The following is a 144,179-nucleotide window of genomic DNA, read 5'->3' as shown; positions in this document are numbered from 1 at the left end:
GAATTCTGACATATTTTTTCGAGAGAATATTGTCCTGTGGGTTCTCTTTTGAGGCTAAACGCTTAGACATACACGCAACACCAAATCTTTTTGAGTTACAACGTGTTGTTTAGAAAAAACAAGATAATTTTGCACGATGCGTTATTTCTTCTCGTAAAGTTTAAGTATTTCTAATACGTACGTACTTGTCTTTACTCTGCAAAACTGTATTTCCTTATAACGTGGTATTCTTACATATTCTTTCGAGAGAAAACTCTCCTGTGCCTTCTCTTTTGAGGATACACGCTTAGACATACACCCAACACCAAAGCTTTTCGAGTTACAACGTGTTGTTTAAGAAACACAAGATAATTTCGCACGATGCAGGATTTCCTTAAAAAGTGGTATTCTGACATATTTTTTGAGAGAAAACTCTCCTGTGCATTCTCTTTTGAGGCTACAAGCTTAGACATACACCTAACACAAAATCTTTTCGAGTTACAATCTGTTGTTTAGGAAAAACAAGATAATTTTGCACGATGCATTATTTCTTCTCGGAAAGTTTAAGTATTTCCAATATGTACGTATTTGTCTTTACTCTGCAACACTGTATTTCCTTATAACGTTATATTCTTAGATATTCTTTCGAGAGAAAACTCTCCTGTGCGTTCTCTTTTGAGGCTGCACGCTTAGACAAAAACACAACACCAAAGCTTTTCGAGTTAGAACAAGTTGTTTAGGAAAAAAAAAGATAATTTCGCAGGATGCAAGATTTCCTTAAAACGTTGTATTCTGACATATTTTTTCGAGAGAAAACTCTCCTGTGCATTCTCCTTTGTGGTTACAAGCTTAGACATACACGCCACACCAAATCCTTTCGAGTTAAAATGTGTTGTTTAGGAAATACAAGATAAATTTGTAGGATGCGTTATTTCTTCTCGTAAAGTTTAAGTATTTCTAATATGCACGTATTTGTCTTACTCTGCAAAAGTTTATTTCCTTGTAACGTGGTATTCTTACATATTGTTGCGAGAGAAAACTCTCCTGTGCATTCTCTTTTGAGGCTACACACTTAGACATACACGCAACACCAAAGTTTTTCGAGTTACAACGTGTTGTTTAAGAACAACAATATAATTTCGCATGATGTAGGATTTCCTTAAAACGTGGTATTCTGACATATTTTTTTCGAGAGAAAAATCTTCTGTGCGTTCTCCTTTGAGGCTACACACTTAGACATACACGCAACACCAAAGCTTTTTGAGTTAAAACATGTTTTTTAGGAATAACAAGATACTTTCGCACGATGCGGGATTTCCTTAAAACGTGGTATTCTGACATATATTTTCGAGAGAAAACTCTCCTGTGCGTTCTCTTTTGAGGCTAAAGGCTTAGACATACACGCAACACCAAATCCTTTCGAGTTACAACCTGTTGTTTAGGAAAAACAAGATAATTTTCCACGATGCGTTATTTCTTCTCGTAAAGTTTAAGTATTTCTAATACGTTCGTATTTGTCTTTAGTCTTCAAAACTGTATTTCCTTATAACGTGGTATTCTTACATATTCTTTCAAGAGAAAACTCTCCTGTGCGTTCTCTTTTGAGGCTACATGCTTAGACATACACGCAACACCAAAGCTTTTGGAGTTACAAAGTGTTGTTTAAGAAACACAAGATAATTTCGCACGATGCAGGATTTCCGTAAAACGTGGTATTCAGACATATTTTTTCGAGAGAAAACTCTCCTGTGCGTTCTCCTTTGAGGCTACAAGCTTAGATATACACATAACACAAAATCCTTTCGAGTTACAACGTGTTGTTTAGGAAAAACAAGACAATTTTGCACGATGCATTATTTCTTCTCGATAAGTTTAAGTATTTATAATATGTACGTATTTGTCATTACTCTGCAACACTGTATTTCCTTAAAATGTTGTATTCTTACATATTCTTTCGAGAGAAAACTCTCCTGTGCGTTCTCTTTTGAGGCTACACCCTTAGGCAAAAACACAACACCAAAGTTTTTCGAGTTACAACGTGTTCTTTAAGAAAAACAAGATAATTTCGCACGATGCGGGATTTCCTTAAAACGTGGTATTCTGACATATTTTATCGAGAGAAAACTCTCCTGTGCATTCTCTTTTAAGGCTACAAGCTTAGACATACACGTAACACAAAATCTTTTCGAGTTATAACGTGTTGTTTAGGACAAACAAGATAATTTTGCACGATGCGTTATTTCTTCTCGTAAAGTTTAAATATTTACAATATGTAAGTATTTGTCTTTACTCTGCAACACTGTATTTTCTTATAACGTGGTATTCTTACATATTCTTTCAAGAGAAAACTCTCTTGTGCGTTCTCTTTTGAGGCTGCATGCTTAGACAAAAACGCAACACAAAAGCTTTTCGAGTTAGAACAAGTTGTTTAGGAAAAAAAAGATAATTTCGCACGATGCAGGATTTCCTTAAAATGTTGTATTCTGACATATTTTTTCAAGAGAAAACTCTCCTGTGAATTCTCTTTTGAGGCTCCATGCTTAGACATACACGCAACACCAAATTTTTTTCAAGTTACAACGTGTTGTTTAGAAAAAACTAGATAATTTTGTACGATGCGTTATTTCTTCTCTTAAAGTTTTAAGATTTCTAATACGTACATATTTGTCTTTACTCTGCAAAACTGTATTTCCTTATAACGGGGTATTATTACATATTCTTTGGAGAGAAAACTCTCTTGTGCATTCTCTTTTGAGGCTACAGGCTTAGACATACACGCAACACCAAAGCTTTCGAGTTACAACGTGTTGTTTAAGAAAAACAATATAATTTCGCATGATGCAGGATTTCCTTAAAACGTGGTATTCTTACATATTTTTTCGAGAGAAAATTCTCCTGTGGGTTCTCTTTTGAGGCTGCACATTTAGACATACACACAACACCAAATCTTTTCGAGTTACAACGTGTTGTTTAGGAAATACAAGACAATTTTTTATGATGCATTATTTCTTCTCGTAAAGTTCAAGTATTTCTAATACGTATGTATTTTTCTTTACTCTGCAACAATGTATTTCCTTATCACGTGGTATTCTTACATATTCTTTCGAGAAAAAATCTCCTGTGCGTTCTCTTTTGAGACTACACGCTTAGACATACACGCAACACCAAATATTTTCGAATTACATCATGTTTAGGAAAAACAAGATAATTTCGCACTATGCGGGATTTCCATAAAACGTGGAATTCTGACATATTTTTTCGAGAGAAAACTCTCCCGTGCGTTCTCTTTTGAGGCTACACGCTTAGGCATACATGCCACACCAAATCTTTTCGAGTTACAACCTTTTGTTTAGGAAATACAAGATAATTTTTTACGATGCGTTATTTCTTCTCATAAATTTTAAGTATTGCTAATATGTACCTATTTGTCTTTACTCTGCAAAACTGTATTTCCTTGTAACGTGGTATTCTTACATATTCTTGCAAGAGAAAACTCTCCTGTGCATTCTCTTTTGAGGCTACACGCTTAGACATACACGCCACACCAAATCTTTTCGAGTTACAACGTGTTGTTTAGGAAATACTAGATAATTTTGTACGATGCGTTATTTCTTCTCGTAAAGTTTATGTATTTCTAATATGTACTTATTTGTCTTTACTCTGAAAAACTGTATTTCCTTATAACGTGGTATTCTTACATATTCTTGTGAGAGAAAACTGTCCTGTGCATTCTCTTTTGAGTCTACACACTTAGACATACACGCAACACCAAAGATTTTTGAGTTAAAACATGTTGTTTAGGAAAAACAAGATAATTTTGCACGATGCAGGATTTCCTTAAAACGTGGTTTTCTGACATATTTTTTCGAGAGAAAACTCTCCTGTCCATTCTCTTTTGAGGCTACACGCTGAGAAATACAAGCAACACCAACGCTTTTCGAATTACAACATGTTGTTTAGGAAAAACAAGATAATTTTGCACGATGCAGGATTTCCTTAAAACGTGGTATTCTGACATATTTTTTCCAGAGAAAATTTTCCTGTGGGTTCTCTTTTGAGGCTACACGTTTTGAGATACACGAAACACCTAATCTTTTCGAGTTACAACGTGGTGTTTAGGAAATACAAGTTAATTTTGCACGATGAGTTATTTCTTCTCATAAGTTTAAGTATTTCCAATATGTACGTATTTGTCTTTAATATGCAACACTGTATTTCCTTATAACGTGGTATTCTTACATATTCTTCTGAGAGAAAACTGTCCTGTGCGTTCTCTTTTGAGGTTGTACGCTTAGACAAAAACGCAGCACCAAAGCTTTTCGAGTTACAACAAGTTGATTAGGAAAAAAAGATAATTACGCATGGTGCAGGATTTCCTTTAAACGTGGTATTCTGACATATTTTTTGAGAGAAAACTCTCCTGTGTGTTCTCTTTTGAAGCTACACGCTGAGAAATGCAAGCTACACCAAAGCTTTTCGAGTTAAAATGTGTTGTTTAGTAAAAACAAAATAATTTCGCACAATGCAGGATTTCCTTAAAACGTGGTATTCTGACATATTTTTTTAGAGAAAACTCTCCTGTGCGTTCTCTTTTGAGGCTACAGGCTTAGACATACACGCAACACCAAATCTTCTCGAGTTACAACGTTTTGTTTAGGAAAAACAAGATAATTTTGCACGATGTGTTATTTCTTCTCGTAAAGTTTACATATTTCCAATACGTACGTATTTGTCTTTACTCTGCAACACTATATTTCCTTATAACTTGGTATTCTTACATATTCTTTCGAGAGAAAACTCTCCTGTGCATTCTCTTTTGATGCTGCACACTTAGACAAAAACACAACACCTAAGCTTTTCGAGTTACAACAAGTTGTTTAAGAAAAACAAGATAATTTCTCACGATACGGGATTTTCTTAAAACGTGGTATTCTGACTTATTTTTTCGAGAGAAAACTCTCCTGTGCATTCTCTTTTTGACGCTACAAGCGTAGACATACACGTAACACAAAATCTTTTTGAGTTACAACGTGTTGTTTAGGAAAAACATGATAAGTTTGCATGACGCGTTATTTCTTCTCATAGAGTTTAAGTATTTCTAGTACGTATGTATTTGTCTTTACTCTGCAACACTGTATTTCCTTATAACGTGGTATTCTTATATATTCTTTCAAAAGAAAACTCTCCTGTGCATTTTCTTTTGAGGCTACACATGTAGCCATACACGCAACACCAAAACTTTTCAACTTACAAGATGTTGTTTAAGAAAAACAAGATAATTTCACACGATGCGGGATTTCCGTAAAACGTGGTATTCTGACATATTTTTTGGAGAGAAAACTCTCCTGGGCGTTCTCTTTTGAGGGTACAAGCATGGACATACATGCAACACCAAGTCGTTTCAAGTTACAACGTGTTGTTTAGGAAAAACAAGATAATATTGCACGATGCGTTATTTCTTCTCGTGAAGTTTAAGTATTTCCAATACGTACATATTTTTCTTTACTCTACAACACTGTATTTCCTTATAACATGGTATTCTTACATATTCTTTCAAGAGAAAACTCTCCTGTGCATTCTCTTTTGAGGCTAAACACTTAGACATACACGCAACACCAAAGATTTTTGAGTTACAACATGTTGTTTAAGAAAAACAAGATAATTTCGCACGATGCTCGATTTCCTTAAAACGTGGTATTCTGACTTTTTTTCGAGAGAAAACTCTCCTGTGCGTTCTCTTTTGAGGCTACATGCTTAGACATACACGCAACACCAAATCTTTTCGAGTTACAACGTGTTGTTTAGGAAATACAAGATAATTTTGTACGATGCTTTATTTCTTCTCGTAATGTTTAAGTATTTCTAATACGTACGTATTTGCCTGTACTCTGCAACACTGTATTTCGTTGTAACGTGGTATTCTTACATATTCTTTCGAGAGAAAACTCTCCTGTGCATTCTCTTTGGAGGCTACACGCTTAGACATACACGCATCACCAAAGCTTTTCGAGTTGCAACGTGTTGTTTAAGAAAAAAAAGATAATTTCGCACAATGCAGGATTTACTTAAAATGTGGTTTTCTGACATATTTTGTCGAGAAAAAATAATCCTGTGGGTTCTCTTTTCAGGCTACACATTTAGACAAACATGCAACACCAAATCTTTTCAGGTTACACCGTGTTGTTTAGGATATACGAGATAAATTTGTACAATGCTTTATTGCTTCACATAAATTTTAAGTATTTCTAATACGTACGTATTTGACTTTAATCTGGAACACTGTATTTGCTTATAACGTGGTATTCTTACATATTCTTTCGAGAGTAATCTCTCCTGTGCGTTCTCTTTTGAGTCTATACGCTTAGGCAAAATCGCAATACGAAAGCTTTTCGAGTTAAAACGTGTTGTTTAGGAAAAACAAGATAATTTCACATGATGCGCTATTTCCTTAAAACATAGTATTCTGACATATTTTTTCGAGAGAAAATTCTCCTGTGGGTTCTCTTTTGAGGCTACACATTTAGACATATACGCAACACCAAATCTTTTCGAGTTACAACGTGTTGTTTAGGAAAAACAAGATAATTTTGTACGATGCTTTATTTCTTCTCGTAATGTTTAAGTATTTCTAATACGTACGTAGTTGTCTTTACTCTGCAACACTGTATTTCCTTATAACATGGTATTCTTACATATTCTTTCGAGAGAAAACTCTCCTGTGCATTCTCTTTTGAGTCTACACGCTTAGACATACACGCATCACCAAAGCTTTTCGAGTTGCAACGTGTTGTTTAGGAAAAACAAGATAATTTTGGACGATGCGATATTTCTTCTCATAAATTTTAAGTATTTCTAATACGTACGTATTTGTCTTTACTCTGCAACACTGTATTTCTTTATAACGTGGTATTCTTACATATTCTTTCGAGAGAAAACTCCCCTGTGCATTCTCTTTTGAGTATACACGCTTAGACATACACGCATCACCAAAGCTTTTCGAGTTGCAATGTGTTGTTTAGGAAAAACAAGATAATTTCGCACGATGCCGGATTTCCTTAAAATGTAGTATTCTGACGTATTCATTCGAGCGAAAACTCTCCTGTGCGTTCTAATTTGAGGCTACACGCGTAGTCATACATGCAACACCAAATCTTTACGAGTTACAAAGTGTTGTTTGGATATACAAGATAATTTTGCACGATGCGTTATTTCTTCTCGTAAAGTTTAAGTATTTCTAATACATACGTATTTGTCTTTACTCTGCAACACTGTATTTCCTTATAACGTGGTATTCTTATATATTCTTTCGTGAGAAAACTCTCCTGTGCGTTCTCTTTTGAGGCTAAACACTTAGACATACATGCAACACCAAATCCTTTCTAGTTACAACGTGTTGTTTAGGAAATACAAGATAATTTTGTACGATGCTTTATTTCTTCTCGTAATGTTTAAGTATTTCTAATACATACGTATTTGCCTATACTCTGCAACACTGTATTTCCTTGTAACATGGTATTCTTACATATTCTTTCGAGAGAAAACTCTCCTGTGCATTCTCTTTTGAGGCTACACGCTTAGACATACACGCATCACCAAAGCTTTTCGAGTTGCAACGTGTTGTTTAAGAAAAAAAAGATAATTTCGCACAATGCGGGATTTCCTTAAAATGTGGTTTTCTGACATATTTTGTCGAGAGAAAATTCTCCTGTGGGTTCTCTTTTCAGGCTACACATTTAGACAAACATGCAACACCAAATCTTTTCAGGTTACACCGTGTTGTTTAGGATATACAAGGTAAATTTGTACAATGCTTTATTGCTTCTCATAAATTTTAAGTATTTCTAATACGTACGTATTTGACTTTACTCTGGAACACTGTATTTGCTTATAACGTGGTATTCTTACATATTCTTTCGAGAGTAATCTCTCCTGTGCGTTCTCTTTTGAGTCTACACGCTTAGGCAAAATCGCAACACGAAAGCTTTTCGAGTTAAAACGTGTTGTTTAGGAAAAACAAGATAATTTCGCATGATGCGCTATTTCCTTAAAACATGGTATTCTGACATATTTTTTCGAGAGAAAATTCTCCTGTGGGTTCTCTTTTGAGGCTACACATTTAGACATATACGCAACACCAAATCTTTTCGAGTTACAACGTGTTGTTTAGGAAAAACAAGATAATTTTGTACGATGCTTTATTTCTTCTCGTAATGTTTAAGTATATCTAATACGTACGTATTTGTCTGTACTCTGCAACACTGTATTTCCTTGTAACGTGGTATTCTTACATATTCTTTCGAGAGAAAACTCTCCTGTGCATTCTCTTTTGAGGCTACACGCTTAGACATACACGCATCACCAAAGCTTTTCGAGTTGCAACGTGTTGTTTAGGAAAAACAAGATAATTTTGGACGATGCGATATTTCTTCTCATAAATTTTAAGTATTTCTAATACGTACGTATTTGTCTTTACTCTGCAACACTGTATTTCTTTATAACGTGGTATTCTTACATATTCTTTCGAGAGAAAACTCCCCTGTGCATTCTCTTTTGAGTCTACACGCTTAGACATACACGCATCACCAAAGCTTTTCGAGTTGCAATGTGTTGTTTAGGAAAAACAAGATAATTTCGCACGATGCCGGATTTCCTTAAAATGTGGTATTCTGACGTATTCATTCGAGCGAAAACTCTCCTGTGTGTTCTAATTTGAGCCTACATGCGTAGTCATACATGCAACACCAAATCTTTACGAGTTACAACGTGTTGTTTGGATATACAAGATAATTTTGCACGATGCTTTCTTTCTTCTCGTAAAGTTTAAGTATTTCTAATACATACGTATTTGTCTTTACTCTGCAACACTGTATTTCCTTATAACGTGGTATTCTTACATATTCTTTCGTGAGAAAACTCTCCTGTGCGTTCTCTTTTGAGGCTACACACTTACACATACATGCAACACCAAATCCTTTCTAGTTACAACGTGTTGTTTAGGAAAAACAATAAAATTTTGCACGATGCGTTATTTCTTCTCATAAAGTTTAAGTATTTCTAATATGTAAGTATTTGTCTTTACCCCACAACACTGTATTTCCTTATAACGTGGTATTCTTACATAATCTTTCGAGAGAAAACTCTCCTGTGCATGCTCTTCTGAGGCTGCACGCTTAGACATACACGCAACACCAAAACTTTTCGAGTTACAATGTGTTGTTAAGGAAAAACAAGATAATTTCGCAAGATGCGGGATTTCCTTAAAACGTGGTATTCTGACATATTTTTCGAGAGAAAAATCTCCTGTGCATTCTCTTTTGAGTCTACATGCTTAGACATACACACAACACAAAATCTTTTTGAGTTACAACATGTTGTTTAGGAAATACTAGATAATTTTGTATGATGCGTTATTTCTTCTCGTAAAGTTTTAGTATTTCTGATACGTATGTATTTGTCTTTACTCTGCAACACAGTATTTCCTTGTAACGAGGTATTCTTACATATTCTTTTGAGAGAAAATTCTGCTGTGCGTTCTCATCTGAGGCTAAACACTTAGACATACACGCAACACCAAAGCTTTTTGAGTTAAAACTGGTTGTTTAGGTATAAAACTAGATAATTTCGCACGATGCGGGATTTCCTTAAAACTTGGTATTCTGACATATTCATTCGAGAGAAAACTCTCCTGAGCGTTCTCTTTTAGGCTACACTCTTAGTCATACACGCAACACCAAATCTTTTCGAGTTACAACGTGTTGTTTAGGAAATACAAGATAATTTTGCACGATGCGTTATTTCTTCTCGTAAAGTTTAAGTATTTCTAATACGTACGTATTTGTCTTTACTCTGTAACACTCTATTTCCTTGGAATGTGGTATTCTTACATATTCTTTCCAGAGAAAACTGTCCTGTGCCTTCTCTTTTGAGGCTACACACTTAGACATACATGCAACACCAAATCTTTTCGAGTTACAACATGTTCTTTAGGAAATACAAGATAATTTTGTACGATGCATTATTTCTTTGAGTAAAGTTTAAGTATTTCTAATACGTATGTATTTGTTTTTACTCTGCAACACTGTATTTCCTTATAACGTGGTATTCTTACATATTCTTTCAAGAAAAAACTCTCCTGTGCATTCTCTTTTGAGTCTACACGCTTAGACATACATGCAACACCAAAGCTTTTCGAGTTACAACGTGTTGTTAAGGAAAAACAAGATAATTTCGCACGATGCGGGATTTCCTTAAAACATGGTATTCTGACATATTTTTTTGATATAAAATTCTCCTGTGCATTATCTTTTGAGTCTATACCTTTAGCCATACACGCAACACCAAATCTTTTCGAGTTAAAACATGTGTTTAGAATATACAAGATAATTTTGCACGAAACATTATTTCTTCTCATAAAGTTTAAGTAATTCTAATACGTACTTATTTGTCTTTACTCTGCAACACTGTATTTCCTTGTAACTTTGTATTCTTATATATTCTTTCGAGAGAAAACTCTCCTGTGCGTTCTCCTTTTAGGCTACACGCTTAGACATACAAGCAACACCAAAGCTTTTCGAGTTAAAACGAGTTGTTTAGGAAATGCAAGATAATTTTTTACAATGCATTATTTCTTCTCATAAAGTTTAAGTATTTCTAATACGTACGTATTTGTCTTTACTCTGCAACACTGTATTTGCTTATCACATGGTATTCCTTCATATTCTTTCAAGAGTAAACTCTCCTGTGCGTTCTCTTTTGAGGCTACATGCTTAGACATACATGGAACACCAAAGCTTTTCAAGTTACAACGTGTTGTTTAGGAAAAACAATATAATTTCGCATGATGCGGGATTTCCTTAAAACGTGGTATATTGACATATTTTTTCGAGAGAAAACACTCCTGTGCGTTCTCTTTTGAAGCTACCAGCTAAGACATACACGTAACACCAAATCTTTTCGAGTTACAATGTGTTGTTTGGGAAATACAAGATAATTTTTTACGATGAGTTATTTCTTCTCATAAAGTTTAAGTATTTCTAATACGTACATATTTGTCTTTACTCTGAAGCACTGTATTTCCTTATAACGTGGTATTCTTACACATTCTTTTGAGAGAAAACTCTCCTGTGCATTCTCTTTTGAGGCTGCATCCTTAGACATACACGCAACACCAAAGCTTTTCGAGTTACAATGTGTTGTTTAGGAAAAACAAGATAATTTTGCACGATGCGGGATTTCCTTAAAACGTGGTATTCTGACATATTTTTTTCGAGAGAAAATTCTCCTGTGCTTTCTCTTTTGTGGCTACAAGCTTAGACATACACACCACACCAAATCTTTTCGAGTTACAACATGTTGTTTAGGAAATACAAGATAATACTCTACGATGCTTTATTTCTTCTCGTAATGTTTAAGTATTTCTAATACGTACATATCTGTCTTTACTCTGAAACACTGTATTTCCCTGTAACATGGTATTCTCACATATTCTTTCGAGAGAAAACTCTCCTATGCGTTCTGTTTGGAGGCTGCACGCATAGACATACACGCAACACCAAAGCTTTTCGAGTTACACCGTGTTGTTTAGGAAAAACAAGATAATTTCGCACAATGCTGGATTTTCTTAAAACATATTATTCTGACATATTTTTTCGAAAGAAAATTCTCCTGTGGGTTCTCTTTTGAGGCTACACATTTAGACTTACAAGCAATACCAAATCATTTCTAGTTACAACGTGCTGTTTAGGAAAAACAAGATAATTTCACACGATGCGGGGTTTCTTTAAAACGTGGTATTCTTACATATTCTTTCGAGAGAAAACTCTCCTGTGCATTCTCTTTTGAGGCTGCACCCTTATACATACACGCAACACCAAAGCTTTTCGAGTTACAACGTGTTGTTTAGGAAAAACAAGATAAATTCGCACGATGCGGGATTTCCTTAAAACGTGGTATTCTGACATATTTTTTCCGTAGAAAACTCTCCTGTGCATTCTCTTTTGTGGCTACAAGCTTAGACATACACGCAACACCAAATCTTTTTGAATTTCAACTTGTTGTTTAGGAAATACAAGATAATTTTGTATGGAGCGTTATTTCTTCTCTTAAAGTTTAAGTATTTCTAATACTTACATGTTTGTCTTTACTCTGCAACACTGTATTTCCTTGTAACGCGGTATTCTGACATATTCCTTCGAGAGAAAACTCTACTGTGCATTGTCTAATAAGGCTACACACTTAGACATACACGCAACACCAAAGCTTTTCGAGTTAAAACGTGTTGTTTAGGAAAACAAGATAATTTCGCACAATGCTGGATTTCCTTAAAACGTGGTATTCTGACATATTTTTTCGAGAGAAAACTCTCCTGTGCGTTCTCTTTTGAGTCTACACGCTTAGACATACACGCAACACCAAAGCTTTTCTAGTTAAAACGTGTTGTTTAGGAAAAACAAGACAATTTCGCATGATGCGCTATTTCCTTAAAACATGGTATTCTGACATATTTTTTCGAGAGAAAATTCTCCTGTGGGTTCTCTTTTGAGACTACACATTCAGACATGCACGCAACACCAAATCTTTTCGAGTTACAACGTGTTGTTTAGGAAAAACAAGATAATTTTGGACGATGCGTTATTTCTTCTCATATATTTTAAGTATTTCTAATACGTATTTGTCTTTACTCTGCAACACTGTATTTCTTTATAACGTGGTATTCTTACATATTCTTTCGAGAGAAAACTCTCCTGTGCATTCTCTTTTGAGTCTACACGCTTAGACATACATGCAACACCAAAGCTTTTTGAGTTACAACGTGTTGTTTAGGAAAAACAAGATAATTTCGCATGATGCGGGATTTTGTTAAAACATGGTATTCTGACATATTTTTTTGAGAGAAAACTCTCCTGTGCTTTCTCTTTTGCGGCGACAAGCTTAGACATACACGCAATATCAAATCTTTTCGAGTTACAACATGTTGTTTAGGAAATACAAGATAATACTCTATGATGCATTATTTCTTCTCGTAAAGTTTAAGTATTTCTAATACATACGTATTTGTCTTTACTCTGCAACTCTGTATTTCCCTGTAACATGGTATTCTCACATATTCTTTCAAGAGAAAACTCTCCTATGCGTTCTGTTTTGAGGCTGCACGCTTAGACATACAGGCAACGCCAAAGCTTTTCGAGTTACAACGTGTTGTTTAGGAAAAACAAGATAATTTCACACGATGCGGGATTTCCTTAAAACGTGCTATTCTGACATATTTTTTCGAGAGAAAATTCTCCTGTGGGTTCTCTTTTGAGGCTACACATTTAGACTTACAAGCAACACCAAATCATTTCTAGTTACAACGTGCTGTTTAGGAAAAACAAGATATTTTCACACGATGCGGGGTTTCTTTAAAACGTGGTATTCTTACATATTCTTTCGAGAGAAAACTCTCCAGTGTGTTCTTTTTTGAGGCTAGAAGCTTAGACATACACGCAACTCCAAATCGTTTCGAGTTACAACGTGTTGTTTAGGAAATACAAGATAATTTGTTAAGATGCGTTATTTCTTCTCGTAAAGTTTAAGTATTTCTAATACATATTTGTCTTTACTCTGCAACACTGTATTTCCTTGTAACATGGTATTCTTACATATTCTTTCGAGAGAAAACTCTCCTGTGCATTCTCATTTGAGGCTACACACTTAGACATACACGCAACACCAAAGCTTTTCGAGTTAAAACGTGTTGTTTAGGAAAAAACAAGATAATTTCCCATGATGCGGAATTTATTTATTTATCCCATATTTATTGGTGAGAAAACTCTCCTGTGCGTTCCTTTTGAGGCTACACGTTTAGATATACATGCAACACCAAATCTTTTCGAATTTCAACTTGTTGTTTAGGAAATACAAGATAATTTTGCATGATGCAATATTTCTTCTCGTAAAGTTTAAGTATTTCTAATACGTACGTATTTGTCTTTACTCTGCAAAACTGTATTCCGTTATAACGTGGAATTCTTACATATTCTTTCAAGAGAAATCTCTCCTCTGCGTTCTCTTTTGAGGCTGCATGCTTAGACATACACGCAACATCAAAGCTTTTCGAGTTACAACGTGTTGTTTAGGAAAAACAAGATAATTTCGCATGAAGCGTTATTTCCTTAAAACGTGGTATTCTGACATATATTTTCGAGAGGAAATTCTCCTGTGGGTTCTCCTTTGAGGCTACACATTTAGACATACACGCAACACCAAATCTTTTCGAGTTACAACGTGTTGTTTAGGAAAAACAAGATAATTTAGCACGATGTGTTATTTCTTCTTGTAATTTTAAGTATTTCTAATACATATGTATTTGTCTTTACTCTGCAACACTGTATTTCCTCATAAGGTGGTATTCTTACATATTATTTCGAGAGAAAACTCTCCTCTTCATTCTCTTTTGAGGCTACACGCTTAGACATACACGCAACACCAAAGCATTTCGAGTTACATTGTGTTGTTTAGGAAAAACAAGATAATTTCTCACGATGCGGGATTTCCTTAAAAAGTGCTATTCTGACATATTTTTTCGAGAGAAAATTCTCCTGTGGGTTCTCTTTTGAGGCTACACATTTAGACTTACAAGCAACACCAAATCATTTCGAGTTACAACGTGTTGTTTAGGATATACAAGATAATTTTGTATGATGCGTTATTTCTTCTCGTAAATTTTAAGTATTTCTAATACGTACGTATTTGTCTTTACTCTGCAACACTGTATTTGCTTATCACGTGGTATTCCTTCATATTCTTTCGAGAGTAAACTCTCCTGTGCGTTCTCTTTTGAGGCTACATGCTTAGACATACACGGAACAAAAAAGCTTTTCAAGTTACAACGTGTTGTTTAGGAAAAACAAGATAATTTCGCATGATGCGGGATTTCCTTAAAACGTGGTATATTGACATATTTTTTCGAGAGAAAACACTCCTGTGCATTCTCTTTTGAAGCTACCAGCTAAGACATACACGTAACACCAAATCTTTTCGAGTTACAATGTGTTGTTTAGGAAATACAAGATAATTTTTTACGATGAGTTATTTCTTCTCATAAAGTTTAAGTATTTCTAATACGTACATATTTGTCTTTACTCTGCAGCACTGTATTTCCTTATAACGTGGTATTCTTACACATTCTTTCGAGAGAAAACTCTCCTGTGCGTTCTCTTTTGAGGCTGCATCCTTAGACATACACGCAACACCAAAGCTTTTCGAGTTACAATGTGTTGTTTAGGAAAAACAAGATAATTTCGCACGATGCGGGATTTCCTTAAAAGGTGGTATTCTGACATATTTTTTTTGAGAGAAAATTCTCCTGTGCTTTCTGTTTTGCGGCTACAAGCTTAGACATACATGCCACACCAAATCTTTTCGAGTTACAACGTGTTGTTTAGGAAATACAAGATAATACTCTACGATGCTTTATTTCTTCTCGTAATGTTTAAGTATTTCTAATACGTACATATCTGTCTTTACTCTGAAACACTGTATTTCCCTGTAACATGGTATTCTCACATATTCTTTCAAGAGAAAACTCTCCTATGCGTTCTGTTTTGAGGCTGCACGCTTAGATATACACGCAACACCAAAGCTTTTCGAGTTACACCGTGTTGTTTAGGAAAAACAAGATAATTTCGCACGATGCGGGATTTCCTTAAAACGTGCTATTCTGACATATTTTTTCGAGAGAAAATTCTCCTTTGGGTTCTCTTTTGAGGCTACACATTTAGACTTACAAGCAATACCAAATCATTTCTAGTTACAACGTGCTGTTTAGGAAAAACAAGATAATTTCACACGATGCGGGGTTTCTTTAAAACGTGGTATTCTTATATATTCTTTCGAGGGAAAACTCTCCTGTGCGTTCTCTTTTGAAGCTGCACCCTTATACATACATGCAACACCAAAGCTTTTCGACTTACAACATGTTGTTTAGGAAAAACAAGATAATTTCGCACGATGCGGGATTTCCTTAAAACGTGGTATTCTGACATATTTTTTCGATAGAAAACTCTCCTGTGAATTCTCTTTTGTGGCTACAAGCTTAGACATACACGCAACACCAAATCTTTTTGAATTTCAACTTGTTGTTTAGGAAATACAAGATAATTTTGTACGGAACATTATTTCTTCTCGTAAAGTTTAAGTATTTCTAATCCTTACGTATTTGTCTTTACTCTGCAACACTGTATTTCCTTGTAACGTGGTATTCTGACATATTCCTTCGAGAGAAAACTCTACTGTGCATTGTCTTCTGAGGCTACATACTTAGACATACACGCGACACCAAAGCTTTTCGAGTTAAAACGTGTTGTTTAGGAAAACAAGATAATTTCGCACAATGCTGGATTTCCTTAAAACGTGGTATTCTGACATATTTTTTCCATAGAAAACTCTCCTGTGAATTCTCTTTTGTGGCTACAAGCTTAGACATACACGCAACACCAAAGCTTTTCGAATTAAAACGTGTTGTTTAGGAAAACAAGATAATTTCGCACAATGCTGGATTGCCTTAAAACGTGGTATTCTGACATATTTTTTTGAGAGAAAACTCTCCTGTGCGTTCTCTTTTGAGTCTACACACTTAGACATACACGCAACACCAAAGCTTTTCTAGTTAAAACATGTTGTTTAGGAAAAACAAGACAATTTCGCATGATGCGCTATTTCCTTTAAACATTGTATTCTGACATATTTTTTCGAGAGAAATTTCTCCTGTGGGTTCTCTTTTGAGACTACACATTTAGACATACACGCAACACCAAATCTTTTCAAGTTACAACGTGTTGTTTAGGAAAAACAAGATAATTTTGGACGATGCGTTATTTCATCTCATAAATTTTAAGTATTTCTAATACGTACATATTTGTCTTTACTCTGCAACACTGTATTTCTTTATAACGTGTTATTCTTACATATTCTTTCGAGAGAAAACTCTCCTGTGCATTCTCTTTTGAGTCTACACTCTTAGACATACATTCAACACCAAAGCTTTTTGAGTTACAACATGTTGTTTAGGAAAAACAAGACAATTTCGCATGATGCGGGATTTCCTTAAAACATGGTATTCGGACATATTTTTTTGAGAGAAAACTCTCCTGTGCTTTCTCTTTTGCGGCGACAAGCTTAGACATACACGCAATACCAAATCTTTTCGAGGTACAACGTGTTGTTTAGGAAACACAAGATAATACTCTACGATGCATTATTTCTTCTCGTAAAGTTTATCTAATACATACGTATTTGTCTTTACTCTGCAACACTGTATTTCCCTGTAACATGGTATTCTCACATATTCGTTCGAGAGTAAAGTCTCCTATGCATTCTGTTTGGAGGATGCACCCTTAGACATACACGCAACACCAAAGCTTTTCGAGTTACAACGTGTTGTTTAGGAAAAACAAGATAATATCGCACGATGCGGGATATCCTTAAAACGTGCTATTTTGGCATATTTTTTCGAGAGAAAATTCTCCTGTGGGTTCTCTTTTGAGGCTACACATTTAGACTTACAAGCAACACCAAATCATTTCTAGTTACCACGTGTTGTTTAGGCAAAACAAGATAATTTCACACGATGCGGGATTTCTTTAAAACGTGGTATTCTTACATATTCTTTCAAGAGAAAACTCTCCTGTGCATTCTCTTTTGAGGCTGCACACTTAGACATACACGCAACACCAAAGCTTTTCAAGTTAAAACGTGTTGTTTAGGAAAAAACAAGATAATTTCCCATGATGCGGGATTTCCTTAAAACGTGGTATTCAGACATATTTATTGGAGAGAAAACTCTCCTGTGCATTCCTTTTGAGGCTACACGTTTAGACATACACGCAACACCAAATCTTTTCGAATTTCAACTTGCTGTTTAGGAAATACAAGATAATTTTGCATGATGCAATATTTCTTCTCGTAAAGTTTAAGTATTTATAATACGTACGTATTTGTCTTTACTCTGCAACACTGTATTTCCTTGTAACGTGGTATTCTGACATATTCTTTCGAGACAAAACTCTCCTGTGCATTCTCGTCTGAGGCTACACACTTAGACATACACTCAACACCAAAGCTTTTCGAGTTAAAACGTGTTGTTTAGGAAAACAAGATAATTTCGCACAATGCTGGATTTCCTTAAAACGTGGTATTCTGACATATTTTTTCGAGAGAAAACTTTCCTGTGGGTTCACTTTTGAGTCTACACGCTTAGACATACACGCAACACCAAAGCTTTTCGCGTTAAAACGTGTTGTTTAGGAAAAACAAGATAATTTTGCATGATGCGCTATTTCTTTAAACATGGTATTCTGACATATTTTTTCGAGAGAAAATTCTCCTGTGGGTTCTCTTTTGAGACTACACATTTAGACATACACGCAACACCAAATCTTTTCGAGTTACAATGTGTTGTTTAGGAAAAACAAGATAATTTCGCACAATGCGGGATTTCCTTAAAACGTGGTATTCTGACATATTTTTTCCATAGAAAACTCTCGTGTGCGTTCTCTTTTGTGGCTACAAGCTTAGACATACAAGCAATACCAAATCTTTTGGAATTTCAACTTGTTGTTTAGGAACTACAAGATAATGTTGTATAGAGAGTTATTTCTTCTCGTAAAGTTTAAGTATTTCTAATACTTTCGTATTTCTCTTTACTCTGCAACACTGTATTTCCTTGTAACGTGGTATTCTGACCTATTCCTTCGAGAGAAAACTCTGCTGTGCATTGTCGTCTGAGGCTACACACTTAGACATACAGGCAACACCAAAGCTTTTCGAGTTAAAACGTGTTGCTTAGGAAAAGAAGATAATTTCACACAATGCTGAATTTCCTTAAAAGGTGGTATTCTGACATATTTTTTCGAGAGAAAACTCTCCTGTGTGTTCTCTTTTGAGTCTACACGCTTAGACATACACGCAACACCAAAGCTTTTCGAGTTAAAACGTGTTGTTTAGGAAAAACAAGATAATTTCGCATAATGCGCTATTTCCTTAAAACATGGTATTCTGACATATTTTTTCGAGAGAAAATTCTCCTGTGGGTTCTCTTTTGAGACTACACATTTAGACATACACACAACAACAAATCATTTCGAGTTATAACGTGTTGTTTAGGAAAAACAAGATAATTTTGGACGATGCGTTATTTCTTCTCATAAATTTTAAGTATTTCTAATACGTTCGTATTTGTCTTTACTCTGCAACACTGTATTTCCTTATAACGTCGTATTCTTACATATTCTTTCAAGAGAAAACTCTCCTGTGCGTTCTCTTTTGAGGCTAAATGCTTAGACATACACGCAACACCAAATGTTTTCGAGTTACAACGTGTTGTTTAGGAAATACAAGGTAATTTTGTACGATGCATTATTTCTTCTCGTAAAGTTTAAGTATTTCTAATACGTACGTATTTTTCTTTACTCTGCAACACTATTTCCTTGTAACGTGGTATTCTGAAATATTCTTTCGGAGAAAACTCTCCTGTGCATTCTCTTTTGAGGCTACACGCTTAGACATACACGCATCACCAGAGATTTTCGAGTTACAATGTTTTGTTTAGGAAAAAAAAGATAATTTCGCATGAATCGGGATTTCCTTAAAAGGTGGTATTCTGACATATTTTGTCGAGAGAAAACTCTCCTGTGCATTCTCTTTTGAGGCTACATGCTTAGACATACATGCCACACCAAATCTTTTCGAGTTACAACGTGTTGTTTAGGAAATAATTGATAATTTTGTACAATGCGCTATTTCTTCTCGTAAGTTTAAGTATTTCTAATAGGTACGTATTTGTCTTTAATCTGCAAAACTGTATTTCCTTGTAACGTGGTATTCTTACATATTCTTGGGAGAGAGAACTCTCCTGTGCATTCTCTTTTGAAGCTACACACGTAGACGTACACACATTACCAAAGCTTTTCGAGTTAAAACATGTGGTTTAGGAAAAAAAAGATAATTTCGCACGATGCAGGATTTCCTTAAAACATGGTATTCTAACATACTTTTTTGACAGAAATCTCTCCTGTGCGTTTACTTTTGAGGCTACATACTGAAACATACAAGCAACACCAAAGCATTTCGAGTTACAACATGTTGTTTAGGAAAAACAAGATAATTTTGCACGATGCAGGATTTCCTGAAAACGTGGTATTCTGACATATTTTTTCGAGAGAAAATTCTCCTGTGGGTTCTCTTTTGAGGTTTCCCATATAGACATACACGCAACACCAAATCCTTTCGAGTTACAACGTGTTGTTTAGGAAATACAATTAATTTTGAACGATGCGTTATTTCTTCTCGTAAAGTTTAAGTATTTCTAATACGTACGTATTTGTCTTTACTCTGCAACACTGTATTTCCTTATAACATGGTATTCTAACATATTCTTTCGAGAGAAAATGCTCCTGTGTGTTCTCTTTTGAGTCTACACGCTTAGACATACACGCAACACCAAAGCTTTTCGAGTTACTTCTTGTTGTTTAGGAAAAACAAGATAATTTCGCACGATGCGGGATTTCCTTAAAACGTGGTATTCTGACAAATTTTTTCGAGAGAAACCTCTCCTGTGCGTTCTCTTTTGAGCCTACAAGCTTAGACATACACGTAACACAAAATCTTTTCGAGTTACAACGTGTTGTTTAGGAAAAACAAGATAATTTTCCACGATGTGTTATTTCTTCTCGTAAAGTTTAAGTATTTCCATTATGTACGTATTTGTCTTTAACTTGCAACACTGTATTTCCTTATAACATGGTATTCTTACATATTCTTTTGAGAGAAAACTGTCCTGTTCGTTCTCTTTTGAGGCTGCACGCTTAGACAATAAAGCAACACCAAAGCTTTTCGAGTTAAAACAAGTTGTTTAGAAAAAACGATAATTTCACACGATGAAAGACTTCCTTAAAACGTGGTATTCTGATATATTTTTTCAAGAGAAAACTCTCCTGTGTGTTCTCTTTTGAGGCTACATGCTGAGACATACAAGCTACACCAAAGCTTTTCGAGTTACAACGTGTTTAGGAAAAAAAAGATAATTTCGCACGATGCAGGATTTCCTTAAAACATGGTATTCTGACATATTTTTTCGAGCGAAAACTCTCCTGTGCATTCTCTTTTGAGGCTACAAGCTTAGACATATACGCAACACAAAATCCTTTCGAGTTACAATCTGTTGTTTAGGAAAAACAAGATAATTTTGCACGATGCGTTATTTCTTCTCGGAAAGTTTAAGTATTTCCAATAAGTACGTATTTGTCTTTACTCTGCAACACTATATTTCCTTTTAACGTGGTATTCTTACATATTCTTTCGAGAGAAAACTCTCCTGTACGTTCTATTTTGAGGCTGCACGCTTAGACAAAAAAGCAACACCAAAGATTTTCGATTTAGAACAAGTTGTTTAGGAAAAACAAGATAATTTCGCACTATGCGGGATTTTCTTAAAACGTGGTATTCTGATATATTTTTTGAGAGAAAACTCTCCTGTGCGTTCTCTTTTGAGGCTACACGCTTAGACATACATGAAACACCAAAGCGTTTCGAGTTACAACGTGTTGTTTAGGAAAAACAAGATAATTTTGCACGATGCGGGATTTCCTTAAAACGTGGTATTCTGACATATTTTTCCGAGAGAAAACACTCCTGTGCCTTCTCTTTTGAGGCTACACACTTAGACATACACGCCACACAAACTCTTTTCGAGTTAAAACGTGTTGTTTAGGAAATACTAGATAATTTTGTACAATGCGTTATTTCTTCTCGAAAAGTTTAAGTATTTCTAATAGGTACGTATTTGTCTTTACTCTGCAAAACTGTATTTCTTTGTAACGTGGTATTCTTACATATTCTTGCAAGAGAAAACTCTCCTGTGCATTTTCTTTTGAGGCTACACATTTAGACATACACTCAACACCCAAGCTTTTCGAGTTAAAACATGTTGTTTAGGAAAAACAAGATAATTTCACACGATGCAGGATTTCCTTAAAACGTGGTATTCTGACATATTTTTTCGACAGAAAACTCTCCTGTGAGGTCTCTTTTGAGGCTACACTCTGAGACATACAAGCAACACCAAAGCTTTTCGAGTTACAACATGTTGTTTAGGAAAAACAAGATAATTTTGCACGATGCAGGATTTCCTTAAAACGTGGTATTCTGACATATTTTTTCGAGAGTAAATAATCCTGTGGGTTCTCTTTTGAGGCTAAACGTTTAGACATACACGCAACACCAAATCTTTTCAAGTTACAACGTGTTGTTTAGGAAAAACAAGATAATTTTGCACGATGCGTTATTTCTTCTCGTAAAGTTTATGTATTTCCAATCTGTACGTACTTGTCTTTACTCAGCAATACTATATTTCCTTACAACGTGGTATTCTTACGTATTCTTTCGAGAGAAAACTCTCCTGTGCGTTCTGTTTTGAGGGTAAACGCTTAGACATACACGTAACACCGAAGTTTTCGAGTTGTAACGTGTTGTTTAGGAAAAACAAGATAATTTCGCACGATGCAGGATTTCCTTAAAACGTGGTATTCTGACATATTTTTTCGACAGAAAACTCTCCTGTGCATTCTCTTTTGAGGCTACACGCAGAGACATACAAGCAACACCAAATCTTTTCGAGTTACAACATGTTGTTTAGGAAAAACAAGATAATTTTGCACGATGCAGGATTTCCTTAAAACGTGGTATTCTGACATATATTTTCGAGAGTAAATAATCCTGTGGGTTCTCCTTTGAGGCTAAACGTTTAGACATACACGCAACACCAAATCTTTTCGAGTTACAACGTGTTGTTTAGGTAATACAAGATAATTTTTTACGATCCGTTATTTCTTCTTGTAAAGTTTAAGTATTTCTAATACGTACGTATTTGTCTTTACTCTGCAACACTGTATTTCCTGATAACGTGGTATTCTTACATATTCTTTTGAGAGAAAACTCTCCTGTGCATTTTCTTTTGAGGCTACACGCTTAGACATACACGCAACACCAAAGCTTTTTGAGTTACACTGTGTGGTTTAAGAAAAACAAGATAATTCCGCACGATGCGGGATTTCCTTAAAACATGGTATTCTGACATATTTTTTGGAGAGAAAACTCTCCTGGGTACTCTTTTTTGAGGCTACAACCTTATACATACATGCAACACAAAATCTTTTCGAGTTACAACGTGTTATTTAGGAAAAACAAGATAATTTTGCACGATGCTTTATATCTTCTCGTAAAGTTTAAGTATTTCCAATAAGTACGTATTTGTCTTTACTCTGCAACAATGTACTTCCTTATAACATGGTATTCTTATATATTCTTTCGAGAGAAAACTCTCCTGTGTATTCTCTTTTGAGGCTACACGATTAGACATACACGCAACACCAAAGCTTTTCGAGTTACAATGTCTTGTTTAAGAAAAACAAGATAATTTCGCACGATGCAGGATTTCCTAAAATCGTGGTATTCTGACATATTTTTCGAGAGAAAACTCTTCTGTGTGTTCTCTTTTGAGGCTTCATGCTTAGACATACACGCAACACCGAATCTTTTCGTGTTACAATGTGTTGTTTAGGAAATACAAGATAATTTTGTACGATGCTTTATTTCTTCTCTTAATGTCTAAGTGTTTCTAATACGTACTTATTTGTCTTTACTCTACAACAATGTATTTCCTTGTAACGTGGTATTCTTATATATTCTTTCGAGAGAAAACTCTCCTGTGCGTTCTCTTTTGAGGCTACACGCTTAGACATACAAGCCACACCAAATCTTTTTGAGTTAAAATGTGTTGTTTAGGAAATACTAGATAATTTTGTACGATGCGTTATTTCTTCTCGTAAAGTTTAAGTATTTCTAATATGTACGTATTTGTTTTTAACCTTCAAAACTGTATTTCCTTGTAACGTGGTATTCTTACATATTCTTGTGAGAGAAAACTCTCCTGTGCATTCTCTTTTGAGGCTACACACTTAGACATACACGCAACACCAAAGCTTTTCGAGTTACAACGTGTTGTTTAAGAAAAGCAAGATAATTTTGCACGATGCGGGATTTCCTTAAAACGTGGTATTCTGACATATTTTTCAGAGAGAAAACTCTCCTGGGTACTCTCTTTTGAGGCTACAACCTTAGACATACACGCAACACAAAATCTTTTCGAGTTACAACGTGTTATTTAGGAAAAACAAGATAATTTTGCACGATGCTTTATTTCTTCTCGTAAAGTTTAAGTATTTCCAATAAGTACGTATTTGTCTTTACTCTACAACACTGTATTTCCTTATAACATGGTATTCTTATATATTCTTTCGAGAGAAAACTCTCCTGTGCGTTCTCCTTTGAGGCTACATGATTAAACATACACGCAACACCAAAGATTTTCGAGTTACAACGTCTTGTTTAAGAAAAACAAGATAATTTCGCATGATGCAGGATTTCCTAAAATCGTGGTATTCTGACATATTTTTTGAGAGAAAACTCTTCTGTGCGTTCTCTTTTGAGGCTCCATGCTTAGACATACACGCTACACCAAATCTTTTCGTGTTACAACGTGTTGTTTAGGAAATACTAGATAATTTTGTATGATGCTTTATTTCTTCTCTTAATGTCTAAGTGTTTCTAATACGTACTTCTTTGTCTTTACTCTACAACACTGTATTTCCTTGTTACGTGGTATTCTTACATATTCTTTCGAGAGAAAACTCTCCTGTGTGTTCTTTTTGAGGCTACACGCTTAGACATACACGCCACACCAAATCTTTTTGAGTTAAAATGTGTTGTTTAGGAAATAATAGATAATTTTGTACGATGCGTTATTTCTTCTCGTAAAGTTTAAGTATTTCTAATATGTACGTATTTGTTTTTAATCTTCAAAACTGTATTTCCTTGTAACGTGGCATTCTTACATATTCTTGCGAGAGAAAACTCTCCTGTGCATTCTCTTTTGAGGCTACACACTTAGACATACACGCAACACCAAAGCTTTTTGAGTTAAAACATATTGTTTAAGAAAAAAGAGATAATTTCGCACGATGCGGGATTTCCTTAAAACGTGGTATTCTGACATATTTTTTCAAGAGAAAACTCTCCTGTGCGTTCTCTTTTGAGGCTACATACTTAGACATACATGCAACACCAAATCATTTCGAGTTACAGCATGTTGTTTAGGAAATACAAGATAATTTTGTATGATGCGTTATTTCTTCTCGTAAAGTTTAAGTATTTCCTTTACGTACGTATTTGTCTTTATTCTGCAACATTGTATTTCCTTATAACATAGTATTCTTATATATTCTTCGAGAGAAAACTCTCCTGCGCATTCTCTTTTGAGGCTACACGCTTAGACATACATGCAACACCAAAGCTTTTCGTGTTACAACTTGTTTAAGAAAAACAAGATAATTTCACACGATGCGGGATTTCCTTAAATCGTGGTATTCTGACATATTTTTTCAAGAGAAAACTCTCCTGTGCGTTCTCTTTTGAGGCTACATACTTAGACATACACGCAACACCAAATCTTTTCGAGTTACAACTTGTTGTTTAGGAAATATAAGATAATTTTTTACGATGCTTTATTTCTTCTCTTAATGTTTAAGTGTTTCTAATACGTACTTATTTGTCTTTACTCTACAACACTGTATTTCCTTGTAACGTGGTACTCTTACATATTCTTTCGAGAGAAAACTCTCCTGTGCGTTCTCTTTTGAGGCTACATGCTTAGACATACAAGCCACACCAAATCTTTTCGAGTTAAAATGTGTTGTTTAGGAAATACTAGATAATTTTGTACGATGCGTTATTTCTTCTCGTAAAGTTTAAGTATTTCTAATATGTACATATTTGTTTTTAATCTTCAAAACTGTATTTCCTTGTAACGTGGTATTCTTACATATTCTTGTGAGAGAAAACTCTCCTGTGCATTCTCTTTTGAGGCTACACACTTAGACATACACGCAACACCAAAGCTTTTCGAGTTATAACGTGTTGTTTAAGAAAAACAAGATAATTTCGCACGATGCAGGATTTCCTTAAAACGTGGTATTCTGACATATTTTTTGGAGAGAAAACTCTCCTGGGTACTCTCTTTTGAGGCTACAACCTTAGACATACACGCAACACAAAATCTTTTCGAGTTACAACGTGTTATTTAGGAAAAACAAGATAATTTTGCACGATGCTTTATTTCTTCTCGTAAAGTTTAAGAATTTCCAATAAGTACGTATTTGTCTTTACTCTGCAACACTGTATTTCCTTATAACATGGTATTCTTATATATTCTTTCGAGAGAAAACTCTCCTGTGCATTCTCTTTTGAGACTACACGATTAGACATACACGCAAAACCAAAGCTTTTTGAGTTACACCGTCTTGTTTAAGAAAAACAAGATAATTTTGCACGATGCAGGATTTCCTAAAATCGTGGTATTCTGACATATTTTTCGAGAGAAAACTCTTCTGTGCGTTCTCTTTTGAGACTCCATGTTTAGACATACACACAACACCAAATCTTTTCGTGTTATAACGTGTTGTTTAGGAAATACAAGATAATGTTGTACAATGCTTTATTTCTTCTCTTAATGTCTAAGTGTTTCTAATACGTACTTATTTGTCTTTACTCTACAACACTGTATTTCCTTGTAATGTGGTATTCTTACATATTCTTTCGAGAGAAAACTCTCCTGTGCGTTCTCTTTTGAGGCTACGCACTTAGACATACAAGCCACACCAAATCTTTTTGAGTTAAAATGTGTTGTTTAGGAAATAATAGATAATTTTGTACGATGCGTTATTTCTTCTCGTAAAGTTTAAGTATTTCTAATATGTACGTATTTGTTTTTAATCTTCAAAACTATATTTCCTTGTAACGTGGTATTCTTACATATTCTTGCGAGAGAAAACTCTCCTGTGCATTCTCTTTTGAGGCTACACACTTAGACATACACGCAACACCAAAGCTTTTCGAGTTAAAACATGTTGTTTTTTAGGAAAAACAAGATAATTTCCCACGATGCAGGATTTCCTTAAAACGTGGTATTCTGACATATTTTTTGGAGAGAAAACTCTCCTGTGCGTTCTCTTTTGAGGATACACGCTGAGATAAACAAGCAACACCGAAGCTTTTCGAGTTACAACATGTTGTTTAGGAAAAACAAGATAATTTCGAAAGATACTGGATTTTCTTAAAACGTGGTATTCTGACATATTTTTTCGAGAGAAAACTCTCCTGTGCATTCTCCTTTGAGGCTACACGCTTAGACATACACGCAACACCAAAGCTTTTCAAATTACAACGTGTTGTTTAGGAAAAACAAGATAATTTCGCACGATGCAGGATTTCCTTAAAACATGGTATTCTGACTTATTTTTTCGAGAGAAAATTCTCATGTGGGTTCTCTTTTGAGGCTACATGCTTAGACATACACACCACACCAAATCTTTTCAAGTTACAACGTGTTGTTTAGGAAATACTAGATAATTTTGTACGATGCGTTATTTCTTCCTGTAAAGTTTAAGTATTTCTAATATGTACGTATTTGTTTTTACTCTGCAAAACTGTATTTCCTTGTAACGTGGTATTCTTACATATTCTTGTGAGAGAAAACTCTCCTGTGCATTCTCTTTTGAGGCTACACACTTAGACATACACGCAACACCAAAGCTTTTTGAGTTAAAACATGTTGTTTAGGAAAAAAAGATGATTTCGCACGATGCAGGATTTCCTTAAAACGTGGTAATCTGACATATTTTTTCGAGGGAAAACTCTCCTGTGTGTTCTCTTTTGAGGCTACACGCTGAGACATACAAGCTACACCAAAGCTTTTCGAGTTACAACGTGTTGTTTAGAAAAAACAAGATAATTTCGCACGATGCAGGATTTCCTGAAAACGTGGTATTCTGACATATGTTTCCAAGGGAAAACTCTCCTGTGCGTTCTCTTGTGAGGCTACAAGCTTAGAGATACATGCAACACCAAATCGTTTCGAATTAAAACGTGTTGTTTAGGAATAACAAGATAATTTTTTAGGATGCTTTATTTCTTCTCTTAATGTTTAAGTATTTCTAATATGTACGTATTTGTCTTTACTCTGCAACACTGTATTTCCTTGTAACGTGGTATTCTTACATATTCTTTCGAGAGAAAACTCTCCTGTGCGTTCTCTTTTGAGGCTACATGCTTAGACATACACGCAACACCACATCTTTTCGAGTTACCATGTGTTGTTTAGGAAAAACAAGATAATTTTGCATGATGTGTTATTTCTTCTTGTAAAGTTTAAGTATTTCCAATACGTACCTATTTGTCTTTACTCGGCAATACTGTATTTCCTTATAACGTGGTATTCTTACATATTCTTTCTTCAGAAAACTCTTCTGTGCATTCTCTTTTGAGGATACACACTTAGACATACACGGAACACCAAAGCTTTTCGAGTTACATCATTTTGTTTAGGAAAAAGAAGATAATTTCTCACGATGCGGGATTTCCTTAAAACGTGGTATTCTGACATATTTTTTGGAGAGAAAACTCTCCTGGCCGTTCTCTTTTGAGGCTACAAGCTTAAACATACACGCAACCCGAAATCATTTCGAGTTACAACGTGTTGTTTAGGAAAAACAAGGTAATTTTGCACGATGCGTTATTTCTTCTCGTAAAGTTTAAGTATTTCCTTTACGTACGTATCTGTCTTTACTCTGCAACACTGTATTTCCTTATAACATGGTATTCTTATATATTCGTTCGAGAGAAAACTCTCCTGTGTGTTCTCTTTTGAGGCTACACGCTTAGACATACACGCAACACCAAAGCTTTTTGAGTTACAACGTCTTGTTTAAGAAAAACAAGATAATTTCGCACGATGCGGGATTTCCTTAAATCGTGGTATTCGGACATATTTTTTCGAGAGAAAACTCTTCTGTGTGTTCTCTTTTGAGGTTACATGCTTAGACATACACGCATCACCAAATCTTTTCAAGTTACAACGTGTTGTTTAGGAAATACAAGATAATTTTGTACGATGCTTTATTTCTTCTCTTAATGTCTAAGTGTTTCTAATGCGTACTTATTAGTCTTTACTCTACAACACTGTATTTCCTTGTAATGTGGTATTCATACATATTCTTTCGAGAGAAAACTCTCCTGTGCATTCTCCTTTGAGGCTACACGCTTAGACATACACGCCACACCAAATCTTTTCGAGTTACAATGTGTTGTTTAGGAAATACTAGATAATTTTGTACAATGCGTTATTTCTTCTCGTAAAGATTAAGTATTTCTAATATGTACGTATTTGTCTTTAAACTTCAAAACTGTATTTCCTTGTAACGTGGTATTCTTACATATTCTTGCGAGAGAAAACTCTCCTATGCATTCTCTTTTGAGGCTACACACTTAGACAGACACGCAACATCAAAGCTTTTCGAGTTAAAACTTGTTGTTTAAGAAAAACAAGATAATTTCCCACGATGCAGGATTTCCTTAAAATGTGGTATTCTGACATATTTTTTTCGAGAGAAAACTCTCCTGTGCGTTCTCTTTTGAGGCTACACACTGAGATATACAAGCAACACCGAAGCTTTTCGAGTTACAACATGTTGTTTAGGAAAAACAAGATAATTTAGCAATATACTAGATTTTCTTAAAACGTGGTATTCTGACATATTTTTTCGAGAGAAATCTTTCCAGTGCGTTCTCTTTTGAGGCTACACACTTAGACATACAAGCAACACCAAAGCTTTTCGAATTACAACGTGTTGTTTAGGAAAAACAAGATAATTTCGCACGATGCAGGATTTCCTTAAAACGTGGTATTCTGACATATTTTATTGAGACAAAATTCTCATGTGGGTTCTAGTTTGAGGCTACATGCTTAGACATACATGCCACACCAAACCATTTCGAGTTACAATGTGTTGTTTAGGAAATACTAGATAATTGTGTACGATGCGTTATTTCTTCCTGTAAAGTTTAAGTATTTCTAATATGTACGTATTTGTTCTTACTCTGCAAAACTGTATTTCCTTGTACCGTGGTATTCTTACATATTCTTGCGAGAGAAAACTCTCCTGTGCATTCTCTTTTGAGGCTACACACTTAGACATACACGCAACACCAAAGCTTTTTGAGTTAAAACATGTTGTTTAGGAAAAAAAGATGATTTCGCACGATGCACGATTTCATTAAAAAGTGGTATTCTGACACATTTTTTCGAGAGAAAACTCTCCTGTGTGTTCTCTTTTGAGGCTACATGCTGAGACATATAAGCAACGCCAAAGCTTTTCGAGTTACAACCTTTTGTTTAGAAAAAACAAAATAATTTCGCACAATGCAGGATTTCCTTAAAACGTGGTATTCTGACATGTGTTTTCAAGGGAAAACTCTCCTGTGCATTCTCTTTTGAGGCTACAAGCTTAGACATACACGCAACACCAAATCGTTTCGAATTACAAAGTGTTGTTTAGGAAAAACAAGATAATTTTTTATGATGCTTTATTTCTTCTCTTAATGTTTAAGTATTTCTAATATGTACGTATTTGTCTTTACTCTGCAACACTGTATTTCCTTGTAACGTGGTATTCTTACATATTCTTTTGAGAGAAAACTCTCCTGTGTGTTCTCATTTGAGGCTACATGCTTAGACATACACGCAACACCACATCTTTTCGAGTTACCACGTGTTGTTTAGGAAAAACAAGATAATTTTGCATGATGTGTTATTTCTTCTTGTAAAGTTTAAGTATTTCCAATACGTACCTATTTGTCTTTACTCTGCAATACTGTATTTCCTTATAACGTGGTATTCTTACATATTCTTTCTAGAGAAAACTCTTCTGTGCGTTCTCTTTTGAGGCTACACACTTAGACATACACGCAACACCAAAGCTTTTCGAGTTACATCATGTTGTTTAGGAAAAACAAGATAATTTCGCACAATGCGGGATTTCCTTAAAACGTAGTATTCTGACATATTTTTTGGAGAGAAAACTCTCCTGTGCGTTCTCTTTTGAGGCTACATGCTGAGATATACAAGCAACACGAAGCTTTTCGAGTTACAACATGTTGTTTAGGAAAAACAAGATAATTTCGCAAGATACTGGATTTTCTTAAAACGTGGTATTCTGACATATTTTTTCGAGAGAAAACTCTCCTGTGCATTCCCTTTTGAGGCTACACGCTTAGACACACACGCAACACCAAAGCTTTTCGAATTACAACGTGTTGTTTAGGAAAAACAAGATAATTTCGCACGATGCAGGATTTCCTTAAAACATGGTATTCTGACATATTTTTTCGAGAGAAAATTCTCATGTGGGTTCTCTTTTGAGGCTACACAGTTAGACATACATGCCACACCAAATCTTTTCGAGTTACAAGGTGTTGTTTAGGAAATACTAGATAATTTTGTACGATGCGTTATTTCTTCCTGTAAAGTTTAAGTATTTCTAATATGTACGTATTTGTTTTTACTCTGCAAAACTGTATTTCCTTGTAACGTGGTATTCTTACATATTCTTGCGAGAGAAAACTCTCCTGTGCATTCTCTTTTGAGGCTACACACTTAGACATACACGCAACACCAAAGCTTTTTGAGTTAAAACATGTTGTTTAGGGAAAAAAAGATGATTTCGCACGATGCAGGATTTCCTTAAAACGTGGTATTCTGACATATTGTTTCTAGAGAAAACTCTCCTGTGTGTTCTCTTTTGAGGCTACACGCTGAGACATACAAGCTACACCAAAGCTTTTCGAGTTACAACGTGTTGTTTAGAAAAAACAAGATAATATCGCATGATGCAGGATTTCCTTAAAACGTGGTATTCTGACATGTTTTCGAGGGAAATCTCTCCTGTGCGTTCTCTTTTGAGGCTACAAGCTTAGACATTCACGCAACACCAAATCTTTTCGAATTACAAGGTGTTGTTTAGGAAAAACAAGATAATTTTTTAGGATGCTTTATTTCTTCTCTTAATGTTTAAGTATTTCTAATATGTACGTATTTGTCTTTACTCTGCAACACTGTATTTCCTTGTAACGTGGCATTCTTACATATTCTTTCGAGAGAAAACTCTCCTGTGCGTTCTCTTTTGAGGCTACATGCTTAGACATGCATGCAACACCACATCCTTTCGAGTTACCACGTGTTGTTTAGGAAAAACAAGATAATTTTGCACGATTCGTTATTTCTTCTTGTAAAGTTTAAGTATTTCCAATACGTACCTATTTGTCTTTACTCGGCAATACTGTATTTCCTTATAACGTGGTATTCTTACATATTCTTTCTTCAGAAAACTCTTCTGTGCGTTCTCTTTTGAGGCTACACACTTAGACATACACGCAACACCAAAGCTTTTCGAGTTACATCATGTTGTTTAGGAAAAACAAGATAATTTCGCACGACGCGGGATTTCCTTAAAACGTGGTATTCTGACATATTTTTTGGAGAGAAAACTCTCCTGGGCATTCTCTTTTGAGGCTACAAGCTTAGACATACACGCAACCCGAAATCATTTCGAGTTACAACGTGTTGTTTAGGAAAAACAAGGTAATTTTGCACGATGCGTTAATACTTCTCCTAAATTTTAAGTATTTCCTTTACGTACGTATTTGTCTTTACTCTGCAACACTGTATTTTCTTATAACATGGTATTCTTATATCTTTCGAGAGATAACTCTCCTGTGCGTTCCCTTTAGAGGCTACACGCTTAGACATACACGCAACACCAAAGCTTTTCGAGTTACAACGTCTTGTTTAAGAAAAACAAGATAATTTCGCACGATGCGGGATTTCCTTAAATCGTCGTATTGTGACATATTTTTTTGAGATAAAACTCTCCTGTGCGTTCCCTTTTGAGGCTACATGCATAGACATACACGCAACACCAAATCTTTTCGAGTTACACCGTGTTGTTTAGGAAATAGAAAATAATATTGTACGTTGCCTTATTTCTTCTCTTAATGTTTAAGTATTTCCAATACGTACTTATTTGTCTTTACTCTACAACACTGTATTTCCTTGTAACATGGTATTCTTACATATACTTTTGAGAGAAAACACTCCTGTGCGTTCTCTTTTGAGGCTTCACGCTTAGACATACACGCCACACCAAATCTTTTCGAGTTACCACGTGTTGTTTAGGAAATACTAGATAATTTTGCAGGATGCGTTTTTTCATCTCGTAAGTTTAAGTATTTCTAATATGTATGTATTTGTCTTTACTCTGCAAAACAGTTTTTCCTTGTAACGTGGTATTCTTACATATTCTTTCAAGAGAAAACTCTCCTGTGCATTCTCTTTTGAGGCAACACACTTAGACATACACGCAACACCAAAGCTTTTTGAGTTAAAACATGTTGTTTAGGAAAAACAAGATAATTTCCCACGATGCAGGATTTCCTTAAAACGTGGTATTCTGACATATTTTTTCAAGAGAAAACTCTCCTGTGCGTTCTCTTTTGAGGCTACACGCTGAGACATACAAGCAACACCAAAGCTTTTCGAATTACAACATGTTGTTTAGAAAAAACAAGATAATTTTGCACTATGCAGGATTTCTTTAAAACGTGGTATTCTGACATATATTTTCGAGAGAAAATTCTCCTGTGGGCTCTCTTTCGAGGCTACACGTTTAGACATTCACGCAACACCAAATCTTTTCAAGTTACAACATGTTGTTTAGGAAATACAAGTTAATTTTGTAGGATGCGTTATTTCTTCTCGTAAAGTTTAAGTATTTCTAATACGTGCGTATTTGTCTTTACTCTGCAATACTGTATTTCCTTTAACGTGGTATTCTTACATATTCTTTCCTGAGAAAACACCCCTGTGCGTTATCTTTTGAGGCTACACACTTAGACATAGACGGAACACCGAAGCTTTTCGAGTTACATCGTGTTGTTTAGGAAAAACAAGATAATTTCGCACGATGCTGGATTTCCTTAAAACGTGGTATTCTCACATATTTTTTGGAGAGAAAACTCTCCTGGGCATTCTCTTTTGAGGCTACAAGCTTAGACATACACACAACACAAAATCCTTTCGAGTTACAACATGTTATTTAGGAAAAACAAGATAATTTTGCACGATGCGTTATTTCTTCTTGTAAAGTTTAAGTATTTCCAATATGTACGTATTTGTCTTTAATCTGCAACACTGTACTTCTTTATAACGTGGTATTCTTACATATTCTTTTGAGAGAAAACAGTCCCGTGCGTTCTCTTTTGAGGCTGCACGCTTAGACAATAACGCAACACCAAAGCTTTTCGAGTTACAACAAGTTATTTCGGAAAAGCAAGATACTTTCGCACGATACTGGATTTTCTTAAAACGGGGTATTCTGACATATTTTTCCGAGAGAAAACTCTCCTGTGCGTTCTCTTTTGAGGCTACACGCTTAGACATACATGCAACACCAAAGCTTTTCGAGTAACATCGTGTTGTTTAGGAAAAACTAGATAAATTCGCACGATGCGGGATTTCCTTAAAACGTGGTATTCTGAAATATTTTTTCGAGAGAAAACTCTCCTGTGCGTTCTCTTTTGAGGCTACAAGCTTAGACACACATGTAACACAAAATCTTTTCGAGTTACAACGTGTTGTTTAGGAAAAACAAGATAATTTTGCACAATGTGTTATTTCTTCTCGTAAAGTTTAAGTATTTCCGATTTGTACGTATTTGTCTGTAATCTGCAACAGTGTATTTCCTTATAACGTGGTATTCTTACATATTCGTTTGAGAGAAAATTCTCCTGTGTGTTCTCTTTTGAGGCTACACGCTGAGACATACAAGCTACACCAAAGCTTTTCGAGTTACAACATGATGTTTAGGAAAAACAAGATAATTTCGCACGTTGCAGGATTTCCTTAAAACGAGGTATTCTGACATATTTTTTTCAAGAGAAAATTCTCCCGTGGGTTCTCTTTTGAGGCTACACATTTAGACATAAACACAACACCAAATCTTTTCGAGGTACAATGTGTTGTTTAGGAAAAACAAGATAATTTCGCACGATGCGGGATTTCCTTAAAATGTGGTATTCTGATATATTTTTTTGAGAGAACATTCTCCTGTGGGTTCTCTTTTGAGGCTACATGTTTAGACATACACGCAACACCAAATCATTTCAAGTTAAAATGTGTTGTTTAGGAAATACAAGATAATTTTGTACGATGTGTTATTTCTTCTCATAAAGTTTAAGTATTTCTAATACGTACATATTTGTCTTTACTCTGCAACACTGTATTTCCTTATAACGTGGTATTCTTACATATTCTTTCGAGAGAAAACTCTCCTGTGCGTTCTCTTGAGGCAAAACACTTAGACATACACGCAACGAGTATTTCGAGTTGCAACGTGTTGTTTAGAAAAAACAAGATAAGTTTTGCTTGATGCGTTATTTCTTCTTGTAAAGTTTAAGTATTTCTAATACGTTCGTATTTGTCCTTACTCTGCAACACTGTATTCCGTTATAACGTGGAATTCTTACATATTCTTTCGAGAGAAAACTCTCCTGTGCGTTCTCTTTTGAGGCAAAACACTTAGACATACACGCAACACCAAAGTTTTTCGAGTTACAACGTGTTGTTTAGGAAAAACAAGATAATTTCGCATTATGCGGTATTTCTATAAAACGTGGTATTCTGACATATTTTTTGAGAGAAAATTCTCCTGTGGGTTCTCTTTTGAGGCTACACATTTAGACATAGAGGCAACACCAAATCCTTTCGAGTTTCAACGTGTTGTTTAGGAGAAACAAGATAATTTGGCACGATGCATTATTTCTTCTCGTAAATTTTAAGTATTTCTAATACGTACGTATTTGTCTTTACTCTGCAACACTGTATTTCCTTATATCGTGGTATTCTTACATATTCTTTCGAGAGAAAACACTCCTCTACTTTCTCTTTTGAGGCTACATGCTTACACATACACGCAACACCAAAGCTTTTCGAGTTACAACGTGTTGTTTTGGAAAAACAAGATAATTTCGCACGATGCAGGATTTCCTTAAAACGTGGTATTCTGACATTTTTTTTGAGAGAAAATTCTCCTGTGGGTTCTCTTTTGAGGCTACACATTTAGACTTACAAGCAACACCAAATCTTTTCAGGTTACAGCGTGTTGTTTAGGATATACAAGATAATATAGTACTGTGCGTTATTACTTCTCGTAAAGTTTAAGTATTTCTAATACGTATGTATTTGTCCTTATTCTGCAACACTGTATTTGCTTATAACGTGGTATTCTTTCATATTCTTTTGAGAGAAAACTCTCCTGTGCGTTCTCTTTTGAGGCTACACGCTTAGACATACACGCAACACCAAAACTTTTCAAGTTACAAGGTGTTTTTTAGGAAAAAGAAGATAATTTCACACGATCTGCGATTTCCTTAATACGGGGTATTTTGACATGTTTTTTCGAGAGAAAACTCTCCTGTGCGTACTATTTTGAGGCTAGAAGCTTAGACATACGCGCAACACCAAATCTTTTCGAGTTACATTGTGTTATTTAGGAAAAACAAGATAATCTTGCACGATGCGTTATTTCTTCTCATAAAGTTTAAGAATTTCCAATATGTACGTATTTGTCTTTAATATGCAACACTGTATTTCCTTGTAACAGGGTATTCTTACATATTCTTTCGAGAGAAAACACTCCTGTGCGTTCTCTTCTGAGGCTACACACTTAGACATACAAGCAACACCAAAGCTTTTCGAGTTACAACGTGTTGTTTAGGAAAAACAAGATAATTTCACAAGATGCAGGATTTCCTTAAAACGTGGTATTCTTACATATTCTTTCGAGAGAAATCTCTCCTGTGCATTCTCTTTTGAGGCTGCCCTTATACATACATGCAACACCAAATCTTTTCGAGTTACAACGTGTTGTTTAGGAAAAACAAGATAATATCGCACGATGCGGGATTTCCTTAAAACGTGGTATTCTGACATATTTTTTCGATAGAAAACTATCCTTTGCGTTCTCTTTTGCGGCTACAAGCTTAGACATACACACAACACCAAGTTTTTTCGAATTTCAACTTGTTGTTTAGGAAATACAAGATAATTTTGTACGGAGCGTTATTACTTCTCGTAAAGTTTAAGTTTTTCTAATACGTACGCATTTGTTTTTACTCTGCAACACTGTATTCCGTTATAATGTGGAATTCTTACATATTCTTTTGAGAGATAACTCTCCTGTGCATTCTCTTTTGAGGCTACACGCTGAGACATACAAGCAACACCAAAGATTTTCAAGTTACAACGTGTTGTTTAGGAAAAACAAGAGAATTTCACACAATGCAGGATTTCCTTAAAACATGGTATTCTGACATATTTTTTCGAGGGAAAATTCTCCTGTGGGTTCTCTTTTGAGGCTACACATTTAGACATACACACAGCACCAAATCTTTTCGAGTTAAAACGTGTTGCTTAGGAAATACAAGATAATTTTTTACGATGATTTATTTCTTCTTGTAAAGTTTAAGTATTTCTAATATGTAAGTATTTGTCTTTACTCTGCAACACTATATTTCCTTATAACGTGGTATTCTTACATTTTCTTGTGAGAGAAAACTCTCTTGTGCATACTCTTTTGAGGATACACACTTAGACATACACGCAACACCAATGCTTTTCGAGTTAAAACGTGTTGCTTAGGAAAAACAAGATAATATCGCACAATGCTGGATTTCCTTAAAACGTGGTATTCTGACATATTTTTTCGAGAGAAATCTCTCCTGTGCGTTCTCTTTTGAGGCTACCAGCTTAGACATACACGTAACACCAAATCTTTTCGAGTTACAACGTGTTGTTTAGGAAAAACAAGATAATTTTGCACGATGCCTTATTTCTTCTCTTAAAGTTTAAGTATTTCCAAAATGTACGTATTTGTCTTTACTCTGCAACACTGTATTTCCTTATAACGTGGTATTCTTACATATTCTTTCGAGAGAAAATTCTCCTATGCGTTCTCTTTTGAGGCTGCACGCTGAGACATACACGCAACACCAAAGCTTTTCGAGTTAGAACGTGTTGTTAAGGAAAAACAAGATAATTTCGCAAGATGTGGGATTTCCTTCAAACGTGGTATTCTTAAATATTCTTTCGAGAGAAACCTCTCCTGTGCGTTCTCTTTTGAGGCTGCACCCTTATACATACACGCAACACCAAATCTTTTCGAGTTACAACGTGTTGTTTAGGAAAAACAAGATAATTTTGCACGATGCGGGATTTCCTTAAAACGTGGTATTCTGACATATTTTTTCGATAAAAAACTATCCTTTGCGTTCTCTTTTGCGGCTACAAGCTTAGACATACACGCAACACCAAATATTTTCGAATTTCAACTTGTTGTTTAGGAAACACAAGATAATTTTGTACGGGGCGTTATTTCTTCTCATAAAGTATAAGTATTTCTTATATGTACGTATTTGTTTTTACTCTGCAACACTGTATTCCGTTATAACGTGAAATTCTTATATATTCTTTCGAGAGAAAACTCTCCTGTGCGTTCTCTTTTGAGGCTACATGCTTAGACATACACGCAACTCCAAAGCTTTTCGAGTTACAACGTGTTATTTAGGAAAAACAAGATAATTTTGCATTATGAGGTATTTCCTTTAAACGTGGTGTTCTGACATATTTTTTGAGAGAAAATTTTCCTGTGGGTTCTCTTTTGAGGCTACACATTTATACATATAGGCAACACCAAATCTCTTCAAGTTACAACGTGTTGTTTAGGAAAAACAAGATAATTTTGCACGATGCATTATTTCTTCTCGTAAAGTTTAAGCATTTCTAATACATATGTATTTGTCTTTACTCTGCAACACTGTATTTCCTTATAACGTGGTATTCTTACATATTCTTTCGAGAGAAAACTCTCCTCTTCATTCTCTTTTGAGGCTACACGCTTACACATACACGTAACACCAAAGCTTTTCGAGTTACAACATGTTGTTTTGGAAAAACAAGATAATTTCGCACGATGCAGGATTTCCTTAAAACGTGGTATTCTGACATTTTTTGAGAGAAAATTCTCCTGTGGGTTCTCTTTTGAGGCTACACATTTAGACTTACAAGCAACACCAAATCTTTTCAGGTTACAACGTGTTGTTTAGGATATACAAGATAATATAGTACTATGCGTTATTTCTTCTCGTAAAGTTTTAAGTATTTCTAATACATACGTATTTGTCTTTACTCTGCAACACTGTATTTGCTTATAACGTGGTATTCTTTCATATTCTTTTGAGAGAAAACTCTCCTGTGCGTTCTCTTTTGAGGCTACACTCTTAGACATACACGAAACACCAAAACTTTTCAAGTTACAAGGTGTTGTTTAGGAAAAAGAAGATAATTTCACAGGATCTGGATTTCCTTAAAATGGAGTATTCTGACATGTTTTTTTGAGAGAAAACTCTCCTGTGTGTACTCTTTTGAGGCTACAAGCTTAGACATACACACAACACCAAATCCTTTCGAGTTACATTGTGTTAATTAGGAAAAACAAGATAATTTTGCACGATGCGTTATTTCTTCTCATAAAGTTTAAGTATTTCCAATATGTACGTATATGTCTTTAATATGCAACACTGTATTTCCTTGTAACGGGGTATTCTTACATATTCTTTCGAGAGAAAACTCTCCTATGCATTCTCTTCTGAGGCTACACACTTAGACATACACGCAACACCAAAGCTTTTCGAGTTACAACGTGTTGTTTAGGAAAAACAAGATAATTTCGCAAGATGCGGGATTTCCTTAAAACGTGGTATTCTTACATATTCTTTCGAGAGAAATCTCTCCTGTGCGTTCTCTTTTGAGGCTGCACCCGTATACATACACGCAACACCAAATCTTTTCGAGTTACAATGTGTTGTTTAGGAAAAACAAGATAATTTCTCACGATGCGGGATTTCCTTAAAACGTGGTATTCTGACATATTTTTTCCATAGAAAACTATCCTTTGCATTCTCTTTTCCGGCTACAAGCTTAGACATACACGCAACACCAACTTTTTTCAAATTTCAACTTGTTGTTTAGGAAATACAAGATAATTTTGTACGGAGCGTTATTACTTCTCGTAAAGTTTAAGTTTTTCTAATACGTACGTATTTGTTTTTACTCTGCAACACTGTATTCCGTTATAACGTGGAATTCTTACATATTCTTTCGAGAGAAAACTCTCCTGTGCGTTCTCTTTTGAGGCTACACGCTGAGACATACAGGCAACACCAAAGCTTTTCGAGTTACAATGTGTTGTTTAGGAAAAACAAGAGAATTTCGCACGATGCAGGATTTCCTTAAAACATGGTATTCTGACATATTTTTTCGAGAGAAAATTCTCCTGTGGGTTCTCTTTTGAGGCTACACATTTAGACATACACACAACACCAAATCTTTTCGAGTTAAAACGTGTTGCTTAGGAAATACAAGATAATTTTTTACGATGATTTATTTCTTCTCGTAAAGTTTAAGTATTTCTAATATGTAAGTATTTGTCTTTACTCTGCAGCACTATATTTCCTTATAACGTGGTATTCTTACATATTCTTGCGAGAGAAAACTCTCCTGTGCGTACTCTTTTGAGGCTACACGCTTAGACATACACGCAACACCAATGCTTTTCGAGTTACAACATGTTGTTTAGGAAAAACAAGATAATTACGCACGATGCGGCATTTCCATAACACGTGGTATTCTGACATATTTTTTCGAGAGAAAACTCTCCTGTGCGTTCTCTTTTGAGGCTACAAGCTTAGACACACACGCAACACCAAATCTTTTCAAGTTACAACGTGTTGTTTAGGAAAAACAAGATAATATTGCACGATGTGTTATTTCTTCTCGTAAAGTTTAACTATTTCTAATACGTACGTTTTTGCCTTTACTCTGCAACACTGTATTTCCTTATAACGTGGTATTCTTACATATTCTTTCGAGAGAAAACTCTCCTGTGCGTTCTCTTTTGAGGTTACATGCTTAGACATACACGCAACACCAAAGCTTTTCGAGTTACAACGTGTTGTTTAGGAAAAACAAGATAATTTCGCACAATGCGGGATTTCCTTAAAACGTGGTATTCTGACATATTTTTTTCGAGAGAAAACTCTTCTGTGCGTTCTCTTTTGAGGCTGCACGCTTAGAGAAAAACGCAACACCAAAGCTTTTCGAGTTACAAAAAGTTGTTTAGGAAAAAAAGATAATTTCGCTTGATGCAGGATTACCTTAAAACGTTTTATTCTGACATATTTATTCGAGAGAAAACTCTCCTGTGCATTCTCTTTTGAGGCTACACGCTGAGACATACAAGCAACACCAAATCTTTTTGAGTTACAACGTGTTGTTTAGGACATACAAGCTAATTTTGCAAGATGCGTTATTTCTCTCATAAAGTGTTTCCAATACGTACGTATTTGTCTTTACTCTGCCACACTGTATTTCCTTATAACGTGGTATTCTTACATATTCTTTCGAGAGAAAACTCTCCTGTGCGTTCTCTTTGAGGCTACACGCTTAGACATACACGCAGCAATATATTTCCTTATAACGTGGTATTCTTACATATTTTTTCGAGAGAAAACTCTCCTGTGCGTTCTCTTTTGAGGCTGCATGCTTAGACATACACGCAACACCAAAGCTTTTTGAGTTACAATGTGTTGTTTATGAAAAACAAGATAATTTCGCACGATGCGGGATTTCCTTAAAACGTGGTTTTCTGAAAAATTTTGACGAAAGAAAATTCTCTTGTGGGTTCTCTTTTGAGGCTACACGTTTAAACTTACATGCCACACCAAATCTTTTCGAGTTACAACGTATTGTTTAGGACATACAAGCTAAATTTGTAAGATTCGTTATTTCTTCTCATAAAGTGTTTCCAATACGTACGTATTTGTCTTTACTCTGCAACACTGTATTTCCTTATAACGTGGTATTCTTACATAATCTTTCGAGAGAAAACTCTCCTGTGCTTTCTCTTTCGAGGCTACACGCTTAGACATACACGCAACACCAAAGCTTTTCGAGTTACAATGTGTTGTTTAGGAAAAACAAGATAATTTCGCACGATGAGGGATTTCCTTAAAACGTGGTTTTCTGACAAATTTTGACGAAAGAAAATTCTCCTGTGGGTTCTCTTTTGAGGCTACACGTTTAGACGTACACGCCACACCAAATCTTTTCGAGTTACAACGTGTTGTTTAGGAGATACAAGCTAATTTTTTAAGATGCGTTATTTCTTCTCGTAAAGTTTAAGTGTTTCCAATACTTACGTATTTGCCTTTACTCTGCAACACTGTATTTCCTTATAAAGTGGTATTCTTACATATTCTTTCGAGAGAAAACTCTCCTGTGCATTCTCTTTTGAGGCTACACGCTGAGACATACAAGCAACACCAAAGCTTTTCGAGTTACAACGTGTTGTTTAGGAATAACAAGATAATTTCGCACAATGCAGGATTTTCTTAAAACGTGGTATTCTGACAAATTTTTTCGAGAGAAAATTTTGCTGTGGGTTCTCTTTTGAGGCTACACATTTAGACATACACGCAACACCAAATCTTTTCCTGTTACAACGTGTTGTTTAGGAAATGCAAGATAATTTTGTACAATGCGTTATTTCTTCTCATAAAATTTAAGTATTTCTAATACGTACATATTTGTCTTTACTCTGCAACATTGTATTTCCTTATAACGTGGTTCCTTACATATTCTTTCGAATGAAAACTCTCCTGTGTGTTCTCTTTTGAGGCTACACGCTTAGACAAAAACGCAACAACAAAGCTTTTCGAGTTACAAAGTGATGTTTAGGAAAGACAAGATAATTTCGCACAATGTGGGATTTCCTTAAAACGTGGTATTCTGACATTTTTTTTTTGAGATCAAGCCCTCCTTTGCGTTGTCTTTTGAGGCTAAAAGCTAAGACATACACGCAACACTAAATCTTTTCGAGTTACAACATGATGTTTAGGAAAACTGGATAATTTTGCACGAAGCGTTATTTCTTCTTGTAAAGTTTAAGTATTTCCAATATGTACGTATTTGTCTTTACTCTGCAACACTTTATTTCTTTATAACATGGTATTCTTACATATTCTTTCGAGAGAAAACTCTCCTGTGCATACTCTTTTGAGGCTACTCGCTTAGGCATATATGGAACACCAAAGGTCTTCGAGTTACAACGTGTTGTTTAGGAAAAGCAAGATAATTTCATACGATGCAGGATTTCTTTAAAACGTGGTATTCTTACATATTCTTGCGAGAGAAAACTCTCCTATGCATTCTCTTTTGAGGCTACACACTTAGACAGACACGCAACATCAAAGCTTTTCGAGTTAAAACTTGTTGTTTAAGAAAAACAAGATAATTTCCCACGATGCAGGATTTCCTTAAAATGTGGTATTCTGACATATTTTTTTCGAGAGAAAACTCTCCTGTGCGTTCTCTTTTGAGGCTACACACTGAGATATACAAGCAACACCGAAGCTTTTCGAGTTACAACATGTTGTTTAGGAAAAACAAGATAATTTAGCAATATACTAGATTTTCTTAAAACGTGGTATTCTGACATATTTTTTCGAGAGAAATCTTTCCAGTGCGTTCTCTTTTGAGGCTACACACTTAGACATACAAGCAACACCAAAGCTTTTCGAATTACAACGTGTTGTTTAGGAAAAACAAGATAATTTCGCACGATGCAGGATTTCCTTAAAACGTGGTATTCTGACATATTTTATTGAGACAAAATTCTCATGTGGGTTCTAGTTTGAGGCTACATGCTTAGACATACATGCCACACCAAACCATTTCGAGTTACAATGTGTTGTTTAGGAAATACTAGATAATTGTGTACGATGCGTTATTTCTTCCTGTAAAGTTTAAGTATTTCTAATATGTACGTATTTGTTCTTACTCTGCAAAACTGTATTTCCTTGTACCGTGGTATTCTTACATATTCTTGCGAGAGAAAACTCTCCTGTGCATTCTCTTTTGAGGCTACACACTTAGACATACACGCAACACCAAAGCTTTTTGAGTTAAAACATGTTGTTTAGGAAAAAAAGATGATTTCGCACGATGCACGATTTCATTAAAAAGTGGTATTCTGACACATTTTTTCGAGAGAAAACTCTCCTGTGTGTTCTCTTTTGAGGCTACATGCTGAGAAATATAAGCAACACCAAAGCTTTTCGAGTTACAACCTTTTGTTTAGAAAAAACAAAATAATTTCGCACAATGCAGGATTTCCTTAAAACGTGGTATTCTGACATGTGTTTTCAAGGGAAAACTCTCCTGTGCATTCTCTTTTGAGGCTACAAGCTTAGACATACACGCAACACCAAATCGTTTCGAATTACAAAGTGTTGTTTAGGAAAAACAAGATAATTTTTTATGATGCTTTATTTCTTCTCTTAATGTTTAAGTATTTCTAATATGTACGTATTTGTCTTTACTCTGCAACACTGTATTTCCTTGTAACGTGGTATTCTTACATATTCTTTTGAGAGAAAACTCTCCTGTGTGTTCTCTTTTGAGGCTACATGCTGAGATATACAAGCAACACGAAGCTTTTCGAGTTACAACATGTTGTTTAGGAAAAACAAGATAATTTCGCAAGATACTGGATTTTCTTAAAACGTGGTATTCTGACATATTTTTTCGAGAGAAAACTCTCCTGTGCATTCCCTTTTGAGGCTACACGCTTAGACACACACGCAACACCAAAGCTTTTCGAATTACAACGTGTTGTTTAGGAAAAACAAGATAATTTCGCACGATGCAGGATTTCCTTAAAACATGGTATTCTGACATATTTTTTCGAGAGAAAATTCTCATGTGGGTTCTCTTTTGAGGCTACACAGTTAGACATACATGCCACACCAAATCTTTTCGAGTTACAAGGTGTTGTTTAGGAAATACTAGATAATTTTGTACGATGCGTTATTTCTTCCTGTAAAGTTTAAGTATTTCTAATATGTACGTATTTGTTTTTACTCTGCAAAACTGTATTTCCTTGTAACGTGGTATTCTTACATATTCTTGCGAGAGAAAACTCTCCTGTGCATTCTCTTTTGAGGCTACACACTTAGACATACACGCAACACCAAAGCTTTTTGAGTTAAAACATGTTGTTTAGGGAAAAAAAGATGATTTCGCACGATGCAGGATTTCCTTAAAACGTGGTATTCTGACATATTGTTTCTAGAGAAAACTCTCCTGTGTGTTCTCTTTTGAGGCTACACGCTGAGACATACAAGCTACACCAAAGCTTTTCGAGTTACAACGTGTTGTTTAGAAAAAACAAGATAATATCGCATGATGCAGGATTTCCTTAAAACGTGGTATTCTGACATGTTTTCGAGGGAAATCTCTCCTGTGCGTTCTCTTTTGAGGCTACAAGCTTAGACATTCACGCAACACCAAATCTTTTCGAATTACAAGGTGTTGTTTAGGAAAAACAAGATAATTTTTTAGGATGCTTTATTTCTTCTCTTAATGTTTAAGTATTTCTAATATGTACGTATTTCCTTGTAACGTGGCATTCTTACATATTCTTTCGAGAGAAAACTCTCCTGTGCGTTCTCTTTTGAGGCTACATGCTTAGACATGCATGCAACACCACATCCTTTCGAGTTACCACGTGTTGTTTAGGAAAAACAAGATAATTTTGCACGATTCGTTATTTCTTCTTGTAAAGTTTAAGTATTTCCAATACGTACCTATTTGTCTTTACTCGGCAATACTGTATTTCCTTATAACGTGGTATTCTTACATATTCTTTCTTCAGAAAACTCTTCTGTGCGTTCTCTTTTGAGGCTACACACTTAGACATACACGCAACACCAAAGCTTTTCGAGTTACATCATGTTGTTTAGGAAAAACAAGATAATTTCGCACGATGCGGGATTTCCTTAAAACGTGGTATTCTGACATATTTTTTGGAGAGAAAACTCTCCTGGGCATTCTCTTTTGAGGCTACAAGCTTAGACATACACGCAACCCGAAATCATTTCGAGTTACAACGTGTTGTTTAGGAAAAACAAGGTAATTTTGCACGATGCGTTAATACTTCTCCTAAATTTTAAGTATTTCCTTTACGTACGTATTTGTCTTTACTCTGCAACACTGTATTTCCTTATAACATGGTATTCTTATATCTTTCGAGAGATAACTCTCCTGTGCGTTCCCTTTAGAGGCTACACGCTTAGACATACACGCAACACCAAAGCTTTTCGAGTTACAACGTCTTGTTTAAGAAAAACAAGATAATTTCGCACGATGCGGGATTTCCTTAAATCGTCGTATTGTGACATATTTTTTTGAGATAAAACTCTCCTGTGCGTTCCCTTTTGAGGCTACATGCATAGACATACACGCAACACCAAATCTTTTCGAGTTACACCGTGTTGTTTAGGAAATAGAAAATAATATTGTACGTTGCCTTATTTCTTCTCTTAATGTTTAAGTATTTCCAATACGTACTTATTTGTCTTTACTCTACAACACTGTATTTCCTTGTAACATGGTATTCTTACATATACTTTTGAGAGAAAACACTCCTGTGCGTTCTCTTTTGAGGCTTCACGCTTAGACATACACGCCACACCAAATCTTTTCGAGTTACCACGTGTTGTTTAGGAAATACTAGATAATTTTGCAGGATGCGTTTTTTCATCTCGTAAGTTTAAGTATTTCTAATATGTATGTATTTGTCTTTACTCTGCAAAACAGTTTTTCCTTGTAACGTGGTATTCTTACATATTCTTTCAAGAGAAAACTCTCCTGTGCATTCTCTTTTGAGGCAACACACTTAGACATACACGCAACACCAAAGCTTTTTGAGTTAAAACATGTTGTTTAGGAAAAACAAGATAATTTCCCACGATGCAGGATTTCCTTAAAACGTGGTATTCTGACATATTTTTTCAAGAGAAAACTCTCCTGTGCGTTCTCTTTTGAGGCTACACGCTGAGACATACAAGCAACACCAAAGCTTTTCGAATTACAACATGTTGTTTAGAAAAAACAAGATAATTTTGCACTATGCAGGATTTCTTTAAAACGTGGTATTCTGACATATATTTTCGAGAGAAAATTCTCCTGTGGGCTCTCTTTCGAGGCTACACGTTTAGACATTCACGCAACACCAAATCTTTTCAAGTTACAACATGTTGTTTAGGAAATACAAGTTAATTTTGTAGGATGCGTTATTTCTTCTCGTAAAGTTTAAGTATTTCTAATACGTGCGTATTTGTCTTTACTCTGCAATACTGTATTTCCTTTAACGTGGTATTCTTACATATTCTTTCCTGAGAAAACACCCCTGTGCGTTATCTTTTGAGGCTACACACTTAGACATAGACGGAACACCGAAGCTTTTCGAGTTACATCGTGTTGTTTAGGAAAAACAAGATAATTTCGCACGATGCTGGATTTCCTTAAAACGTGGTATTCTCACATATTTTTTGGAGAGAAAACTCTCCTGGGCATTCTCTTTTGAGGCTACAAGCTTAGACATACACACAACACAAAATCCTTTCGAGTTACAACATGTTATTTAGGAAAAACAAGATAATTTTGCACGATGCGTTATTTCTTCTTGTAAAGTTTAAGTATTTCCAATATGTACGTATTTGTCTTTAATCTGCAACACTGTACTTCTTTATAACGTGGTATTCTTACATATTCTTTTGAGAGAAAACAGTCCCGTGCGTTCTCTTTTGAGGCTGCACGCTTAGACAATAACGCAACACCAAAGCTTTTCGAGTTACAACAAGTTATTTCGGAAAAGCAAGATACTTTCGCACGATACTGGATTTTCTTAAAACGGGGTATTCTGACATATTTTTCCGAGAGAAAACTCTCCTGTGCGTTCTCTTTTGAGGCTACACGCTTAGACATACATGCAACACCAAAGCTTTTCGAGTAACATCGTGTTGTTTAGGAAAAACTAGATAAATTCGCACGATGCGGGATTTCCTTAAAACGTGGTATTCTGAAATATTTTTTCGAGAGAAAACTCTCCTGTGCGTTCTCTTTTGAGGCTACAAGCTTAGACACACATGTAACACAAAATCTTTTCGAGTTACAACGTGTTGTTTAGGAAAAACAAGATAATTTTGCACAATGTGTTATTTCTTCTCGTAAAGTTTAAGTATTTCCGATTTGTACGTATTTGTCTGTAATCTGCAACAGTGTATTTCCTTATAACGTGGTATTCTTACATATTCGTTTGAGAGAAAATTCTCCTGTGTGTTCTCTTTTGAGGCTACACGCTGAGACATACAAGCTACACCAAAGCTTTTCGAGTTACAACATGATGTTTAGGAAAAACAAGATAATTTCGCACGTTGCAGGATTTCCTTAAAACGAGGTATTCTGACATATTTTTTTCAAGAGAAAATTCTCCCGTGGGTTCTCTTTTGAGGCTACACATTTAGACATAAACACAACACCAAATCTTTTCGAGGTACAATGTGTTGTTTAGGAAAAACAAGATAATTTCGCACGATGCGGGATTTCCTTAAAATGTGGTATTCTGATATATTTTTTTGAGAGAACATTCTCCTGTGGGTTCTCTTTTGAGGCTACATGTTTAGACATACACGCAACACCAAATCATTTCAAGTTAAAATGTGTTGTTTAGGAAATACAAGATAATTTTGTACGATGTGTTATTTCTTCTCATAAAGTTTAAGTATTTCTAATACGTACATATTTGTCTTTACTCTGCAACACTGTATTTCCTTATAACGTGGTATTCTTACATATTCTTTCGAGAGAAAACTCTCCTGTGCGTTCTCTTGAGGCAAAACACTTAGACATACACGCAACGAGTATTTCGAGTTGCAACGTGTTGTTTAGAAAAAACAAGATAAGTTTTGCTTGATGCGTTATTTCTTCTTGTAAAGTTTAAGTATTTCTAATACGTTCGTATTTGTCCTTACTCTGCAACACTGTATTCCGTTATAACGTGGAATTCTTACATATTCTTTCGAGAGAAAACTCTCCTGTGCGTTCTCTTTTGAGGCAAAACACTTAGACATACACGCAACACCAAAGTTTTTCGAGTTACAACATGTTGTTTAGGAAAAACAAGATAATTTCGCATTATGCGGTATTTCTATAAAACGTGGTATTCTGACATATTTTTTGAGAGAAAATTCTCCTGTGGGTTCTCTTTTGAGGCTACACATTTAGACATAGAGGCAACACCAAATCCTTTCGAGTTTCAACGTGTTGTTTAGGAGAAACAAGATAATTTGGCACGATGCATTATTTCTTCTCGTAAATTTTAAGTATTTCTAATACGTACGTATTTGTCTTTACTCTGCAACACTGTATTTCCTTATATCGTGGTATTCTTACATATTCTTTCGAGAGAAAACACTCCTCTACTTTCTCTTTTGAGGCTACATGCTTACACATACACGCAACACCAAAGCTTTTCGAGTTACAACGTGTTGTTTTGGAAAAACAAGATAATTTCGCACGATGCAGGATTTCCTTAAAACGTGGTATTCTGACATTTTTTTTGAGAGAAAATTCTCCTGTGGGTTCTCTTTCGAGGCTACACATTTAGACTTACAAGCAACACCAAATCTTTTCAGGTTACAGCGTGTTGTTTAGGATATACAAGATAATATAGTACTGTGCGTTATTACTTCTCGTAAAGTTTAAGTATTTCTAATACGTATGTATTTGTCCTTATTCTGCAACACTGTATTTGCTTATAACGTGGTATTCTTTCATATTCTTTTGAGAGAAAACTCTCCTGTGTGTTCTCTTTTGAGGTTACACTCTTAGACATACACGCAACACCAAAGCTTTTCGAGTTACAACGTGTTGTTTAAGAAAAACAAGATGATTTCACACGATGCGGGATTTCCTGAAAACGTGGTATTCTGACATATATTTTCGAGTGAAAATTCTCCTGAGCGTTCTCTTTTGAGGATACACGCTTAGACATACACGCAACACCAAATCTTTTCGAGTTACAACGTGTTGTTTAGGAAATACAAGATAATTTTTTACGATGAGTTATTTCTTCTCATAAAGTTTAAGTATTTCTAATATGTAAGTATTTGTCTTTACTCTGCAACACTGTATTTCCTTATAACGTGGTATTCTTACATATTCTTGTGAGAGAAAACTCTCCTGTGCGTTCTCTTTTGAGGCTACATGCTTAGACATACACGCAACACCAATGCTTTTCGAGTTACAACATGTTGTTTAGGGAAAACACGATAATTATGCACGATGCGGCATTTCCATATCACGTGGTAATCTGACATATTTTTTAGAGAGAAAACTCTCCTGTGAGTTCTCTTCTGAGGCTATAAGCTTAGACATACAAGCAACACCAAATCTTTTCGAGTTACAACGTGTTGTTTAGGAAAAAAAAGATAATATTGCACGATGTGTTATTTCTTCTCGTAAAGTTTAAGTATTTCCAATATGTACGTATTTGTCTTTACTCTGCAACACTGTATTTCCTTATAACGTGGTATTCGTACATATTCTTTCCAGAGAAAACTCTCCTGTGCGTTCTCTTTTGAGGCTACACGCTTAGACATACACGCAACACCAAAGCTTTACTAGTTACAACGTGTTGTTTAGGAAAAATAAGATAGTTTCGCACGATGCGGGATTTCCTTAAAATGTGTTATTCTGACATTTTTTTTCAAGAGAAAACTCTCCTGTGCATTCTCTTTTGAGGTTACACGCTTGGACATACACGCAACACCAAAGCTATTCGAGTTACAACGTGTTGTTTAGGAAAAACAAGTTAATTTCACACGATGCAGGATTTCCTTAAAATGTGGTATTCAGAGATATTTTTTCGAGAGAAAATTCTCCTGTGGGTTCTCTTTTGAGGCTACACATTTAGACATACACACAATACCAAATCATTTCGAGTTACAACCTGTTGTTTAGGAAATACAAGATAATTTTGTACGATGCGTTATTTCTTCTCATAAAGTTTAAGTATTTCAAATATGTACATATTTGTCTTTAATCTGCAACACTGTATTTCCTTATAACGTGATATTCTTACATATTCTTTGGAGAGAAAACTCTCCTGTGCGTTCTTTTTGAGGCTACACGCTTAGACATACAAGCAACACCAAATATTTTCGAATTACAAAGTGTTGTTTAGGAAAAACAAGATAATTTCGCACTATGCGGGATTTCCTTTAAACGTGGTATTCTGACATATTTTTTCAAGAGAAAACTGTCCTGTGCGTTCTCTTTTGAGGCTACACGCTTAGACATCAACGCAACACCAAAGCTTTTCGAGTTACAACTTGTTGTTTAGGAAAACAAGATAATTTCACACGATGCGGGATTTCCTTAAAACGTGGTATTCTGACATATTTTTTTGAGAGAAAACTATCCTGTGCCTTCTCTTTTGGGGCTACAAGCTTAGACATACACGTAACACAAAATCTTTTCGAGTTACAACGTGTTGTTTAGGAAAAACCAGATAATTTTGCAGGATGCGTTATTTCTTCTCGTAAAGTTTAAGTATTTCCAACATGTACTTATTTGTCTTTACTCTGCAACACTGTATTTCCTTATAACGTCATATACTTACATATTCTTTCGAGAGAAATCTCTCCTGTGCATTCTCTTTTGAGGCTGCACGCTTAAACAAAACCGCAACACCAAAGCTTTTCGAGTTAAAACAAGTGGGTTAGGAAAAAAAAGATAATTTCGCACGATGCAGGATTTCCTTAAAACGTTGTGTTCTGACATATTTTTTCGAGCAAAAACTCTCTTGTGTGTTCTCTTTTGGCGCTACACGCTGAGACATACAAGCAACACCAAAGCTTTGCGAGTTACAACGTGTTGTTTAGGAAAAACAAGATAATTTCTCACGATGCAGGATTTCCTTAAAACGTAGTATTCTGACATATTTTTTTCGAGAGAAAATTCTCCTGTGAGTTCTCTTTTGAGGCTACACATTTAGACATACAAACAACACCAAATCTATTCGAGTTACAACGTGTTGTTTAGGAAATACAAGATAATTTTTTACGATGCATTATTTCTTCACGTAACGTTTAAGTATTTCTAATACGTACATATTTGTCTTTAATCTGCAACACTGTATTTCCTTATAACGTGGTATTCTTACATATTCTTTCGAGAGAAAACTCTCCTGTGCATTCTCTTTTGAGGCTACACACTTAGACATACACGCATCACCCAATATTTTCGAATTACAGCGTGTTGTTTAAGAAATAGAAGATAATTTTGCACTATACCGGATTTCCTTAAAACGTGGTATTCTGACATATCTTTCTAGTAAAAACTCTCCTGTGCGTTCTCTTTTGAGGCTACATGGTTAGACATACACGCCACAGCAAATCGTTTCGAGTTCCAATGTGTTGTTTAGGAAATACAGGATAATTTTGTATGATGAGTTATTTTTTCTCGTAAAGTTTAAGTATTTCTAATATGTACGTATTTGTCTTTACTCCGCATAACTGTATTTCCTTGTAACGTGGTATTTTTACATATTATTGCAAGAGAAAACTCTCCTGTGAGTTCTCTTTGGAGGCTACACACTTAGACATACACGCAACACCAACGCTTGTCGAGTTACAACGTGTTGTTTAGGAAAAACAAGATAATTTTGCATGATGCGTTATTTCTTCTCGTAAAGTTTAAGTATTTCCAATAGGTACGTATTTGTCTTTACACTGCAACACTGTATTTCCTTATAACGTGGTATTTTTACATATTCTTTCGAGAGAAAACTTTCCTGTTCTCCTTTGAGGCTACACACTTAGACATACATGCAACACCAAAGCTTTTCGAGTTACAACGTGTTGTTTAAGAAAAACCAGATAATTTCTCACGATGCGGGATTTCCTTAAAACGTGGTATTCTGACATATTTTTTTGAGAGAAAATTCTCCTGGCGTTCTCTTTTGAGGCTAAAAGCTTAGACATACACACAACACAAAATCTTTTTGAGTTACAACGTGTTGTGTAGGAAAATAAGATAATTTTGCACGATGCGTTATTTCTTCTCGTAAAGTTTAAGTATTTCCAATACGTACTTATTTGTCTTTACTCTGCAACACTATATTTCCTTATAAAGTCGTATTCTTACATATTCTTTCGAGAGATAACTCTCCTGTGCATTCACTTTTGAGGCTGCACGCTTAGAGAAAAACGCAACACCAAAGCTTTTCGAGTTACAACAAATTGTTTAGGAAAAAATAGATAATATCGCACGATGCAGGATTTCCTTAAAACGTTGTATTCTGACATATTTTTTCGTGAGAAAACTCTCCTGTGCGTTCTCTTTTGAGGCTACACGCTGAGACATACAAGCAACACCAAAGCTTTTCGAGTTACAACGTGTTGTTTAGCAATAACAAGATAATTTCGCAGGATGCAGGATTTCCTTAAAATTTGGTATTCAGACATATTTTTTCGAGAGAAAATTCTCCTGTGGGTTCTATTTTGAGGTTACACGTTTAGACATACCCGCAACACCAAATCTTTTCGAGTTACAACGTGTTGTTTAGGAAATACAAGAAAATTTTGTATGATGCGTTATTTCTTCTCATAAAGTTTAAGTATTTCTAATAAGTACATATTTGTCTTTACTCTGCAACACTGTATTTCCTTATAACGTGGTATTCTTACATATTCTTTCGAGACAATACTCTCCGGTGCGTTCTCTTTTGAGGCTACACGTTTAGACATACACGCAACACATAAGGTTTTCGAGTTAAAACATGTTGTTTAGGAAAAACAAGATAATTTTGCACGATGCGTTATTTCTTCTCGTAAAGTTTAAGTATTTCCAATATGTACGTATTTGTTTTTACTCTGCAACAATGTATTTCCTTAAAACGTTGTATTCTGACAAATTTTTTCATGAGAAAACTCTCCTGTGCGTTCTCTTTTGAGGCTAAACGCTGAGACAAACAAGCAACACCAAAACTTTTCGAGTCACAACGTGTTGTTTAGGAATAACAAGATAATTTCGCAGGATGCAGGATTTCCTTAAAACTTGGTATTCAGACATATTTTTTCGAGAGAAAATTCTCCTGTGGGTTCTCTTTTGAGGCTACACGTTTAGACATACACGCAACACAAAATCTTTTCGAGTTACAATGTGTTGTTTAGGAAATACAAGATAATTTTGTACGATGCGTTATTTCTTCTCATAAAGTTTAAGTATTTCTAATAAGTACATATTTGTCTTTACTCTGCAACACTGTATTTCGATATAACGTGGTATTCTTATATTTTCTTTCGAGAGAAAACTCTCCTGTGCGTTCTCTTTTGAGGCTACACGCTTAGACATACACGCAGCACCAAAGCTTTTCGAGTTACAACGTGTTGTTTAGGAAAAACAAGATAATTTCGCACGATGAGGATTTCCTTAAAACGTGGTATTCTGACATATTTTTTTCGAAATAAAATTCTCCTGTGGGTTCTTTTTTGAGGCTACACTTTTAGACATACACACAAAACCAAATCTTTTCGAGTTACAACGTGTTGTTTAGGAAAAACAAGATAATTTTTCCGATGCGTTATTTCTTCTCGTAAAGTTTAAGTATTTCTAATAGCTACGTATTTGTCTCACTCTGCAACACTGTATTTCCTTATAATGTGGTATTCTTACATATTCTTTCGAGAGAAAACTGTCCTGTGTGTTCTCTTTTGAGGCTACACGCTTAGGCATACACGCAACACCAAAGCTTTTCGAGTTACAACGTGTTCTTTAAGAAAAACAAGATAATTTTGCACGATGCGGGATTTCCGTAAAACGTGGTATTCTGACATATTTTTTCGAGAGAAAACTCTCCTGTGCGTTCTCTTTTGAGGCTACAAGCTTAGTCATACAGGTAACACAAAATCGTTTTGAGTTACAACATGTTGTTGAGGAAAAAACAAGATAATTTTGCACGATGCGTTATTTCTTCTCGTAAAGTTTAAGAATTTCCAATATGTACGTATTTGTCTTTACTCTGCAACACTGTATTTCCTTATAACGTGGTATTCTTACATATTCTTTCGAGACATAACTCTCCTGTGCGTTCTCTTTTGAGGCTGCACGCTTAGAGAAAAACGCAACACCAAAGCTTTTCGAGTTACAACAAATTGTTTAGGAAAAAATAGATAATATCGCATGATGCTGGATTTCCTTAAAACGTTGTATTCTGACATATTTTTTCATGAGAAAACTCTCCTGTGCGTTCTCTTTTGAGGCTACACGCTGAGACATACAAGCAACACCAAAGCTTTTCGAGTTACAATGTGTTGTTTAGGAATAACAAGATAATTTCGCATGATGCAGGACTTCCTTTAAACATGGTATTCCTCCATATTTTTTCGAGAGAAAATTCTCCTGTGGGTGCTCTTTTGAGGCTACACGTTTAGACATACACGCAACACCAAATCATTTTGAGTTACAACGTGTTGATTAGGAAATACAAGAAAATTTTGTACGATGAGTTATTTCTTCTCATAAAGTTTAAGTATTTCTAATAAGTACATATTTGTCTTTACTCTGCAACACTGTATTTCATTATAACGTGGTATTCTTACATTTTCGTTCGAGAGAATACTCTCCAGTGCGTTTTCCTTTGAGGCTACACTCTTAGACATACACGCAACACCAAAGTTTTTCGAGTTACAACGTGATGTATAGGAAAAACAAGATAATTTTGCACGATGCGGGATTTCCTTAAAACATGGTATTCTGACATATTTTTTCGAGAGAAAACTCTTCTGTGCGTTCTCTTATGAGGCTACACGCTGAGACATACAAGCAACACCAAAGCTTTTCGAGTTACAACGTGTTGTTTAGGAATAACAAGATAATTTCGCACGATGTAGGATTTCCTTAAAACGTGGTATTCCTCCATATTTTTTCGAGAGAAAATTCTCCTGTGGGTTCTCTTTTGAGGCTACACGTTTAGACAAACACGCAACACAAAATCTTTTCGAGTTACAATGTGTTGTTTAGGAAATACAAGATAATTTTGTACGATGCATTATTTCTTCTCATAAAGTTTAAGTATTTCTAATAAGTACATATTTGTCTTTACTCTGCAACACTGTATTTCCTTATAACGTGGTATTCTTATACTTTCTTTCAAGAGAATACTCTCCTGTGCATTTTCTTTTGAGGCTACACGCTGAGACATACACGCAACAACAAAGTGTTTCGATTTACAACGTGTTCTTTAGGAAAAACAAGATAATTTCGCACGATGCGGGATTTCCTTAAAACGTGGTATTCTGACGTATTTCTTCGAGAGAAAACTCTCCTGTGCGTTTTCTTTTGAGGCTACACGCTTAGACATACACGCAACACCAAAGCTTTTCGAGTTACAACGTGTTGTTTAGGAAAAACAAGATAATTTCGCACGATGCAGGATTTCCTTAAAACGTGGTATTCTGAGATATTTTTTCGAGATAAAATTCTCCTGGGGGTTCTCTTTTGAGGCTACACTTTTAGACATACACACAACACCAAATCTTTTCGAGTTACAACGTGTTGTTTAGGAAAAACAAGATAATTTTTCTGATGCGTTATTTCTTCTCGTGAAGTTTAAGTATTTCTAATAGGTACGTATTTGTCTTTACTCTGCAACACTGTATTTTATTATAATGTGGTATTCTTACATATTCTTTCGAGAGAAAACTGACCTGTGTGTTCTCTTTTGAGGCTACACGCTTAGGCATACACGCAACACCAAAGCTTTTCGAGTTACAACGGGTTATTTAAGAAAAACAAGATAATTTTGCACGATGTGGGATTTCTGTAAAACATAGTATTCTGACATATTTTTTGAGAGAAAACTCTCCTGTGTGTTCTCTTTTGAGGCTACAAGCTTAGTCATACAGGTAACACAAAATCGTTTTGAGTTACAACATGTTGTTTAGGAAAAACAAGATAATTTTGCACAATGCGTTATTTCTTCTCGTAAAGTTTAAGAATTTCCAATATGTACCTATTTGTCTTTAATCTGCAACAATGTATATCCTTATAACGTGGTATTCTTACATATTCTTTTGAGAGATAACTCTCCTGTGCGTTCTCTTTTGAGGCTGCACGCTTAGAGAAAAACGCAACACCAAAGCTTTTCGAGTTACAACAAATTGTTTAGGAAAAAATAGATAATATCGCACGATGCAGGATTTCCTTAAAACGTTGTATTCTGACATATTTTTTCGTGAGAAAACTCTCCTGTGTGTTCTCTTTTGAGGCTACACGCTGAGACATACAAGCAACACCAAACCTTTTCGAGTTACAACGTGTTGTTTAGGAATAACAACATAATTTCGCAGGATGCAGGATTTCCTTAAAATTTGGTATTCAGACATATTTTTTCGAGAGAAAATTCTCCTGTGGGTTCTCTTTTGAGGCTACACGTTTAGACATACCCGCAACACCAAATCTTTTCGAGTTACAACGTGTTGTTTAGGAAATACAAGAAAATTTTGTACGATGCGTTATTTCTTCTCATAAAGTTTAAGTATTTCTTTTTTTTAATTTTTTTTATTCGATATAATTTATTTACATTTCAAATGATTTCCCCTTTTCTAGTCCCCCACTCCCCGAAAGTCCCGTAAGCCCCCTTCTCTTGCCCTGTCCTCCCACCCACCCCTTCCCACTTCCCCATTCTGGTTTTGTCGAATACTGCTTCACTGAGTCTTTCCAGAACCAGGGGCCACTCCTCCTTTCTTCTTGTATCTAAAATCAACAAAACTAGGACCTGGTTCTTTGAGAAAATCAACAAGATAGATAAACCCTTAGCCAGACTGACCAAAGGGCACAGAGAAAGTATCCAAATTAACAAACTTAGAAATGAAAAGGGAGATATAACAACGGAAACTGAGGAAATCCAAAAAATCATCAGATCCTACTACAAGGGACTGTATTCAACACAACTGGAGAATCCGGAGGAAATGGACAATTTCCTTGACAGATACCAAATACCAAAATTAAATCAGGACCAACTAGACCATCTAAACAGTCCCATAATGCCTAAAGAAATAGAAGAAGTCATAGAAAGTCTTCCAACCAAAAAAAGCACAGGACCAGATGGTTTCAGTGCAGAATTCTTCAGACCTTCAAAGAAGAGTTAACACCAATACTCTTCAAACTATTCCACAAAATAGAAACAGAAGGAACATTACCCAATTCCTTCTACGAAGCCACAATAACGCTGATACCAAAGTTTAAGTATTTCTAATAAGTACATATTTGTCTTTACTCTGCAACACTGTATTTCCTTATAACATGGTATTCTTACATTTTCTTTCGAGACAATACTCTCCGGTGCGTTCTCTTTTGAGGCTACACGTTTAGACATACACGCAACACATAAGCTTTTCGAGTTAAAACATGTTGTTTAGGAAAAACAAGATAATTTTGCACGATGCATTATTTCTTCTCGTAAGTTTAAGTATTTCCAATAATTACGTATTTCTTTTTACTCTGCAACAATGTATTTCCTTAAAACGTTGTATTCTGACATATTTTTTCGTGAGAAAACTCTCCTGTGCGTTCTCTTTTGAGGCTACACGCTGAGACATACAAGCAACACCAAAGCTTTTCGAGTTACAACGTGTTGTTTAGGAATAACAGCATAATTTCGCAGGATGCAGGATTTCCTTAAAACGTGGTATTCCTCCATATTTTTTCGAGAGAAAATTCTCCTGTGGGTTCACTTTTGAGGCTACATGTTTAGACATACACGCAACACAAAATCTTTTCAAGTTACAATGTGTTGTTTAGGAAATACAAGATAATTTTGTACGACGCGTTATTTCTTCTCATAAAGTTTAAGTATTTCTAATAAGTACATATTTGTCTTTACTCTGCAACACTGTATTTCCTTATAACGTGGTATTCTTATATTTTCTTTCGAGAGAATACTCTCCTGTGCGTTTTCTTTTGAGGCTACACGCTGAGACATACACGCAACAACAAAGTGTTTTGAATTACAACGTGTTCTTTAGGAAAAACAGGATATTTTCGCATGATGCAGGATTTCCTTAAAATGTGGTATTCTGACATATTTTTTCGAGAGAAAACTCCCCTGCTTTCTCTTTTGAGGCTACACGCTTAGACATACACGCAACACCAAAGCTTTTCGAGTTACAACGTGTTGTTTAAGACAAACAAGATAATTTCGCACGATGCAGGATTTCCTTAAAACGTGGTATTCTGAGATATTTTTTCGAGATAAAATTCTCCTGTGGGTTCTCTTTTGAGGCTACACTTGTAGACATACACACAACACCAAATCTTTTCGAGTTACAACGTGTTGTTTAGGAAAAACAAGATAATTTTTCCGATGCGTTATTTCTTCTCGTAAAGTTTAAGTATTTCTAATAGCTACGTATTTGTCTTTACTCTGCAACACTGTATTTCCTTATAATGTGGTATTCTGACATATTTTTTCGAGAGAAAACTCTCCTGTGAGTTCTCTTTTGAGGATACACGCTTAGGCATACACGCAACACCAAAGCTTTTCGAGTTAAAACATGTTGTTTAAGAAAAACAAGATAATTTTGCACGATGCGGGATTTCCATAAAACGTGGTATTCTGACATATATTTTCAAGAGAAAACTCTCCTGTGCGTTCTCTTTTCAGGCTACAAGCTTAGTCATACAGGTAACACAAAATCGTTTTGAGTTGCAACATGTTGTTTAGGAAAAACAAGATAATTTTGCACGATGCGTTATTTCTTCTCGTAAAGTTTAAGAATTTCCAATATGTACCTATTTGTCTTTACTCTGCAACACTGTATTTCCTTATAACGTGGTATTCTTACATATTCTTTCGAGAGATAACTCTCCTGTGCGTTCTCTTTTGAGGCTGCACGCTTAGAGAAAAACGCAACACCAAAGCTTTTCGAGTTACAACAAATTGTTTAGGAAAAAATGGATAATATCGCACGATGCTGGATTTCCTTAAAACGTTGTATTCTGACATATTTTTTCGTGAGAAAACTCTCCTGTGCATTCTCTTTTGAGGTTACACGCTGAGACATACAAGCAACACCAAAGCTTTTCGAGTTACAATGTGTTGTTTAGGAATAACAAGATAATTTCGCAGGATGCAGGATTTCCTTAAAACTTGGTATTTAGACATATTTTTTCGAGAGAAAATTCTCCTGTGGGTTCTCTTTTGAGGCTACACGTTTAGACATACACGCAACACAAAATCTTTTCGAGTTACAATGTGTTGTTTAGGAAATACAAGAAAATTTTGTACGATGCGTTATTTCTTCTCATAAAGTTTAAGTATTTCTAATAAGTACATATTTGTCTTTACTCTGCAACACTGTATTTCCTTATAACGTGGTATTCTTATATTTTCTTTCGAGAGAATACTCTCAGGTGCGTTTTCTTTTGAGGCTACATGCTGAGACATACACGCAACAACAAAGTGTTTCGAATTACAACGTGTTCTTTAGGAAAAACAAGATAATTTCGCACGATGCGGGATTTCCTTAAAACGTGGTATTCTGACATATTTTTTCGAGAGAAAACTCTCCTGTGCGTTCTCTTTTGAGGCTACACGCTTAGACATACACGCAACACCAAAGGTTTTCGAGTTACAACGTGTTGTTTAGGAAAAACAAGATAATTTCGCACGATGCACGATTTCCTTAAAACGTGGTATTCTGAGATATTTTTTGAGATAAAATTCTCCTGTGGGTTCTCTTTTGAGGCTACACTTTTAGACATACACACAACACCAAATCTTTTCGAGTTACAACGTGTTGTTTAGGAAAAACAAGATAATTTTTCCGATGCGTTATTTCTTCTCGTAAAGTTTAAGTATTTCTAATAGGTACGTACTTGTCTTTACTCTGCAACACTGTATTTCCTTATCATGTGGTATTCTTACATATTCTTTGAGAGAAAACTGACCTGTGTGTTCTCTTTTGAGGCTACACGCTTAGGCATACACGCAACAGCAAAGCTTTTCGTGTTACAACGTGTTCTTTAAGGAAAACAAGATAATTTTGCACGATGTGGGATTTCTGTAAAATGTGGTATTCTGACATATTTTTTGAGAGAAAACTCTCCTGTGCGTTCTCTTTTGAGGCTACAAGCTTAGTCATACAGGTAACACAAAATCGTTTGAGTTACAACATGTTGTTTAGGAAAAACAAGATAATTTTGCACGATGCGTTATTTCTTCTCGTAAAGTTTAAGAATTTCCAATATGTACCTATTTGTCTTTACTCTGCAACACTGTATTTCCTTATAAAGTCATATTCTTACATATTCTTTCGAGAGATAACTCTCCTGTGCATTCTCTTTTGAGGCTGCACGCTTAGAGAAAAACGCAACACCAAAGCTTTTCGAGTTACAACAAATTGTTTAGGAAAAAATAGATAATATCGCACGATGCAGGATTTCCTTTAAACGTTGTATTCTGACATATTTTTTCGTGAGAAAACTCTCCTGTGCGTTCTCTTTTGAGGCTACACGCTGAGACATACAAGCAACACCAATGCTTTTCGAGTTACAACGTGTTGTTTAGGAAATACAAGAAAATTTTGTACGATGCTTTATTTCTTCTCATAAAGTTTAAGTATTCCTAATAAGAACATATTTGTCTTTACTCTGGAACACTGTATTTCCTCATAACGTGGTATTCTTACATTTTCTTTCGAGACAATACTCTCCGGTGCATTCTCTTTTGAGGCTACACGTTTAGACATACACGCAACACATAAGCTTTTCGAGTTAAAACATGTTGTTTAGGAAAAACAAGATAATTTTGCACGATGCGTTATTTCTTCTCTTAAAGTTTAAGTATTTCCAATATGTACGTATTTGTTTTTACTCTGCAACAATGTATTTCCTTAAAACGTTGAATTCTGACATATTTTTTCGTGAGAAAACTCTCCTGTGCGTTCTCTTTTGAGGCTACACGCTGAGACATACAAGCAACACCAAAGCTTTTCGAGTTACAATGTGTTGTTTAGGAAAAACAAGATAATTTTGCACGATGCGTTATTTCTTCTCGTAAAGTTTAAGAATTTCCAATATGTACCTATTTGTCTTTATTCTGCAACACTGTATTTTCTTATAACGTGGTATTCTTACATATTCTTTCGAGAGATAACTCTCCTGTGCATTCTCTTTTGAGGCTGCACGCTTAGAGAAAAACGCAACACCAAAGCTTTTCGAGTTACAACAAATTGTTTAGGAAAAAATAGGTAATATCGCACGATGCAGGATTTCCTTAAAACGTTGTATTCTGACATATTTTTTCGTGAGAAAACTCTCCTGTGCGTTCTCTTTTGAGGCTACACGCTGAGACATACAAGCAACACCAAAGCTTTTCGAGTTACAACGTGTTGTTTAGCAATAACAAGATAATTTCACAGGATGCAGGATTTCCTTAAAATTTGGTATTCAGACATATTTTTTCGAGAGAAAATTCTCCTGTGGGTTCTCTTTTGAGGCTACACGTTTAGACATACCCGCAACACCAAATCTTTTCGAGTTACAACGTGTTGTTTAGGAAATACAAGAAAATTTTGTACGATGCGTTATTTCTTCTCATAAAGTTTAAGTATTTCTAATAAGTACATATTTGTCTTTACTCTGCAACACTGTCTTTCCTTATAACGTGGTATTCTTATATTTTCTTTCGAGAGAATACTCTCACGTGCGTTTTCTTTTGAGGCTACACGCTGAGACATACACGCAACAACAAAGTGTTTCGAATTACAACGTGTTCTTTAGGAAAAACAAGATAATTTCGCACGATGCGGGATTTCCTTAAAACGTGGTATTCTGACATATTTTTTCGAGAGAAAACTCTCCTGTGCATTCTCTTTTGAGGCTACACGCTTAGACATACACGCAACACCAACGCTTTTCGAGTTACAACGTGTTGTTTAGGAAAAACAAGATAATTTCGCACGATGCACGATTTCTTTAAAACGTGGTATTCTGAGATATTTTTTGAGATAAAATTCTCCTGTGGGTTCTCTTTTGAGGCTACACTTTTAGACATACACACAACACCAAATCTTTTCGAGTTGCAACGTGTTGTTTAGGATAAACAAGATAATTTTTCCGATGCGTTATTTCTTCTCGTAAAGTTTAAGTATTTCTAATAGCTATGTATTTGTCTTTACTCTGCAACACTGTATTTTTTTATAATGTGGTATTATTACATGTTCTTTGAGAGAAAACTGACCTGTGTGTTCTCTTTTGAGGCTACACGCTTAGGCATACACGCAACACCAAAGCTTTTCGTGTTACAACGTGTCCTTTAAGGAAAACAAGATAATTTTGCACGATGTGGGATTTCTGTAAAACGTGGTATTCTGACATATTTTTTGAGAGAAAACTCTCCTGTGCGTTCTCTTTTGAGGCTACAAGCTTAGTCATACAGGTAACACAAAATCGTTTTGAGTTACAACATGTTGTTTAGGAAAAACAAGATAATTTTGCACGATGCGTTATTTCTTCTTGTAAAGTTTAAGAATTTCCAATATGTACCTATTTGTCTTTACTCTGCAACACTGTATTTCCTTATAACGTGGTATTCTTACATTTTCTTTCGAAGCAATACTGTCCGGTGCATTCTCTTTTGAAGCTACACGTTTAGACATTCACGCAACAGAAAAGCTTTTCGAGTTAAAACATGTTGTTTAGGAAAAACAAGATAATTTTGCAAGATGCATTATTTCTTCTCATAAAGTTTAAGTATTTCCAATATGTACGCATTTGTTTTTACTCCGCAACACTGTATTTCCTTAAAACGTTGTATTCTGATATATTTTTTTCATGAGAAAACTCTCCTGTGCGTTCTCTTTTGAGGCTACACGCTGAGACATACAAGCAACACCAAAGCTTTTCGAGTTACAATGTGTTGTTTAGGAATAACAAGATAATTTCGCACGATGCATGATTTCCTTAAAACGTGGTATTCCTCCATATTTTTTATAGAGAAAATTCTCCTGTGGGTGCTCTTTTGAGGCTACACGTTTAGACATACACGCAACACCAAATCTTTTTGAGTTACAACGTGTTGGTTAGGAAATACAAGATAATTTTGTACGATGAATTATTTCTTCTCATAATGTTTAAGTATTTCTAATAAGTACATATTTGTCTTTACTCTGCAACACTGTATTTCCTTATAACGTGGTATTCGTACATTTTCTTTCGAGAGAATACCCTCCGGTGCATTTTCCTTTGTGGCTAGACGCTTAGACATACACGCAACACCAAAGATTTTCGAGTTGCCATGTGTTGTTTAGGAAAAACAAGATAATTTCGCACGAAGCAGGATTTCCTTAAAACGTGGTATTCTGAGATATTTTTTCGAGATAAAATTCTCCTGTGGGTTCTCTTTTGAGGCTACACTTTTAGACATACACAACACCAAATCCTTTCGAGTTACAACGTGTTGTTTAGGAAAAACAAGATAATTTTTCCGATGCGTTATTTCTGCTCGTAAAGTTTAAGTATTTCTAATACGTACGTATTTGTCTTTACTCTGCAACACTGTATTTCCTTACAATGTGGTATTCTTACATAGTCTTTCGAGAGAAAACTGTCCTGTGTGTTCTCTTTTGAGGCTACACGCTTAGGCATACACGCAACACCAAAGCTTTTCGAGTTACAACGTGTTCTTTAAGAAAAACAAGATAATTTTGCACGATGCGGGATTTCCGTAAAACATGGTATTCTGACATATTTTTTCGAGAGAAAACTCTCCTGTGCGTTCTCTTTCGAGGCTACAAGCTTAGTCATACAAGTAACACAAAATCGTTTCGAGTTACAACATGTTGTTTAGGAAAAACAAGATAATTTTGCACGATGCGTTCTTTCTTCTCCTAAAGTTTAAGTATTTCCAATATGTACGTTTTTGTCTTTACTCTGCAACACTGTATTTCCTTATAACGTGGTATTCTTACATATTCTTTTGAGAGAAAACTCTCCTGTGCGTTCTCTTTTGAGGCTGCACGCTTAGAGAAAAACGCAACACCAAAGCTTTTCGAGTTAAAACATGTTGTTTAGGAAAAACAAGATAATTTTGCACGATGCGTTATTTCTTATCGTAAAGTTTAAGTATTTCCAATATGTACGTATTTGTCTTTACTCTGCAACACTGTATTTCCTTATAACGTGGTATTCTTACATATTCTTTTGAGAGAAAACTCTCCTGTGCGTTCTCTTTTGAGGCTACATGCTTAGAAATACACGCAACACCAAAGCTTTTCGAGTTAAAACATGTTGTTTAGGAAAAACAACACAATTTTGCACGATACAGTGTTGCAGAGTAAAGACAAATACGTACGTATTGGAAATACTTAAACTTTACAAGAAAAAATAACGCATCGTGCAAAATTATCTTGTTTTTCCGAAACAACACGTTGTAACCCGAAAAGATGAGGTGTTGCATGTATGTATAAGCGTGTAGCCTCAAAAGAGAACGCACAGGAGAGTTTTCTCTCGAAAAAATATGTCAGAATACCACGTTTTAAGGAAATCCTGCATCGTGCGAAATTATATTGTTTTTCCTAAACAACATGTATTAAGTCGAAAGCTTTGGTGTTGCGTGTATGCCTCAGTGTGTAGCCTCAAAAGAGAATGCACAGGAGAGTTTTGTCTCCCAAGAATATGTAAGATTAACACGTTACAAGGAAATACAGATTTGCAGAGTAAAGACAAATACGTACATATTAGAAATACTTAAACTTTATGAGAAGAAATAACGCATCGTAAAAAGTTATCTTGTATTTCCTAAACAACACGTTGTAACTCGAAAAGAGTTGGTGTGGTGTATATGTCTAAGCGTGTAGCATCAAAAGAGAATGCACAGGTGAATTTTCTCTCGAAAATATATGTCAGAATACCACGTTTAAAGAAATCCCGCATCGTGCGAAATTATCTTGCTTTTCTTAAACAACACGTTGTAAATCGAAAAGATTTGGTGTTGCGTGTATGTATTAACGTGTAGCCTCAAAAGAGAACCCACAGGAGAATTTTCTCTCGACAAAATATGTCAGAATACCACCTTTTAAGGAAATCCTGCATCGTGCGAAATTATCGTTTTTTTTCCCAAACAACAGGTTGTAACTCGAAAAGCTTTGGTGATGAGTGTATGTCTAAGCGTTTAGCCTCAAAAGAGAACGCACGGGAGAGTTTTCTCTCGAAAGAATATGTAAGAATACCACGTTATAAGGAAATACAGTGATGCACAGTAAAAACAAATACGTACGTATTGGAAATACTTAAACTTTATGAGAAAAAATAATGCATCGTGCAAAATCACCTTGTTTTTCCTAAACAATACCTTGTAACTCGAAAAGATTTTGTGTTGTGTGTATGTCTAAGCTTGTAGCCTCAAAAGAGTACGCACAAGAGAGTTTTCTCTCAAGAAAATGTCAGAATACCACGTTTTAAGGAAATCCCGTATCGTGCGAAATAATCTTGTTTTTCATAAACAACACGTATTAACTCAAAAAGCTTTGGTGTTGTGTGTATGTCTAAGTGTGTAGCCTCAAAAGAGAATGCACAGGAGAGTTTTCTCTCGAAAGAATATGTAAAAGTACCACGTTATAAGGAAATACAATGTTGCAGTGTAAAGACCAATACGTACGTATTGGAAATACTTAAACTTTACAAGAAGAAATAACGCATCGTGCAAAATTATCTTGTTTTTCCTAAACAACACGTTGTAACTCGAAATGATTTGGTGTTGCGTGTATGTCTAAGTGTGTAGCCTCGAAAGAGAATGCACAGGAGAGTTTTCTCTTGCAAGAATATGTAAGAATACCACATTACAAGGAAATACAGTTTTGCAGAGTAAAGACAAATACGTACACATTAGAAATACTTAAACTCTACGAGAAGAAATAACGCATCGTACAAAATTATCTTGTATTCCCTAAACAACACGTTGTAACGCAGAAAGATTTGGTGTGGCGTGTATGTCTAAACATGTAGCCTCAAGAGAGAACGCACAGGAGAGTTTTCTCTCGAAAAAATATGTCAGTATACCAAGTTTTAAGGAAATCCCTCACAGTGCGAAATTATCTTGTTTTTCCTAAACAACATGTCATAATTCGAAAATATTTGATGTTGCGTGTATGTCTAAGCGTGTAGCCTCAAAAGAGATTGCACAGGAGAGGTTTCTCTCGAAAGAATATGTAAGAATACCATGTTATAAGGAAATACAGTGTTGCAGATTAAAGACAAATACGTACGTATTAGAAATACTTAAACTTTACGAGAAGAAATAACGCATCGTACAAAATTATCTTGTATTTCCTAAACAACACGTTGTAACTCGAACAGATTTGGTGTTGTGTGTATGTCTAAATGTGTAGCCTCAAAAGAGAACCCACAGGAGAATTTTCTCTCCAAAAAATATGTCAGAATACCACGTTTTAAGGAAATCCTGCATTGTGCGAAATTACCATGTTTTTCCTAAACAACATGTTGTACTTCGAAAAACTTTGGTGTTGCATGTATGTCTTAGCGTGTAGCCTCAAAGGAGAATGCACAGGAGAGTTTTCTCTTGAAAATATATGTCAGAATACCTCGTTTTAAGGAAATCCCGCATCGTGCGAAATTATCTTGTTTTTCCTAAACAACACGTTGTAACTCGAAAAGCTTTGGTGTTGCGTGTATGTCTAAGCCTGTAGCCTCAAAAGAGAAGGTGCAGGAGAGTTTTCTCTCGAAAGAATATGCAAGAATACCACGTTATAAGGAAATACAGTGTTGCAGAGTAAAGACAAATACGTACGTATTAGAAATACTTAAACTTTACGAGAAGAAATAACGCATCGTAAAAAATTATTTTGTATTGCCTAAATAACACGTTGTAACTCGAAAAGATTTGGTGTTGCGTGTATGTATAAATGTGTAGCCTCAAAAGAGATCCCACAAGAGAATTTTCTCTCGAAAAAATATGTCAGAATACCACGTTTTAAGGAAATTCTGCATCGTAAGAAATTATCTTGTTTTTCCTAAACAACACGTTGTAACTCGAAAAGATTTGGTGTGGCGTGTATGTCTAAACGTGTTGCCTCAAAAGAGAACGCACAGGAGAGGATTCTTTCGAAGGTATATTTAAGAATACCACGTTACAAGGAAATACAGTGTTGCAGAGTAAAGATAAACACGTACGTATTAGATACACTTAAACTTTATGTGAAGAAATAACGCATCATACAAAATTATCTTGTATTTCCTAAGCAACACGCTGTAAATCGAAAAGATTTGGTGTTGCGTGTATGTCTAAGCGTTTAGCCTCAAAAGTGAACACACAGGAGATTTTTCTCTCGAAAAATTATGTCAGAATACCACGTTTTAAGGAAGTCCCGCATCGTGCGAAATTATCTTGTTTTTCTTAAATAACACATTGTAACTTGAAAAGCTTTGGTGTTGCGTGTATGTCTAAGCATGTAGCCTCAAAAGGGAATGCACAGGATAATTTTCTCTAGAAAGAATATGTAAGAATACCACGTTACAAGGAAATACAGTGTTGCAGAGTAAAGACAAATACGTACGTATTGGAAATACTTAAACTTTACGAGAAGAAATAATGCATCGTGCAAAATTATCTTGTTTTTCCTAAACAACACGTTATAACTCGAAAAGATTTTGTGTTGCGTGTATGTCTAAGCTTGTAGCCTCAAAAGAGAACGCACAGGAGACTTTTCTCTCAAAAAAATATGTCAGAATACCACGTTTTAAGGAAATCCCGCATCGTGCAAAATTATCTTGCTTTTCTTAAACAACACGTTGTAACTCGATAAGCTTTGGTGTGGCGTTTATGTCTAAATGTGTATCCTCAAAGGAGAATGCTCAGGAGAGTTTTCTCACGGAAGAATATGTAAAAATACCACGTTATAAGGAAATACAGTGTTGCAGAGTAAAGACAAGTATGTACCTATTAGAAATACTTAAACTTTACTAGAAGAAATAAAGAATCGTGCAAAATCATCTTGTTTTTCCTAAACAACACGTTCTAACTCGAAAAGATTTGGTGTGACGTGTATGTCTAAGCGGGTAGCCTCAAAAGAGATTGCACAGGAGAGTTTTCTCTCGAAAAAATATGTCAGAATACCACGTTTTAAGAAATCCCGGATACTGTGAAATTATCTTGTTTTTCCTAAACAACACACTGTAATTCGAAAATATTTGCTGTTGCGTGTATGTCTAGGCGTGTAGCCTCAAAAGAGAACGCACAGGAGAATTTTCTCTGGAAAAAATATGTCAGAATACCTCGTTTTAAGGAAATCCCGCATCGTCCGAAATTATCTTGTTTTTCCTAAACAACACGTTGTAACTCAAAAAGTTTTGGTGTTGCGTGTATGTCTAAGCGTGTAGCCTCAAAAGATAACCCACAGGAGAATTTACTCTCTAACAAATATGTCAGAATACCACGTTTTAAGGAAAATCTGCATCATGAGAAATTATCTTGTTATTCCAAAACAACACGTTGTAACTCAAAAAGCTTTGGTGTTGCTTGTATGTCTCAGCGTGTAGCCTCGAAAGAGAACGCACAGGAGAGTTTTCTCTCTAAAGAATATGTAAGAATACCACGTTATAAGGAAATACAGTGTTGCAGAGTAAAGTCTAATATGTACATACTGGAAATACTTAAACTTTACGAGAAGAAATAACGCATCTTGCAAAATTATCTTGTTTTTCCTAAACAACACGTTGTAACTCGAAAAGATTTTGTGTTACGTGTATGTCTAAGCTTGTAGCCTCAAAAGAGAATGCACAGGAGAGTTTTCTCTCGAAAAGATATGTCAGTATACCACGTTTTAAGGAAATCCCGCATCCTGCGAAATTATCTTGTTTTTCTTAAAGAACATGTTGTAACTCGAAAAGCTTTGGTGTTGCATGTATGCCTAAGCGTGTAGCCTCAAAAGAGAACGCACAGGAGAGTTTTCTCTCGAAAGAATATGTAAGAATACCAAATTATAAGAAAATACAGTGTTGCAGAGTAAAGACAAATACGTACGTATTAGAAATACTTAAACTTTACGAGAAGAAATAACGCATCGTGCAAAATTATCTAGTTTTTCCTAAACAACACGTTGTAACTCGAAAGGATTTCGTGTTGCGTGTAGCCTCAAAAGAGAACCCACAGGAACATTTTCTCTCTAAAAAATATGTCAGAATACCACGTTTTAAGGAAAATCTGCATCGTGCGAAATTATCTTGTTTTTCTTAACACGTTGTAACTCGAAAAGCTTTGGTGTTGCTTGTATGTCTCAGCGTGTAGCCTCAAAAGAGAATGCACAGGAGAGTTTTCTCTCGAAAGAATATGTAAGAATACCACGTTATGAGGAAATACAGTGTTGCAGAGTAAAGACAAATACGTACATATTGGAAATACTTAAACTTTACGAGAAGAAATAAGGCATCATGCAAAATTATCTTGTATATCCTAAACAACACGTTGTAACTCGAAAAGATTTGGTGTTGCGTGTATGTCTAAACGTGTAGCCTCAAAAGAGAACCCACAGTTGAATTTTCTCTCCAAAAAATATGTCAGAATACCACATTTTATGGAAATCCTGCATCATGCGAAATTATCTTGTTTTTCTTTTTTTTTAATTTTTTTATTCGATATAATTTATTTACATTTCAAATGATTTCCCCTTTTCTAGGCCCCCACTCCCTGAAAGTCCCGTAAGCCCCCTTCTCTTCCCCTGTCCTCCCACCCACCCCTTCCCACTTCCCCGTTCTGGTTTTGTCGAATACTGCTTCACTGAGTCTTTCCAGAACCAGGGGCCACTCGTCCTTTCTTCTTGTATCTCATTTGATGTGTGGATTATGTTTTGGGTATTCCAGTTTTCTAGGTTAATATCCACTTATTAGTGAGTGCATACCATGATTCACCTTTTGAGTCTGGGTTACCTCACTTAGTATGATGTTCTCTAGCTCCATCCATTTGCCTAAGAATTTCATGAATTCATTGTTTCTAATGGCTGAGTAGTACTCCATTGTGTAGATATACCACATTTTTTGTATCCACTCTTCTGTTGAGGGATACCTGGGTTCTTTCCAGCATCTGGCAATTATAAATATGGCTGCTATGAACATAGTAGAGCATGTATCCTTATTACATGGTGGGGAATCCTCTGGGTATATGCCCAGGAGTGGTATAGCAGGATCTTCTGGAAGTGAGGTGCCCAGTTTTCGGAGGAACCGCCAGATTGCTTTCCAGAGTGGTTGTACCAATTTGCAACCCCACCAGCAGTGGAGGAGTGTTCCTCTTTCTCCACACCCTCTCCAACACCTGCTGTCTCCTGAATTTTTAATCTTAGCCATTCTGACTGGTGTAAGATGAAATCTCAGGGTTGTTTTGATTTGCATTTCCCTAATGACTAATGAAGTTGAGCATTTTTTAAGATGCTTCTCCGCCATCCGAAGTTCTTCAGGTGAGAATTCTTTGTTTAACTCTGTACCCCATTTTTTAATAGGGTTGTTTGGTTTTCAGGAGTCTAACTTCTTGAGTTCTTTATATATATTGGATATTAGCCCTCTATCTGATGTAGGATTGGTGAAGATCTTTTCCCAATGTGTTGGTTGCCGATTTGTCCTCTTGATGGTGTCCTTTGCCTTACAGAAACTTTGTAATTTTATGAGGTCCCATTTGTCAATTCTTTCTCTTAGAGCATACGCTATTGCTGTTCTGTTCAGAAACTTTCTCCCTGTACCGATGTCCTCGAGGGTCTTCCCCAGTTTCTTTTCTATTAGCTTCAGAGTGTCTGGCTTTATGTGGAGGTCCTTGATCCATTTGGATTTGAGCTTAGTACAAGGAGACAAGAATGGATCAATTCGCATTCTTCTGCATGCTGCCCTCCAGTTGAACCAGCACCATTTGTTGAAAAGGCTATCTTTTTTCCATTGGATGTTTTTAGCCTCTTTATCGAGGATCAAGTGGCCATAGGTGTGTGGGTTCATTTCTGGATCTTCAATCCTGTTCCATTGATCCTCCTGCCTGTCACTGTACCAATACCATGCAGTTTTTAACACTATTGCTCTGTAGTATTGCTTGAGGTCAGGGATACTGATTCCCCCAGATTTTCTTTTGCTGCTGAGAATAGTTTTAGCTATCCTGGGTTTTTTGTTGTTCCAGATGAATTTGATAATTGCTCTTTCTATCTCTGTGAAGAATTGAGTTAGGATTTTGATGGGTATTGCATTGAATCTGTATATTGCTTTTGGCAAAATGGCCATTTTAACTATATTGATTCTACCAATCCATGAGCATGGGAGGTTTTCCCATTTTTTTGAGGTCTTCTTCCATTTCCTTCTTCAGAGTCTTGAAGTTCTTGTCATACAAGAGGTTTCTCTCGAATGAATATGTAAGAATACCAAGTTATAAGGAAATACAGTGTTTTAGATTAAAGACAAATACGTATGTATTAGAAATACTTAAACTTTATGAGAAGAAATAACGCATCGTGCAAAATTATCTTGTATTTCCTAAACAACACGTTGTAACTCAAAAAGCTTTGGTGTTGTGTGTATGTCTAAATGTGTAGCCTCAAAAGAGAACGCCGAGGAGAATTTTCTCTCGAAACAATATGTCAGATACCACGTTTTAAGGAAATCCTGCACCGTGCTAAATTATCTTGTTTTTCTTAAACAACACATTGTAACTCGAAAAGCTTTGGTGTTGCGTGTATGTCTAAGCGTGTAGCCTCAAAAGGGAACACACAGGAGAGTTTTCTCTGGAAAGAATATGTAAGAATATCACGTTTTAAGGAAATACAGTGTTGCAGAGTAAAGACAAATACGTACGTATTGGAAATACTTAAACTTTATGAGAAGAAATAACGCATCGTGCAAAATTACCTTGTTTTTCCTAAACAACACTTTGTAACTCGAAAAGATTTGGTGTTGCGTGTATGTCTAACCTTGTAGCCTCAAAAATGAACACACAGGAGAGTTTTCTCTCCAAAAAATATGTCAGAATGCCACGTTTTAAGGAAGTCCCACATCGTGAGAAATTATCTTGTTTTTCTTAAACAACACGTTGTAACTAGAAAAGCTTTGGTGTTGCGTGTATGTCTACGCGTGTAGCCTCAAAAGAGAACGCACAGGAGAGGTTTCTCTCGAACGAATATGTAAGAATACCACGTTATAAGGAAATACTGTGTTTTAGATTAAAGACAAATACATACGTATTAGAAATACTTAAACTTTACAAGAAGAAATAACGCATCCTGCAAAATTATCTTGTATTTCCTAAACAACACGTTGTAACTTGAAAAGATTTGGTGTTGTGTGTATGTCTAAATGTGTAGCCTCAAAAGAGAACGCAGAGGAGAATTTTCTCTCGAAAAAATATGTCAGAATACCACGTTTTAAGGAAATCCTGCACCGTGAGATATTATCTTGTTTTTCTTAAACAACACATTGTAACTCGAAAAGCTTTGGTGTTGCGTGTATGTCTAAGCGTGTAGCCTCAAAAGGGAACACACAGGAGAGTTTTCTCTTGAAAGAATATGTAAGAATATCATGTTTTAAGGAAATACAGTGTTCCAGAGTAAAGACAAATACGTACGTATTGGAAATACTTAAACTTTACGAGAAGAAATAACTCATCGTGCAAAATTACCTTGTTTTTCCTAAACAACACTTTGTACCTCGAAAAGATGTGGTGTTGCATGTAGGTCTAACCTTGTAGCCTCAAAAATGAACGCACAGGAGCGTTTTCACTCCAAAAAATATGTCAGAATATCACGTTTTAAGGAAATCCCACATCGTGAGAAATTATCTTGTTTTTCTTAACACGTTGTAACTCGAAAAGCTTTGGTGTTGCGTGTATGTCTCAGTGTGTAGCCTCAAAAGAGAAAGCACGGGAGAGTTTTCTCTCGAAAGAATATGTAAAAATACCACGTTATAAGGAAATACTGTGTTGCAGAGTAAAGACAAATCTGTACGTATTGGAAATACTTAAATTTTACGAGAGAAATAACGCATCGTGCAAAATTATCTTGTTTTTCCTAAACAACACGTTGTAACTCGAAAAGATTTGGTGTTGCGTGTATGTCTAAACGTGTAGCCTCAAAATAGAACCCACAGGAGAATATTCTCTCGAAAAAATATGTCAGAATACCACGTTTTAAGGAATCCTGCATCGTGCAAAATTATCTTGTTATTCGTAAACAACACGTTGTAACTCGAAAAGCTTTGGTGTTGCTTGTATGTCTCAGCGTGTAGCCTCAAAAGAGAATGCACAGGAGAGTTTTCTCTCGAAAAAATATGTCAGAATACAACGTTTGTAGGAAATCCTGCATCGTGCGAAATTAACTTTTTTCTCCTAAATAACTTGTTGTAACTCGAAAAGCTTTGGTGTTGCGTTTTTGTCTAAGCGTGCAGCTTCAAAAGAGAACGCACAGGAGAGTTTTCTCTCGAAAGAATATGTAAGAATATCACGTTATAAGGAAATACAGTGTTGCAGAGTAAAGACAAATACGTACGTATTGGAAATACTTAAACTTTAGAAGAAGAAATAACGCATCGTGCAAAATTATCTTGTTTTTTGTAAACAACACCTTGTAACTCGAAAAGCTTTGGTGTTGCGTGTATGTCTAAGTGTGTAGCCTCAAAAGAGAACGCACACGAGAGTTTTCTCTCGAAAGAATATGTAAAAATACCACATTATAAGGAAATAGAGTGTTGCAGAGTAAAGACAAATATGTACATATTGGAAATACTTAAACTTTACGAGAAGAAATGACGCATCCTGCAAAAATAACTTGTTTTTCATAAAAAACACGTTGTAACTCGAAAGGATTTGGTGTGCGTGTATGTCTAAGTGTGTAGCCTCAAAAGAGAACGCACAGGAGAGTTTTCTCTCGAAAAATATGTCAGAATACCACGTTTTAAGGAAATCCTGCATCGTGCGAAATTATCTTGTTTTTCCTAAACAAAATGTTTTAACTTGAAAAGCTTTGGTGTTGCGTATATGTCTACGTGTGTAGCCTCGAAAGAGAATGCACAGGAGAGTTTTCTCTTGCAAGAATATGCAAGAATACCACGTTACAAGGCATTACAGTTTTGCAGAGTAAAGACAAATACATACATATTAGAAATACTTAAACTTTACTCGAAGAAAAAACGCATCGTACAAACTTATCTTGTATTCCCTAAACAACAAGTTGTATCTGGTAAGGATTTGGTGTGGCGTATATGTCTAAACATTTAGCCTCAAGAGAGAACGCACAGGAGAGTTTTCTCTCGAAAAAATATGTCAGAATACCACGTTTTATGGAAATTCTGCATCGTGCGAAATTATCTTGTTTTTCTTAAACAACATGTTGTAACTCGAAAAGCTTTGGTGTTGCGTGTATGTCTAAGTGTGTAGCCTCAAAAGAGAACACACAGGAGAGTTTTCTCTCGAAAGAATATATAAAAATACCACGTTATAAGGAATTATAGTGTTGCAGAGTAAAGACAACTATGTACGTATTGGAAATACATAATCTTTACGAGAAGAAATAATGCATCATGCAAAATTAACTTGTTTTTCCTAAACAACACGTTGTAACTCGAAAAGCTTTGGTGTTGCGTGTATGTCTAAGCGTGCAGCCTCAAAAGATAATGCACATGAGACTTTTCCCTAGAAAGAATACTTAAGAATAACACATTATAAGGAAATACAGTGTTGCAGAGTAAAGACAAATACGTACGTATTAGAATTACGTAAACCTTACGAGAAGAAATAAGGCATCATGCAAAATTATCTTGTATATCCTAAACAACACCTTGTAACCCGAAAATATTTGGTGTTGCGTGTATGTCTAAACGTGTAGCCTCAAAAGAGAACACACAGGAAATTTTTCTCTTGAAAAAGTATGTCAGAATGCCACGTTTTAAGGAAATCCCGCATCGTGCGAAATTGTCTTGTTTGTCCTAAACAACACGTTGCAACTCGAAAAGCTTTGGGGTTGCCTGTATGTCTAAGCATGTAGCCTCAAAAAATGCACAGGAGAGTTTTCTCTCGAAAAAATATGTAAGAATACCACGTTATTAGGAAATACAGTGTTGCAGAGTAAAGACAAATACGTACATATTGGAAATACTTAAACATACGAGAAGAAATAAGGCATCCTGCAAAATTATCTTGTTTTTACTAAACAAAACGTTTTAACTTGAAAACATTTGGTGTTGCGTGAATGTCTAAGCTTGAAGCCTCAAAAGTGTATTCACAAGAGAATTTTCTCTTTAAAAAATATGTCAGAATAGCACGTTTTAAGGAAATCCCGCATCGTGCGAAATTATCTTGTTTTTCCTAAACAACACATTGTAATTCGAAAAACTTTGGTGTCGCGTGTCATCCAAGCGGGCAGCCTCAAAAGAGAATGCAAGGAGAGTTTTCTTTCGAAAGAATATGTAAGAATACCACGTTATGAGGAAATACAGTGTTGCAGAGTAAAGCCAAATATGTACGTATTAGAAATACTTAAAATTACGAGAAGAAATAACACATTGTGTTAATTATCTTGTTTTTCCTAAACAACACATTGTAACTCGAAAAGATTTGGTGTTGCGCGTATGTCTAAATGTGTAGCCTCAAAAGAGAACCCACAGGAGAATTTCCTCTCGAAAATATATGTCAGAATACCACGTTTTAAGGAAATACCGCATCATACGAAATTATCTTGTTTTTCCTAAACAACACATTGTAACTCGAAAAGCGTTGATGTTGTGTGTATGTCTAAGTGAGCAGCCCCAAAAGAGAACGCAGAGGAGAGATTTCTCTCGAAAGAATATATAAGAATTCCACGTTATAACGGAATACACTGTTGCAGAGTAAAGACAAATACGTACGTATTAGAAATACTTAAACTTTACGAGAAGAAATATCGCATCATGCAAAATTATCTTGTACTTCCTAAACAACACGTGGAAACTCGAAAAGATTTGGTTTTGCGTGTATGTCTAAGCGTGTAGCCTCAAAAGAGAACGCTCAGGAGAGTTTTCTCTCCAAAAAATATGTAAGAATACCACGTTTTAAGGAAATCCCGCATTGTGCGAAATTATCTTGTTATTGCTAAACAACACGTTGTACCTAGAAAAGCTTTGGTGTTGTGTCTATGTCTAAGCGTGCAGCCTCAAAAGATAATGCACAGGAGAGTTTTCTCTCGAAAGAATATGTAAGAATACCACATTATAAGGAAATACAGTGTTGCAGAGTAAAGACAAATACGTACGTATTAGAAATACTTAAACTTTACGAGAAGAAAAAAGGCATCATGCAAAATTATCTTGTATATCCTAAACAACACGTTGTAACTCGAAAAGATTTGGTGTTGCATGTATGTCTAAACGTGTAGCCTCAAAAGAGAACCCACATGAAAATTTTCTCCGAAAAAACATGTTAGAATGTCACGTTTTAAGGAAATCCCGCACCGTGCGAAATTGTCTTGTTTTTGCTAAACAACACGTTGTAACTCGAAAAGCTTTGGGGTTGCCTGTATATCTAAGCATGTAGCCTCAAAAGAATGCACAGGAGAGTTTTCTCTCAAAAGAATATGTAAGAATACCACGTTATAAGGAAATACAGTGTTATAGAGTAAAGACAAATACACACGTATTAGAAATACTTAAACTTTACGAGAGGAAATAAAGCATCATACAAAATTATCTTCTATTTCCTAAACAACATGTTGTAACTCGAAAAGATTTGGTGGTGCTTGTATGTCTAAATGTGTAACCTCAAAAAAGAACTCACAGGAGAATTTTCTCTCTAAAAAATATGTGAGAATACCACGTTTTAAGGAAATCCCGCATCCTGCGAAATTATCTTGTTTTTCCTAAACGACAAGTTGTAACTCGAAAAACTTTGGTGTTGCGTGTCTGTCTAAGCGTGTAGCCTCAAAAGAGAACGCACAGGAGAGTTTTCTCTTGAAAGTATATGTAAGAATACCACGTTATAAGGATATAGAGTGTTACAGAGTAAAGACAAGTACGTACGTATTAGAAATACTTAAACTTTACGAGAAGAAATAACGCATCGTGCAAAATTATCTTTTTTTCCTAAACAACACGTTGTATCTCGAAAGGATTTGGTGTTGCATGTATGTCTAAGCGTGTAGCCTCAAAAGAGAATGCACAGGAGAGTTTTCTCTTGAAAAATTATGTCAGAATACCACGTTTTAAGGAAATCCCGCATCGTGCGAAATTATCTTGTTTTTCCTAAACAACACGTTGTAATTCGCAAAGTTTTGGTGTTGTGTGTTGTCCAAGCGGGCAGCCTCAAAAGAAAATGCACAGGAGAGTTTTCTCTCGAAAAAAATATGTAAGAATACCACATTATAAGGAAATACAGTGTTGCGGAGTAAAGACAAATACTTAAACTTTACGAGAAGAAATAAAGCATCATGCAAAATTATCTTGTATATCCTAAACAACACGTTGTAACTCAAAAAGCTTTGGTGTTGCGTGTATGTCTAAGCGTTTAGCCTCAAAAAAGAACGCTCAGGAGAGTTTTCTCTCCAAAAAATATGTCAGAATACCACGTTTTAAGGAAATCCCGCATAGTGCGAAATTATCTTGTTTTTCCTAAACAACACATTGTAATTCGAAAAGCTTTGGTGCTGCTTGTTGTCCAAGTGGGCAGCCTCAAAAGAGAACGCACAGGAGAGTTTTCTCTCGAAAGAATATGTAAGAATACCACGTTATTAGGAAATACAGTGTTGCAGAGTAAAGACAAATACGTACGTATTGGAAATACTTAAACATACGAGAAGAAATAAGGCATCCTGCAAAATTATCTTGTTTTTACTAAACAAAACATTTTAACTTGAAAACATTTGGTGTTGCATGTATGTCTAAGCTTGAAGCCTCAAAGGGGAATGCACAGGAGAATTTTCTCTTTAAAAATATGTCAGAATAGCACGTTTTAAGGAAATCCCGCATCGTGCGAAATTATCTTGTTTTTCCTAAACAACACATTGTAATTCGAAAAGCTTTGGTGTTGCGTGTTGTCCAAGCGGGCAGCCTCAAAAGAGAATGCACAGGAGAGTTTTCTCTCAAAAGAATATGTAAGAATATCACGTTATAAGGAAATACCGTGTTGCAGAGTAAAAACAAATACATACATATTAGAAATACTTAAACTTTACCAGAAGAAATAAAGCGTCATACAAAATTGTCTTCTGTTTCCTAAACAACACGTTGTAACTCGAAAGGATTTGGTGGTGCTTGTATGTCTAAATGTGTAGCCTCAAAAGAGAACCCACAGGAGAATTTTCTCTCTAAAAAATATGTGAGAATACCACGTTTTAAGGAAATCCCGCATCCTGCGAAATTATCTTGTTTTTCCTAAACAACAAGTTGTAACTTGAAAAACTTTGGTGTTGCGTGTCTGTCTAAGCGTGTAGCCTCAAAAGAGAACGCACAGGAGAGTTTTCTCTCGAAGGAATATGTAAGAATACCACGTTATAAGGATATACAGTGTTGCAGAGTAAAGACAAATACATACGTATTAGAAATACTTAAACTTTACAAGAAGAAATAACGCATCGTGCAAAATTATCTTTTTTTTCCTAAACAACACGTTGTATCTCGGAAAGATTTGGTGTTGCGTGTATGTCTAAGCGTGTAGCCTCAAAAGAGAATGCACAGGAGAGTTTTCTCTTGAAAAAATACGTCAGAATACCACGTTTTAAGGAAATCCCGCATCGTGCGAAATTATCTTGTTTTTCCTAAACAACACGTTGAGATTCGAAAAGCTTTGGTGTTGCGTGTTGTCCAAGCGGGCAGCCTCAAAAGAGAATGCACAGGAGAGTTTTCTCTTGAAAGAATATGTAAGAATACCACGTTATTAGGAAATACAGTGTTGCAGAGTAAAGACAAATACGTACATATTGGAAATACTTAAACATACGAGAAGAAATAAGGCATCCTGCAAAATTATCTTGTTTTTACTAAACAAAACGTTTTAACTTGAAAACATTTGGTGTTGCGTGAATGTCTAAGCTTGAAGCCTCAAAAGTGTATTCACAGGAGAATTTTCTCTTTAAAAAATATGTCAGAATAGCACGTTTTAAGGAAATCCCGCATCGTGCGAAATTATCTTGTTTTTCCTAAACAACACATTGTAATTCGAAAAACTTTGGTGTCGCGTGTCATCCAAGCGGGCAGCCTCAAAAGAGAATGCAAGGAGAGTTTTCTTTCGAAAGAATATGTAAGAATACCACGTTATGAGGAAATACAGTGTTGCAGAGTAAAGCCAAATATGTACGTATTAGAAATACTTAAAATTACGAGAAGAAATAACACATCGTGTTAATTATCTTGTTTTTCCTAAACAACACGTTGTAACTCGAAAAGATTTGGTGTTGCACGTATGTCTAAATGTGTAGCCTCAAAAGAGAACCCACAGGAGAATTTCCTCTCGAAAATATATGTCAGAATACCACGTTTTAAGGAAATACCGCATCATACGAAATTATCTTGTTTTTCCTAAACAACACATTGTAACTCGAAAAGCGTTGATGTTGTGTGTATGTCTAAGTGAGCAGCCCCAAAAGAGAACGCAGAGGAGAGATTTCTCTCGAAAGAATATATAAGAATTCCACGTTATAACGGAATACACTGTTGCAGAGTAAAGACAAATACGTACGTATTAGAAATACTTAAACTTTACGAGAAGAAATATCGCATCATGCAAAATTATCTTGTACTTCCTAAACAACACGTGGAAACTCGAAAAGATTTGGTTTTGCGTGTATGTCTAAGCGTGTAGCCTCAAAAGAGAACGCTCAGGAGAGTTTTCTCTCCAAAAAATATGTAAGAATACCACGTTTTAAGGAAATCCCGCATTGTGCGAAATTATCTTGTTATTGCTAAACAACACGTTGTACCTAGAAAAGCTTTGGTGTTGTGTCTATGTCTAAGCATGCAGCCTCAAAAGATAATGCACAGGAGAGTTTTCTCTCGAAAGAATATGTAAGAATACCACATTATAAGGAAATACAGTGTTGCAGAGTAAAGACAAATACGTACGTATTAGAAATACTTAAACTTTACGAGAAGAAAAAAGGCATCATGCAAAATTATCTTGTATATCCTAAACAACACGTTGTAACTCGAAAAGATTTGGTGTTGCATGTATGTCTAAACGTGTAGCCTCAAAAGAGAACCCACATGAAAATTTTCTCCGAAAAAACATGTTAGAATGTCACGTTTTAAGGAAATCCCGCACCGTGCGAAATTGTCTTGTTTTTGCTAAACAACACGTTGTAACTCGAAAAGCTTTGGGGTTGCCTGTATATCTAAGCATGTAGCCTCAAAAGAATGCACAGGAGAGTTTTCTCTCAAAAGAATATGTAAGAATACCACGTTATAAGGAAATACAGTGTTATAGAGTAAAGACAAATACACATGTATTAGAAATACTTAAACTTTACGAGAAGAAATAAAGCATCATACAAAATTATCTTCTATTTCCTAAACAACATGTTGTAACTCGAAAAGATTTGGTGGTGCTTGTATGTCTAAATGTGTAACCTCAAAAAAGAACTCACAGGAGAATTTTCTCTCTAAAAAATATGTGAGAATACCACGTTTTAAGGAAATCCCGCATCCTGCGAAATTATCTTGTTTTTCCTAAACGACAAGTTGTAACTCGAAAAACTTTGGTGTTGCGTGTCTGTCTAAGCGTGTAGCCTCAAAAGAGAACGCACAGGAGAGTTTTCTCTTGAAAGTATATGTAAGAATACCACGTTATAAGGATATAGAGTGTTACAGAGTAAAGACAAGTACGTACGTATTAGAAATACTTAAACTTTACGAGAAGAAATAACGCATCGTGCAAAATTATCTTTTTTTCCTAAACAACACGTTGTATCTCGAAAGGATTTGGTGTTGCATGTATGTCTAAGCGTGTAGCCTCAAAAGAGAATGCACAGGAGAGTTTTCTCTTGAAAAATTATGTCAGAATACCACGTTTTAAGGAAATCCCGCATCGTGCGAAATTATCTTGTTTTTCCTAAACAACACGTTGTAATTCGCAAAGTTTTGGTGTTGTGTGTTGTCCAAGCGGGCAGCCTCAAAAGAAAATGCACAGGAGAGTTTTCTCTCGAAAAAAATATGTAAGAATACCACATTATAAGGAAATACAGTGTTGCGGAGTAAAAACAAATACTTAAACTTTACGAGAAGAAATAAAGCATCATGCAAAATTATCTTGTATATCCTAAACAACACGTTGTAACTCAAAAAGCTTTGGTGTTGCGTGTATGTCTAAGCGTTTAGCCTCAAAAAAGAACGCTCAGGAGAGTTTTCTCTCCAAAAAATATGTCAGAATACCACGTTTTAAGGAAATCCCGCATAGTGCGAAATTATCTTGTTTTTCCTAAACAACACATTGTAATTCGAAAAGCTTTGGTGCTGCTTGTTGTCCAAGTGGGCAGCCTCAAAAGAGAACGCACAGGAGAGTTTTCTCTCGAAAGAATATGTAAGAATACCACGTTATTAGGAAATACAGTGTTGCAGAGTAAAGACAAATACGTACGTATTGGAAATACTTAAACATACGAGAAGAAATAAGGCATCCTGCAAAATTATCTTGTTTTTACTAAACAAAACATTTTAACTTGAAAACATTTGGTGTTGCATGTATGTCTAAGCTTGAAGCCTCAAAGGTGAATGCACAGGAGAATTTTCTCTTTAAAAATATGTCAGAATAGCACGTTTTAAGGAAATCCCGCATCGTGCGAAATTATCTTGTTTTTCCTAAACAACACATTGTAATTCGAAAAGCTTTGGTGTTGCGTGTTGTCCAAGCGGGCAGCCTCAAAAGAGAATGCACAGGAGAGTTTTCTCTCAAAAGAATATGTAAGAATATCACGTTATAAGGAAATACCGTGTTGCAGAGTAAAAACAAATACATACATATTAGAAATACTTAAACTTTACGAGAAGAAATAAAGCGTCATACAAAATTGTCTTCTGTTTCCTAAACAACACGTTGTAACTCGAAAGGATTTGGTGGTGCTTGTATGTCTAAATGTGTAGCCTCAAAAGAGAACCCACAGGAGAATTTTCTCTCTAAAAAATATGTGAGAATACCACGTTTTAAGGAAATCCCGCATCCTGCGAAATTATCTTGTTTTTCCTAAACAACAAGTTGTAACTTGAAAAACTTTGGTGTTGCGTGTCTGTCTAAGCGTGTAGCCTCAAAAGAGAACGCACAGGAGAGTTTTCTCTCGAAGGAATATGTAAGAATACCACGTTATAAGGATATACAGTGTTGCAGAGTAAAGACAAATACATACGTATTAGAAATACTTAAACTTTAGAAGAAGAAATAACGCATCGTGCAAAATTATCTTTTTTTTCCTAAACAACACGTTGTATCTCGGAAAGATTTGGTGTTGCGTGTATGTCTAAGCGTGTAGCCTCAAAAGAGAATGCACAGGAGAGTTTTCTCTTGAAAAAATACGTCAGAATACCACGTTTTAAGGAAATCCCGCATCGTGCGAAATTATCTTGTTTTTCCTAAACAACACGTTGAGATTCGAAAAGCTTTGGTGTTGCGTGTTGTCCAAGCGGGCAGCCTCAAAAGAGAATGCACAGGAGAGTTTTCTCTTGAAAGAATATGTAAGAATACCACGTTATTAGGAAATACAGTGTTGCAGAGTAAAGACAAATACGTACATATTGGAAATACTTAAACATACGAGAAGAAATAAGGCATCCTGCAAAATTATCTTGTTTTTACTAAACAAAACGTTTTAACTTGAAAACATTTGGTGTTGCGTGAATGTCTAAGCTTGAAGCCTCAAAAGTGTATTCACAGGAGAATTTTCTCTTTAAAAAATATGTCAGAATAGCACGTTTTAAGGAAATCCCGCATCGTGCGAAATTATCTTGTTTTTCCTAAACAACACATTGTAATTCGAAAAACTTTGGTGTCGCGTGTCATCCAAGCGGGCAGCCTCAAAAGAGAATGCAAGGAGAGTTTTCTTTCGAAAGAATATGTAAGAATACCACGTTATGAGGAAATACAGTGTTGCAGAGTAAAGCCAAATATGTACGTATTAGAAATACTTAAAATTACGAGAAGAAATAACACATCGTGTTAATTATCTTGTTTTTCCTAAACAACACTTTGTAACTCGAAAAGATTTGGTGTTGCGCGTATGTCTAAATGTGTAGCCTCAAAAGAGAACCCACAGGAGAATTTCCTCTCGAAAATATATGTCAGAATACCACGTTTTAAGGAAATACCGCATCATACGAAATTATCTTGTTTTTCCTAAACAACACATTGTAACTCGAAAAGCGTTGATGTTGTGTGTATGTCTAAGTGAGCAGCCCCAAAAGAGAACGCAGAGGAGAGATTTCTCTCGAAAGAATATATAAGAATTCCACGTTATAACGGAATACACTGTTGCAGAGTAAAGACAAATACGTACGTATTAGAAATACTTAAACTTTACGAGAAGAAATATCGCATCATGCAAAATTATCTTGTACTTCCTAAACAACACGTGGAAACTCGAAAAGATTTGGTTTTGCGTGTATGTCTAAGCGTGTAGCCTCAAAAGAGAACGCTCAGGAGAGTTTTCTCTCCAAAAAATATGTAAGAATACCAAGTTTTAAGGAAATCCCGCATTGTGCGAAATTATCTTGTTATTGCTAAACAACACGTTGTACCTAGAAAAGCTTTGGTGTTGTGTCTATGTCTAAGCGTGCAGCATCAAAAGATAATGCACAGGAGAGTTTTCTCTCGAAAGAATATGTAAGAATACCACATTATAAGGAAATACAGTGTTGCAGAGTAAAGACAAATACGTACGTATTAGAAATACTTAAACTTTACGAGAAGAAAAAAGGCATCATGCAAAATTATCTTGTATATCCTAAACAACACGTTGTAACTCGAAAAGATTTGGTGTTGCATGTATGTCTAAACGTGTAGCCTCAAAAGAGAACCCACATGAAAATTTTCTCCGAAAAAACATGTTAGAATGTCACGTTTTAAGGAAATCCCGCACCGTGCGAAATTGTCTTGTTTTTGCTAAACAACACGTTGTAACTCGAAAAGCTTTGGGGTTGCCTGTATATCTAAGCATGTAGCCTCAAAAGAATGCACAGGAGAGTTTTCTCTCAAAAGAATATGTAAGAATACCACGTTATAAGGAAATACAGTGTTATAGAGTAAAGACAAATACACATGTATTAGAAATACTTAAACTTTACGAGAAGAAATAAAGCATCATACAAAATTATCTTCTATTTCCTAAACAACATGTTGTAACTCGAAAAGATTTGGTGGTGCTTGTATGTCTAAATGTGTAACCTCAAAAAAGAACTCACAGGAGAATTTTCTCTCTAAAAAATATGTGAGAATACCACGTTTTAAGGAAATCCCGCATCCTGCGAAATTATCTTGTTTTTCCTAAACGACAAGTTGTAACTCGAAAAACTTTGGTGTTGCGTGTCTGTCTAAGCGTGTAGCCTCAAAAGAGAACGCACAGGAGAGTTTTCTCTTGAAAGTATATGTAAGAATACCACGTTATAAGGATATAGAGTGTTACAGAGTAAAGACAAGTACGTACGTATTAGAAATACTTAAACTTTACGAGAAGAAATAACGCATCGTGCAAAATTATCTTTTTTTCCTAAACAACACGTTGTATCTCGAAAGGATTTGGTGTTGCATGTATGTCTAAGCGTGTAGCCTCAAAAGAGAATGCACAGGAGAGTTTTCTCTTGAAAAATTATGTCAGAATACCACGTTTTAAGGAAATCCCGCATCGTGCGAAATTATCTTGTTTTTCCTAAACAACACGTTGTAATTCGCAAAGTTTTGGTGTTGTGTGTTGTCCAAGCGGGCAGCCTCAAAAGAAAATGCACAGGAGAGTTTTCTCTCGAAAAAAATATGTAAGAATACCACATTATAAGGAAATACAGTGTTGCGGAGTAAAGACAAATACTTAAACTTTACGAGAAGAAATAAAGCATCATGCAAAATTATCTTGTATATCCTAAACAACACGTTGTAACTCAAAAAGCTTTGGTGTTGCGTGTATGTCTAAGCGTTTAGCCTCAAAAAAGAACGCTCAGGAGAGTTTTCTCTCCAAAAAATATGTCAGAATACCACGTTTTAAGGAAATCCCGCATAGTGCGAAATTATCTTGTTTTTCCTAAACAACACATTGTAATTCGAAAAGCTTTGGTGCTGCTTGTTGTCCAAGTGGGCAGCCTCAAAAGAGAACGCACAGGAGAGTTTTCTCTCGAAAGAATATGTAAGAATACCACGTTATTAGGAAATACAGTGTTGCAGAGTAAAGACAAATACGTACGTATTGGAAATACTTAAACATACGAGAAGAAATAAGGCATCCTGCAAAATTATCTTGTTTTTACTAAACAAAACATTTTAACTTGAAAACATTTGGTGTTGCATGTATGTCTAAGCTTGAAGCCTCAAAGGGGAATGCACAGGAGAATTTTCTCTTTAAAAATATGTCAGAATAGCACGTTTTAAGGAAATCCCGCATCGTGCGAAATTATCTTGTTTTTCCTAAACAACACATTGTAATTCGAAAAGCTTTGGTGTTGCGTGTTGTCCAAGCGGGCAGCCTCAAAAGAGAATGCACAGGAGAGTTTTCTCTCAAAAGAATATGTAAGAATATCACGTTATAAGGAAATACCGTGTTGCAGAGTAAAAACAAATACATACATATTAGAAATACTTAAACTTTACGAGAAGAAATAAAGCGTCATACAAAATTGTCTTCTGTTTCCTAAACAACACGTTGTAACTCGAAAGGATTTGGTGGTGCTTGTATGTCTAAATGTGTAGCCTCAAAAGAGAACCCACAGGAGAATTTTCTCTCTAAAAAATATGTGAGAATACCACGTTTTAAGGAAATCCCGCATCCTGCGAAATTATCTTGTTTTTCCTAAACAACAAGTTGTAACTTGAAAAACTTTGGTGTTGCGTGTCTGTCTAAGCGTGTAGCCTCAAAAGAGAACGCACAGGAGAGTTTTCTCTCGAAGGAATATGTAAGAATACCACGTTATAAGGATATACAGTGTTGCAGAGTAAAGACAAATACGTACGTATTAGAAATACTTAAACTTTACAAGAAGAAATAACGCATCGTGCAAAATTATCTTTTTTTTCCTAAACAACACGTTGTATCTCGGAAAGATTTGGTGTTGCGTGTATGTCTAAGCGTGTAGCCTCAAAAGAGAATGCACAGGAGAGTTTTCTCTTGAAAAAATACGTCAGAATACCACGTTTTAAGGAAATCCCGCATCGTGCGAAATTATCTTGTTTTTCCTAAACAACACGTTGAGATTCGAAAAGCTTTGGTGTTGCGTGTTGTCCAAGCGGGCAGCCTCAAAAGAGAATGCACAGGAGAGTTTTCTCTTGAAAGAATATGTAAGAATACCACGTTATTAGGAAATACAGTGTTGCAGAGTAAAGACAAATACGTACATATTGGAAATACTTAAACATACGAGAAGAAATAAGGCATCCTGCAAAATTATCTTGTTTTTACTAAACAAAACGTTTTAACTTGAAAACATTTGGTGTTGCGTGAATGTCTAAGCTTGAAGCCTCAAAAGTGTATTCACAGGAGAATTTTCTCTTTAAAAAATATGTCAGAATAGCACGTTTTAAGGAAATCCCGCATCGTGCGAAATTATCTTGTTTTTCCTAAACAACACATTGTAATTCGAAAAACTTTGGTGTCGCGTGTCATCCAAGCGGGCAGCCTCAAAAGAGAATGCAAGGAGAGTTTTCTTTCGAAAGAATATGTAAGAATACCACGTTATGAGGAAATACAGTGTTGCAGAGTAAAGCCAAATATGTACGTATTAGAAATACTTAAAATTACGAGAAGAAATAACACATCGTGTTAATTATCTTGTTTTTCCTAAACAACACGTTGTAACTCGAAAAGATTTGGTGTTGCGCGTATGTCTAAATGTGTAGCCTCAAAAGAGAACCCACAGGAGAATTTCCTCTCGAAAATATATGTCAGAATACCACGTTTTAAGGAAATACCGCATCATACGAAATTATCTTGTTTTTCCTAAACAACACATTGTAACTCGAAAAGCGTTGATGTTGTGTGTATGTCTAAGTGAGCAGCCCCAAAAGAGAACGCAGAGGAGAGATTTCTCTCGAAAGAATATATAAGAATTCCACGTTATAACGGAATACACTGTTGCAGAGTAAAGACAAATACGTACGTATTAGAAATACTTAAACTTTACGAGAAGAAATATCGCATCATGCAAAATTATCTTGTACTTCCTAAACAACACGTGGAAACTCGAAAAGATTTGGTTTTGCGTGTATGTCTAAGCGTGTAGCCTCAAAAGAGAACGCTCAGGAGAGTTTTCTCTCCAAAAAATATGTAAGAATACCACGTTTTAAGGAAATCCCGCATTGTGCGAAATTATCTTGTTATTGCTAAACAACACGTTGTACCTAGAAAAGCTTTGGTGTTGTGTCTATGTCTAAGCGTGCAGCCTCAAAAGATAATGCACAGGAGAGTTTTCTCTCGAAAGAATATGTAAGAATACCACATTATAAGGAAATACAGTGTTGCAGAGTAAAGACAAATACGTACGTATTAGAAATACTTAAACTTTACGAGAAGAAAAAAGGCATCATGCAAAATTATCTTGTATATCCTAAACAACACGTTGTAACTCGAAAAGATTTGGTGTTGCATGTATGTCTAAATGTGTAGCCTCAAAAGAGAACCCACAGGAGAATTTTCTCTCCAAAGAATATGTCAGAATACCACGTTTTAAGGAAATCCTGCATTGTGAGAAATTACCATGTTTTTCCTAAACAACACGTTGTACTTCGAAAACCTTTGGTGTTGCATGTATGTCTTAGCGTGTAGCCTCAAAGGAGAACGCACAGGAGAGTTTTCTCTTGAAAATATATGTCAGAATACCTCATTTTAAGGAAATCCCGCATCGTGCGAAATTATCTTGTTTTTCCTAAACAACACGTTGTAACTCGAAAAGCTTTGGTGTTGCGTGTATGTCTAAGCCTGTAGCCTCAAAAGAGAAGGCGCAGGAGAGTTTTCTCTCGAAAGAATATGCAAGAATACCACGTTATAAGGAAATACAGTGTTACAGAGTAAAGACAAATACATACGTATTAGAAATACTTAAACTTTACGAGAGGAAATAACGCATCATAAAAAATTATTTTGTATTTCCTAAATAACACGTTGTAACTCGAAAAGATTTGGTGTTGCGTGTATGTATAAACGTGTACCCTCAAAAGAGATCCCACAAGAGAATTTTCTCTTGAAAAAATATGTCAGAATACCACGTTTTAAGGAAATTCTGCATCGTAAGAAATTATCTTGTTTTTCCTAAACAACACGTGGTAACTCGAAAAGATTTGGTGTTGCGTGTATGTCTTAACGTGTAGCCTCAAAAGAGAACGCACAGGCGAGGATTCTCTCGAAAGAATATTTAAGAATACCACGTTACAAGGAAATACAGTGTTGCAGAGTAAAGACAAACACGTACGTATTAGATACACTTAAACTTTATGTGAAGATATAACGCATTATACAAAATTATCTTGTATTTCCTAAGCAACACGTTGTAACTCGAAAAGATTCGGTGTTGCGTGTATGTCTAAGCGTTTAGCCTCAAAAGTGAACGCACAGGAGAGTTTTCTCTCGAAAAAATATGTCAGAATACCACGTTTTAAGGAAGTCCCGAATCGTGCGAAATTATCTTGTTTTTCTTAAATAACACATTGTAACTCGAATAGCTGTGGTGTTGCGTGTATGTCTAAGGGTGTAGCCTCAAAAGGGAACGCACAGGAGAGTTTTCTCTCGAAAGAATATGTAAGAATACCACGTTATAAGGAAATACAGTGTTGCAGAGTAAAGACAAATACGTACCTATTAGAAATACTTAAACTTTACTAGAAGAAGTAAAGAATCGTGCAAAATAATCTTGTTTTTCCTAAACAACACGTTCTAACTCGAAAAGATTTGGTGTGGCGTGTATGTCTAAGCGGGTAGCCTCAAAAAGGAATTCACAGGAGAGTTTTCTCACGAAAAAATATGTCAGAATACCACGTTTTAAGAAATCCCGGATACTGTGAAATTATCTTGTTTTTCCTAAACAACCCATTGTAATTCGAAAATATTTGGTGTTGCGTGTATGTCTAGGCGTGTAGTCTCAAAAGAGAATGCACAGGAGAATTTTCTCTTGGAAAAATATGTCAGAATACCGCGTTTTAAGGAAATCCCGCATCGTGCTAAATTATCTTGCTTTTCCTAAACAACACGTTGTAACTCGAAAAGCTTTTGTGTTGCGTGTATGTCTAAGCGTGTAGCCTCAAAAGATAACCCACAGGAGAATTTACTCTCTAACAAAGAAATAATGCATCGTGCAAAATTATCTTGTTTTTCCTACACAACACGTTGTAACTCGAAAAGATTTTGTGTTACGTGTATGTCTAAGCTTGTAGCCTCAAAAGAGAACGCACAGGAGAGTTTTCTCTCGAAAAGATATGTCAGAATACCACATTTTAAGGAAATCCCGCATCGTGCGAAATTATCTTGGTTTTTCTTAAAGAACACGTTGTAACTCGAAAAGCTTTGGTGTTGCGTGTATGCCTAAGCGTGTAGCCTCAAAAGAGAATGCACAGGAGAGTTTTCTCTCGAAAGAATATGTAAGAATACCACATTATAAGGAAATACAGTGTTGCAGTGTAAAGACAAATACGTACGTATTAGAAATACTTAAACTTTACAAGAAGAAATAATGCATCGTGCAAAATTATCTAGTTTTTCCAAAACAACACATTGTAACTCGAAAAGCTTAGGTCTTGCTTGTATGTCTCAGCATGTAGCCTCAAAAGAGAACGCACAGGAGAGTTTTCTCTCGAAAAAATATGTCAGAATACAACGTTTTAAGGAAATCCCTCATAGTGCGAAATTATCTTGTTTTTCCTAAACAACATGTCGTAATTCGAAAATATTTGGTGTTGCGTGTATTTCTAAGCATGTAGCCTCAAAAGAGAACGCACAGGAGAGGTTTCTCTCAAAAGAATATGTAAGAATACCACGTTATAAGAAAATACCGTGTTTTAGATTAAAGACAAATACGTACTTATTAGAAATACTTAAACTTTACGAGAAGAAAAAACGCATCGTGCAAAATTATCTTGTATTGTAACTCGAAAAGATTTGGTTTTGTGTGTATATCTAAATGTGTAGCCTCAAAAGAGAACGCAGAGGAGAATTTTCTCTCGAAAAAATATGTCAGAATACCACGTTTTAAGGAAATCCTGCACCATGCGAAATTATCTTGTTTTTCTTAAACAACACATTGTAACTCGAAAAGCTTTGGTGTTGCGTGTATGTCTAAGTGTGTATCCTCAAAAGAGAATGCACAGGAGACTTTTCTCTTGAAAGAATATGAAAGAATACCACGTTATAAGGAAATACAGTGTTGCAGAGTAAAGACAAATACGTAAGTATTAGAAATACTTTAACTTTACGAGAAGAAATAAGGCATCATACAAAATTTTCTTGTATTTCCTAAACAACACGTTGTAACTCGCATAGATTTGGTGTTGCGTGTATGTCTAAACGAGTAGCCTCAAAAGAGAACGCACAGGAGAATTTTCTCTAGAAAATATATGTCAGAATACCGCGTTTTAAGGAAATCCCGCATAGTGCGATATTATCTTGTTTTTCATAAACAACACGTTTTAACTCGAAAAGCTTTGGTGTTGCGTGTATGTCTAAGTGTGTAGCCTCAAAAGAGAATGCACAGGAGAGGTTTCTCTCGAAAGAATATGTAAAAAAATACCACATTACAAGGAAATACAGTGTTGCAGAGTAAAGACAAATTTGTACGTATTAGAAATACTTAAACTTTACGAGAAGAAATTACACATCGTAAAAAATTATCTTGTATTTCCTAAAAAACACGTTGTAACTCGAACAGATTTGGTGTTTCATGTATGTCTAAGAGTGTAGCCTCAAAGGAAAAGGCACAGGAGAGTTTTCTCTCGAAAAAATATGTCAGAATACCACGTTTTAAGGAAATCCCGCATCGTGCGAAATTATCTTGTTTTTCCTAAACAACTTGTTTTAACTCAAAAAGCTTTGGTGTTGCGTTTTTGTCTAAGCGTGCAGCCTGAAAAGAGAACGCACAGGAGAGTTTTATCTTGAAAGAATATGTAAGAATACCGCGTTATAAGGAAATACAATGTTGCAGAGTAAAGACAAATACGTACGTATTGGAAATACTTAAATTTTACGAGAAGAAATAACGCATCGTGCAAAATTATCTTGTTTTTCCTAAGCAACACATTGTAACTCGAAAAGATTTGTTGTTGCGTGGATGTCTAAGCTTGTAGCCTCATAAGAGAACGCACAGGAGAGTTTTCTCTCAAAATAAATATGTCAGTATACCATGTTTTAAGGAAATCCCGCATCGTGCGAAATTATCTTGCTTTTCCTAAACAACACGTTGTAACTCGAAAAGCTTTGGTGTTGCATGTATGTCTAAGCGTGTAGCCTCAAATGAGAACGCACAGGAGAGCTTTCTCTCCAAAGAATATGTAAAAATACCACGTTATAAGGAAATACAGTGTTGCAGAGTAAAGACAAATACGTATGTATTAGAAATACTTAAACTTTACCAGAAGAAGTAACACATCATGCAAAATTATCTTGTTTTTCCCATACAACACGTTGTAACTCGAAAGGATTTGGTGTTGTGTTTATGTGTAAGCTTGTAGCCTCAAAAGAGAACGCACAACAGAGTTTTCTCTCGAAAAAAATATGTCAGAATACCACTTTTTAAGGAAATCCCGCATCATGCGAAATTATCTTGTTTTTCCTAAACAACATGTTGTTACTCGAAAAGCTTTGGTGTTGCGTGTATGTCTAAGCGTGTAGCCTCAAATGAGAACGCACAGGAGAGTTTTCTCTCGAAAGAATATGTAAGAATACCACGTTATAAGGAAATACAGTGTTGCAGAGTAAAGACTTTAAATACGTACGTATTAGAAATACTTAAATTTTACGAGAAGAAATGACGCATCGTACAAAATTATCTTGTATTTCCTAAACAACACGTTGTAACTCAAAAAGATTTGGTGTTGCGTGTATGCTTAAACGTGTAGCCTCATAAGAGAACCCACAGGAGAATTTTCTCTTGAAAAAATATGTCAGAATACCACGTTTTAAGGAAATCCTGCATCGTGCAAAATTATCTTGTTTTTCCTAAACAACACCTTGTAACTCGAAAAGCTTTGGTGTTGCTTGTATGTCTCAGCGAGTAGCCTCAAAAGAGAATGCACAGGAGAGTTTTCTCTCGAAAAAAGATGTCAGTATACCACATTTAAGGAAAATCCGCATCGTGCGAAATTCTCTTTTTTTTTCTAAACAACTTGTTGTAACTCGAAAAGCTTTGGTGTTGCGTTTTTGTCTAAGCGTACAGCCTCAAAAGAGAACGCACAAGAGAGTTTTCTCTCGAAAGAATATGTAAGAATACCACGTTATAAGGAAGTACAGTGTTGCAAAGTAAAGACAAATATGTATGTATTAGAAATACTTAAACTTTATGAGAAGAAATAACGCATCATAGAAAATTATCTTGTATTTCCTAAACAGCACGTTGTAACTGGACAGATTTGGTGTTGCGTGTATGTCTAAACGTGTAGCCTCAAAAGAGAACGCACAGGAGAATTTTCTCTTGAAAAATATGTCAGAATACCACGTATTATGGAAATCTTGCATCGTGCGAAATTATCTTGTTTTTCCTAAACAACACGTTGTAACTTGAAAAGTGTTGGTATTGCGTGTATGTCTAAGCCTCTAGCCTCAAAAGAGAACACACAGGAGAGTTTTCTCCCAAAAAAATATGGCAGAATAGCACGTTTTAAGGAAATCCCGCATCGTGCGAAATTATCTTTTTTTCCTAAACAACTTGTTGTAACTCGAAAAGCTTTGGTGTATCATTTTTTTTCTAAGCATGCAGCCTCAAACGAGAATGCACTGGAGAGTTTTCTCTCGAAAGAATATGTAAGAATACCACGTTATAAGGAAATACAGTGTTGCAGAGTAAAGACAAATACGTACTTATTGGAAATACTTAAACTTTACGAGAAGAAATAATACATCGTGCAAAATTATCTTGTTTTTCCTAAACAACACGTTGTAACTCAAAAAGCTTTGGTGTTGCGTGTATGTCTAAGCGTGTAGCCTCAAATGAGAATGCACAGGAGTGTTTTCTCTCGAAAGAATATGTAAGAATACCACGTTATAATGAAATACAGTGTTGCAGAGTAAAGACAAATACGTACGTATTAGAAATACTTAAACTTTACGAGAAGAAATAACGCATCGTGCAAAATTATCTTGTTTTTCCTAAACAACACATTGTAACTCGAAAAGATTTTGTGTTGCGTGTATGTCTAAGTGTTTAGCCTCAAAAGAGAACGTACAGGAAAGTTTTTTCTCAAAAAATATCTCAGAATACCACGTAATAAGGAAATCCTGCATCGTGCGAAATTATCTTGTTTTTCCTAAACAACATGTTTTAACTCGAGAACCTTGGGTGTTGCGTGTATGTCTAAGTTTGTAGCCTCAAAAGAGAATGCACAGGAGAGTTTTCTTTCACAAGAATATGTAAGAATACCACGTTAAAAGGAAATACAGTTTTGCAGTGTAAAGACAAATACGTACATATTAGAAATACTTAAACTTTACGAGAAGAAATAACGCATCGTACATAATTATCTTGTATTTCCTAAACAACACGTTGTAACTCAAAAAGGTTTGGTGTAATGCGTGTATATCTAAGCGTGTAGCCTCAAAAGAGAACGCACAGGAGAGTTTTCTCTTGAAAGATTTTGTAAGAATACCACGTTATAAGGAAATACAGTGTTTCAGAGTAAAGACAAATACCTAGGTATTACAAATACTTAAACCTTATGAGAAGAAATAACGCATCGTGCAATATTATCTTGTTTTTCCTAAACAACACGTTGTAACTCGAAAAGATTTGGTGTTGCGTGTATGTCTAAACATGTAGCCTCAAAAGAGAACCCACAGGAGAATTTTCTCTCGAAAAAATATGTCAAAATACCACGTTATAGGAAATCCCGCATCGTGCGAAATTATCTTGTATTTCCTAAACAACACGTTGTAACTCGAAAAGCTTTGGTGTTGAGTGTATGTCTAAGCATGTAGCCTCAAAAGAGAATGCACAGGAGAGTTTTCTCTGGAAAAAATATGTCAGAATACCACGTTTTTAGGAAATCCCGCATCGTGCGAAATTATCTTTTTTTTTTTTTCCTAAACAACTTGTGGTAACTCGAAAAGCTTTGGTGTATCATTTTTTTTCTAAGCGTGCAGCCTCAAACGAGAATGCACTGGAGAGTTTTCTCTCGAAAGAATATGTAAGAATACCACGTTATAAGGAAATACGGTGCTGCAGAGTAAAGACAAATACGTACTTATTGGAAATACTTAAACTTTACGAGAAGAAATAACGCATCGTGCAAAATTATCTTGTTTTTCCTAAACAACACGTTGTAACTCGAAAAGCTTTGGTGTTGCGTGTATGTCTAAGTGTGTAGCCTCAAAAGAGAATGCACAGGAGAGTTTTCTCTCGAAAGAATATGTAAGAATACAACGTTATAAAGAAATACAGTGTTACAGAACAGAGACAAATACGTACGTATTAGAAACACTTAAACTTTATGAGAAGTAATAACGCATCGTACAAAATTATCTTGTATTTCCTAAACAACAGGTTGTAACTCGAAAAGATTTGGTGTTGCGTGTATGTCTAATCGTGTAGCCTCAAAAGGGAACCAACAGGAGAATTTTCTCTCGAAAAAATATGTCAGAATACCATGTTTTGTGGAAATCCTGTATCGTGCGAAATTATCTTGTTTTTCCTAAACAATACGTTTTGGTTTTGCTTGTATGTCTCCGCATGTAGCCTCAAAAGAGAATGCACAGGAGAGTTTTCTCTCGAAAAAATGTGAGAATACCACGTTTTAAGGAAATCCCACATCGTGCGAAATTATCTTTTTTTTTCCTAAACAACTTGTAACTCGAAAATCTTTGATGTTGCGTTTTTGTCTAAGCATGCAGCCTCAAAAGAGAGCTCACAGGAAAGTTTTCTATCGAAAGAATATGTAAGAATACCACGTTATAAGGACATACAGTGTTGCAGAGTAAAGACAAATACATACGTATTGGAAATACTTAAACTTTAGGAGAAGAAATAATACAGCGTGCAAAATTATCTTGTTTTTCCTAAACAACACGTTGTATCTCAAAAGGATTTTGTGTTGCGTGTATGTCTAAGCGTGTAGCCTCAAAAGGGAAGACACAGGAGAGTTTTATCTCGAAAAAATATGTCAGAATATTACGTTTTAAGGAAATACCGCATCGTGCGAAATTATCTTTTTTTTTCCTAACAACTTGTTGTAACTCGAAAAGCTTTGGTGGTGCGTTCTTTTCTAAGCGTGCAGCCTCAAAAGAGAATGCACAGGAGAGTTTTCTCTCAAAAGAATATGTAAGAATACCACGTTATAAGGAAATACAGTGTTGCAGAGTAAAGACAAATACGTACTTATTGAAAATACTTAAACTTTACGAGAAGAAATAACGCATCGTGCAAAATTATCTTGTTTTTCCTAAAAAACACGTTGTAACTCGATAAGCTTTGGTGTTGCGTGTATGTCTAAGTGTGTGGTCTCAAAAGAGAATGCACAGGAGAGTTTTCTCTCGAAAGAATATGTAAGAATACCACGTTATAGGGAAATACAGTGTTGCAGATTAAAGACAAATACGTATGTATAAGAAATACTTAAACCTTATGAGAAGAAATAACGCATCGTACAAAATTATCTTGTATTTCCTAAACAACATGTTGTAACTCGAAAGGATTTGGTGTTGTGTGTATGTCTAAACGTGTAGCCTCAAAAGAGAACCCACTGGAGAATTTTCTGTTGAAAAAATATGTCAGAATACCACTTTTTAAGGAAATCCTGCATCGTGCGAAATTATCTTGTTTTTCCTAAGCAACATGTTGTAACTCGAAAAGCTTTGGTGTTGCATGTATGTCTAAGCATCTAACCTCAAAAGATAACGCACAGGAGAATTTTCTCTCGAAAAAATATGTCAGAATACCACGTTTTAAGGAAATCCCGCATCGTGCGAAATTATCTTTTTTTTCCTAAACAACTTGTAACTCGAAAAGCTTGGGTGTTTCGTTTTTTTCTAAGCATGCAGCCTCAAAATAGAATGCACTGCAGAGTTTTCTCTCGAAAGAATATGGAAGAATACCACGTTATAAGGAAATACAGTTTTGCAGAGTAAAGACAAATACGTACGTATTAGAAATACTTAAACTTTACGAGAAGAAATAACGCATCCTGCAAAATTATCATGTTTTTCCTAAACAACACGTTGTAACTTGAAAAGATTTTGTGTTGCGTGTATGTCTAAGTGTTTAGCCTCAAAAGAGAACGCACAGGAGATTTTTGTCTCGAAAAAATATGTCAGAATACCACGTCATAAGGAAATCCTGCATCGTTCGAAATTATCTTGTTTTTCCTAAACAACATGTTTTAACTCGAAAAGCTTTGGTGTTGCGTGCATGTCTAAGGGTGTAGCCTCAAAAGAGAATGCACAGAAGAGTTTTCTTTCACAAGAATATGTAAGAATTCCACGTTACAAGGAAATACAGTTTTGCAGAGTAAAGACAAATACCTACATATTAGAAATACTTAAACTTTACGAGAAGAAATAACGCATCGTACAAAATTATCTTGTATTTCCTAAACAACACATTGTAAATCGAAAAGCTTTGGTGCTGTGTGTATGTCTAAGCGTGTAGCCTCAAAAGAGAACACACAGGAGAGTTTTCTCCTGAAAGAATATGTAAGAATACCACGTTATAAAAAAATACAGTGTTGCAGAATAAAGACAAATACGTACGTATTAGAAATACTTAAACTTTACTGGAGGAAATAAGGCATCGTGCACTATTATCATGTTTTTCCTACACAACACGTTGTAACTCAAAAAGATTTGGTGTTGCGTGTATGTCTAAATGTGTAGCCTCAAAAGAGAACCCACAGAAGAATTTCCTCTCGACAAAATATGTGAGAATACCACGTTTTAAGGAAATCCCGCATCATGCGAAATTATCTCGTATTTCCTAAACAACACGTTGTAACTCGAAAAACTTTTGTGTTGCGTATATGTCTAAGCATGTAGCCTCAAATGAGAACGTACAGAAGAGTTTTCTCTCGAAAAAATATGTCAGAATACCACGTTTTAAGGAAATCCCGCATCGTGCGAAATTATCTTGTTTTTCTGAAACAACACGTTGTAACTCGAAAAGCTTTGGTGTTGCATGTATGTCTAAGCGTGTAGCCTCAAAAGAGAATGCACAGGAGAATTTTCTCTAGAAAGAATATGTAAGAATACCACGTTATAAGGAAATACAGTGTTGTAGGGTAAAGACCAATACGTACGTATTAGAAATATTTAAACTTTACGAGAAGAAATAACGCATTGTACAGAATTATCTTGTATTTCCTAAACAACATGTTGTAACTCGAAAAGATTTGGTGTTGTGTATATGTCTAAACGTGTACCTTCAAAAGAGAACCCACAGTAGAATTTTCTCTTGAAAAAATATGTCAGAATACCACGTTTTAAGGAAATGCTGCATCGTGCAAAATTATCTTGTTTTTCCTAAACAACACGTTGTAACTCGAAAAGCTTTGGTGTTGCGTTTATGTCTAAGCGTGTAGCCTCAAAAGAGAACACACAGGAGAGCTTTCTCTCGAAAGAATATGTAAGAATACCACGTTATAAGGAAATACAGTGTTGTAGATTAAAGACCAATACGTACGTATTTGAAATACTTAAACTTTACGAGAAGAAATAACGCATCGTACAAAATTATCTTGTATTTCCTAAACAACAAGTTTTAACTTGAACAGCTTTGGTGTTGCGTGTATGTCTGAGCGTCTAGCCTCAAAAGAGAATGCACAGGACAGTTTTCTCTCGAAAAAATATGTCAGAATACCACGTTTTAAGAAAAACCCGCATCGTGAGAAATTATCTTTTTTTTTTCCAAAACAACTTGTTGTAACTCAAAAAGCTTTGGTGGTGCATTTTTTTCTAAGCGTGCAGCCTCAAAAGAGAATGCACAGGAGAGTTTTCTCTCAAAAGAATATGTAAGAATACCACGTTATAAGGAAATACAGTGTTGCAGAGTAAAGACAAATACGTACTTATTGAAAATACTTAAACTTTACGAGAAGAAATAACGCATCGTGCAAAATTATCTTGTTTTTCCTAAAAAACACGTTGTAACTCGATAAGCTTTGGTGTTGCGTGTATGTCTAAGCATGTGGTCTCAAAAGAGAATGCACAGGAGAGTTTTCTCTCAAAAGAATATGTAAGAATACCACGTTATAGTGAAATACAGTGTTGCAGATTAAAGACAAATACGTACGTATAAGAAATACTTAAACCTTATGAGAAGAAATAACGCATCGTACAAAATTATCTTGTATTTCCTAAACAACATGTTGTAACTCGAAAGGATTTGGTGTTGTGTGTATGTCTAAACGTGTAGCCTCAAAAGAGAACCCACTGGAGAATTTTCTGTTGAAAAAATATGTCAGAATACCACTTTTTAAGGAAATCCTGCATCGTGCGAAATTATCTTGTTTTTCCTAAGCAACATGTTGTAACTCGAAAAGCTTTGGTGTTGCATGTATGTCTAAGCGTCTAACCTCAAAAGATAACGCACAGGAGAATTTTCTCTCGAAAAAATATGTCAGAATACCACGTTTTAAGGAAATCCCGCATCGTGCGAAATTATCTTTTTTTTCCTAAACAACTTGTAACTCGAAAAGCTTGGGTGTTTCGTTTTTTTCTAAGCATGCAGCCTCAAAATAGAATGCACTGCAGAGTTTTCTCTCGAAAGAATATGGAAGAATACCACGTTATAAGGAAATACAGTTTTGCAGAGTAAAGACAAATACGTACGTATTAGAAATACTTAAACTTTACGAGAAGAAATAACGCATCCTGCAAAATTATCATGTTTTTCCTAAACAACACGTTGTAACTTGAAAAGATTTTGTGTTGCGTGTATGTCTAAGTGTTTAGCCTCAAAAGAGAACGCACAGGAGATTTTTGTCTCGAAAAAATATGTCAGAATACCACGTCATAAGGAAATCCTGCATCGTTCGAAATTATCTTGTTTTTCCTAAACAACATGTTTTAACTCGAAAAGCTTTGGTGTTGCGTGCATGTCTAAGGGTGTAGCCTCAAAAGAGAATGCACAGAAGAGTTTTCTTTCACAAGAATATGTAAGAATTCCACGTTACAAGGAAATACAGTTTTGCAGAGTAAAGACAAATACCTACATATTAGAAATACTTAAACTTTACGAGAAGAAATAACGCATCGTACAAAATTATCTTGTATTTCCTAAACAACACATTGTAAATCGAAAAGCTTTGGTGCTGTGTGTATGTCTAAGCGTGTAGCCTCAAAAGAGAACACACAGGAGAGTTTTCTCCTGAAAGAATATGTAAGAATACCACGTTATAAAAAAATACAGTGTTGCAGAATAAAGACAAATACGTACGTATTAGAAATACTTAAACTTTACTGGAGGAAATAAGGCATCGTGCACTATTATCATGTTTTTCCTACACAACACGTTGTAACTCAAAAAGATTTGGTGTTGCGTGTATGTCTAAATGTGTAGCCTCAAAAGAGAACCCACAGAAGAATTTCCTCTCGACAAAATATGTGAGAATACCACGTTTTAAGGAAATCCCGCATCATGCGAAATTATCTCGTATTTCCTAAACAACACGTTGTAACTCGAAAAACTTTTGTGTTGCGTATATGTCTAAGCATGTAGCCTCAAATGAGAACGTACAGAAGAGTTTTCTCTCGAAAAAATATGTCAGAATACCACGTTTTAAGGAAATCCCGCATCGTGCGAAATTATCTTGTTTTTCTGAAACAACACGTTGTAACTCGAAAAGCTTTGGTGTTGCATGTATGTCTAAGCGTGTAGCCTCAAAAGAGAATGCACAGGAGAATTTTCTCTAGAAAGAATATGTAAGAATACCACGTTATAAGGAAATACAGTGTTGTAGGGTAAAGACCAATACGTACGTATTAGAAATATTTAAACTTTACGAGAAGAAATAACGCATTGTACAGAATTATCTTGTATTTCCTAAACAACATGTTGTAACTCGAAAAGATTTGGTGTTGTGTATATGTCTAAACGTGTACCTTCAAAAGAGAACCCACAGTAGAATTTTCTCTTGAAAAAATATGTCAGAATACCACGTTTTAAGGAAATGCTGCATCGTGCAAAATTATCTTGTTTTTCCTAAACAACACGTTGTAACTCGAAAAGCTTTGGTGTTGCGTTTATGTCTAAGCGTGTAGCCTCAAAAGAGAACACACAGGAGAGCTTTCTCTCGAAAGAATATGTAAGAATACCACGTTATAAGGAAATACAGTGTTGTAGATTAAAGACCAATACGTACGTATTTGAAATACTTAAACTTTACGAGAAGAAATAACGCATCGTACAAAATTATCTTGTATTTCCTAAACAACAAGTTTTAACTTGAACAGCTTTGGTGTTGCGTGTATGTCTGAGCGTCTAGCCTCAAAAGAGAATGCACAGGACAGTTTTCTCTCGAAAAAATATGTCAGAATACCACGTTTTAAGAAAAACCCGCATCGTGAGAAATTATCTTTTTTTTTTCCAAAACAACTTGTTGTAACTCAAAAAGCTTTGGTGGTGCGTTTTTTTCTAAGCGTGCAGCCTCAAAAGAGAATGCACAGGAGAGTTTTCTCTCAAAAGAATATGTAAGAATACCACGTTATAAGGAAATACAGTGTTGCAGAGTAAAGACAAATACGTACTTATTGAAAATACTTAAACTTTACGAGAAGAAATAACGCATCGTGCAAAATTATCTTGTTTTTCCTAAAAAACACGTTGTAACTCGATAAGCTTTGGTGTTGCGTGTATGTCTATGCGTGTGGTCTCAAAAGAGAATGCACAGGAGAGTTTTCTCTCGAAAGAATATGTAAGAATACCACGTTATAGGGAAATACAGTGTTGCAGATTAAAGACAAATACGTACGTATAAGAAATACTTAAACCTTATGAGAAGAAATAACGCATCGTACAAAATTATCTTGTATTTCCTAAACAACATGTTGTAACTCAAAGGATTTGGTGTTGTGTGTATGTCTAAACGTGTAGCCTCAAAAGAGAACCCACAGGAGAATTTTCTGTTGAAAAAATATGTCACAATATCACTTTTTAAGGAAATCCTGCATCGTGCGAAATTATCTTGTTTTTCCTAAGCAACATGTAACTCGAAAAGCTTTGGTGTTGCATGTGTGTCTTAGCGTCTAACCTCAAAAGATATCGCACAGGAGAGTTTTCTCTCAAAAAAATATGTCAGAATACCACGTTTTAAGGAAATCCCGCATCGTGCGAAATTATCTTTTTTTTTTCCTAAACAACTTGTTGTAACTCGAAAAGCTTTCATGGTGCGTTTTTTTCGAAGCGTGCAGCCTCAAAAGAGAACACACAGGAGAGTATTCTCTCGAAAGAATATGTAAGAATACCACGTTATAAGGAAATACAGTGTTGCAGAGTAAAGACAAATACGTACTTATTGGAAATACTTAAACTTTACGAGAAGAAATAACGCGTTGTGCAAAATTATCTTGTTTTTCCCAAACAACACGTTGTAACTCAAAAAGCTTGGTGTTCCGTGTATGTCTAATCGTGTAGCCTCAAAAGAGAACGCACAGGAGAGTTTTCACTCGAAAGAATATGTAAGAATACGACGTTATAAGGAAATACAGTGTTGCAAAGTAAAGACAAATAGGTACATATTAGAAATACTTAAACTTTACGAGAAGAAAAAACGCATTGTACAAAATTATCTAGTGTTTCCTAAACAACACGTTGAAACTGGAAAAGATTTGGTGTGGCGTGTATGTCTAAGCATGTAGCCTCAAAAGAGAACTCACAGGAGAGTTTTCTCTCGAAAGAATAAGTAAGAATACCACGTTACAAGGAAATACAGTGTTGCAGAGTAAAGACAAATACGTACGTATTAGAAATAATTAAACATTAAGAGAAGAAATAAAGCACCGTACAAAATTATCTTGTATTTCATAAACAACACGTTGTAACTCGAAAAGATTTGGTGTGGCATGTATGTCTAAGCATGTAGCCTCAAAGGAAAATGTACATGAGAGTTTTCTCTTGAAAAAATATGTCAGAATACCACGTTTTAAGGAAATCCCGCATTGTGCGAAATTATCTTTTTTTTCCTAAGCAACTTGTTGTAATTCGAAAAGCTTTGGTTGTGCATTTTTTTCTAAGCGCACAGCCTCAAAAGCGAACGCACAGGAGAGTTTTCTCTCGAAAGAATATGTAAGAATACCACATTATAAGGAAATACAGTGTTGCAGAGGAAAGACAAATACGTACTTATTGCAAATACTTAAACTTTACAAGAAGAAATAACGCATCGTGCAAAATTATCTTGTTTTTCCTAAACAACACGTTGTAAGTCGAAAAGATTTTGTGTTGTGTGTATTTCTAAACGTGTAGCCTCAAAAGAGAACCCACAGGAGAATTTTCTCTCTACAAAATATGTCAGAATACCACGTTTTAAGGAAATCCCGCATCGTGCGATATTATCTTGTCTTTCCTAAACAACACGTTGTAACTCGAAAAGCTTTGGTGTTGCGTGTATGTCTAAGCATGTAACCTCAAAACAGAATGCACAGGAGAGTTTTCTATCGAAAAAAAATGTCAGAATACCACGTTTTAAGGAAATCCCGCATAGTGCAAAATTATCTTTTTTTCTTAAAGAACACGTTGTAACTCGAAAAGCTATGGTGTTGCGTGTATGTCTAAGCGTGTAGCCTCAAAAGAGAATGCACAGGAGAGTTTTCTCTCAAAAGAATATGTAAGGATACCACGTTATAAGGAAATACAGTGTTGCAGAACAAAGACAAATACGTACGTATTAGAAATACTTAAACTTTATGAGAAGAAATAACGCATCGTACAAAATGATCTTGTGTTTCCTAAACAACAGGTTGTAACTCGAAAAGATTTGGTAATGCGTGTATGTCTAAACGTGTAGCCTCAAAAGAGAACCCACAGGAGAATTTTTTCTTGAAAAAATATGTCAGAATACCACGTTTTAAGGAAATCCTGCATCGTGCGAAATTATCTTGTTTTTCCTAAACAACACGTTGTAAATCGAAAAGCTTTGGTGTTGCATGTATGTCTAAGCGTCTAGCCTCAAAAGAGAATGCACAGGAGAGTTTTCTCCCAAAAAAATATGTCAGAATACCACGTTTTAAGGAAATCCCGCATCATGCGATACTATCTTTTTTTTCCTAAACAACTTGTTGTAACTCGAAAAGCTTTGGTGTTTCGTTTTTTTCTAAGCGTGCAGCCTCAAAAGAGAATGCAATGGAGAGTTTTCTCTCAAAAGAATATGGAAGAATACCACGTTATAAGGAAATACAGTATTGCAGAGTACAGTCAAATACGTACTTATTGGAAATACTTAAACTTTACGAGAAGAAATAATGCATCGTGCAAAATTATCTTGTTTTTCCTAAACAACACGTTGTAACTCGAAAAGCTTTGCTGTTGCGTGTATGTCTAAGCGTGTAGCCTCAAAAGAGAATGCACAGGAGTGTTTTCTCTCGAAAGAATATGTAAGAATGCCACATTATACGGAAATAGAGTGTTGCAGAGTAAAGACAAATACGTACGTATTAGAAATATTTAAACTTTACGAGAAGAAATAACACATCGTGCAATATTATCTTGTTTTTCCTGAACAACACGTTGTAACTCTAAAAGATTTTGTGTTGCGTGTATGTCAATGCTTGTAGCCTCAAAAGAGAACGCACAGGAGAGTTTTCTCTCGAAAAAATATGTCAGAATACCACGTTTTAAGGAAATCACGCATCGTGCGAAATTATCTTGTTTTTCCTAAACAACACGTTGTAACTCGAAAAGCTTTGGTGTTGCGTGTATGTCTAAGCGTCTAGCCTCAAATGATCATGTACAGGGGAGTTTTCTCTGGAAAAAATATGTCAGAATACCACGTTTTAAGGAAATCCTGCATCGTGCGAAATTATCTTTTTTTTTCCTAAACAACTTGTTGTAACGCGAAAAGCTTTGGTGTTTCGTTTTTTTCTAAGCGTGCAGCCTCAAAAGAGAATGCACTGGAGAGTTTTCTCTCGAAAGAATATGGAAGAATACCACGTTATAAGGAAATACAGTGCTGCAGAGTAAAGACAAATACGTACGTATTAGAAATACTTAAACTTTACGAGAAGAAATAACGCATCCTGCAAAATTATCATGTTTTTCCTAAACAACACGTTGTAACTTGAAAAGATTTTGTGTTGCGTGTATGTCTAAGTGTTTAGCCTCAAAAGAGAACGCACAGGAGATTTTTGTCTCGAAAAAATATGTCAGAATACCACGTCATAAGGAAATCCTGCATCGTTCGAAATTATCTTGTTTTTCCTAAACAACATGTTTTAACTCGAAAAGCTTTGGTGTTGCGTGTATGTCTAAGGGTGTAGCCTCAAAAGAGAATGCACAGAAGAGTTTTCTTTCGCAAGAATATGTAAGAATTCCACGTTACAAGGAAATACAGTTTTGCAGAGTAAAGACAAATACGTACATATTAGAAATACTTAAACTTTACGAGAAGAAATAACGCATCGTACAAAATTATCTTGTATTTCCTAAACAACACGTTATAAATCGAAAACTTTTAGTGTTGCCTGTATGTCTAAGCGTGTAGCCTCAAAAGAGAACACACAGGAGAGTTTTCTCTCGAAAGAATATGTAAGAATACCACGTTATAAAAAAAAAACAGTGTTGCAGAATAAAGACAAATACGTACCTATTAGAAATACTTAAACTTTACTGGAGGAAATAAGGCATCGTGCAATATTATCATGTTTTTTCCTACACAACACGTTGTAACTCAAAAAGATTTGGTGTTGCGTGTATGTCTAAATGTGTAGCCTCAAAAGAGAACCCACAGGAGAATTTTCTCTCGACAAAATATGTGAGAATACCACGTTTTAAGGAAATCCCGCATCATGCGAAATTATCTAGTATTTCCTAAACAACACGTTGTAACTCGAAAAACTTTTGTGTTGCGTATATGTCTAAGCATGTAGCCTCAAATGAGAACGTATAGAAGAGTTTTCTCTCGAAAAAATATGTCAGAATACCACGTTTTAAGGAAATCCCGCATCGTGCGAAATTATCTAGTTTTTCTGAAACAACACGTTGTAACTCGAAAAGCTTTGGTGTTGCGTGTATGTCTAAGCGTGTAGCCTCAAAAGAGAATGCACAGGAGAATTTTCTCTCAAAAGAATATGTAAGAATACCACGTTATAGGAAATACAGTGTTGTAGGGTAAAGACCAATACGTACGTATTAGAAATACTTAAACTTTACGAGAAGAAATAACGCATCGTACAAAATTATCTTGTATTTCCTAAACAACATGTGGTAACTCGAAAAGATTTGGTGTTGTGTATATGTCTAAATGTGTACCTTCAAAAGAGAACCCACAGTAGAATTTTCTCTCGAAAAAATATGTCAGAATACCACGTTTTAAGGAAAAGCTGCATCGTGCAAAATTATCTTGTTTTTCCTAAACAACACGTTGTAACTCGAAAAGCTTTGGTGTTGCGTTTATGTCTAAGCGTGTAGCCTCAAAAGAGAACACACAGGAGAGTTTTCTCTCGAAAGAATGTGTAAGAATACCACGTTATAAGGAAATACAGTGTTGTAGATTAAAGACCAATACGTACGTATTTGAAATACTTAAACTTTACAAGAAGAAATAACGCATCGTACAAAATTATCTTGTATTTCCTAAACAACAAGTTTTAACTCGAACAGCTTTGGTGTTGCGTGTATGTCTGAGCGTCTAGCCTCAAAAGAGAACGTACAGGACAGTTTTCTCTCGAAAAAATATGTCAAAATACCACGTTTTAAAAAAAACCTGCATCGTGAGAAATTATCTTTTTTTTTTTCCAAAACAACTTGTTGTAACTCGAAAAGCTTTGGTGGTGCGTTTTTTCTAAGCGTGCAGCCTCAAAAGAGAATGTACAGGAGAGTTTTCTCTCAAAAGAATATGTAAGAATACCACGTTATAAGGAAATACAGTGTTGCAGAGTAAAGACAAATACGTACTTATTGAAAATACTTAAACTTTACGAGAAGAAATAACGCATCGTGCAAAATTATCTTGTTTTTCCTAAAAAACACGTTGTAACTCGATAAGCTTTGGTGTTGCGTGTACGTCTAAGCATGTGGTCTCAAAAGAGAATGCACAGGAGAGTTTTCTCTCGAAAGAATATGTAAGAATACCACGTTATAATGAAATACAGTGTTGCAGGGTAAAGACAAATAGGTACATATTAGAAATACTTAAACCTTATGAGAAGAAATAACGCACAGTACAAAATTATCTTGTATTTCCTAAACAACATGTTGTAACTCGAAAGGATTTTGTGTTGTGTGTATGTCTAAACATGTAGCCTCAAAAGAGAACCCACAGGAGAATTTTCTGTTGAAAAAATATGTCAGAATACCACTTTTTAAGGAAATCTTGTATCATGCGAAATTATCTTGTTTTTCCTAAGCAACATGTTGTAACTCGAAAAGCTTTGGTGTTGCATGTATGTCTAAGCGTCTAACCTCAAAAGATATCACACAGGAGAGTTTTCTCCCGAAAAAAATATGTCAGAATACCACGTTTTAAGGAAATCCCGCATCGTGCGAAATTATCTTTTTTTTCTTAAACAACTTGTTGTAACTCGAAAAGCTTTCGTGGTGCGTTTTTTTCTAAGCGTGCAGCCTCAAAAGAGAATGCAATGGAGAGTTTTCTCTCAAAAGAATATGGAAGAATACCACGTTATAAAGAAATACAGTGTTGCAGAGTAAAGACAAATATGTACTTATTGGAAATACTTAAACTTTACGAAAGAAATAATGCATTGTACAAAATTATCTTGTTTTTCCCAAACAACACGTTGTAACTCGAAAATCTTTGGAGTTCCGTGTATGTCTAACCGTGTAGCCTCAAAAGAGAACGCACAGGAGAGTTTTCACTCGAAAGAATATGTAAGAACACCACGTTATAAGGAAATACAGTGTTGCAGAGTAAAGACAAATAGGTACGTATTACAAATACTTAAACTTTAAGAGAAGAAATAACGCATCGTACAAAATTATCTAGTGTTTCCTAAACAACACGTTGAAACTGGAAAAGATTTGGTGTGGCGTGTATGTCTAAGCATGTAGCCTCAAAAGAGAACGCACAGGAGAGTTTTCTCTCGAAAGAATAAGAAAGAATACCACGTTACAAGGAAATACAGTGTTGCAGAGTAAAGAAAAATACGTAAGTATTAGAAATAATTAAACATTAAGAGAAGAAATAAAGCACCGTACAAAATTATCTTGTATTTCCTAAACAACATGTTGTAACTCAAAAAGATTTGGTGTGGCATGTATGTCTAAGGGTGTAGCCTCAAAAGAGAACGCACAGGAGAGTTTTCTCTCGAAAAAATATGTCAGAATACCACGTTTTAAGAAAAACCCGCATCGTGAGAAATTATCTTTTTTTTTCCAAAACAACTTGTTGCAACTCGAAAAGCTTTGGTGGTGCGTTTTTTTCTAAGCGTGCAGCCTCAAAAGAGAATGCACAGGAGAGTTTTCTCTCAAAAGAATATGTAAGAATACCACGTTATAATGAAATACAGTGTTGCAGAGTAAGGACAAATATGTACATATTAGAAATACTTAAACTTAAGAGAGGCGGCGGCGGCGGCGGCGGTAGCAGTGGCTGCTCCAGCTGAAGGGCCATCAGCGGTGGAACCAAGGCGACACAGGGTCCAGTTAGGCCCTGCGCCCACGACCACTGACCTTCGCTGACCAGCCGGGCGGCAAGCAACTGCGGTTCTGCGGAGCCTTTCGCTGCACGGAAGCCACTTCAGAACTCGGCTTCCCGCCAGTCAGGAGAGACTCACCTCCATCTTGATCCCGGGCTCCAGAGATCGGTCAGACTGAGGTACACAAACATAATCCTAGGCCCAACACCGCAGGGGTCTGAGCCAGACGGGCGTTGGCCTGCACCCAGGCCCTGGGCTGTTCGAGTGGCCATCGGGGCGCCAACCCAGCCAGGAGTTTTTTTTTTTGCCCCGGCCGGCGCACCCGCCGCCATTTTGCCTACAGGAGCCAGAGTGCTCGGGAGGGCAGAGACTGCTAACAAGCGTAGCCTGAGGCTAACAAAACGGGGGTCTAGGCCCCAAAAGGCACAGGACTGACCCCAAGAACTGGGCGGCTTGGTGGGCCATCTGTGTGTCAACCCACCCAGGAGGTTATTAGCACAACAGACTCTCCCGGTGCTTTCGGGGAGCGCGGACGCGCACGCCCGCCATCCGGGTCACCTGGCGGACCCAAATAACAGTCATAGCCCTAGGGGAACTTTGCTCGGACCTTGGCCACCCAGGCGTTTGCCTGGACTCAGGGCCCGGGCGACAAGGCTAACCTAGTGTGCGCCAGCCCGGTTGGGGAAATCGGCTGCCCAGCGGAGTGAGCGGAGCACAGGGGAGGTCACAGCAACATTCACCTTCGGAGCTCCCTGGGGGTGCACACGGGTTCCACCTGGTCCACAGACACAATCTGGGGCAAGGCCTCAGGCAGAAGCCCCCAGCTCAACTCTCTCCGCTTCAGATCAGCCTGGGTGGCCGCTACATTTCCAGGTCCCTCAAGAGGCTAGTGGGGGCTTCCGGGCGGCCAGCTGGGAGAAGTCGGTGTGCTCCAATAAATCCTGCGGGCCCCAGCGGGAGCCTTCAGGTGCCTGCTTCGGGATCTGAACAGCCTGGACAACAGCACTCTGTCTACAGGCAGTGCAGAGTGTAAGCTGTGCACCAGAGGCCAACGGGGAAGGGGCAGCTTGCACTGGTGAGTCCAGCACTGACAAGACCAAGTAACACCAGTGAGAGCTAGATGGCAAAAGGCAAACGCAGGAACGTCACTAACAGAAATCAAGGCAATATGGCAACATCTGAACCAAATTCTCCTCTACCAGCAAGTCCTGGATACCCCATCACACCAGTAAAACAAGATTTGGATTTAAAATCACTGGTCATGATGCTGGTACAGGAACACATGAAGGACATTCAGGAGAAAATGGATCAAAAGTTAGAAGCCCTTGCAAGGGAAACACAAAAATCATTGAAAGAAATCCAGGAGAATACAAAACCCAACAAGGAGGAAATGCAAAAAACACTTAAAGAAATACAGGAGAACTTTGGTCAACAGGCGGAGGTCATGAAAGACGAAACACAAAAATCTCTTAAAGAAATACAGGAGAACTTTGGTCAACAGGCTGAGGTCATGAAAGAAAAAACACAAAAATCTCTTAAAGAATTACAGGAAAGCACAAACAAGCAAGTGAAGGAGCTAAGCAAAACCATCCAGGATCTAAAAACAGAAGTAGAAACAACTAAGAAAACTCAAAAGGAGACAACTTTGGAGATAGAAAGCCTTGGGAAGAAATCAGGGGACAGAGATGCAAATATCAACAACAGAATACAAGAAATAGAAGAAAGAATCTCAGATGCTGAAGATTCCATAGAAACCATGGACTCAACAGTTAAAGAAAATGCAAAATGCAAAAAGCTTGTAACCCAAAATATCCAGGAAATCCAGGACACAATGAGAAGACCGAACCTAAGGATTATAGGCATAGATGAGAGTGAAGATTTACAACTTAAAGGGCCAGCAAATATCTTCAATAAAATTATGGAAGAAAACTTCCCTAACCTAAAGAGAGAGATGCCCATGAATATACAAGAAGCCTACAGAACTCCAAACAGACTGGACCAGAACAGAAATACTTCCCGTCACATAATAATCAAAACACCAAATGTTCTAAACAAAGAAAGAATATTAAAGGCAGTAAGAGAAAAAGGCCAAGTAACATATAAAGGAAGACCTATCAGAATCACAGCAGACTTTTCACCTGAGACTATGAAGGCTAGAAGGTCCTGGGCAGATCTCATGCAGATTCTAAGAGAACACAAATGCCAACCAAAACTACTATATCCAGCAAAACTCTCAATCACCATAGATGGAGAAACTAAGATATTTCAGGACAAAACCAAGTTCACCCAATATCTATCCACAAACCCAGCCCTAAAAAGGATAATAGGAGGACAACACCAATACAAGGAGGGAAACTTCACCCTGAAAAAAGCAAGATAGTATCCTTTTATCAAACCCAAAAGAAGTTAAGCAATCAAATTTAAAAAATAACGTCAAAAATGATAGGAAGTAACAATCACTATTCCTTAATATCTCTTAACATCAATGGACTCAATGCCCCAATAAAAAGACACAGACTAACTGACTGGATACGTAAACAGGACCCTACATTTTGCTGCTTACAGGAAACACACCTCACGGTCAAAGACAAACACTACCTTAGAGTAAAAGGCTCAAAGACAATTTTACAAGCAAATGGTCTCAGGAAACAAGCTGGAGTAGCCATTTTAATATCAGATAAAATTGACTTTCAACCCAAAGTCATCAAAAGAGACTCTGAGGGACACTTCTTGCTGGTCAAAGGAAAAATACAACAAGAAGAACTCTCAATCCTGAACATCTATGCTCCAAATGCAAGGGCATCCTCTTTCATAAAAGAAACTTTATTAAAACTGAAAGCACACATTGCACCTAACACAATAATTGTGGGTGACTTCAACACTGCACTTTCCTCAATGGACCGATCAGGAAAACAGAAACTAAACAAGGACACAATGAAACTAATTGAAGCTTTGGACCAATTAGATTTAACTGATATATATAGAACATTCTATCCTAAAACAAAAGAATATACCTTTTTTTCAGCACCTCATGGTACCTTCTCCAAAATCGACCATATAATTGGTCACAAGACGGACCTCAACAAATATAAGAAGATAGAACTAATCCCATGCCTCCTATCTGATCACTATGGAATAAAAGTGGTCTTCAATAGCAACAGAAACAACAGAAAACCCACATACACGTGGAAATTGAACAATACTCTACTCAATGACACCTTGGTCAAGGAAGAAATAAAGAAAGAAATTAAAGACTTTTTAGAACACAATGAAAATGAAAACACAACATACCCAAATCTATGGGACACAATGAAAGCAGTGCTAAGAGGAAAACTCATAGCCCTGAGTGCCTCCAAAAAGAAAATGGAGAGAGCATACATTACCAACTTAATGACACACCTGAAAGCCCTAGAACAAAAAGAAGCTATTTCACCCAGGAGGAGTAGAAGGCAGGAAATCATCAAACTCAGGGCCGAAATCAATCAAGTAGAAACAAAGAGAACCATACAAAAAATCAACAAAACCAAGAGCTGGTTCTTTGAGAAAATCAACAAGATAGATAAACCCTTAGCCAGACTGACCAAAGGGCACAGAGAAAGTATCCAAATTAACAAACTTAGAAATGAAAAGGGAGACATAACAACGGAAACTGAGGAAATCCAAAAAATCATCAGATCCTACTACAAGAGCCTGTACTCAACACAACTGGAGAATCTGGAGGAAATGGACAATTTCCTTGACAGATACCAAATACCAAAACTAAATCAGGACCAACTAGACCATCTAAACAGTCCCATAATGCCTAAAGAAATAGAAGGAGTCATAGAAAGTCTTCCAACCAAAAAAAGCACAGGACCAGATGGTTTCAGTGCAGAATTCTACCAGACCTTCAAAGAAGAGTTAACACCAATACTCTTCAAACTATTCCACAAAATAGAAACAGAAGGAACACTACCCAATTCCTTCTACGAAGCCACAATTAGGCTGATACCAAAGCCACACAAAGATACAACAAAGAAAGAGAACTTCAGACCAATTTCCCTTATGAACATCGATGCAAAAATACTCAATAAAATTCTTGCCAACCGAATCCAAGAACACATCAAAACGATCATCCACCATGATCAAGTAGGCTTTATCCCGGGAATGCAGGGTTGGTTCAATATACGGAAATCCATCAATACAATCCACTACATAAATAAACTCAAAGAACAAATCCACATGGTCATTTCATTGGATGCTGAAAAAGCATTTGACAAAATTCAGCATCCTTTCATGCTTAAAGTCTTGGAGAGAACAGAAATTCAAGGCCCATACCTAAACATAGTAAAAGCAATATACAGCAAACCGGTAGCCAGCATCAAACTAAACGGAGAGAAACTTGAAGCAATCCCACTGAAATCAGGGACCAGACAAGGCTGCCCCCTTTCTCCTTATCTTTTCAATATTGTACTTGAGGTACTAGCTCGGGCAATTCGACAACATAAGGAGGTCAAAGGGATACAAATTGGAAAGGAGGAAGTCAAACTATCATTATTTGCAGACGACATGATCGTCTACCTAAGTGACCCAAAGAACTCCACTAGAGAGCTCCTACAGCTGATAAACAACTTCAGCAAAGTGGCAGGTTACAAAATCAACTCAAGCAAATCAGTGGCCTTCCTATACTCAAAGGATAAGCAGGCTGAGAAAGAAATTAGGGAAATGACCCCCTTCACAATAGCCACAAACAGTATAAAGTATCTTGGGGTGACTCTTACCAAACATGCAAAAGATCTGTACGACAAGAACTTCAAGACTCTGAAGAAGGAAATGGAAGAAGACCTCAAAAAATGGGAAAACCTCCCATGCTCATGGATCGGTAGAATCAATATAGTTAAAATGGCCATTTTGCCTAAAGCACTATACAGATTCAATGCAATACCCATCAAAATCCCAACTCAATTCTTCACAGAGTTAGAAAGAGCAATTATCAAATTCATCTGGAACAACAAAAAACCCAGGATAGCTAAAAACTATTCTCAGCAACAAAAGAAAATCTGGGGGAATCAGTATCCCTGACCTCAAGCAATACTACAGAGCAATAGTGTTAAAAACTGCATGGTATTGGTACAGTGACAGGCAGGAGGATCAATGGAACAGGATTGAAGATCCAGAAATGAACCCACACACCTATGGCCACTTGATCCTCGACAAAGAGGCTGAAAACATCCAATGGAAAAAAGATAGCCTTTTCAACAAATGGTGCTGGTTCAACTGGAGGTCAGCATGCAGAAGAATGCGAATTGATCCATCCTTGTCTCCTTGTACTAAGCTCAAATCCAAATGGATCAAGGACCTCCACATAAAGCCAGACACTCTGAAGCTAATAGAAAAGAAACTGGGGAAGACCCTTGAGGACATCGGTACAGGGAGAAAGTTTCTGAACAGAACACCAATAGCGTATGCTCTAAGAGCAAGAATTGACAAATGGGACCTCATAAGGTTACAGAGTTTCTGTAAGGCAATGGACACCATCAAGAGGACAGATCGGCAACCAACAAATTGGGAAAAGATCTTCACCAATCCTACATCAGATAGAGGGCTAATATCCAATATATATAAAGAACTCAAGAAGTTAGACTCCAGAAAACCGAACAACCCTATTAAAAAATGGGGTACAGAGTTAAACAAAGAATTCTCACCTGAAGAACTTCGGATGGCGGAGAAGCATCTTAAAAAATGCTCAGCTTCATTAGTCATTAGGGAAATGCAAATCAAAACAACCCTAAGATTTCATCTTACACCAGTCAGAATGGCTAAGATTAAAAATTCAGGAGACAGCAGGTGTTGGAGAGGGTGCGGAGAAAGAGGAACACTCCTCCACTGCTGGTGGGGTTGCAAATTGGTACAACCACTCTGGAAAGCAGTCTGGCGGTTCCTCCGAAAACTGGGCACCTCACTTCCAGAAGATCCTGCTATACCACTCCTGGGCATACACCCAGAGGATTTCCCACCATATAATAAGGATACATGCTCTACTATGTTCATAGCAGCCCTATTTATAATTGCCAGATGCTGGAAAGAACCCAGGTATCCCTCAACAGAAGAGTGGATACAAAAAATGTGGTATATCTACACAATGGAGTACTATTCAGCCATTAGAAACAATGAATTCATGAAATTCTTAGGCAAATGGATGGAGCTAGAGAACATCATACTAAGTGAGGTAACCCAGACTCAAAAGGTGAATCATGGTATGCACTCACTAATAAGTGGTTATTAACCTAGAAAACTGGAATACCCAAAACATAATCCACAAATGAGATACAAGAAGAAAGCAGGAGTGGTCCCTGGTTCTGGAAAGACTCAGTGAAACAGTATTTGGCAAAACCAGAACGGGGAACTGGGAAGGGGTGGGAGGGAGGACAGGGGAAGAGAAGGGGGCTTACGGGACTTTCGGGGAGTGGGGGGAGGGGCTAGAAAAGGGGAAATCATTTGAAATGTAAATAAATTATATCGAATAAAAAAAAGAAAAAAAAAGAAAAAAAAAGAAATACTTAAACTTTATGAGAAGAAATAAAGCATCGTGCAAAATTATCTTGTTTTTCCTAAACAACATTTTCTCTCGAAAAAATTTGTCAGAATACCACCTTTTAAAGAAATCCTGCATCATGCGAAATTATCTGGATTTTCCTAAACAAAACGTTGTAACTCGAAAAGATTTGGTGTTGCATGTATGTCTCAGCGTGTAGCCTCAAAAGAGAATGCACAGGACAGTTTTCTCTCGAAAAAATATTTCAGAATACCACGTTTTAAGGAAATCCCGCATCGTGCGAAATTATCTTTTTTTTCCTAAACAACACGTTGTAACTCAAAAAGCTTTGGTGTTGCGTGTATGTCTTAGCGTGTAGCCTCAAAAGAGAATGCAAAGGAGAGTTTTCTCTCGAATGAATATGTAAGAATACCACGCGATAAGAAAATACAGTGTTGCAGAGTAAAAACAAATACGTACGTATTAGATATACTTAAACTTTACGAGAAGAAATAACGCATCGAACAAAATTATCTTGTATTTCCTAAACAACATGTTGTAACTCGAAAGGATTTGGTGTTGCGTGTATGTCTAAACGTGGAGCCAAAAAAAAAGAACCCACAGGAGAATTTTCTCCCGAAAAAATGTCAGAATACCACGTTTTAAGGAAATCCTGCATCGTGCGAAATTATCCTGTTTTTCCTAAACAACACATTCTAACTCGAAAAGCTTTGGTGTTGCGTGTATGTCTAAGCGTCTAGCCACATAGAGAACGCACAGGAGAGTTTTCTCTCGAAAAAATATGTCCGAATATCACGTTTTAAGAAAATCCTGCATCGTGCGAAATTATCTTGTTTTTCCTAAACAACTTGTTGTAACTCGAAAAGCTTTGGTGTTCAGGTTTTGTCTAAGCGTGCAGCCTTAAAAGAGAACGCACAGGAGAGTTTTCTCTCGAAATAATATGTAAGAATACCACGTTATAAGGAAATATAGTGTTGCAGAGTAAAGACAAATACGTACGTAATTGAAATATTTAAACTTTACCAGAAGAAATAACGCATCGTGCAAAATTATCTTGTTTTTCCTAAACAAAACGTTGTAACTCGAAAAGATTTGGTGTTGCGTGTATGTCTCAGCGTGTAGCCTCAAAAGAGAATGCACAGGACAGTTTTCTCTCGAAAAAATATTTCAGAATACCACGTTTCAAGGAAATCCCGCATCGTGCGAAATTATCTTTTTTTTCCTAAACAACACGTTGTAACTCAAAAAGCTTTGGTGTTGCGTGTATGTCTTAGCGTGTAGCCTCAAAAGAGAATGCAAAGGAGAGTTTTCTCTCGAATGAATATGTAAGAATACCACGCGATAAGGAAATACAGAGTTGCAGAGTAAAGACAAATACGTACGTATTAGATATACTTAAACTTTACGAGAAGAAATAACGCATCGAACAAAATTATCTTGTATTTCCTAAACAACATGTTGTAACTCGAAAGGATTTGGTGTTGCGTGTATGTCTAAACGTGGAGCCACAAAAGAGAACCCACAGGAGAATTTTCTCTCGAAAAAATATGTCAGAATACCACGTTTTAAGGAAATCCTGCATCGTGCGAAATTATCTTGTTTTTCCTAAACAACACATTCTAACTCGAAAAGCTTTGGTGTTGCGTGTATGTCTAAGCGTCTAGCCACAAAAGAGAACGAACAGGAGAGTTTTCTCTCGAAAAAATATGTCAGAATATCACGTTTTAAGAAAATCCTGCATCGTGCGAAATTATCTTGTTTTTCCTAAACAACTTGTTGTAACTCGAAAAGCTTTGGTGTTCAGGTTTTGTCTAAGCGTGCAGCCTTAAAAGAGAACGCACAGGAGAGTTTTCTCTCGAAAGAATATGTAAGAATACCACTTTATAAGGAAATATAGTGTTGCAGAGTAAAGACAAATACGTACGTAATTGAAATACTTAAACTTTACCAGAAGAAATAACGCATCGTGCAAAATTATCTTGTTTTTCCTAAACAAAACTTTGTAACTCGAAAAGACTTGGTGTTGCGTGTATGTCTAAGCTTATAGCCTCAAAAGAGAACACACAGGAGAGGTTTCTCTCGAAAAATTTTGTCAGAATACCACGTTTTAAGGAAATCCCGCATCGTGCAAAATTATCTTGTTTTTCCTAAACAACACGTTGTAACTCAAAAAGCTTTGGTGTTGCGTGTATGTCTTAGTGTGCAGCCTCAAAAGAGAATGCACAGGAGAGTGTTCACTCAAAAGAATATGTAAGAATCCCACGTTTTAATGAAATATAGTGTTGCAGAGTAAAGACAAATACGTTCGTATTGGAAATACTTAAACTTTACGAGAAGAAATAACGCATCCTGCGAAATTATCTGGTTTTTCCAAAACAACACGTTGTAACTCGAAATGATTTGGTGTTGCGTGTATGTCTAAGCTTGTAGCCTCCAAAGAGAACGCCCAGGAGAGTTTTCTCTCGAAAAAACATGTCAGAATACCACGTTTTCAGGAAATCCCGCATCTTGCGAAATTATCTTGTTTTTCTTAAGCAACACGTTATAACTCAAAAAGCTTTGGTGTTGCCTGTATGTCTAACCGTGTAGCCTCAAAAGAGAACGCACAGGAGAGTTTCCTCTCGAAAGAATATGTAAGAATACCACGTTATAAGGAAATACAGTGTTTCAGAGTAAAGAAAAATACATATGTATTAGAAATACTTAAAATTTACGAGAAGAAATAACGCATCGTAAAAATTATTCTGTATTTCCTAAACAACATGTTATAACTCGAAAAGATTTGGTGTTGCGTGTATGTCTAAAGCTGTAGCCTCAAAAGGGAACCCACAGGAGAATTTTCTCTCGAAAAAATTTGTCAGAATACCACCTTTTAAGGAAATCCTGCATCATGCGAAATTATCTGGTTTTTCCTAAACAGCACATTGTAACTCGAAAGGCTTTGGTGTTGCGTGTATGTCTTAGCATGTAGCCTCAAAAGAGAATGCAAAGGAGAGTTTTCTCTCGAATGAATATGTAAGAATACCACGCGATAAGGAAATACAGTGTTGCAGAGTAAAGACAAATGCGTACGTATTAGATATACTTAAACTTTACGAGAAGAAATAACGCATCGAACAAAATTATCTTGTATTTCCTAAACAACATGTTGTAACTCGAAAGGATTTGGTGTTGTGTGTATGTCTAAACGTGGAGCCACAAAAGAGAACCCACAGGAGAATTTTCTCTCGAAAAAATATGTCAGAATACCACGTTTTAAGGAAATCCTGCATCGTGCGAAATTATCTTGTTTTTCCTAAACAACACATTCTAACTCGAAAAGCTTTGGTTTTGCGTGTATGTCTAAGCGTCTAGCCACAAAAGAGAACGCACAGGAGAGTTTTCTCTCGAAAAAATATGTCAGAATATCACGTTTTAAGAAAATCCTGCATCGTGCGAAATTATCTTGTTTTTCCTAAACAACTTGTTGTAACTCGAAAAGCTTTGGTGTTCAGTTTTTGTCTAAGCGTGCAGCCTTAAAAGAGAATGCACAGGAGAGTTTTCTCTCGAAAGAATATGTAAGAATACCACGTTATAAGGAAATATAGTGTTGCAGAGTAAAGACAAATACGTACGTAATTGAAATACTTAAACTTTACCAGAAGAAATAACGCATCGTGCAAAATTATCTTGTTTTTCCTAAACAAAACGTTGTAACTCGAAAAGATTTGGTGTTGCGTGTATGTCTAAGCTTATAGCCTCAAAAGAGAACACACAGGAGAGGTTTCTCTCGAAAAAATTTGTCAGAATACCACGTTTTAAGGAAATCCCGCATCGTGCAAAATTATCTTGTTTTTCCTAAACAACACGTTGTAACTCAAAAAGCTTTGGTGTTGCGTGTATGTCTTAGCGTGCAGCCTCAAAAGAGAATGCACAGGAGAGTGTTCACTCAAAAGAATATGTAAGAATCGCACGTTTTAATGAAATATAGTGTTGTAGAGTAAAGACAAATACGTTCGTATTGGAAATACTTAAACTTTACGAGAAGAAATAACGCATCCTGCGAAATTATCTGGTTTTTCCAAAACAACATGTTGTAACTCGAAATGATTTGGTGTTGCGTGTATGTCTAAGCTTGTAGCCTCCAAAGAGAACGCCCAGGAGAGTTTTCTCTCGAAAAAATATGTCAGAATACCACGTTTTTAGGAAATCCCGCATCTTGCGAAATTATCTTGTTTTTCTTAAACAACACGTTGTAACTCAAAAAGCTTTGGTGTTGCGTGTATGTCTAACCGTGTAGCCTCAAAAGAAAATGCACAGGAGAGTTTTCTCTCGAAAAAATATGTCAGAATAACACGTTTTAAGGAAATCCCGCTTCGTGCGAAATTATCTTGCTTTTCCTAAACAACAAGTTGTAACTCGAAAATCTTTGGTGTTGCGTGTATGTCTAAGCGTGTAGCCTCAAAAGAGAATGCACAGGAGAGTTTTCTCTCGAAAGAATATGTAAGAATACCACGTTATAAGGAAATAGAGTGTTGCAGAGTAAAGAAAAATACGTATGTATTAGAAATACTTAAACTTTATGAGAAGAAAAAACACATCGAACAAAATTATCTTGTATTTCCTAAACAACATGTTGTAACTCGAAAAGATTTGGTGTTGCGTGTATGTCTAAACGTGGAGCCACAAAAGAGAACCCAGAGGAGAATTTTCTCTCGAAAAAATATGTCAGAATACCACGTTTTAAGGAAATCCTGCATCGTGCGAAATTATCTTGTTTTTCCTAAACAACACGTTGTAACTCGAAAAGCTTTGGTGTTGCTTGTATGTCTCAGCATTTAGCCTCAAACGAGAATGCACAGGAGAGTTTTCTCTCCAAAAAATATGTCAGAATACCACATTTAAAGGAAATCCCGCATCGTGCGAAATTAACTTTTTTTTTTCCTAAACAGCTTGTTGTAACTGGAAAAGCATTGGTGGTCCGTGTATGTCTAAGAGTGTAGCCTCAAAAGAGAATGCACAGGAGAGTTTTCTCTTGCAAGAATATGTAAGAATACCATATTACAAGGAAATACAGTTTTGCAGAGTAAAGACAAATACATACATATTAGAAATACTTAAACTTTACGAGAAGAAATAACACATCGTACAAAATTATCTTGTATTTCCTAAACAACACATTGTAACTCGAAAAGCTTTGGTGTTGCGTGTATGTCTTAGCGTGTAGCCTCAAAAGAGAATGCAAAGGAGAGTTTTCTCTCAAATGAATATGTAAGAATACCACGCGATAAGAAAATACAGTGTTGCAGAGTAAAGGCAAATACGTACGTATTAGATATACTTAAACTTTACGAGAAGAAATAACGCATCGAACAAAATTATCTTGTATTTCCTAAACAACATGTTGTAACTCGAAAGGATTTGGTGTTGCGTGTATGTCTAAACGTGGAGCCACAAAAGAGAACCCACAGGAGAATTTTCTCTCGAAAAAATATGTCAGAATACCACGTTTTAAGGAAATCCTGCATCGTGCGAAATTATCTTGTTTTTCCTAAACAACACGTTGTAACTCGAAAAGCTTTGGTGTTGCTTGTATGTCTCAGCATTTAGCCTCAAAAGAGAATACACAGGAGAGTTTTCTCTCCAAAAAATATGTCAGAATACCACGTTTAAAGGAAATCCCGCATCGTGCGAAATTAACTTTTTTTTTTCCTAAACAACTTGTTGTAACTCGAAAAGCTTTGGTAGTCCGTGTATGTCTAAGAGTGTAGCCTCAAAAGAGAATGCACAGGAGAGTTTTCTCTTGCAAGAATATGCAAGAATACCATGTTACAAGGAAATACAGTTTTGCAGAGTAAAGACAAATACATACATATTAGAAATACTTAAACTTTACGAGAAGAAATAACACATCGTACAAAATTATCTTGTATTTCCTAAACAACACATTGTAACTCGAAAAGCTTTGGTTTTGCGTGTATGTCTAAGCGTGTAGCCTCAAAAGAGAACGCACAGGAGAGTTTTCTCTAGAAAGAATAAGTAAGAATACCACGTTATAAGGAAGTACAGTGTTGCAGAGTAAAGACAAACACGTACGTATTAGAAATACTTAAACTTTACGAGAAGAAATAATGAATTGTAAAAAATTATCTTGTATTTCCTAAACAACACGTTGTAATTGGAAAGGCTTTGGTGGTGTGTGTATGTCTAAATGTGTAGCCTCAAAAGAGAATGCACAGGAGAATTTTCTCTTGAAAAAATATGTCAGAATACCACGTTTTAAGGAAATCCTGCATCGTGCGAAATTATCTTGTTTTTCCTAAACAACACATTCTAACTCGAAAAGCTTTGGTGTTGCGTGTATGTCTAAGCGTCTAGCCACAAAAGAGAACGAACAGGAGAGTTTTCTCTCGAAAAAATATGTCAGAATATCACGTTTTAAGAAAATCCTGCATCGTGCGAAATTATCTTGTTTTTCCTAAACAACTTGTTGTAACTCGAAAAGCTTTGGTGTTCAGGTTTTGTCTAAGCGTGCAGCCTTAAAAGAGAACGCACAGGAGAGTTTTCTCTCGAAAGAATATGTAAGAATACCACTTTATAAGGAAATATAGTGTTGCAGAGTAAAGACAAATACGTACGTAATTGAAATACTTAAACTTTACCAGAAGAAATAACGCATCGTGCAAAATTATCTTGTTTTTCCTAAACAAAACTTTGTAACTCGAAAAGACTTGGTGTTGCGTGTATGTCTAAGCTTATAGCCTCAAAAGAGAACACACAGGAGAGGTTTCTCTCGAAAAATTTTGTCAGAATACCACGTTTTAAGGAAATCCCGCATCGTGCAAAATTATCTTGTTTTTCCTAAACAACACGTTGTAACTCAAAAAGCTTTGGTGTTGCGTGTATGTCTTAGTGTGCAGCCTCAAAAGAGAATGCACAGGAGAGTGTTCACTCAAAAGAATATGTAAGAATCCCACGTTTTAATGAAATATAGTGTTGCAGAGTAAAGACAAATACGTTCGTATTGGAAATACTTAAACTTTACGAGAAGAAATAACGCATCCTGCGAAATTATCTGGTTTTTCCAAAACAACATGTTGTAACTCGAAATGATTTGGTGTTGCGTGTATGTCTAAGCTTGTAGCCTCCAAAGAGAACGCCCAGGAGAGTTTTCTCTCGAAAAAATATGTCAGAATACCACGTTTTTAGGAAATCCCGCATCTTGCGAAATTATCTTGTTTTTCTTAAACAACACGTTGTAACTCAAAAAGCTTTGGTGTTGCGTGTATGTCTAACCGTGTAGCCTCAAAAGAAAATGCACAGGAGAGTTTTCTCTCGAAAAAATATGTCAGAATAACACGTTTTAAGGAAATCCCGCTTCGTGCGAAATTATCTTGCTTTTCCTAAACAACAAGTTGTAACTCGAAAATCTTTGGTGTTGCGTGTATGTCTAAGCGTGTAGCCTCAAAAGAGAATGCACAGGAGAGTTTTCTCTCGAAAGAATATGTAAGAATACCACGTTATAAGGAAATAGAGTGTTGCAGAGTAAAGAAAAATACGTATGTATTAGAAATACTTAAACTTTATGAGAAGAAAAAACACATCGAACAAAATTATCTTGTATTTCCTAAACAACATGTTGTAACTCGAAAAGATTTGGTGTTGCGTGTATGTCTAAACGTGGAGCCACAAAAGAGAACCCAGAGGAGAATTTTCTCTCGAAAAAATATGTCAGAATACCACGTTTTAAGGAAATCCTGCATCGTGCGAAATTATCTTGTTTTTCCTAAACAACACGTTGTAACTCGAAAAGCTTTGGTGTTGCTTGTATGTCTCAGCATTTAGCCTCAAACGAGAATGCACAGGAGAGTTTTCTCTCCAAAAAATATGTCAGAATACCACATTTAAAGGAAATCCCGCATCGTGCGAAATTAACTTTTTTTTTTCCTAAACAGCTTGTTGTAACTGGAAAAGCATTGGTGGTCCGTGTATGTCTAAGAGTGTAGCCTCAAAAGAGAATGCACAGGAGAGTTTTCTCTTGCAAGAATATGTAAGAATACCATATTACAAGGAAATACAGTTTTGCAGAGTAAAGACAAATACATACATATTAGAAATACTTAAACTTTACGAGAAGAAATAACACATCGTACAAAATTATCTTGTATTTCCTAAACAACACATTGTAACTCGAAAAGCTTTGGTGTTGCGTGTATGTCTTAGCGTGTAGCCTCAAAAGAGAATGCAAAGGAGAGTTTTCTCTCAAATGAATATGTAAGAATACCACGCGATAAGAAAATACAGTGTTGCAGAGTAAAGGCAAATACGTACGTATTAGATATACTTAAACTTTACGAGAAGAAATAACGCATCGAACAAAATTATCTTGTATTTCCTAAACAACATGTTGTAACTCGAAAGGATTTGGTGTTGCGTGTATGTCTAAACGTGGAGCCACAAAAGAGAACCCACAGGAGAATTTTCTCTCGAAAAAATATGTCAGAATACCACGTTTTAAGGAAATCCTGCATCGTGCGAAATTATCTTGTTTTTCCTAAACAACACGTTGTAACTCGAAAAGCTTTGGTGTTGCTTGTATGTCTCAGCATTTAGCCTCAAAAGAGAATACACAGGAGAGTTTTCTCTCCAAAAAATATGTCAGAATACCACGTTTAAAGGAAATCCCGCATCGTGCGAAATTAACTTTTTTTTTTCCTAAACAACTTGTTGTAACTCGAAAAGCTTTGGTAGTCCGTGTATGTCTAAGAGTGTAGCCTCAAAAGAGAATGCACAGGAGAGTTTTCTCTTGCAAGAATATGCAAGAATACCATGTTACAAGGAAATACAGTTTTGCAGAGTAAAGACAAATACATACATATTAGAAATACTTAAACTTTACGAGAAGAAATAACACATCGTACAAAATTATCTTGTATTTCCTAAACAACACATTGTAACTCGAAAAGCTTTGGTTTTGCGTGTATGTCTAAGCGTGTAGCCTCAAAAGAGAACGCACAGGAGAGTTTTCTCTAGAAAGAATAAGTAAGAATACCACGTTATAAGGAAGTACAGTGTTGCAGAGTAAAGACAAACACGTACGTATTAGAAATACTTAAACTTTACGAGAAGAAATAATGAATTGTAAAAAATTATCTTGTATTTCCTAAACAACACGTTGTAATTGGAAAGGCTTTGGTGGTGTGTGTATGTCTAAATGTGTAGCCTCAAAAGAGAATGCACAGGAGAATTTTCTCTTGAAAAAATATGTCAGAATACCACGTTTTAAGGAAATCCTGCATCGTGCGAAATTATCTTGTTTTTCCTAAACAACACATTCTAACTCGAAAAGCTTTGGTGTTGCGTGTATGTCTAAGCGTCTAGCCACAAAAGAGAACGAACAGGAGAGTTTTCTCTCGAAAAAATATGTCAGAATATCACGTTTTAAGAAAATCCTGCATCGTGCGAAATTATCTTGTTTTTCCTAAACAACTTGTTGTAACTCGAAAAGCTTTGGTGTTCAGGTTTTGTCTAAGCGTGCAGCCTTAAAAGAGAACGCACAGGAGAGTTTTCTCTCGAAAGAATATGTAAGAATACCACTTTATAAGGAAATATAGTGTTGCAGAGTAAAGACAAATACGTACGTAATTGAAATACTTAAACTTTACCAGAAGAAATAACGCATCGTGCAAAATTATCTTGTTTTTCCTAAACAAAACTTTGTAACTCGAAAAGACTTGGTGTTGCGTGTATGTCTAAGCTTATAGCCTCAAAAGAGAACACACAGGAGAGGTTTCTCTCGAAAAATTTTGTCAGAATACCACGTTTTAAGGAAATCCCGCATCGTGCAAAATTATCTTGTTTTTCCTAAACAACACGTTGTAACTCAAAAAGCTTTGGTGTTGCGTGTATGTCTTAGTGTGCAGCCTCAAAAGAGAATGCACAGGAGAGTGTTCACTCAAAAGAATATGTAAGAATCCCACGTTTTAATGAAATATAGTGTTGCAGAGTAAAGACAAATACGTTCGTATTGGAAATACTTAAACTTTACGAGAAGAAATAACGCATCCTGCGAAATTATCTGGTTTTTCCAAAACAACACGTTGTAACTCGAAATGATTTGGTGTTGCGTGTATGTCTAAGCTTGTAGCCTCCAAAGAGAACGCCCAGGAGAGTTTTCTCTCGAAAAAACATGTCAGAATACCACGTTTTCAGGAAATCCCGCATCTTGCGAAATTATCTTGTTTTTCTTAAGCAACACGTTATAACTCAAAAAGCTTTGGTGTTGCCTGTATGTCTAACCGTGTAGCCTCAAAAGAGAACGCACAGGAGAGTTTCCTCTCGAAAGAATATGTAAGAATACCACGTTATAAGGAAATACAGTGTTTCAGAGTAAAGAAAAATACATATGTATTAGAAATACTTAAAATTTACGAGAAGAAATAACGCATCGTAAAAATTATTCTGTATTTCCTAAACAACATGTTATAACTCGAAAAGATTTGGTGTTGCGTGTATGTCTAAAGCTGTAGCCTCAAAAGGGAACCCACAGGAGAATTTTCTCTCGAAAAAATTTGTCAGAATACCACCTTTTAAGGAAATCCTGCATCATGCGAAATTATCTGGTTTTTCCTAAACAGCACATTGTAACTCGAAAGGCTTTGGTGTTGCGTGTATGTCTTAGCATGTAGCCTCAAAAGAGAATGCAAAGGAGAGTTTTCTCTCGAATGAATATGTAAGAATACCACGCGATAAGGAAATACAGTGTTGCAGAGTAAAGACAAATGCGTACGTATTAGATATACTTAAACTTTACGAGAAGAAATAACGCATCGAACAAAATTATCTTGTATTTCCTAAACAACATGTTGTAACTCGAAAGGATTTGGTGTTGTGTGTATGTCTAAACGTGGAGCCACAAAAGAGAACCCACAGGAGAATTTTCTCTCGAAAAAATATGTCAGAATACCACGTTTTAAGGAAATCCTGCATCGTGCGAAATTATCTTGTTTTTCCTAAACAACACATTCTAACTCGAAAAGCTTTGGTTTTGCGTGTATGTCTAAGCGTCTAGCCACAAAAGAGAACGCACAGGAGAGTTTTCTCTCGAAAAAATATGTCAGAATATCACGTTTTAAGAAAATCCTGCATCGTGCGAAATTATCTTGTTTTTCCTAAACAACTTGTTGTAACTCGAAAAGCTTTGGTGTTCAGTTTTTGTCTAAGCGTGCAGCCTTAAAAGAGAATGCACAGGAGAGTTTTCTCTCGAAAGAATATGTAAGAATACCACGTTATAAGGAAATATAGTGTTGCAGAGTAAAGACAAATACGTACGTAATTGAAATACTTAAACTTTACCAGAAGAAATAACGCATCGTGCAAAATTATCTTGTTTTTCCTAAACAAAACGTTGTAACTCGAAAAGATTTGGTGTTGCGTGTATGTCTAAGCTTATAGCCTCAAAAGAGAACACACAGGAGAGGTTTCTCTCGAAAAAATTTGTCAGAATACCACGTTTTAAGGAAATCCCGCATCGTGCAAAATTATCTTGTTTTTCCTAAACAACACGTTGTAACTCAAAAAGCTTTGGTGTTGCGTGTATGTCTTAGCGTGCAGCCTCAAAAGAGAATGCACAGGAGAGTGTTCACTCAAAAGAATATGTAAGAATCGCACGTTTTAATGAAATATAGTGTTGTAGAGTAAAGACAAATACGTTCGTATTGGAAATACTTAAACTTTACGAGAAGAAATAACGCATCCTGCGAAATTATCTGGTTTTTCCAAAACAACATGTTGTAACTCGAAATGATTTGGTGTTGCGTGTATGTCTAAGCTTGTAGCCTCCAAAGAGAACGCCCAGGAGAGTTTTCTCTCGAAAAAATATGTCAGAATACCACGTTTTTAGGAAATCCCGCATCTTGCGAAATTATCTTGTTTTTCTTAAACAACACGTTGTAACTCAAAAAGCTTTGGTGTTGCGTGTATGTCTAACCGTGTAGCCTCAAAAGAAAATGCACAGGAGAGTTTTCTCTCGAAAAAATATGTCAGAATAACACGTTTTAAGGAAATCCCGCTTCGTGCGAAATTATCTTGCTTTTCCTAAACAACAAGTTGTAACTCGAAAATCTTTGGTGTTGCGTGTATGTCTAAGCGTGTAGCCTCAAAAGAGAATGCACAGGAGAGTTTTCTCTCGAAAGAATATGTAAGAATACCACGTTATAAGGAAATAGAGTGTTGCAGAGTAAAGAAAAATACGTATGTATTAGAAATACTTAAACTTTATGAGAAGAAAAAACACATCGAACAAAATTATCTTGTATTTCCTAAACAACATGTTGTAACTCGAAAAGATTTGGTGTTGCGTGTATGTCTAAACGTGGAGCCACAAAAGAGAACCCAGAGGAGAATTTTCTCTCGAAAAAATATGTCAGAATACCACGTTTTAAGGAAATCCTGCATCGTGCGAAATTATCTTGTTTTTCCTAAACAACACGTTGTAACTCGAAAAGCTTTGGTGTTGCTTGTATGTCTCAGCATTTAGCCTCAAACGAGAATGCACAGGAGAGTTTTCTCTCCAAAAAATATGTCAGAATACCACATTTAAAGGAAATCCCGCATCGTGCGAAATTAACTTTTTTTTTTCCTAAACAGCTTGTTGTAACTGGAAAAGCATTGGTGGTCCGTGTATGTCTAAGAGTGTAGCCTCAAAAGAGAATGCACAGGAGAGTTTTCTCTTGCAAGAATATGTAAGAATACCATATTACAAGGAAATACAGTTTTGCAGAGTAAAGACAAATACATACATATTAGAAATACTTAAACTTTACGAGAAGAAATAACACATCGTACAAAATTATCTTGTATTTCCTAAACAACACATTGTAACTCGAAAAGCTTTGGTGTTGCGTGTATGTCTTAGCGTGTAGCCTCAAAAGAGAATGCAAAGGAGAGTTTTCTCTCAAATGAATATGTAAGAATACCACGCGATAAGAAAATACAGTGTTGCAGAGTAAAGGCAAATACGTACGTATTAGATATACTTAAACTTTACGAGAAGAAATAACGCATCGAACAAAATTATCTTGTATTTCCTAAACAACATGTTGTAACTCGAAAGGATTTGGTGTTGCGTGTATGTCTAAACGTGGAGCCACAAAAGAGAACCCACAGGAGAATTTTCTCTCGAAAAAATATGTCAGAATACCACGTTTTAAGGAAATCCTGCATCGTGCGAAATTATCTTGTTTTTCCTAAACAACACGTTGTAACTCGAAAAGCTTTGGTGTTGCTTGTATGTCTCAGCATTTAGCCTCAAAAGAGAATACACAGGAGAGTTTTCTCTCCAAAAAATATGTCAGAATACCACGTTTAAAGGAAATCCCGCATCGTGCGAAATTAACTTTTTTTTTTCCTAAACAACTTGTTGTAACTCGAAAAGCTTTGGTAGTCCGTGTATGTCTAAGAGTGTAGCCTCAAAAGAGAATGCACAGGAGAGTTTTCTCTTGCAAGAATATGCAAGAATACCATGTTACAAGGAAATACAGTTTTGCAGAGTAAAGACAAATACATACATATTAGAAATACTTAAACTTTACGAGAAGAAATAACACATCGTACAAAATTATCTTGTATTTCCTAAACAACACATTGTAACTCGAAAAGCTTTGGTTTTGCGTGTATGTCTAAGCGTGTAGCCTCAAAAGAGAACGCACAGGAGAGTTTTCTCTAGAAAGAATAAGTAAGAATACCACGTTATAAGGAAGTACAGTGTTGCAGAGTAAAGACAAACACGTACGTATTAGAAATACTTAAACTTTACGAGAAGAAATAATGAATTGTAAAAAATTATCTTGTATTTCCTAAACAACACGTTGTAATTGGAAAGGCTTTGGTGGTGTGTGTATGTCTAAATGTGTAGCCTCAAAAGAGAATGCACAGGAGAATTTTCTCTTGAAAAAATATGTCAGAATACCACGTTTTAAGGAAATCCTGCATCGTGCGAAATTATCTTGTTTTTCCTAAACAACACATTCTAACTCGAAAAGCTTTGTTGTTGCGTGTATGTCTAAGCGTCTAGCCACAAAAGAGAATGCACAGGAGAGATTTCTCTCGAGAAAATATGTCAGAATACCACGTTTTAAGAAAATCCTCCATCGTGCGAAATTATCTTGTTTTTCCTAAACAACTTGTTGTAACTCAAAAAGCTTTGGTGTTCAGTTTTTGTCTAAGCGTGCAGCCTTAAAAGAGAACGCACAGGAGAGTTTTCTCTCCAAAGAATATGTAAGAATACCACGTTATAAGGAAATATAGTGTTGCAGAGTAAAGACAAATACGTACGTAATTGAAATACTTAAACTTTACCAGAAGAAATAACGCATCGTGCAAAATTATCTTGTTTTTCCTAAACAAAACGTTGTAACTCGAAAAGATTTGGTGTTGCGTGTATGTCTAAGCTTGTAGCCTCAAAAGAGAATACACAGGAGAGGTTTCTCTCAAAAAAATTTGTCATAATACCACGTTTTAAGGAAATCCCGCATCGTGCAAAATTATCTTGTTTTTCCTAAACAACACGTTGTAACTCAAAAAGCTTTGGTGTTGCGTGTATGTCTTAGCGTGCAGCCTCAAAAGAGAATGCACAGGAGAGTGTTCACTCAAAAGAACATGTAAGAATCCCGCGTTTTAATGAAATATAGTGTTGCAGAGTAAAGACAAATACGTTCGTATTGGAAATACTTAAACTTTACGAGAAGAAATAACGCATCGTGCGAAATTATCTGGTTTTTCCAAAACAACACGTTGTAACTCGAAATGATTTGGTGTTGCGTGTATGTCTAAGCTTGTAGCCTCCAAAGAGAACGCCCAGGAGAGTTTTCTCTCGAAAAAACATGTCAGAATACCAAGTTTTCTGGAAATCCCGTGTCGTGCTAAATTATCTTGTTTTTCTTAAACAACACGTTGTAACTCAAAAAGCTTTGGTGTTGCGTGTATGTCTAAGTGTGTAGCCTCAAAAGAGAATGCACAGGAGAATTTCCTCTTGAAAGAATATGTAAGAATACCACGTTATAAGGAAATACAGTCTTTCAGAGTAAAGAAAAATACGTACGTATTAGAAATACTTAAACTTTAAGAGAAGAAATAACGCATTGTGCAAAATTATCTTGTTTTTCCTAAACAACACGTTGTAACTCAAAAAGATTTGGTGTTGCGTGTTTGTCTAAGCGTGTAGACTCAAAAGAGAACGCACAGGAGGTTTTTTCTTGAAAAATATGTCAGAATACCACCTTTTAAGGAAATCCCACATCTTGCGAAATTATCTTGTTATTCCCTAACAACACGTTGTACCTAGAAAAGCTTTGGTGTTGCGTGTATGTCTAAGTGTGCAGCCTCAAAAGATAATGCACAGGAGAGTTTTCTCTCGAAAGAATATGTAAGAATACCACATTATAAGGAAATACTGTGTTGCAGAGTAAAGACAAATACGTACGTATTAGAAACACTTAAACTTTACGAGAAGAAATAAGGCATCATGCAAAATTATCTTGTATATCCTAAACAACACGTTGTAACTCGAAAAGATTTGGTGTTGTGTGTATGTCTAAACGTGTAGCCTCAAAAGAGAACCCACAGGAAAATTTTCTCTCGAAAAATATATCAGAATGCCATGTTTTAAGGAAATCCCGCTGCGTGCGAAATTGTCTTGTTTTTCCTAAACAGCACGTTGTAACTCGAAAAGCTTTGGGGTTGCCTGTATGTCTAAGCATGTAGCCTCAAAAGAATGCACAGGAGAGTTTTCTCTCAAAAGAATATGTAAGAATACCACGTTATAAGGAAATACAGTGTTGCAGAGTAAAGACAAATACATACGTATTAGAAATACTTAAACTTTACGAGAAGAAATAAAGCATCATACAAAATTATCTTCTATTTCCTAAACAACACGTTGTAACTCGAAAAGATTTGGTGGTGCTTGTATGTCTAAATGTGTAGCCTCAAAAGAGAACCCACAGGAGAATTTTCTCTCTAAAAAATATGTGAGAATACCACGTTTTAAGGAAATCCCGCATCGTGCGAAATTATCTTGTTTTTCCTAAACAACATGTTGTAATTCGAAAAGCTTTGGTGTTGCATGTTGTCCAAGCGGGCATCCTCAAAAGAGAATGCACAGGAGAGTTTTCTCTCGAAAGAATATGTAAGAATACCACGTTATGAGGAAATACAGTGTTGCAGAGTAAAGACAAATATCTACATATTAGAAATACTTAAAATTACGAGAAGAAATAACACATCGTGTTAATTATCTTGTTTTTCCTAAGCAACACGTTGTAACTCGAAAAGATTTGGTGTTGCGCATATGTCTAAATGTGTAGCCTCAAAAGAGAACCCACAGGAGAATTTCCTCTCGAAAGTATATGTCAGAATACCACGTTTTAAGGAAATACCGCATCATACGAAATTATCGTGTTTTTCCTAAACAACACGTTGTAACTCGAAAAGCTTTGATGTTGCGTGTATGTCTAAGTGTGCAGCCTCAAAAGAGAACGCAGAGGAGAGATTTCTCTCGAAAGAATATGTAAGAATTACACGTTATAACGGAAAACAGTGTTGCAGAGTAAAGACAAATACGTACGTATTAGAAATACTTAAACTTTACGAGAAGAAATATCGCATCATGCAAAATTGTCTTGTATTTCCTAAACAACACGTTGAAACTAGAAAAGATTTGGTGTTGCATGTATGTCTAAGCGTGTAGCCTCAAAAGAGAACGCTCAGGAGAGTTTTCTCTCCAAAAAGTATGTAAGAATACCACGTTTTAAGGAAATCCCGCATTGTGCAAAATTGCCTTGTTATAACTAAACAACACGTTGTACCTAGAAAAGCTTTGGTGTTGTGGGTATGTCTAAGCGTGCAGCCTCAAAAGATAATGCGCAGGAGAGTTTTCTCTCGAAAGAATATGTAAGAATACCACATTATATGGAAATACAGTGTTGCAGAGTAAAGACAAGTACGTACGTATTAGAAATACTTAAACTTTACGAGAAGAAATAAGGCATCATGCAAAATTATCTTGTATATCCTAAACAACACGTTGTAACTCGAAAAGATTTGGTGTTGTGTGTATGTCTAAACGTGTAGCCTCAAAAGAGAACCCACAGGAAAATTTTCTCTCGAAAAAATATGTCAGAATGCCACGTTTTAAGGAAATCCCGCTGCGTGCGAAAATGTCTTGTTTTTCCTAAACAACACGTTGTAACTCGAAAAGCTTTGGGGTTGCCTGTATGTCTAAGCATGTAGCCTCAAAAGAATGCACAGGAGAGTTTTCTCTTGAAAGAATATGTAAGAATACCACCGCTATAAGGAAATACAGTGTTGCAGAGTAAAGACAAATACGTACGTATTCGAAATACTTAAACTTTACGAGAAGAAATAAAGCATCATACAAAATTATCTTCTCTTTCCTAAACAACACGTTGTAACTCGAAAGGATTTGGTGGTGCTTGTATGTCTAAATGTGTAGCCTCACAAGAGAACCCACAGGAGAATTTTCTCTCTAAAAAATATGTGAGAATACCACGTTTTAAGGAAATCCCGCATAGTGCGAAATCATCTTGTTTTTCCTAAACAACAAGTTGTACCTCAAAAAGCTTTGGTGTTGCGTGTCTGTCTAAGCGTGTAGCCTCAAAAGAGAACGCACAGGAAAGTTTTCTCTCGAAAGAATATGTAAGAATACCACGTTATAAGGATATACAGTGTTGCAGAGTAAAGACAAATACGTACGTATTAGAAATACTTAAACTTTACGAGAAGAAATAGCGCATCGTGCAAAATTATCTTTTTTTTTCCTAAACAACACGTTGTATCTCGAAAAGATTTGGTGTTGCGTGTATGTCTAAGCGTGTAGCCTCAAAAGAGAATGCACAGGAGAGTTTTCTCTTGAAAAAATATGTCAGAATACCACGTTTTAAGGAAATCCCGCATCGTGCGAAATTATCTTGTTTTTCCTAAACAACACGTTGTAATTCGAAAAGCTTTGGTGTTGCGTGTTATCCAAGCCGGCAGCCTCAAAAGAGAACGCACAGGAGAGTTTTCTCTCGAAAGAATATGTACGAATACCACGTTATTAGGAAATACAGTGTTGCAGAGTAAAGACACATACATACGTATTGGAAATACTTAAACATATGAGAAGAAATAAGGCATCGTGCAAAATTATCTTGTTTTTACTGAACAAAACATTTTAACTTGAAAACATTTGGTGTTGCGTGCATGTCTAAGCTTGAAGCCTCAAAAGTGAACGCACAGGAGAATTTTCTCTTAAAAAAATATGTCAGAATAGCACGTTTTAAGCAAATCCCGCATCGTGCGAAATTATCTTGTTTTTCCTAAACAACACATTGTAATTCGAAAAGCTTTGGTGTTGTGTGTTGTCCAAGCGGGCAGCCTCAAAAGAGAACGCACAGGAGAGTTTTCTCTCGAAAGAATATGTAAGAATACCACGTTATGAGGAAATACAGTGTTGCAGAGTAAAGACAAATATTACGTATTAGAAATACTTAAAATTACGAGAAGAAATAACACATCGTGTTAATTATCTTGTTTTTCCTAAACAACACGTTGTAACTCGAAAAGATTTGGTGTTGCGCGTATGTCTAAGTGTGTAGCCTCAAAAGAGAACCCACAGAAATATTTCCTCTCGAAAATATGTGTCAGAATACCACGTTTTAAGGAAATACCGCATCATACGAAATTATCTTGTTTTTGCTAAACAATGCGTTGTAACTCGAAAAGCTTTGATGTTGCATGTATGTCTAAGTGTGAAGCCTCAAAAGAGAACGCAGAGGAGAGATTTCTCTCGAAAGAATATGTAAGAATTCCACGTTATAACGGAATACAGTGTTGCAGAGTAAAAACAAATACGTACGTATTAGAAATACTTAAACTTTACGAGAAGAAATATCGCAACATGCAAAATTATCTTGTATTTCCTAAACAACACGTTAAAACTCGAAAGGATTTGGTGTTGCGTGTATGTCTAAGCGTGTAGCCTCAAAAGAGAACGCTCAGGAGAGTTTTCTCTCCAAAATATATGTAAGAATACCACGTTTTAAGGAAATCCCGCATTGTGCGAAATTATCTTGTTATTCCTAAACGACACATTGTACCTAGAAAAGATTTGGTGTTGCGTGTATGTCTAAGCGTGAAGCCTCAAAGGATAATGCACAGGAGAGTTTTGTCTCGAAAGAATATGTAAGAATATCACATTATAACGAAATACAGTGTTGCAGAGTAAAGACAAATACGTACGTATTAGAAATACTTAAACTTTACGAGAAGAAATAAGGCATCATGCAAATTTGTCTTGTATATCCTAAACAACACGTTGTAACTCGAAAAGATTTGGTGTTGCGTGTATGTCTAAACGTGTAGCCTCAAAAGAGAACCCACAGGAAAATTTTCTCTCGAAAAAATATATCAGAATGCCACGTTTTAAGGAAATCCCACATCGTGTGAAATTGTCTTGTTTTTCCTAAACAACACGTTGTAACTCGAAAAGCTTTGGGGTTGCCTGTATGTCTAAGCATGTAGCCTCAAAAGAATGCACAGGAGAGTTTTCTCTCGAAAGAATATGTAAGAATACCACGTTATAAGAAAATACAGTGTTTCAGAGTAAAGACAAATACATACGTATTAGAAATACTTAAACTTTACGACAAGAAATAAAGCATCATACAAAATTATCTTCTCTTTCCTAAACAACACGTTGTAACTTGAAAAGATTTGGTGTTGATTGTATGTCTAAATGTGTAGCCTCAAAAGCGAACCCACAGGAGAATTTTCTCTCTAAAAAATATGTGAGAATACCACATTTTAAGGAAATCCCGCATAGTGTGAAATTATCTTGTTTTTCCTAAACAACAAGTTGTAACTTAAAAAACTTTGGTGTTGCGTGTCTGTCTAAGCGTGCAGCCTCAAAAGAGAACGCACAGGAGAGTTTTCTCTCGAAAGAATATGTAAGAATACCACGTTATAAGGATATACAGTGTTGCAGAGTAAAGACAAATACGTACGTATTAGAAATACTTAAACTTTACGAGAAGAAATAACGCATCGTGCAAAATTATCTTTTTTTTTTCTTAAACAACACGTTGTATCTCGAAAATATTTGGTGTTGCGTGTATGTCTAAACGTGTAGCCTCAAACGCGAATGCACAGGAGAGTTTTCTCTTCAAAAAAACATGTCAGAATACCACGTTTTAAGTAAACCCCACATCGTGCGAAATTATCTTGTTTTTCCTAAACAACATGTTGTAATTCGAAAAGCTTTGGTGTTGCTTGTTGTCCAAGCCGGCAGCCTCAAAAGAGAACACACAGGAGAGTTTTCTCTCGAAAGAATATGTAAGAATACCACGTTATAAGGAAATACAGTGTTGCAGAGTAAAGACAAATACTTACGTACGGGAAATACTTAAACATATGAGAAGAAATAAGGCATAGTGCAAAATTATCTTGTTGTTACTAAACAAAAAGTTTTAAGTTGAAAACATTTGGTGTTGCGTGTATGTCTAAGCTTGAAGCCTCAAAAGTGAACGCACAGGAGAATTTTCTCTTAAAAATATATGTCAGAATAGCTCGTTTTAAGGAAATCCCGCATCATGCTATATTATCTTGTTTTTCCTAAACAACACGTTGTAATTCGAAAAGCTTTAGTGTTGCGTGTTGTCCAAGCAGGCAGCCTCAAAAGAGAACGCACAGGAGAGTTTTCTCTCGAAAGAATATGTAAGAATACCACGTTATGAGGAAATACAGTGTTGCAGAGTAAAGACAAATATGTACGTATTAGAAATACTTAAAATTACGAGAAGAAATAACGCATCGTGTTAATTATCTTGTTTTTCCTAAACAACACGTTGTAACTCGAAAAGATTTTGTGTTGCTTGTATGTCTCAATGTGTAGCCTCAAAAGAGAACCCACAGGAAAATTTCCTCTCGAAAATATATGTCAGAATACCACGTTTTAAGGAAATACCGCATCATGCGAAATTATCTTGTTTTCCCTAAACAACACGTTGTAACTCGAAAAGCTTTGATGTTGCGTGTATGTCTAAGCGTGCAGTCTCAAAAGTGAACGCAGAGGAGAGAATTCTCTTGAAAGAGTATGTAAGAATTCAACGTTATAACGGAATACAGTGTTGCAGAGTAAAGACAAATACGTACGTACTAGAAATACTTAAACTTTACTAGAAGAAATATCGCATCATGCAAAATTATCTTGTATTTCCTAAACAACAAGTTGAAATTCGAAAAGATTTGGTGTTGCGTGTATGTCTAAACGTGTAGCCTCAAAAGGAACACACAGGAGAGTTTTCTCTGCAATAAATATGTCTGAATACCACGTTTTAAGGAAATCCCGCATCATGGGAAATTATCTTGTTTTTTCCTAAACAACACGTTTTAACTCGAAAAGCTTTGGTGTTGCGTGTATGTCTAAGTGTGTAGCCTCAAAAGAGAACGCACAGGAGAGTTTTCTCTCGAAAGAATATGTAAGAATACCATGTTACAAGGAAATACAGTGTTACAGAGTAAAAACAAATACGTACGTATTAGAAATACTTAACCTTTATGAGAAGAAATAACGCATCGTGCAAAATAATCTTGTTTTTCCTAAACAACACGTTGTAACTCAAAAAGATTTGGTGTTGTGTGTATGACTAAGCGTGTAGCCTCAAAAGACAATGCACTGGAGAATTTTCTCTCAAAAAAGTATGTCAGAATACCACGTTTTAAGGAAATCCCGCATCGTGAGAAATTATCTTGTTTTTCCTAAACAACACTTTGAATCTCGAAAAGATTTGGTGTTGCGTGTATGTCTAAGCGTGTAGCCTCAAAAGAGAATGCTCGGAGAGTTTTCTCTCCAAAAAATATGTAAGAATACCACGTTTTAAGGAAATTCAGCATTTGCCCAGCGGAGTAAGCGGAACACAGGGGAGGTCACAGCAGCATACACGGTCGGCGCTCCCTGGGGGTGCACACGGGCTCCATATGGTCCACAGCCACAATCTGGGGCAAGGCCTCAGGCGGAAGCCCTCAGCTCAACTCTCTCTGCTTCAGATCAGCCTGGGCGGCCGCACCACATCTCCAGGTCCCCCAAGAGGCTAGCGGGGGCTTCCGGGCAGCCAGCTGGGAGAAGTCGGTGTGCTCCGGTAAATCCTCCAGGCCCCAGCGGGAGCCTTCAGGTGCCTGCTTCGGGATCTGAACAGCCTGGACAGCAGCACCCTGTCTACAGGCAGTGCAAGGTGTAACCTGTGCACCAGAGGCAAACGGGGAAGGGGCAGCTTGCACTGGTGAGTCCAGCACTGACAAGACCAAGTAACACCAGTGAGAACTAGATGGCAAAAGGCAAACGCAGGAACGTCACTAACAGAAATCAAGGCAATATGGCAACATCTGAACCCAATTCTCCTCTACCAGCATGTCCTGGATACCCAATCACACCAGTAAAACAAGATTTGGATTTAAAATCACTGGTCATGATGCTGGTACAGGAACACATGAAGGACATACTTAAAGAAATTCAGGAGAAAATGGATTAAAAGTTAGAAGCCCTTGCAAGGGAAACACAAAAATCATTGAAAGAAATCCAAGAGAATATAAAAGCCAACAAGGAGGAAACGCAAAAATCACTTAAAGAAATACAGGAGAACTTTGGTCAACAGGCTGAGGTCATGAAAGAGGAAACACAAAAATCTCTTAAAGAATTACAGGAAAGCACAAACAAGCAAGTGAAGGAGTTAAGCAAAACCATCCAGGATCTAAAATCAGAAGTAGAAACAACTAAGAAAACTCAAAGGGAGACAACTTTGGAGATAGAAAGCCTTGGGAAGAAATCAGGGGACAGAGATGCAAATATCAACAACAGAATACAAGAAATAGAAGAAAGAATCTCAGATGCTGAAGATTCCAAAGAAACCATGGACCCAACAGTTAAAGAAAATGCAAAATGCAAAAAGCTTGTAACCCAAAATATCCAGGAAATCCAGGACACAATGAGAAGACCAAACCTAAGGATTATAGGCATAGATGAGAGTGAAGATTTACAACTTAAAGGGCCAGCAAATATCTTCAATAAAATTATGGAAGAAAACTTCCCTAACCTAAAGAGAGAGATGCCCATGAATATACAAGAAGCCTACAGAACTCCAAACAGACTGGACCAGAACAGAAATACTTCCCGTCACATAATAATCAAAACACCAAATGTTCTAAACAAAGAAAGAATATTAAAGGCAGTAAGAGAAAAAGGCCAAGTAACATATAAAGGAAAACCTATCAGAATCACAGCAGACTTTTCACCTGAGACTATGAAGGCTAGAAGGTCCTGGGCAGATCTCATGTAGACTCCAAGAGAACACAAATGCCAACCAAAACTACTATATCCAGCAAAACTCTCAATCACCATAGATGGAGAAACTAAGATATTTCACGACAAAACCAAGTTTACCCAATATCTATCCACAAACCCAGCCCTAAAAAGGATAATAGGAGAACAACACCAATACAAGGAGGGAAACTTCACCCTGGAAAAAGCAAGATAGTAACCTTTCATGAAACCCAAAAGAAGTTAAGCAATCAAATTTAAAAAATAACGTCAAAAATGATAGGAAGTAACAATCACTATTCCTTAATATCTCTTAACATCAATGGACTTAATGCCCCAATAAAAAGACACAGACTAACTGACTGGATACGTAAACAGGACCCTACATTTTGCTGCTTACAGAAAACACACCTCACGGTCAAAGACAAACACTACCTTAGAGTAAAAGGCTCAAAGACAATTTTACAAGCAAATGGTCTCAGGAAACAAGCTGGAGTAGCCATTTTAATATCAGATAAAATTGACTTTCAACCCAAAGTCATCAAAAGAGACTCTGAGGGACACTTCTTGCTGGTCAAAGGAAAAATACAACAAGAAGAACTCTCAATCCTGAACATCTATGCTCCAAATGCAAGGGCATCCTCTTTCATAAAAGAAACTTTATTAAAACTCAAAGCACACATTGCACCTAACACAATAATTGTGGGTGACTTCAACACTGTACTTTCCTCAATGGACTGATCAGGAAAACAGAAACTAAACAAGGACACAATGAAACTAATTGAAGCTTTGGACCAATTAGATTTAACAGATATATATAGAACATTCTATCCTAAAACAAAAGAATATACCTTTTTTTCAGCCCCTCATGGTACCTTCTCCAAAATCGACCATATAATTAGTCACAAGACAGACCTCAACAAATATAAGAAGATCGAACTAATCCCATGCCTCCTATCTGATCACTATGGAGTAAAAGTGATCTTCAATAGCAACAGAAACAACAGAAAACCCACATACACGTGGAAATTGAACAATACTCTACTCAATGATACCTTGGTCAAGGAAGAAATAAAGAAAGAAATTAAAGACTTTTTAGAACACAATGAAAATGAAAACACAACACACCCAAATCTATGGGACACAATGAAAGCAGTGCTAAGAGGAAAACTCATAGCCCTGAGTGCCTCCAAAAAGAAAACGGAGAGAGCATACATTACCAGCTTAATGACACACCTGAAAGCCCTAGAACAAAAAGTAGCTATTTCACCCAGGAGGAGTAGAAGGCAGGAAATCATCAAACTCAGGGCCGAAATCAATCAAGTAGAAACAAAGAGAACCATACAAAAAATCAACAAAACCAGGAGCTGGTTCTTTGAGAAAATCAACAAGATAGATAAACCCTTAGCCAGACTGACATAAGGGCACAGAGAAAGTATCCAAATTAACAAACTTAGAAATGAAAAGGGAGATATTACAACGGAAACTGAGGAAATCCAAAAAATTATCAGATCTTACTACAAGAGCCTGTACTCAACACAACTGGAGAATCTGGAGGAAATGGACAATTTCCTTGACAGATACCAAATACCAAAATTAAATCAGGACCAACTAGACCATCTAAACAGTCCCATAAAGCCTAAAGAAATAGAAGGAGTCATAGAAAGTCTTCCAACCAAAAAAAGCACAGGACCAGATGGTTTCAGTGCAGAATTCTACAGACCTTCAAAGAAGAGTTAACACCAATACTCTTCAAACTATTCCACAAAATAGAAACAGAAGGAACACTACCCAATTCCTTCTACGAAGCCACAATTACGCTGATACCAAAGCCACACAAAGATCCAACAAAGAAAGAGAACTTCAGACCAATTTCCCTTATGAACATCGATGCAAAAATACTCAATAAAATTCTTGCCAACCGAATCCAAGAACACATCAAAACGATCATCCACCATGATCAAGTAGGCTTTATCCCGGGAATGCAGGATTGGTTCAATATACGGAAATCCATCAATACAATCCACTACATAAACAAACTCAAAGAACAAAACCACATGGTCATTTCATTGGATGCTGAAAAAGCATTTGACAAAATTCAGCATCCTTTCATGCTTAAAGTCTTGGAGAGAACAGGAAATCAAGGCCCATACCTAAACATAGTAAAAGCAATATACAGCAAACCAGTAGCCAGCATCAAACTAAATGGAGAGAAACTTGAAGCAATCCCACTGAAATCAGGGACCAGACAAGGCTGTCCCCTTTCTCCTTATCTTTTCAATATTGTACTTGAGGTACTAGCTCGGACAATTCGACAACATAAGGAGGTCAAAGGGATACAAATTGGAAAGGAAGAAGTCAAACTATCATTATTTGCAGACGACATGATAGTCTACCTAAGTGACCCAAAAAACTCCACTAGAGAGCTCCTACAGCTGATAAACAACTTCAGCAAAGTGGCAAGTTATAAAATCAACTCAAGCAAATCAGTGGCCTTCCTTCCTATACTCAAAGGATAAGCAGGCTGAGAAAGAAATTAGGGAAATGACCCCCTTCACAATAGCCACAAACAGTATAAAGTATCTTGGGGTGACTCTTACCAAACATGTGAAAGATCTGTATGACAAGAACTTCAAGACTCTGAAGAAGGAAATGGAAGAAGACCTCAAAAAATGGGAAAACCTCCCATGCTCATGGATCGGTAGAATCAATATAGTTAAAATGGCCATTTTGCCTAAAGCAATATACAGATTCAATGCAATACCCATCAAAATCCCAACTCAATTCTTCACAGAGTTAGAAAGAGCAATTATCAAATTCATCTGGAACAACAAAAAACCCAGGATAGCTAAAACTATTGTCAGCAACAAAAGAAAATCTGGGGGAATCAGTATCCCTGACCTCAAGCAATACTACAGAGCAATAGTGTTAAAAACTGCATGGTATTGGTACAGTGACAGGCAGGAGGATCAATGGAACAGGATTGAAGATCCAGAAATGAACCCACACACCTATGGCCACTTGATCCTCGACAAAGAGGCTGAAAACATCCAATGGAAAAAAGATAGCCTTTTCAACAAATGGTGCTGGTTCAACTGGAGGTCAGCATGCAGAAGAATGCGAATTGATCCATCCTTGTCTCCTTGTACTAAGCTCAAATCCAAATGGATCAAGGACCTCCACATAAAGCCAGACACTCTGAAGCTAATAGAAAAGAAACTGGGGAAGACCCTTGAGGACATCGTTACAGGGAGAAAGTTTCTGAACAGAACACCAATAGCGTATGCTCTAAGAGCAAGAATTGACAAATGGGACCTCATAAGGTTACAGAGTTTCTGTAAGGCAAAGGACACCATCAAGAGGACAGATCGGCAACCAACAAATTGGGAAAAGATCTTCACCAATCCTACATCAGATAGAGGGCTAATATCCAATATATATAACGAACACAAGAAGTTAGACTCCAGAAAACTGAACAACCGTATTAAAAAATGGGGTACAGAGTTAAACAAAGAATTCTCACCTGAAGAACTTCGGATGGCGGAGAAGCATCTTAAAAAATGCTCAACTTCATTAGTCATTAGGGAAATGCAAATCAAAACAACCCTAAGATTTCATCTTACACCAGTCAGAATGGCTAAGATTAAAAATTCAGGAGACAGCAGGTGTTGGAGAGGGTGTGGAGAAAGAGGAACACTCCTCCACTGTTGGTGGGGTTGCAAATTGGTACAACCACTCTGGAAATCAGTCTGGCGGTTCCTCTGAAAACTGGGCACCTCACTTCCAGAAGATCCTGCTATACCACTCCTGGGCATATATCCAGAGGATTCCCCACCATGTAATAAGGATACATGCTCTACTATGTTCATAGCAGCCCTATTTATAATTGTCAGATGCTGGAAAGAACCCAGGTATCCCTCAACAGAAGAGTGGATGCAAAAAATGTGGTATATCTACACAATGGAGTACTATTCAGCCATTAGAAACAATGAATTCATGAAATTCTTAGGCAAATGGATGGAGCTAGACAACATCAGACTAAGTGAGGCAACCCAGACTCAAAAGGTGAATCATGGTATGCACTCACTAACAAGTGGTTATTAACCTAGAAAACTGGAATACCCAAAACATAATCCACACATCAAATGAGATACAAGAAGAAAGGAGGAGTGGCCCCTGGTTCTGGAAAGACTCAGTGAAACAGTATTCGGCAAAACCAGATCGGGGAAGTGGGAAGGGGTGGGAGGGAGGACAGGGAAAGAGAAGGGGGCTTACGGGACTTTCAGGGAATGGGGGGGGGGGCTAGAAAGGGGAAATCATTTGAAATGTAAATAAATTATATCAAATAAAAAAAATTTAAAAAAAAAAGGAAATTCAGCATTGTGCGAAATTATCTTGTTTTTCCTAAACAACACGTTGTACCTCGAAAAGCTTTGGTGTTGAGTGTATGTCTAAGCGTGCAGCCTCAAAAGATAATGCACAGGAGAGTTTTCTCTCGAAAGAATATGTAAGAATACCACATTATAAGGAAATACAGTGTTGCAGAGTAAAGACAAATACGTACGTATTAGAAATACTTAAACTTTACGAGAAGAAATAATGCATCGTGCAAATTTATCTTTTTTTTCCTAAACAACACGTTGTATCTCGAAAAGATTTGGTGTTGCGTGTATGTCTAAGCGTGTAGCCTCAAAAGAGAATGCACAGGAGAGTTTTCTCTTGAAAAAATATGTCAGAATACCACGTTTTAAGGAAATCCCACATCATGCGAAATTATCTTGTTTTTCCTAAACAACAAGTTGTAATTCGAAAAGCTTTGGCGTTGCGTGTTGTCCAAGTGGGAAGCCTCAAAAGAGAACGCACAGGAGAGTTTTCTCTCGAAAGAATATGTAAGAATACCACGTTATTAGGAAATACAGTGTTGCAGAGTAAAGACAAATACGTACGTATTGGAAATACTTAAACATACGAGAAGAAATAAGGCATCGTACAAAAGTATCTTCTTTTTACTAAACAAAACATTTTAACTTGAAAACATTTGGTGTTGTGTGTATGTCTAAGCTTGAAGCCTCAAAAGTGAACGCACAGGAGAATTTTCTCTTAAAAAAATATGTCAGAATAGCACGTTATAAGGAAATCCCGCATCGTGCGAAATTATCTTGTTTTTCCTAAACGACACGTTGTAATTCGAAAAGCTTAGGTGTTGCCTGT

The sequence above is a fragment of the Apodemus sylvaticus genome, chromosome 13 (assembly GCF_947179515.1).
Source record: "Apodemus sylvaticus chromosome 13, mApoSyl1.1, whole genome shotgun sequence".
Taxonomy (NCBI): Eukaryota; Metazoa; Chordata; class Mammalia; order Rodentia; family Muridae; genus Apodemus; species Apodemus sylvaticus.
The sequence above is the reverse complement of the archived record's forward strand: the minus strand, read 5'-3'. Positions refer to the sequence as shown.